General features: G+C 35.7%; 1 protein-coding gene and 1 long non-coding RNA gene across 6 annotated transcripts; one reads left to right on the top strand and one right to left on the bottom strand.

The window, feature by feature from the left end:
- Positions 1 to 3,690: 3,690 nt before the first annotated feature.
- LOC128200445 (uncharacterized) lies at positions 3,691 to 85,759 on the top strand. The gene is made up of 3 exons (XR_008252725.1): positions 3,691 to 4,043; positions 83,211 to 83,238; positions 85,524 to 85,759. It is a non-coding gene; the product is annotated as an uncharacterized LOC128200445 (long non-coding RNA).
- LOC113522177 (uncharacterized) lies at positions 12,173 to 38,826 on the bottom strand. 5 transcript variants are annotated; one of them, XM_052893861.1, is made up of 5 exons: positions 38,136 to 38,826; positions 37,043 to 37,181; positions 27,384 to 27,541; positions 23,211 to 23,349; positions 12,173 to 12,350 (listed from the first exon to the last, which is right to left on the bottom strand). In XM_052893861.1, exons 1-5 carry the CDS (start codon positions 38,142 to 38,144, stop codon positions 12,346 to 12,348), a joined length of 450 nt encoding a protein of 149 aa, XP_052749821.1. In that variant the 5' UTR covers positions 38,145 to 38,826; the 3' UTR covers positions 12,173 to 12,345. The 5 variants fall into 5 exon arrangements, with proteins under 5 accessions (XP_052749821.1, XP_052749819.1, XP_052749822.1 ...); XM_052893859.1 differs by having other exon boundaries at positions 23,224 to 23,349; positions 38,136 to 38,790; XM_052893862.1 differs by lacking the exon at positions 37,043 to 37,181 and having other exon boundaries at positions 23,224 to 23,349; positions 38,136 to 38,786.
- Positions 85,760 to 123,798: the final 38,039 nt, after the last annotated feature.

The following is a 123,798-nucleotide window of genomic DNA, read 5'->3' as shown; positions in this document are numbered from 1 at the left end:
GTGTATGTGTGTGCGTGCGTGCGTGCGTGCGTGCGTGCGTGTGTTTGTGTGTGTATATGCGTGCAGTCAGAAGTACTTTCAGATAAAATAGAATTTTCCCAATCGGTTTAGAACTGACGGAGTTACGAGTTAACAAAAATAAAAAAATACAACCGAATTACTCCTTCTTTTGAAATCGGTTTAATAAAATAAAATCTCCTTTTTAGATTATCTAGATTTACTTGTAGGTATATATAATAATAAATTGAAGGGGATAGTAATGTATTAGAAGTCTACAAATAACTGAATAGCTTGTCCAAACAAGTTTTGGACGTTTGACCGTCTCAGACCAATACCCCACCTTAAAGAATATCTGGCTTTCCAGGATCACGTCTATATAGCGACATTCAGACACAATTCAATATACCACCTTATCCATTTACATTTAAAGTATAAATTACAAGAGGCTCGGCAAACAATTTTCAATGCAAATTCTCTTTTCAATTTCCATCCTTATTTCCATACCTTTAAGAGTGTTGCGAAATTGTTTTGCAAAGTCAAGAACCTTTGAAGCATACGATTAAGTGTACTCGTACCTTCAACAGTTTCTGAAACGTTGGGCTTTTAATACTTATATATATATATACTTATGTATATTTGAAACATTATTTTTTAACTCTGAATTGTAAAGAAGTGTATAGCTTTTTTTTATACCACAGGTGGTGGCAAACAAATATACGACCCACCTGATGATGAGCGATTACCGTAGTCTAAACAATGCCTGCAAAGCTAGGAGATTACGCACGCGTTGCTATAGAAACCTGCTTACAGCTTTTTTTAAGAATCCCATGCTATAGTCTCTTGGAGAAATCCCGACAGGTAATTCTACGTATAACTTGAGCGTTCGTGGACAAAAGCATCTCTGAAACCGCGCTGTACACGACCATCTAAACTTTAAGATATGAGAATGAATTACCCATCGTTAATCCATCCAGTAAGACCATCTGGTCGCTCTGTTTTATATTTAAGAGAAAAAAATTGAATGGTAAACCCACCTGCTATTTTGTTTTTTGATGGGTGAAAATGGAATGGTAACCCCGCCTGCGCTAACGGGATACGCTGGCGAAGGGTGAAGATGAGAATGAAAACAAGCCAGTTGGCCCATCATGATGAATTCATCAGGAATTAACCATGATAGTTTCCAGGGGGAATCGCGTGGAGGTCGATCTGGTTGGGTATATTGCTAGCAATGGCATTCTTAGTCTCCATTAGTAATAATCCCTTTTCCCCCGCGTGGCATCTACTAGCAAAATCCCCTTTATGGGGAGACTTATGTCCAGCAGTGGACAGTTAACGGATAATATGATTATGAGAATGATAATTAAATCGAGTTATCTAGCCGTTTCCACTGCCCGTATGTTAAACCGACCGTGGTTACGAATAGACAGATGTGGCGCTATCATGCCTATGTTTTTGAGGCAGAAAGATTTTCTTCTAGTCACTTGTCATCAACGTAACTTAAGTAAATTATAATAGTTTAACTAAATGATCGTATTAATTCCCGTCTCTTATACTCTCCAAAATCTAAAGTCAGGTCAGTTTAAAAAAATTAGAACCTTTTATTTTTTTGTCGTTTTTCGATTTTTAGGATTTTTTTTACGAAAGAAAATTTCGTTAATAATCAGGAACGCTGATCGGTTTCACGGACAGGGTGTGTCAATGTTAAGAAACTGCTGACCTAACTTTTTTTTATAACACAAGGAGCAAACGAGCATGCTGCTCATCTGATGGTAAGTGACTACCGCCAGATGTGCTGCCGGCCTTTTTTTTATACTACATAGAATGGCAAACAAGCTGACGGCCCACCTGATGGAAAGTGGTAATCGTCGCCTATAGATATGAGCAGTACCATGGACATAACAGAGTATACTGTTTCGCCCATAATACCCCCATGCGTTGCCATTCCTGAGGACTCAGGTGTTATTCCTCTGTACCCTGTAAATTCATGCCATATCCCATCCTTCAAACCGAAACACAGCCATGCAAACACAACTGCTTTACGGTTGAAACACGAATGGGACAGAGGTACCCAAGCAATCGACTTTTGTACGAAGTCTCCCTCTGGTCCCTTTTGACTCTCTTCTACCATCCGTCACTGTTACCTCGTCTGTGTATACCAATAACACAAGAGAATTCTCATTGCATTTTTATTTCTTAAAAAAAATCACTGTGCATGACTATTTAGGTTCTAGGATGGGCATAAATTCGCTAACAAATTTTGTGCTAAAACTTTAATTCTTGCCTGGAACTATAATATGGAAAGACTTATTATGCAAAAATGGACAATAGTCCTTGTATTATTAGAAGGTATTATGCTCTAGTCCGAGTACAAATGATATACCCTTATAACAAGGGTCGGATAATTCGCTGGGAACGCACTCTACTATGTCTTATGATAATTTAGAAATACACTTTGCTTCACTATTGCCCTTCCTTTATTGTTGCCTTATAACAGAAATACTTAATCTTGTTAAAGCTACAGTTTACTTAAGTAATATAAAATATATAATCCATATTTTCATAAAACAGGTAGTTAATTTAATATATGTAATTCACCGGAAATCAATCGTTATCGGATTTTTCATTTTTTTTCCTTTTTCTGCTTTTGTGCGTTGGTTTAAGACCTATTGTGACTCGAACGATATAAAATATTAATATTCGTTAACTCTATTGTTATATTTCTTTTATGCAACTTAGAATGGCAAAAAAGCTGACGGCCCACCTGACGGAAAGTGGTAACCGTCGCCTATAGACATGAGCAGTACCATGGCCATAACAGAGCACACTGTTTCGCCCATGATACCCATCATGCGTTGCCATTCCTGAGCACTTAGGTGTTATTCCTCTGTACTATATAAATTCACTGCCATATCCCACCCTTCAAACCAAAACACAACCAAACACAACTAAGACTTCGTACCTGACCAGTTTTTTTTTATCTGCCCATTTATAAGAAAGTAGCATAAATAAATAAAAAAAACTAAATGTAATAATATAATTAAAAACAAAAAATATCTATAATATATATCGATTTAAAGGATAAATGAGGTAGATATGACTGTAAAATTATAGGGATTGGATGCAGATTATTTTTTTATATCTCACTGAGGTGGCATACAACCATACGGCCCGCCTGATGGTAAGCGGTTACCGTACCCTAATATGTTCTAGTTCTCTGGAATAGCAATGAATTAAGAGATATCAAAGTATTCGGTGCTGTTCTTATTTATAAACCACGGTCACCACTTTCCTTGAGGTGCACCATTAGCTAGTTTGCCATTTCGTAATGCAGAAGAAAAAATACTAATCCAAATAGGAAATGTCTATAACCTTGGCTATTTACACGAAATGAATTCTAATACGAGTCGCATACAGTAGCTTTTGTATTTTCCCCATTATCAACGAGGAATATAAAATAGTAAAATAGCGAAATACCCTCCGAAGTAAGTAGCGACACTAACGACACCAACGGAAGAGGAGCGTAAACTAAATTTGCATGACTTTGCCCGTACTTCAGGCAAGTTTTAACTACGAAATTTGCTTCCAATGAAATGAACGATAAAAAAGTTGTTCGCGCGTTTCTTTAGTTTTATATATTTTTCGTAATAATTATAAATTTATTCTTATTAATAATATGCTAGTTCAAATCGGTACCTAGTGCTAAATTCATTTCCCTTGATCCTATCCTATCCAATCACCGTCATCGTCTTTACCTCCGAGTTACAACAACCAATGAGGACGCTGGAAGATTATAAGAAACTTCAGAGCTGTCTTCAATCCTAACCGTCAATGTGACCTCCGCAATCAACGAGTAATTACGTGTATAAGAAAATATTAATAACATTGTTGTGCTGTAAACTGTAAACATTTAAAGCGTTGCCGCTTACATAATTTGAAGTGCTGTGTTAATAGACAATATTTTAGTGTGTGTACATTGGTGACAAAGTGACGGAAGGAATCAAGGCGCCTGCACAGGACATCGTATGATAGCCCACGACAAGACGGTGAGTCCTTATATCCTTTCCCTATCCTTGCCACACCTAGATTTCTCCTATAAAACCCACCAAGAGTTGTTATTTATGATAATAACCAGTGTTAGATGATAGGTGAAGATGAAAGCAGGTCAGTTAGCTCATTGTGATGAATTCCACTACAATTAACCACGATGGTTTCCAGGGGGAGCCGCGTGGAGGTCGACCTGATAGGGGGTATTGCTAGCAATGGGTCAATTTAACCTCCATTACTGACAATCCCTTTCACCCCTCCAGAATTGACTTGACCAGCTCAGAATGCGAACGGAGCTTGCGCCTAGGTGGAAACGTATGACTGAAAGTACATACATACGAGTATTTTATCATTTTTGAAGACCCAAACGAAAATAATCTTATGCGAAAGGAAATTATATAATACATACATACATACATATCTGTCACGCCTGTCTCCCATTAGGGTAGGCATAAACAATGGAACGCCAAATGATTCGATTCAAACAAACCTCTAAAAAAATTATATAATATACGAATTATTACCAGCTATAGTATTAATTTATTTGAATTAAATGTAATTAAATTTTCATTATTAATTTACATAATAAGCTGTTTTAAATTCATTGATCCATACAATACATTCCAGCAAAACGATGCATGTTTCGAAGATTGAATTTTCACTATGAAATTTTCATTGAAATACAGCTATAAATTATACACACAAAGGAATTCAAACAACGCTTGCATAGAGTATATATTTTGTAAGTGATATACCATACATAGTATACTGTACTCAAATCATGCTACACCTTTTTGAAGGTGACACAGTATAGGATCCTTATTAATATTAATAATGTGAAAGGGAGTTTGTTCGTTTAACTTTTACCGCTTTAACGATTTAGCCGATTACTATGGGATTTGGTATATATGTCATATATAAGGAGAAGGACAAAGGTTGAGGATATAGACATTTTTTCTATTAGTAAAGATACTGTTGAAAACTGTGATAATTGCGATGCAAATGCGGCTAAACTATTATATATTTATAAGGACGACGAGATAAATAAAATACTTATTACGTTTCCAACATCCATTTTTACTAAATTTGAATAGAATTGACAGAATGCATTATATTTTTAATAATAAAAAAGTACAAGTGGCCAGTACGTGCAATAATAAAAAGAGTTCATTCTTACATATTAAATTGAATCTGCAACACATACCTCGGTCCCACAGAGAGATGTCGCCGGTAAACGTTAGTATATTAAAATAATAGACAGATACATAAATAATAATAGAAAAATATATAAAAAAATAATAGAAAATTCCTTATAGCTTCCTGCCACCATCACTCGGGTTGGTTTGTTTTGTTTTCAGTAATTTTCATCACCGGAGAGTTAATTTAACTTAACATTACATAGTTTTTGGTATTTATATTAATTATTATTAATAATCTATTTGCAATAGTGACCGTATTTAATCAATATTTTTGTAACCTGTTAAATTCAATGTTTATTTAAAAAAAAAAAGCTAATAGAGTAAAATTATGAAAGATGATTATTTAAAAATGTTTGAAATTAAATTTACTTGAACCTAAATTATTTATTTATTTTTTTATTGAACGCTTTATTGCAACAATATTAATATTATCAATATAATTGAAAAATCTTCAACAATTCGTTGCATATTATTGAAGGATTTTTGTCAAATATATATACTTACTACAAGAGTATAAATAATATAAGTGTAGTATAATTAATTGTATTTCCATTTCTTTTCTTTTTTCCTTACCTTTTTCCTTCTGACCTGACCTTTACGTCTTCTGTCGAGTGTCCCGTTTATCTAGGATACACATGATATGTCAATCGATATCCGCTCCCACTTTCTTGATGAAGGGTGTAGTTATTTCTCCCTCAGGTCTAAGGTTCCATGAATTTTATGTAAGGACAAGAAATGGGACGCATATAAATAAAGTATTGATATGACATACAGAGCTGTACGTAATATTTTATTGACCACAATTTGTAATCTATGAAAAACTATAGAAAACTCCAGGGTTTTCTATATATTATTGATTATAAAATTATAGTGTCATTCGAAAAACAATTACCTTCTTTTTTACCAACTTCAGAAAGAAGGAAGTTTTAAATTTCCTAGTATTTTTTTTACGAGTATTACCTTTATTACCTGTTATAACTCTGTCAGTTCTATCAATTCTAGTACGGATTTGGATTTTTTCTTAAAGGATTTTTTATGCAACTTATAATGGCAAACAAGCTGACGGCCCACCTGATGGAAAGTGATAACCGTCGCCTATAGACATGAGCAGTACCAAGGATATAACGGAGTATAATGTTTCACTCATGATACCCCCCCCCCCCCCATGCATATACATGGATATACTTACAGATCGGTTTTCCTTCCTTTATGCAACTTTTCTTAAAACCCCATACTGTAGTCTCTAGGGAAAACCTCGGCAGGGGGCTCATTCCAAAGTCTGAGCGTTCGCGGGAGAAAATTCCTTTGTAACTGCATTTTAAGCGACCATTTATGGATGCGTAGAGCATAATATAAAATTTTAATTTTCCATTTTGTTATTAATTTAATATTATTAATTATGTAGTAATGTTTGCACATAATTTATTTACATCTGCATTTCAAACGTGTATGTGTAAATGAGTTGTTTACTTGCATTAGGCACAATGAAGCCCGAAGCCCCGAAAATATTCGATACCTACATCGAAATTGGTAATACATTTAAAAGTGAACTTTATTCATATGCAGCGAAAATTTTAATTTGCTATAACAGTTTAACTAGCAGCGGGAGGTAATGATTTTTTAATTATATACCCACAAATGTTTTTGTCAATAGTTAGGTAAATATTTTTATGATCAGAGGGCCTACCATGAAATGTTTTCCGAAATTTCGGGCCCGAACGTACTACACATTTGATATTAAAATTACGTAATACATTCAGTTTAAAGATGTTAAAAATGTTAAAATATTATTTCTTTGGACTTTTATGGTAGGATTTATGACGAACGAAATGTTAAACTCCATTTACTGGGCCGATTTCGATATGAACAAAAACACGAAACTGAGTCCAAAAATTCGGAATTTCATTTCATGGTAGACCCCCTGTCTATACAAATAACTCGTTTTATGTTTGAAATAAATAAACTATTCTATTCTGACACCGTGTGGTCCTGGCATAGAATAGGATACCCATTCCTTACCCATGGATGTCTAAAGGCGATATGACTAAAGGGCGAGAGATGGGGAGCAGCATCCCTCTTAAATACCTCCAAATTATAACTGAAGTTACCTACCTGCCTGCAAAGCGTGGCAATTACTGGCAAAACCCCCCAAGGGTTGTATTCAGCAGCGGATATTTAAAAGCTGATATAATAATCAACTGTAAAGCAGTTGTGTTTGCATGGCTGTGTTTCGGTTTGAAGGGTGGGATATGGCGTGAATTTACTGGGAACAGAGGAATAACTCCTCAGTCCTCAGGAATGGCAACGCATGGGGGTATCATGGGCGAAACAGTATACTCTGTTATTTCCATGGTACTGCTCATGTCTATAGGCGACGGTTACCACTTTCCATCAGATGGGCCGTCAGCTTGTTTGCCATTCTAAGTTGTATAAAAAAAAAATTATGGTGACAATGACGAATCTATTCTACTTTTTGAATTATCCGATGATTATCGCATGTAATTTACTTTTTTATTAAGCGTTAGTTGTTTGTCACGAATTTACATTAACATTTACATATCGCACAAAGTCTATATTCGTATCATTTCGGCGTCTCCCATTCGGCCCTATATACATAGCCTCATTACATATTTAAAGAGCTAATACGAATTCAAGCACGCAATACGAAGCGGGCGATAAAAAATAAAAATAAGTACCCATCAAAATACGACACGAAAACACGGCGTCGCGACGGCCGAATTGTCACGCTCAGGGGAAGTTTTGGCGGGTAAAAGAAAAAAAAATATTAAAATGCTAAGCAAGTAGTCCGCGCCGCTTAGCTGGAAATGTTTGGTGAAATCAGAGTGTACCATAATTTTGTAAAATGAAAAATAAAAATTTGTCACGGACCTGAGTGTGACATTGGTTCAACAATATGCAGAAGTCCAAGCGAATTTGTATATAAACGGAAAAATAAAAACTATAATCTAGAAAAAAATCGCCTATAAATAAATGGAGAAGAGTTTCAGAACCCTGTAGCTAGACTAAAAATAAGGCATGGGTAACATAATATATTAGGTTCCTCTAGACCGGTGTTTCCCAACGTGGGGCCCATGCCCCACAGGAGGGACATTTTATAGTTAAAGGGGGGCAATTAAAAAATGAACTAGAAGCGATTTGAACTCTCTTACTCCAAGCCATTTAAATGCTACGAGTATCGGTGCCAAATTTAACAAAAAAAAAGTAAATTAAAAAAATGCTGTAAATATTTATTCGGTATTTGTTTGACGTTACCAAAATATCAACTGGGCGATTAGAGTCGTCAAGTAAACTTTGTCGGGAAAAATTATGTATGGTGGCATAAAAATTTTAGAAATATTCAAGTGGGGCATGGCACAAAAAAGGTTGGGAAACACTGCTCTAGACATTGATGGCGGAAAGAGGTCATCGCCCATTTTGATACCGCCCATATCGGTCTGATATCTATTTTCGAATATGTTAAAAGTCTGTTATCCAATATAATTTTTTGGATAACAGATTCTTAGTATATATAATATGTTATCGGACCAGTGTATAGTGAAGCAAAATCTTTCTTAAGACTTAAGGGTTCGATACCGTTTGTAAGCTTGGGGTTATCAACAATTTTTATAGCACGTCGTTGCAATGAATCGAAGGACTTTTTAAATAATTCTAACTTTTATTATAAGAGAAAGATTATTTAAAATGCTTGTATGTACATTATTCCATAGCACGTTCTACGACACAAACAGTGAACGTAAACTAGTATAGTTGTTTCCCGCGGGATCGCGTCCGCAAATCTATTTAGTTCGCATTTTGTTTTATGCAACATAGAATGGTTAACAAGCTAACGGCCCACCTGATGGAAAGTAGTAACGTTGTTCACATTCTTTGGAGAAACCTAATTCTTCCTTCGTTTATACTTATTTATTTATTTATTTAAGGCAAACAAACAGCTAGAACAATACATAATTATAAACTTAAATTGCAATTTGACAGCCACTAAAGTTTGCACAAATGTAATACAAGTGAAGGAAACACAAAATTAAATAATACAAAATTAAACAATACAAAATTAAACAATACTATTGTAAACCACAGCAACATTGTCAATAATAATGCTCAGAAGTTAATATTAGTATAATAAAGAGGACAGATTTGATTGTTTTTGGAATGGATAAATAGACATTATACAAAATTCATTACACTTTACCAGATTGCTTGGGTACCTCTGTCCCATTCGTGTTTCAACCGTAAAGCTGTGTTTGCATGGCTGTGTTTCGGTTTGAAGGGTGGGATATGGCGTGAATTTACTGGGTACAGAGGAATAACATCTGAATCCTCAGAAATGGGAACGCATGAAAGGTATCATGCGCGAAAGAGTATACTCTGTTATGTCCATGGTACTGCTCATGTCTATAGGCGACGGTTACCACTTTCCATCAGGTGGGCCGTCAGCTTGTTTGCTATTTTAAGCTGTATAAAAAAAAGTTGCCACGCTTGGCAGGCTTTTGGAGATGTTTTAAGAGGGATGCTGCTGCCTATCTTTCAACCATTAAGCTCTCTTAGTTGCCTCTTACGACATCTACGGAAAAGGAAGCGTTTGTCCATTCGATGTCGGGACCACATGGTACATATACATATATGTATGTGTGATTACTAAGAAATATTATATCTACTGTGTTAAATTAAAAAAAAAAAAGATTCGTATTATGTATTTATTATCAGTGACAGTTTTCTATGGAAATTCGCGGAACAGGACATTTTATTATGATTTCATTTAGCAAAGTGTTTATTCTAAGAACACAATTTGACAATTTTACAGTTCACAGAATCAACGAGAGAGAGAAAGAGAGATAGAGAGAGAGAGAGTGAAATGAGTTCGTATTTGGTACGTTTTATTTTAAAAATGCTACTTTCAACAAAGAAATTAAGACATACTTATGTCCTATTTAATCATTTTTATTAGTTTATATAGACAGAGCATCGAGTATCAAAAATTTTTGAACTTTTTTTCAGCTAATTGTCAAATTACCTGACCCGTTTTTTTATTAGCGTTCTGTATACTTACGCACACAATGTATCTTGACATATCTATGTTTAATTATTTAATAAATAAAACGAGTTTTTACGCATTAAAAAGGTGCAAAAATTATAAGAAAAAATAAATATAGAAGTTATAAAGGAATCACTCATATGTCACGCAAAATTGTATGAAAAAGTTGATCCGCTTTTCTCGAAGTATTTGTATGGAGACAATATATCTATATAATCTAAGCCTTTTTAATATTATAAATGTGAAAGTAAGTTTGTTTGTCTGTACCAATAAAGCGTCATAATGGTTTAACCAATTATCATATTCCTAACATATTCCTCCACATTCATCAATCTTTTCATACACGTTCGCCGGTTACGGGTACTTTTAATTTGGCCCGTCTTCAGCATGTCGCCTATTTGGTCATACAGATACGTCCTTCTAGGATGCTCCAACTGACATCTCATTCATTCATACTCGATAAATTTCTTTCGTAATTCTTCTTTCATCCATCGTTTCCAAATCAACCAATGCAATATTCCCTTTTATATTATAACTTTATTGTTATAACTTTATTGACTAAAATAAAATATGGTACAAAAGGCAGACTTAATGCTAGTAGCATTCTCTACCAGTCAACCTTTGGGATGAACAGTGAATCTTTTCGTTGTTTATCACTACATCATATCATCATATCATCATCATCATCATCATCATCATCATCATATCAGCCTTCAACTGTCCGCTGCTGAACATAAGGGGGAGTATTACCAGTAGTTGCCACATTGGGCAGGCGGATTAGGAACCGCAGTTAAGCTTTAAAGATGTTTTAAGAGGGACGCTGCAGTCCATCTCTCGCCCTTAGTCGCCTCTCATGACACCCACGGGATAGGAAGAGGTGGAGTCTATTCAATGCCGTGATAATATAAATTGAAATATTCTATTCTCGCAAAGTCGTTTACAAAAATTTAGTTTAATAAACTCTCAAAAGAGAATATAAAAAATAGTGTCATAGCCATTTTTAACGTTATTCGCTTTAAAACAACAAAAAAATATGCAAAATATGAATTTTCATGGAAGCATAAAGGGACTAAAACATACACTTATATGTTAACAGCTACACGTGTCCAACCCCTTCACCAAACAAACTCTCTCGCATATTTGCATGTATATTACAAGCTTTTGAATTACATTAACATTTATCATATGAAACAATTTCTGACATTCCAAGACTTTTATGTACATAATATTATTTTTATATTTAACCCACTTTAATAATATTTAAATATGGTAACATTTATTTTTAGTTCTCAATTGAACTACGGGGACAAGTTGAAGACGAAAGTGCTCGGATGTGGCATGTATAGATACAGGAAAATAATAAGTTCTCGTATAAAGTTTCAATTCATTGTCGTTTAAGTATTGTATTTTTTATGTAAATAAAAATTAATCAATGAATATGATAAACTAATTCGGCTATTTTTTTTTAATATTCATTAAAGTCCAAGGAAGATTTTTATGATGAGAAGATTTTGAAAAATTGCTCCTGTAAAAATGTAAATACCTCATTTTTCTTTATGCAATATAAACTGTTCGGAGTTAATTCAAATATTTCAATAAAATATTTTGTCTTTTCAAGTGTTTTTTTATGTTTTATTATTTCATAACTCAGTCAGTTGTATTTCGATTTGGAATATTCTTTTTTTATCTAAAAGTATAAACTTATATAAATATAGAAATTCTATCAAAATCGGTTCAGAAATTTAAAATTGAAGTTTTCAATTTAAAATAACTGATTTTGCCAGAACTAAAGTAGTTGGATCATAATTTTTTTTTTTCTCTTTTAAACAGAACGACGTATGTCGGATCAACTAGCAATAATAAAATAAAAAATATATTAAAAATAAATGAAACTATATTTTTATTTACATATAAAAATATGTAAATGTACGAATATTATCTTAAACAACATTTGCATAACTTCATGATTTGAAATGTAATTCTGGTGCGTATTTGAAAATGCAAGAGGTGACTTCGTTCCCCAGTTGACAGGGCGTTGCGGTGGCGTGGTTAACCTGAAAAATGGGAAAAATATTTTTACAAAATTTTTATTAACAAACTTGAAATGGTAAACATGATAACGAGCCACCTGATCGAAAGTGGTAATTGTCATCTATATATATTAATACCGCCTGTTAATGACAACTTTGTAATTACGACTCAGCTTGTACGAGCAGGCGCTTCTTTTTTTATTATTATTCTACCGTCCACTTTTGTGTTTCTAGTACTGTGTGTGCCATCTTGTTTTTACTTGGACATTGTAACGCCAGCTAGAACATTACTGTTAATATTTATATTAAATTAAACGCACTTATCAAGTATTATCAGAGATTATTCTAAAATAAATTCCATTGTGTCCACGCCGAGACACCACCATATACACAGAGTTTACTCCTATAAATTACTCAAGGCTCGTGGATTACGCTTCCCCGCAAATTTATTATTAATACCAATAAATTTACAAATAATAAGATTTCTGTGTTCTGTATCATGAAACTTTATTCATATTTAATTTTAATTTATTTAACTTTAAGCGACTTTAGTCTTTTTAATTTATTACTTAATTTAGAATTAATTCATAATTCATAAACTTATTATTAACACTTCTGTACTTTGGATTAAGACAATGTGACAATTCGTGTTACTACCGTGAAGCAGTTGTGTTTCCATGGCTGTTTCGGTATGAAGGGTGGGATATGGCAGTGAATTTACAGAGTACAGAGGAATAACACCTGAGTCCTCAAGAATCGCAACACATGGAGGGTCTCATGGTCGAAACAGTATACTCTGTCATGTCCATGGTACTGCTCATGTCTACAGGTGACGTAAACCACTTTCCATCAGATGGCCTTTCAGCTTGTTGGTTGCATTAACGAATGTATTTATAACTAATTTATTTTAACTTATATTTAATTTACATTTATTTAATTAAAAATGAATTTAAACTTAATTTACATTGAGTGGCTATCAATTAAATTTTGTCACTATGTCATATGTAATATACGTCAATATTGAATAAGTCCGTATCATATTTAGACTGTTAGTTGCATTATGCATATGAGTACAGTTTAATTAGATTTTATCAACGAGATTAACCAGTATGGATGCCTCGTCGCATAATTATTCAATCATGCAATGAGCTGTGAACACATTTACCCTTATAATCTGTGTCCACGGTTGTCGCTGCATGTAACTTTTTTCATCAGTAGCTCAAATCCCGTAAAATAAATCATTCAAATAACGGCCATGGTGAAAAATCGTTCAATTAAAGTCCTACCCAAAGTTTGCGTTCGATTTATTACCTGTCAACGGACTTGTCAATTTTGAAACAATGAAATTGTCGAAATTTCATTATTGAATGGACAATTTTTTTTTTATTATTATTTCAGCCGTTAACTGTCCACTGCTGGACATAAGTCTTCCATATAAGGAGAATTTTGCCAGTAGTTTCCATGCTTGGCAGGCGAGTTGGCAACCGCAGTTAGGTTTTCAGAGATGTTTTCAAAGGGACACTGCTGGCCATCCAGCCATGTTAGTCGACTTTTACGACACCCACGGGATAGGAAGGGGTGGCCTATTCTATGCCTGGACCACACGGTAAAATTTTCATTTATTAATTAAAATTAAAAGCAATATTAAAATAAATATTTTATTCTAATGAATAAAGGATTAATTAATTTAAACTTATTAATTGTTTTGTAAAACGAACAAAATTTACAAATGTTTTTTAACACAATGTTTTCAATAGTGTACGTGTTTCAGTTACATAATGGTTTTCACAACAAATTCACTTGTTCTTATAAAAATATTGCAGTTTTATCATGAGTAAATTTTATTATAATGCCGTGTGGTCCCGGCATAGAATGAGTTACCCCTTGCTTTCCCGTGAGTGTCGTAAGAGGCAACTAACAGAACTTAATGGTCGAGGGATAGGCAGCAGCGTTCCCTTAAAACATCTCTAGTACCTTAAAAGATTCATGTTAGCAATTTGTCTAATTATATAGTGTTTTTTTTTTTTTTAAGAAAGCATCACCACGAGTCCTTTAATAATATAATATTGTAAATAAAAAGAAAAAAATACTATGTGATTTTAACTGACATCAAAAGTGGATGGTTCTTTCTGTAAATTACAGTACCCCTACGGGGTGTCACGTGTCTTATGTACTTACTTATTATAATATTTAATTTGTACCACGTGGCATGCGAATAAATATATAAATAAATAAATAAATAATTCTAAAATTAACTGAAATCAATACACCAATTTTATGCAAATACAAAAGAAATTAGACATCGATATTCGAGAATCTCAAGATGCTCAATTGGAAACTAAAAAATTATACTGAAAATAGTGCATGTTTAAATGAACAATAGCATGCATTCCAGCAAATAAGTTACTCTTTTGTTCAGTTAAATTTGAAGTCAAACAGGCTAACATATTCTTGTATATTTTGTAAAAAAATATAACGTCTAGTCGCGTAGTTTTACAATAACAATAAGTATTCTTCTCTATTCATGCCTTTTTCTACGATAATTACTTTTTTTTTACCTTTTAAGATTCTCCCAGTACAGAAATGTTATCATTTTTATTCCATTACTTTTTCTAACATAAAAGAAAATTAAACTTATTTCGTCTCTGATTCTACATTGGTACTTATGGTAGCTCTGATTTCATCTTGATTTGTTAAGTTTTTCAAAATTTTAATAAGTAAATGAGATTATATTTGTAATATCTATATTAATCAGATAACATTTATGTTTTGATTTCATTTTGATTCGTAACATTTTTCAAAAATAAAATTCTGATGAATTTCGGAAATAGAATAGAATAATGTCAATAGTCCATGGTTTGACAGTGACATTTCTTTCTTTTTTATTGTTGACAAGTGTCTGACATTTTTGATGTATTCTTTTTATATAACATTTCGAATTTTAATGACTTATTTAACATTTATTCCTTTTAAGTTTTAATATTTGCATGCCTAATTATGGCGAAATATGAGAACTTATACTTATTGTAACATCTATACACTTACCATGTTGTAAATAATGTAACTAACACTTGTAAATAAATAAATAAATAAATGATAAAGGGTCCCGAATTGTTCTCGAAACTAGTCGAGTTTTCTAAATTTTATTACACACAAGTTATACCGGTAGTTATTACACTAAAAATGTATATATTTTTAATCCTTGTTTTAATTAGATAACATCTTCATATACTTATCTAATATCAACATAGTGGGGGGATAATGGATTATAAAAAACAGGGAGTAGTATCCCCAATGTTAGCAATACACCCTATCAGGTCGACCTCCTCGCGGTTCCCCCTGGAAACTATCGTGTTACCAAGTAAATCCATCACGATAGGTCTGACCTGCCTTGTCATTGTCATCTATCATCCCTCACTGGTGCCCCGCCAGCGTATACCGTTAGCGCAGGCGGTGTTACCATTCCATTATCATCCATTTAAATAAAAATACCAACGTACTTTAGAGAAAAAGAAATCCTAAATTAAATATTTTGTTCTCTAGAAACCCTATTTATTTATTTACATAAATAATTTTATTGAGCAAAATAAAATATGGTACAAAAGGCGGAATTAATGCTAGTAGCATTCTCAACCAGTCAACCTTTGGGATGAACAGTGAATCACGAATGCGGTATTTCATTATAGGGACAGATAAAGAAAATAACAACTAATAATGTATAAGTATATAAAATTAATAATATATACATGAATAATATAAAAGGAGTCACAAAATTTGACTTGACGATGTAACCCGCTTACAGAAATATCTAAAAACTAATTCTAAGTACCTAACAAACAGCGCAAGGCCTTTAAATTTATGGATTTATATCGAAATATCCTAATCTTTTTTACTGTAAAGTTTACTAAATAATGCATTAATGTAATATGCATGTAGAGGACTATATTAAATTGAGAGGTCAAAAACCCAGCACGCTGATTATAAATAAATAAATACCGTCAACGAATGAGTGGGAGGAAAGATTTGGTTTCATTTTCTTCATTTGTACACGCGTGGGGAGCAAGGGTGGGCAGCTAGTTTTTATTTAAAATCAAAATTTTTTGGATGTCACTTCGATACTACCAGACATATAAAGTACAGTAAGAACTCCAAGGAGAAACGAAAAAAAAATTTATATAAATATAAATATATATATGTATATATATTTTTATATTTTATCCATTTACAAGAATAAGAGAACTGTAGTGGCAATGGGCTGGTCACATAGCTCGAAGAACCGACAACCGATGGGCAAGAAAGGTTCTTGAGTAGACATTCCGTACGGGCAAACGCAGTGTAGGACGATCCCTCACTAGATGGAGTGACAACCTCAAATACATTGCAGGGAATCGATGGATGCAGGTGGCTCAGGACAGTTCCTTATAGCATACTGTGGGGGCGGTTTGTGTCCAGCAGTGGACGGATAATGGCTGAAATAATGATGATGATGATGATGATATTTGTTTATATAATAAAAATAAATAGATAAATAGATTTATTTAAACTTTAATGTACAGTGATTTGATTAATTCTTTGTTCCTTTAACGTACTTAATGCCGGACGGTGTTCTCCACGAGTCAGCTGTTTTTTTTTTTTTGATGGGTGATAATGGAATGGTTACCCCGCCTGCGCTAACGGGTTACGCTGGCGGAGCACCAATGAAGGGTGATAGATGATAATGAAAACAGGCCAGTTAGCCCATCATGATGAGTTCATCAGGAATTAACCATGATAATCTGGTTGGGTATATTGTTAGCAATGGGATTCTCAGTCTGCATCACTAACAATCCCTGTCCCCCCAACTGTTGGACAAACCGAGAAATAAGTATAAATATAAATGTACAATATTTTTATATAAAAATAAAACATTTGATATATTAATCCACAGTTTCCACAACTACTTTTCTAGCGAATAATAGTGTTTAGCTGTATATTTTTAAAGATTTCCAAAATACACGTATTTTGTTGGTGAAAATAGGAATAAGTAAGCTAAGCATACTACAGCCCGGTTAATCTACCTCTGACTTTATACTCCACCAACCGGATATTTTCGTGGCGCGAAAAACTATTTCCGCAGCTTTCATAGGTGTTGAAAGAACAGTTTTTTAAAGTTCTTTTTTCATTTACCAGAAAAAGATTCTGTCTCGTTCATTAGACTGATATTTTATTTCATATATAGATTTGTTTATCTATAACGATATCTCAGACAATATAATGAATTGAAGATATTATTATCATTATTATATATACGTGTGTGTGTGCGCGTGCGTGCGTGCGTGTGTGTGCGTGTGAGTATGCGTGTGCGTGCGTGCGTGCGTTCGTGCGTGTGTGCGTGTGCGTGTGCGTGTGAGCGCGCGCGTGTGTGTGTGTGTGTGTGTGTGTGTGTGTGTGTGTCATACGATAAAAATTATTCAATCATTGGGGATTGAATTTGGAAATGAATGAAAAAAGATTCTAGACGTTCAAGAAATTAGAAAAAAAAAGTATATTTTCTTAAAAGTTACTAAATTGAATTACCGTGTGATCCGGGCATAGAACGGGCCACCTCCTCCTTCCTCGTGTGTGTTGTAAGAGGTGGTGACTAAGGAAACTGTATGATGGAGAAACAGGCAGTAGCGTCTCTTTTGTTTCAAAAGAGACGCTACTGCCTATCACCAAATCCTAATTTCGGTTGCCATACCGCCCGCCAAGTGTGGCAATTACTGGCGAAATTTCCCCAATACGGGAGATCTATGTTTAGCAAAGGATAATTAACAGCTGGTTATTATGATGATGACTGATTTGAAAATATTATCATCATATCCTACCAGAGGGAGACTTTGTACAAAAGTCGATTGCTTGGGTACCTCTGTCCCATTCGTGTTTCTACCGTGAAGCAGTTGTGTTTGCATGACTGTGTTTCGGTTTGAAGGACGGGACAGGGCAGTGAATTTACAGGGTACAGAAAAATACAGAAGAAATCTGAGTCCTCAGGAATGGCAACACATGAGGGGTATCATGGGCGAAACAGTATACTCTGTTATGTCCATGGTACTGCACATGTCTATAGGCGACGGTTACCACTTTCCATAAGGTGGGCCGTCAGCTTGTTTGCAATGCTAAGTTTTATAAAAACAAATGGTATTACAGTGAAAATAAATTCGTCGAAGTTTCGCCTATCTCATTAAACTATAAAAAAAATAAAAAGTCTCAAATAATGGACGTCTGTCTAGACTCACAATATTCAATTATAATTTCCAATCTTAAATAATAAATACACGCCGAATGTCATTCGGGACAGATTGCAGTAAATAAATAGATAAAAAAAAAATCAGTAACATTCTTCTGAGTTAAAATTTTGGATCGAAAGGTTCAAATTACCCAATTCCGAAAACCATTTTAACATTTTAATTAGAAATTCTATTCCGTGGCTTCTTGTTGTTTTTACCCTCGCCTGAATTCTATTTCTTCAGAAGCACAAACTCACTGTCTATTATTCTAAAGCGATTCAATCATTTATTTAATTTTAACCCCCAATTCGAAAGAGACGCCGGTAGGTTTGTTTTTCTGTAACTCCTAAATTTCAATGCTTTTTTTTTTTAATTTAATCACATTGATATTTAAAAAATCTAAGATACACGATCGAGCACTAGAAAAAAAAATGCTTTCAATGAACACTGGTGTATTGAAATAACATAATAATGTAAATGCAAATAGTGTTAAAGCTCCAACATTTATGTGCCTACAATAATATATAATAATAAATTTAGTTCGGACTTTTAGGTGCATTCATATTTATTAGTAACAATGTTCTTAAAACTAATGTTAGTAAACTTACACACACACACACGCACACGCACACGCACACGCACACGCACACGCACACGCACGCACACGCGCAAGCACATAAATGCACATAGTATACAAATAATCATCGCTGTATAATTACATTAGAAATTGAGCAGCAGTGATTAACGTACACACAGTCCAGCCTGCTTGCCATCATATTCAGAATGCTGTTGGCGCTGTGCACCAAGGATGTGCACCTATATATGGCCAAACATATGTTTATAATATCCCCGTGTATGTCCCGGCATAGAATGGGCCACCCCTTCCTTTCCCGTGGGTGTTATAACAAGCAACATAGGGAGGGCGAGGGATGGGCAGCAACGTCCTTCTTAAAACATCTCTAAAAGCCTAAAAGCGGTTGCCAGCCACCTGCCAAGTGTGGCAACCACTGGCAAAACTCCTCTTATGAGGAACACTTATATCCAGCAGTGGACAGTTAACAGCTTATGTTTTTTTATATGTGTCACCTTGTTACTCATGTTTCAAGTAAATAATAAATAAATATAAAAAAATACATTTTTAACTTTCTAATGATGTTAATAGCCAAATAGGCAGAGATTTTGTTACAAATTTTGTGAAAATACGACATCTAGGTACGGCGTTTCGTGTTTACGATATATAATATAGGTAATTAACTCCGTATATAGCTCCTTCTACAATAATTATTTATTTCTTCGAAGTAATATCCAAATATAACCCGAATTAATCGGGTTATCCTTGGATGTCTATTTTATATGAAATTGCGACTCTAGTATTTATTTATATCTATGTTTAATTAAAGTAGTTTATTTTATGTAATTAATTTAAAAAGTATAAAACAAAATCACTATCCCCGTCTGTCTGTATATCCACTTACTTCGAACCTGTTTTTCTTGTCTTTGCTTTTTTGATTTTATCTTAGTTTCACAACCAATTAGATAAAGCAGAAGGTTTTATATGTATAATTTGGATTCGTGCGAAGACAGGGCGAGTTGCTAGTTCATAATAAACCTGTTCGCTAATTTGTGAATCTTTTTAATTTTTTAATTATTATTTGGCCTTGTGGTCCCGGCATAGAAAAGGCCACCCATTCCTTTCTTGTGGGTGTCGTAGGATACGACTAAGGGAGTGCGAGGGGTAGGCAACAGTGTCGCTCTTAAAACATCTCTAAAAGCCTAACTGCAGTTATTTATCCGCCTGCCAAATGTGGCAACTACTAGCAAAACCCTCCTTATGTACAACAGTAGATAGTTAAAGTCTGAAATGATATTGATCATGAATTTAATTCGAAGATTAACCCGTACAAACGGACAAATTGGCAGAAAATCACAAAATTAGAAAAAATCTGGATGTGTACGAGTACTATTTCACTTATAACATCCTCGTGACTCGGTTTTTAGCGTTTTTTTTTTTTTCTATATACACAAAATTACTTTATTAATTAAATAAAATTAAGATTTTTTTTTTAATCTTTTTCATTAATAATTAAACTTATATTACAAATTACATTATGGATACAATATAACATACTTAGACTGTCGTGAAGACAATCAATCTAGGACTTAAGTCTCATTTTCACCAAACGGTTTGCATCGAATCGGATCAGAATGGATTCTATAATCTTCAAACGATTTTAAACCATGTATACAGTATTTAAAGTCTATATTACCAAATCACGGACGGCAGCTAGACCCCGGGCGTCTTCCGCGACACGCGATCGTAGCCGAAAGTATGCTGCGACGTGCGATCGACTCCGTTCGCTTATCTACGTATACAATCGGATCCTTTCAGCTGTTATTATGTACAATCAAGGCCGTCGCTGGGCAGTACCATTCATTTTTCCTTCCCTTTTCTGTTTATGATGATTGTTTCTTCTTCGAATGCAATAGCCAACAACACTAAAGTCAACTTTAACCATTTTCAAGAATGAGAACACGCTAAAACTGTCGAAAGAAACTGTTTGAATAGGCGTTGAAATAAATACATTAGTGAGCGACGGTACGCAACCGATCCTATGCATCGGCATCCTGCCGGACGCGATCGGCTGTCGCCGCTTCGATTCGTATCCTTTCCGTTCCGATGCGATGCGAGCCGTTCGGTGAAAATCATCCCTAATTCGACACACGCGGTACCCATAAAGCCACCATGACAACAGCTATAAAGCAAAACTATTTTAATTAAATAATTAAATTACCGTGTCGAGACGGTGTAAGAATACAATGTGTAACCACTTGTTCTCATTTTTAGAATGGCGTAAGAGACAGCTCGGAGAATAGAACGTAATGCCTGGTAACACTGACTTTGGTCGTAGCAAAATCGATTATTTTAATTTTAAACCTAATCGATTGAACCTAGTCCGATCAAAATTTAATAAAACCAATCTGAAAGCGTAACTTTTTAGACAAATAAACATTTATTTTTTTTTCAAATCGGATAATAATTGTGGAATTTTGAGGAGTCATATGAAATATAACCGAATTGAAAACCTACCAGAGGGAGACTTTGTACAAAAGTCAATTGCTTGGATACCTCTGTTCCATTCGTATTTCAACCGTGAAGCAGTTGTGTTTGCACGACTGTGTTTCGGTTTGAAGGGTGGGATATGGCGTGAATTTACTGGGTACGGAGGAATAACACCTGAGTCCTCAGAAATGGCAACGCATGGGGGATATCATGGGCGAAACAGTATACTCTGTTATGTGCATGGTACTGCCCATGTCTATAGGCGACGGATACCGCTTTCCATCAGGTGGGCCGTCAGCTTGTTTGCCATTCTAAGTTTAATAAAAATTTTTTTTTTTTAATTCGGTTGAAAAAAAAAATATCTACCCAGCATACTTATAATTAATCTTTTTTTTTTATACCATGAAGGTGGCAAATAAGCTTACAGTCCGTCTGATGGTAAACGGTCACTGTAGCCTATGAACACCTGTAATACTAAGGGTGTCACGTGCACGTTGCCGACCCTGAAGAAAGCTCAATGTACACCATACTCTAGTTAGGGAAAACCTCGTCAAGGAGCTGATTCCGTAGCCTGAGCGTTCACGGGAAAAAACTCCTTTGAAACTGTCCTTGGATCGGTAAAAGGGAATGAGATATAAATGATTCGTTACTATGATTTTTCATCAAACTAGAAATGATTGCATATCGTATTTTCTATATCCGTCTATATACTTTAATAATGATCTGGTTAAATATGATAAATTCGACAATAAACAATCACGAAATCAAATACATATAAATAAAACCCTTTATATAAAAACTAATCTTTAAAGTTATATAAGTATATGTTACATTACACTTAAAAAGTACAAAAGGCGGTCTAATAATTAAAGACAGCCTTTGGATAGAAGAGAAAAGAATAAAGGCGGTAGCTATTTGACGGAAGAAGTGCACTTGTTTTTTTTTTTTTTTATAGGTGTAAATGGTATGATAACCACGCCTGCGCTAACGGTATACGCTGGCGGAGCACCAGTGAAGGGTGATAGATGAGAATGAAAACAGGCCAGTTAGCCCATCATGATGAATTCATCAGGAATTAACCATGATAGTTTCTAGTGAGAACCGCGAGGAGGTCGACCTGGTTGGGTATATTGCTAGCAATGGGATTCTCAGTCTCCATTACTAATAATCCCTTTCCCCCCAAGTGCACTTGTTGTATCAGCCCTCAACCGTTTACTGCTGCACATAGGCCTTCCCCATGAGGGGGGGTTTTGTCAGTAGTTGCCACGCTTGGTAGGCGGATTGGCAACCGCAGTTTTTATTTTGGTTATGTTTTAAGAAGGACGCTGCTGTTCATTCCTCCACCGTAAGTTCCCTTTGTCGTCTCTTACAACACCCACGAGAAAGGAAGGGGTGGTTCCATGCCGGGACCTAGACAGCTAGAAGTTTACTTATGTTTATTTAAGTGATCGTGTTAATTCCCGACCCGCATAAAACTTAAAACATGCAGCGCAAAAGTCTAAAAGTTAAATATAAGTTTGTAAAAAAACCAAATGAATTAAGAACTTCCTCTGGAAGTCGCCTCAAATCACTCACATTTAACACGTACCTCTTTATCGCAATTTTCAGACACTGTCTTCATGTGTTCTAGCTTCTTCTTGTTTTTGAATACCAAAGGTGACACAGTTGCCATGAAACCGATTTTTGAATATTTATTATTCTTTACAATTCCCACCTGTAATAAAATTCACAATTTTATATTACGATATTAAATATCGAATAACCTAAGGCATACTGGGATGTAGTGAAACACGCATAATTCCCTTTGTGAATGCAATAATGCCGAAAAAATACCCTACTATCCTTTAAACCTGAGGGCCTACCATGAAATGTTTTCCGAAATTTCGGAGCCAAATGAAACACAAATTTTATGTTAAAATTACATAATACATGCCGTTTGGAAATTAAAATATCGTTCCTTTGGACTTTTATGACAGGATGTATGACGAACGAAATGTTAAATTCCATTTATTGGTCCGATTTTGGTATAAACAAAAACATGAAATTAAATCCGAAATTTCGGAATTTTATTTCATGGTAGACCCGTTGCTTTGCGTTAAGAGGGCTGTCAAAATTTCGCATTTAATAAATAATTTTACGATATGAACTAGCGTGACTTATATACGAGAAAGCAAGATGTATACTCTTACAGTGATTTCTGTTATATGCCAACCCTGACTTAATAGGACGCGACTTGGACGCGAATCGTTAGCGCGTCAACGTAATTATTATTATTGCATTTACAGAAGAGCGAATACTACCTTAATATTATTTATTTATTCTGAATATCTGAATATCTTTTAACATGTTTCGAACAATTATATGAGAATTCGGTACACATTGCTCTGTCTTGATCTGTTCGTAGTGCTACAATGCTTTTAGAATAATCTGGTCGATTATTCTTGGCCATCCGAAAATAAAAAAAGATTTTATATAATTATAAATAATAATTTTAAACGGCTTATACCTTTAAATGGTTTATATTCTCATATTTACGGGCGTAAATTAATAACTATAGAGTTCAAAAATAAATAAATATTTTACAAGGTAGAAATGTAGCTCTTTTATATGATACCCCACTTAATTTTTATTTTGAGTACCAATTTTATATTCCATAATTTTCTTTTTTATTTATTTCTATTTCTTCTTATTAATTATGCAAAATATGTAGGCTAATGATACGCAAAACAATTCAAAATTTCAAGTCGATAACACTAGTAATTTTCACTATGATTGTCGAAAGAAGTCGCAACTTAAGAGTTCTTTTGTATATATTTGGTATGGAACCTAAAATTTGTCAATTTTAAAAATGCTTGCGATCAAATTTGTTTAAATAAAGATTCTTTCTATGTATTCTTATTGCTCTGTCTAGACATGCCCGTTGGACGAATATTATATACTCATTACATTGGCTTTGACTTTATTAAATTTTATTCTAAATCGATCTTATATATATTAGCTTTATTAGAAAAATAACAATATAAAAAGAAATATTTTCTTAAATAAAATTAAATATTACAAAAAAATACACATCAAAATTAATTACAAGGAAATATAATAAACAATTAAAGGAAATATAATATAAATAAATTCCATTCGTTTTTATATTATTTATATTAATGAATTTATTTTTCTCTATCTCTTAAATTGCGTCTTACTCAGAATTTTGTGATTGTGATGGTATTAAATTTCTCAGAAACTCTTTTGGTTGTTTATGTTAATAGATGCCTACATTTAATTTATATTGTAGACAAAATAATGTTTATTTTCAATTGTTATTTTTTTTTTTTTAATAAAAATAACAATTGACATATTTTGGCAACACTAAAAACAATTAAAAACAACATGGCATATGAGTGACACTATTCTAGTGTTTTTCTTTTCCTAATTTTTTATTTTTGTTTATTGTTAAATATTTTTGTAATTAAAAGTAAAATTAAGCACTAATTAAGTATTTCCCTTTTTGTTTTTCTTTTTAAATTGATACTTTATAATAATTAATTATTCTCTTCCAATCAATTATTAAATATATTTTTTAAATAAAAACATTTCATTGATGTTTATGTAAAGCAAGATAAATAGGCAAAGGTAAATTTAAATTTAATTTAAATGTAATAATTACCAGTACACAGCGAGGTCAGCGAGCCGCTTAATACTAAGGGCACCATATGGTTCAGAAACTAGTCGAGCTTTCTCAATCAAATTGCACGTAAGTTAAACCGGTAATTATTATATTAAAATATTAATGTATAATTACGACATTTTTAATAATAAATGCTTATATATAATATTTGAAGGGTATAAATTATCACGGCATTTTTATTACGCAATCTGTCAAGATTTTCAATTAATATTCGAGTAATTTAATTTTTTGGCGATTATGAACAATGGCTATAATTATACTAGAAATTCAAACACGAAACAAACATTTTTTTGTCTTAAATATTTTCTTCAAAAAAGTCAATTGCTTATTTATTAATTTATATATTTTTATTTTATTCTTTATTGTATACACTAGTTATTTATAAAAATATGACAGAGGTAATCAAATGTACAAAAGCGCGCTTAACTCTGATAGAGTTCTTTTAATTTCTTTTTGTTAAATTAATTAATTTAAAATATATTATATATTTTAAATTAATTAATTGCTAATTTATTGCTATATTAGCAATACTGTATTTTAGTTCGAAATGGGGATGTATGGCAGTAAAATTACAGCGCAAGAAGGTGTAACACTTCAGACCGCAAAAATAGTAACCCATGAGAGGTGCCATGAGCAGTGTATTCTATTATGTCCATAGTAGTATTCATTTCTATAGACGATGGTTACTACTATCCATCAGGTGGTCCTTCAGCTTATTTACTAAGCCATGTTGTATGATGGTCACAGGTTCGAATCAAGCGCATTACAATAGTATTTTTAATTATCAAAAAAAATAAGTGATTTAATATTTATTATAATTTCTATTTTAATTAAATAAATCTACATCAAAGGTTTGAGTTTGGAACAAGGATTTATCTTAATTAATTAAATTTACGTTGCGGCAGTCAATTCACTTGTATAAATTAATCAATATCATAACACAGAATTATGACCGAGGACAATTAATTTTACGTAATAATGTAATGCAATTTGTAATTAATTGTGATATTGGATATTCATTCTATTGTAATTTGTTTTTATTATTGTTTTATTAATGAACTTGTTAATTGATTATGGAAATTAATCTAAATAAAACATAGACCTAGATTAATGAAAAAAAAATTTGTTAGTTTTAGTGAAATATCGACTTTAAAAAGTAAGTTACGTAACCTAAATAAAAAAAACTAAGGGAAGGGGTTATTCAATATCACCAAATTTAAAATTTTGTTAAAATTCATTTTGGTGAAAATTTAAGTTCTATATTTTTCTGTGAGTACTAATTTCTGCGTTCGTTGCCTACACTGTAAGACCTAGAGTGAAGATAGATTACAGAAAACACTCTATCTTAATATCTCTATCTATCCTATTTAAGAGCTGCGCTCTTGTTGGTGGAGCTCTTGCCACTCACTACGATTTTCAGCGAATCTCTTCACCTCTTGATACGACACGACACTAACTCCTTCCTTGATCTGCCTGATGTAACTATGTCTCGGTCTCCCTCTTCCCCTCCTTCCTTCTATCTTATCTTCCATTATAATGTTCATAAATTCGTCGTGTCGTATCAAGTGCCCCAACATTTTTCCCCTTCTATCCTCAATAGTTCTAATAATTTGTCTTTTTTCCTTAACCCTAAGCAGGACCTCCTCATTGCTAACACAATCACTCCAGCTAATTTTCTCCATCCTTCTCCAGCACCACATTTCAAAGGCTCTAAGTTTATCCATTTCCTTCTGAGTTAATGTCCACGTCTCACATGCATACAAAGCTATCTTAATAATATAATAAAAATCGATCTAAACAATGAGCTCCCTGCCGAGGTCTTCACAAGAGACTGCTGCATGAGGTTCTCCAAAAGGGATGTATAAAGGTTTCAGGGTCGGCAACGCCCGCGTAATACCCCTGGTATTGCAGACGATCATAGGCTACAGTGATCGTTTACCATCAGACGGGCTGTATGCCTGTTTGCCAACTTTATGGTATAAAATATATATAGCGATAGTCGACACTTTCCATCAGATAAGCCATCAGCTTGTTTGTTTTTCATGTTCCATTAAAAAAATATTTACCTTTTCCAACAAACATTTGATGATGCAAGCAGCTTTTTCAGGGTAAGGCGGATCACCTCTGAGATACTCTATGTCAGCCTCAGTGGCCTTAACGTGGTCCATACAGGATCGAGCTGTACTGATCAGGGTCTTACGGACCACCGCTGTGATGGGGTTCTCTGTAAAAATAAAAAAAATATGAATATTATTTTCTTTATTTAACATGGAATGGTGAACATGTTATTAACCTATCATCAATTCATTGTCATCGTCATCATTCAGCCATTATCCATTGTCTACTGGTCATAGGCTTCCCCCATAGATTGGACCCTATAAGGAACGGTCCTGAGGCATCTGCATACACCGACATCCAATGCATTTGCAATGCAATGCATTTGATGTCGTCACTTCATCTAGTAGGGGGTCGTCCTACACTACTTTTGGCCGTACGGGGTCGCCACTCAAGAACCTTCCCCGTCCCCATCGGTTGTTGGAAAGTAGTAATTATCTCTTATGATATGAAGAGCATTAAGAATGATAGAGTAGACAGTACCTACTAATTTAACTGTCAAATGAAACCGAGTTCATAATTGTACTTTTACCTAATATTAAAAATATTTCTACCAACTAATTAACTTTTATTTTATAGCCGTATGGTGACGTCATATAATGGGCCGCTCCTTCCTTTCCCACGAGTGTCGTAAGAGGCGACTAAGGGAATTTAATTGACGAGGGATGGACAGCAGCGTCCCTCTTCAAACATCAACAAAGTAACAACTACTGACAAAACCTCACAAGCGGAGTCCTATAATCAGCAGTGGACAATTAACGGCCAATATGGGCCACCCTATCAGGTCGACCTCCACGTGGTTCCCCCTGGAAACCACCGTGAACAATTCTTGTTGAATTCGTCACGATGGGCTAACTGACCTGCTTCATCCTCACCTATCATTCCTCACTGGTGCCTCCTCGGTGTATACCGATAGCGCAGGCGGGGTTACCATTCCATTATCACCCATAAAAAAAATGATGATGATGACTAATTATTTAAAATCATCTACACATTCTACACTGCAACACAACGTCTCTCACCAATATCCTCGGCAAATACACCGCAAACCGCACAAAGGGAAAACAGCGCGATACTAAATCGACGCATAGCTAACATTTCGGTCACTTACATCTGTAAAATGTTACTCGAATAATGACAATAATTCCGCACCATTCCCCGTACAAACATCAAGATATAATCTTTCCCCGTCATTACACGAACAAATGAATGCTATAGAAATTGACAATTGCAGTGTTATTAGAGCGTAATCTCGGGCCTTTTCATGCATGAACGACTAAATAACATTGGTGGGTTTTGGCCTTTATGTTAAATATCATATTTATCATTAATTGAATAATAATAACTATAATTTTTTTTAATGCAACTTAGAATGGTAAACAAGCTGATGGTCCACCTGATGGAAAGTGGAAACCGTCGCCTATAGACATGAGCAGTACCATGGATATAATAGAGTATACTGTTTTGCCTATGATACTCCCCATGCGTTGCCATTCTTGAGGACTAAGGTGTTATCCCTGTAAATTTACTGCCATATTCCACCCTTCAAACAAAAACACAACTGCTTCACGGTGGAAACATGAATGGAACAGAGGTGCCCAAGCAAATAACTTTCGTACAGTCTCCCTCTAGTAAAAATAATTACAATTAATGGCTGTATAGTCCCAGCATAGAATAAGCCACCTCTTCCTTTCCCGTGTGTGTTGTAAGAGGCGACTAAGGGACAGCAAAGGGTAGGCAGCAGCGTCCCTCTTAAAAAATATCTAAAACCTGACTACGGTTGCCAACCCACATAACAAATTTAAATTTTCAATTTCTTACCGCTTAATTACATTTCTGTTTTGCCAAAGGTTGACTGGGAGAGAATGCTATACACGTATAGTATTAAGTCCGCCTTTTGTACTAGACACTTTTTGTAATGTGGTCACTAAAGAATAAATAAATTATAATTGTAGTTCATCATCATATCATCATCATATCAGCCCTTAACCGTCCACTGCTGAACATAAGCCTTCCCCATGGGGGGTCTGCCGGTAGTTACGACACTTGGAATTCAAGTTGGCAGCCACAATTAGGTTCGGTGTTGTTTAAAAAGTGACGCTGCTCCTATCCTTCAACTATTAAGTTCCCTTAGTCGGCTCTGACGACACCCACAGGAAAGAAAGGGGTAGCTCATTCTATTCCAAGACCATGAGAAGAAGATAACAAAATTCAAACAACATTTTCTTCTCTCGTAAAATCCTGTAACTATAATCCAATGTTCAAGGGGGAAATGGATTGTTAGTAATGGGGTCTAATGAACCCATTGCTAACAATACACCCTATCAGGTCGACCTCCACGTTGTTCCCCCTGGAAACCATCATGAACAATTCTTGTTGAATTCGTTACGATGGGCTAACTGACCTGCTTCATTCTCACCTATCATCCTTCACTGGTGCCCCGCCGGTGTATACCGATAGCGTAAGCGGGGTTACCATTCCATTATCACCCATTCAAAAAAAAATCTAATGTTCATTGATGTTATCGCTTTATTTAATGCCCAGTAAATTCAAGACTTAACAAAAAAAAAGAACGAAGAATGAGTGTAGGTAATACGTTTTTGTTCAATTAAAACACAAAACTAATTTACAACATCTCTTAATTAAACGTTTGGAGAGATTGTAATTTAGTAGATAAAAAAAATAGACTATTACCCCTTCGTTTTAATAACAAAAGTTTCATTCAAATTTTATATATAAAGCTTATATTATCTTTCTGTTAGTTATTATTATGTTTAGATTTATTAGTCTATAATTAATTGAAAGCTCTTTCTAAGATTATGTATTTATAAGCTTTTATTCAATTATAATTTAGATTTAAAATGTATATTATAATTGAATGTTATAACAAAAATGTACATAGGCAGACAATTGTGTGTTCCTTAAAGGGATTTCTTCCAGTCAACCTTGAAAACCCGAAAGGATAAGTATAGAAAAAGTCATATAAGTATACCATAGAAAGTAGTAACTGTGTTCAAAAGGAAAGAGATTCTCATTTCGAATGCATTTTTTGTTATGTTTATTACGTCACAACTCCGTCAGTTGTAAATCGATTTCTATTTTTTTTATCTGAAACGATATACCTGCAGTTTGTTTTTTTATTTTTTGTCATAGCCAATCTTAATTATTTATATAAATTGTAGATAAACCTATGTATTTAATAAAACATAAATTAAAAAAAAATTAAAAAAAAAAAAAAATTTTTTTAATGTATTTCCCCTTCTTTTCCAGTGGGTGTCGTAAGAAGTGATTAAGGAGGATGAGGAATGGGCAGTAGCATCCCTCTTGTCAAGCGTGGCAACAACTGGCAAAACGCCCCTTATGGGGAAGACTTATGTCCAGCAGTGGATAGTTAACGACTGAAATAACAATATATTTTACAAAAATATTAAAATATATTGCTACTTATAGAATTCTGTATCTATATCAATAATGCTGTAATAAATCTTTCAATATTTGATAAACGACTAGGTAAGACGTGGACTGCAGATATTTTCGAATATTGCTCATTTTTCACCTACCACTGCTTTGTGAATTCAATACAGCCAAAATGTATTATGGAAACATTTTAAATTTTCTATTTTGGAAAATCTAACCCCTTAGATTATATATATGAACCCTCTTATTCATACAGACGTCAAAGCTATCATAAATCTATTTTAGCACACTCTGTATATACTTGAAACGGGTATATTTGTTAAATTAAATAAGCATAATAATAAGATTGATGAATGTGGAAGAAGCGAAAGAGGTTTGTTTGAATCGAAGCATTTGGCGTTCCATTGTTTCTGCCTACCCTAATGGGAGACAGGCGTGACAGATATGTATGTATGTATGTTAAATAAGCACATGTTTACAGAAGCAAAAGAGCAAATACAAAGAAGCGTAAGATACCCTAAAATACTAATATCTTATACAATGCCTAAAACAAGCCGTTTATTAAGAAATTCCTATATGATGTGTTTAAAAATCTTTAACAATATACCTTTTTTTTATACAACTTAGAATGGCAAACAAGCTGACGACCCACCTAATGGAAAGTGGTAACCGTCGCCTATAGACATGAGCAGTACCATGGATATAATAGAGTATACTGTTTCGCCCATGATACCCCCCATGCGTTGCCATTCCTGAGGACTCAGGTGTTATTCCTCCGTACCCAGTAAATTCACTGCCATATTCCACCCTTCAAACCGAAACACAACCATGCAAACACAACTGCTTCACGGTTGAAACACGAATGGTACAGAGGTACCCAAGCAATCGACTTTTGTACAAAGTCTCCCTCTGGTAAATATATGAATATAAAGGTACTTCCATTAAATAAATTTAAAATTGTATTACGTAAATGGTTACTTTTGCTAAACTTTTACTCTGTAAACGAAGTTTTAAAAAAAAGAATAGATAAATATCTAATACAGTTGTCGATGCATAAATTAATCAGTTCCTATTAAAGTGGGACATTTGCATGCTATTCTGTAATGGCTAAATAGGCACGAAACTTTATGTAATATAAGACCACCGATACCTACCCTATTTAAAGCAAATAAATTTATTATTATTATTAGCTATTGAACTGTTCTTGTCTCTTTCTTTTACGCTAAATTCCCAATTTAAAAGAAAGTGACAAAACAGTTAATATATGGGACAGTGTGTCCATACAAATTATCATTTTATCATCAGTACAACCTGTTGTCCATTGCTAAACATAGATGTACCCCAAAGATTGCGGGGAAGGGATTATTAGTAATGCGGACCACCAGTCACATTGCTATCAATGTACACTGTCAAATTGACCTCCACAGCACCCCCCACCCTAGAAAATATCGTGCTGAATTCCATGTGTATTCATTACGATGGGCTAACTGACCTGCCTTTTCATTCTGATGCTCCTCCAGCGTATACCGTTAGCGCAGGCATGTTACCATTCCATTATAATCCATTAAAATTTTACATCCATTAAGTCTATAAATTGACCAATACCACGTTAGGCAAGTGAAACTTATTATAGCAAATGATGACATTAGAAAATAATGGCCGACCTTATCGCTAAAAGCGATCTCTTCCAGGCAACCATTGGATGTATGTAGGTATATTAATATTCAATAGAACAAGGTCAAAACTCCATAATTATTCATAATGATGTTTATTTTAATGATTACTTTGATTTATATCTAAGTATTCATTTAAAATATGAATTTCGTTTTTGAATCATTGAAAGTGACTGCTATTTTGATTGTATGTATATATGAACTTGTAAGTAATATGTACATACATACATATGTATATTTATAGAATAGAATAGAAAATATTTATTGCCAAAAAAACATAATTATAAATACAAAAATGTTATATATGTAAGAAGTGTTTCATATTAGGCAAAGGAGCTGGCACAGCTGATGCTGAGAGTGTCCCAGTACAATGAGCACAGCTGCCGAGCACTGGTTCTCAACCAGTTACTGTGCACAGTTTTTGAAATAAATATATATGAAATACTGGCTAGTTGTAATTGTTTTGAAAATAGCATTATTAACAAGTAAAAATACAAAAATTCGAATTTTAAATTTCTCGTCACTTTCTTTCAGTTATAGCAATATACTATGGCGACAATACGATTCTGTTCGATGTACCAAAACATTCAGTGGTGAACATTGTCTGAGAAATGATGATTGAATAATATTGAGTTAAGTAAAAAACGATAGCCAAGCTAATAACAACTTTAATAATTCGCGATATAGTCCCTAGTGGACTGTTAAAAATACGCCAAATTTACGACAAGTAACGGTTAATTAAATGAAGGGATGAATATAATAAAATTAAGAAATTAACGTTTCCATAGTTCCCCCTAGCTTCCACAGATCCCTAAACCAAAATATTTTGACTTAGGGATTTTTTTTACACCACGAAGGTGGCAAAGAAGCATGCAACCCGTTTGATGGTAAACAGTTACTGTAGCCTATGAACGCCTGCAAAAAAAGGGAACTGAAGAAACCTTAATATATCCTTTTTGAAGCACTTCATACTGTAGTCTCTAGGAAAAACCTCGGCAGGGAGTTTATTCCACAGCCTGAGCGTCCACGGGAGAGAATTCCTTTAAAACCGCACTGTACATGACCATTTAGGTTCAAGCGTGTGAAGATGAATTCCTTATCGATGACGAGCGGTACGATGATAGAAAATCATCGTGATAAGTCTGCCGTATACTTTATATGGCAGATTTACCACGATGATAAAGCAATCTTAACTTACTTGTGTCCTTGTTTTGATAAAATGTGACAATAAACAACGTTCTAATGACACTTGACAAAAATGAATTCACCAATTAATCAACGAAATCTACTTCTGACGGTTATTTCCTCGATAAATTGTAAAACGAAATTGTTTTTTATTAATAATTTTTACGGCACTGAGTACTAGTGCTGGTTTAAGCCAAAACAGGACCGAAAATCAGTGTTGCCATGCGTAAAAAAAATAAATATTACTATCTTTTGTTGATATTTACATGAAAAATTATAAATTTAATTTTTTTTTAAATTAAAGGTAAAAAAATATTATAATATATTGCTTACCGTGTGGTCCCAGCATTGAATGGGCTACCCCTTTCATTCCCATGGGTGTCGTAAGAGGCGACTAAGGAAACTTAACAGCGTTCCTCTTTAAACATCGGTAAAGCCTAACTGCGTTTGCCAACTTGCCTGCCAAGCGTGGCAACTACTGGCAAACCCCCTCCCCCCAATATGTGGAGGCCTATGTTCAGTGGACAGTTAGCTGATAAGATTATGACGATGATGATGATGAATGAAATGTTTTGTAGTGATATAACGAAAGGTCACATTACGCGTTAAGGGCAACATATTACTTGTAATATGTCGCGAACTAACAGCCAGTCTCTAGTGCATACGACATATCACTGTCATAAATTAACTAGCTCGCATATAATTACCACAGTTAATATTCTGTTCACATTATATTAGTGTAAATGTAATATACCAATGTCAAAGGTGCGATATATGGACTGTATATGGGGTCAATATACATACATACATATCTGTCACGCCTGTCTCCCATTAGGGGTCAATATACTGGTTGATATATTGTTAACGTTCCACTCCATTTCTCCTATAGAGAATTATATTTTTTATACAACTTAGAATGGCAAACAAGCTAACGGCCCACCTGATGGAAAGTGGTAACCGTCGCCTATAGACATGAGCAGTACCATGGACATAACAGAGTATACTGTTTCGCCCCTGATACCCCCCATGCGTTGCCATTCCTGAGGACTCATGTGTTATTCCTCTGTACCCTGTAAATTCACGCCATATCCCACCCTGCAAACCGAAACACAGCCATGCAAACAAACTACACCTTACAAATATTTTCTATGCAATAATGAATGATAGTAATAGGAGCAATAATTACGATTACCAAAAATAAATTACTATGCAATATCCAACTTTTTTTTATGGGTGATAATGGAATAGTAACTCTGTCTGCGCAATCGGTATAAGGAGGCAGGACACAACTTTTTTTTATGACATCAATCTATTTAGATGAACGAGCATGCGGTATACCTAATGGTAAGTGATTACGAGTGAGGGATGATAGGTGAGGATGAAGGATGTGAGGAGGAGGCAGGTCAGTTAACCCACCGTGACTAATTCCACAAGAATTAACCACGATGGTTTACAGAGAGAGTCGCATTGAGATAGGCCTGATAAGTACATTGCTAGCAATGGGACTGTTAGATCCCCATTACTAAAAAATCCCTTCCTCCCAACTTGAATATTTTTTTTTTATTGATGATAATGGAATGGTTACCCCACCCGCGCTAACAGTATACACAAAAAAGGCACAAGTGAGAGGTGAAAGGAGAGAATGAAAAGGCAACTCAGTTAGTCTGAATTCCTGATGTATTCGTCACGATGGTTTCCAGGTGAGACCACGTGGAGGTCGACCTTATGGGGCATATTGCTAGCAATGGGACTGATAGTCCGCATTACTAACAATCCCTTCCCCCCAACCTGAATAATTAGGTAAATGTACTTTATTAAAATATCATATTGCAACGCTCATGTACTTACATAATACTGCAGTAATATATGACAGTATTGGCTAGCTAGAGTAATTGTTCCCAATTTGCATTGGACGGATTTATATTACATTGTTCAGTAAATTAATAGCAGCTCTTCAACACGAAGCACATGGAGTAATATAATCTATTGACATTTAATAGAGATAATTTTATCAGTTTTTGGGGTAAGAAAAAAGTATAGATAACACATTTATATTCATATATATAATTGCGTGCATGCGTGCGTGTGTGCGTGTATTTTATGTATGTAACTTATTATCCACTACTTGATATGCGTGGACTTTGGAAATACGAGAACCAATTAAATAGATTTTAAATAAGTGTACAAGATAAAAAAATGCATTCATTTTACACACACACATACGCATACACATACACACTCACACACGCACGCAACCACGCACGCATGCACGCACACACGCACGCACGCACGCACGCACACACGCACGCACGCACGTACACATATATGTACATATACATATGTATGTATATATTATCAGTTTTGGTACCGTACCGTTAACACTAGGTTTCGAGGAGCGATTTTTTAATTTACCTAAAGATGCCGCGTTTAAAAATGAAAGACATGTCGCAAAACGTGCGTGGACGAAATGGCAGTTCACGACTGATGACTAATATGGAAGGTTGTGGAACATATGGTAGTAATAATACTAGTCAATCTTGGAGTGTTGGCAGTCGCACACATACATACATACAGACATGTAGTGGAATTAAACAAAATAATTCTATTTAAATAACCAGTTTTAATTTATTTTCTATCTATACGTATCGGATTATTAGTTTTACATAAAAAATAATGAGTAAATAAGAAAGCCTGTATAATAACTCGTTTATGTTAATATCAATCGTGTGCATTCATACATTAAGTCGTAAATTCAAAAAAACATTATAACAATACAAATAAATCACATAACAAAATTAACTGAAAGCATTGTACTGCCGAGAATTTTCCATGCATGATAAGTTTTGGAAATACACGGAAATGGAATACTGTGATAGCATCAGGATATTATAGTCTATAGTTGACGAGACTGGTCACATAGTTGGGCATAAAGCATGTTTGTTTTATGACGTCATAATGGGGTGTTATGGCGTGGCAGTGACGGATGGGACTCAATGTTGGGAGGCGCCGCTTTTATAGTTTATGAGGTGAAATTAACAAAGGCCCGGGTCAAATTCCGTCCTTCCTGAATATTAGCATAATATTCGTGGCATGGCTGATTTCGTAGTTTAGGTAGTTTTCTTGGGTGTTTTAGATGTTTTTTTGATGTTTCTAGTATAAAAATTTATGTTTATTTTTGTAATTATATATGTATTCATATATATTTATGTATTTGTATATATGTTTTTTTTTTTATACCACTGAGGTGGCAAACAAACATACCATCTGATGGTAAGCGGTTACCGTAGCCTATGAACGCCTGCAATACCAGAGGTATTACGCGCGCGTTGCCGTACCTGAAGAAACCTCTACCCCCCTTTTGAAGAATCCCATGCTGTAGTCTCTTGGAAAAACCTCGACAGGGAGCTCATTCCATATCCTGAGTGTTCGTGGGAGAAAACATCTCTGAAACCGCGCTGTACGCGACCATTTAGGCTGTAAGGTATATATAAATATTTGTATATTTATGTGTAGGTTCTCGATTCGGCTGTATTATTTTACTAGAGAGAAATTTTCTAAAAAAGTCCTCTACTTAGACAGCTCTGCCCCATTCGTGTTTCTGCTGTGAATGTAGTTTTGTATGAATGGTTATGTTTCGATTTGAAGGGTGGGCTATAGTAATGAAATTACAAGGAACAAAGGCATAAGACATTATTTCTAATTTATTTCATTATTCATTATTAGGAATTCCAAAGCACAAAGTGTATCATGGGTGATACAGTATACTCTGTTATGTCCATGGTACTGCTCATGTCTGTAGGCAACGGTTACCAGTTTCCATCAGGTGGGCCGTCAGCTCGTTTGCTATTCTAAGTTGCATAAAAAAAATGACTGCGTTACACAATTCACGGAATTATTCCCAGTTTATATATAAATGTTTATTTTATGACGACTCAAGTGTCACTTTTCGTTAACTTGGAATGTTAAAACAATACAAAAATTCTTATATGGGCATAAAAATTTTCACAATGTTTATTTTTACCGTTTACTTTGATATCTGAGATTGTTCTTTAAAATTTAAGAGATATCTTCTAATATAAATATAAAATTCTCGTATCGCGCTGTCTTTTAACAAACTCCTCCGAAACAGCTTTACCAATTTTTATAAAATTTTGTATTCATATCGAGTAGGTCTGAGAATCGGTCAACATCTATTTCCCTTCAATGATAAGGGTGACCCACCCCTAAATATATTTTTTTTATTTTTTGACAGCTATTTAAGGCCGACAGCACACCTGCAATGCCGTTAGTGTTGTAAGTGATAATGGGCGGCGATAGTCACTTACCATCGGATGAGCCCGCATGCTCGTTTACACACTGTGTTGTAAAAAAAAATTTTTTGACAAAATCTATTTATTTTATTGTGATTTAGCATTAAAAAATACATACCAGTCTCATTGCTAGCAATATACTCTGTCAAATCGTCCTCCACTTGGTCTCCCCTAGAAAACATCGTGATGAATTCAAGGTGTATTCATCACGATGGACCAACTGCTCTGCCATTCCAGTCTCACCCATCATCTCTCATGATGCCCCGCCAGCATATACCGTTAGCGAATGCGGGATTACCATTACATTATCATCAATTAAAAGAACCAAAAGTGTATTTTGACTGACTGAATTATGGTCTATATTTGATACTCGACTTTAGTATAATGATGTAGTTAATGCTTCCGATCGATAGCCACAGGATCCTGCAGTTATAAATTGCACGATTAATATTAATCCGTAACGGCTGTCGACGCGCTATGTAGGTTTACACTGCAGGACAAACTGATGTCTCATCTTTTGAGCTCCGATTTCAATTTTGACAGTTTGCTGTTAATCCTTATCCTTACTAAAGATAAACAAGCGACCGGACTATCGAACTCTCTTCCATTGCACATTCACGAAAGTCAAGGGCTGAATATTTTCAAGTGCAGATTAAAAGAGCATCTTCTGTCTTCATAAACTTATAACAGTTATATGTACGTATTATGTAATATATGTAATATATATATATGTTTGTGTGTGTGTGTGTGTGTGTGTGTGTGTGTGTGTGTGTGTGTGTGTGTGTGTGTGTGTGTGTGTGTGTGTGTGTGTGTGTGCGTGTGTGTGCGTGAATGCGTGTGTGCGTGCATGCGTGTGTGCGTGTGTGCGTGCGTGCGTAAGTGCGTGCATGCGTGTGTGTGTGTATTATTATATACAGATATGTGTGTATTTTGATTATAGGCATATAAGTTACTTTGTGTTTAGATAAGCAAAATTTACTGTACAGAAATACAGAAATTACAGTTGTATGGTTTTTTTTTTGTAGAAGGGATATTTTTAAGCCACTGTATAACTATGTAAGATTGTGGTTCTTAATACAGCGTTGATTTTTATGATTATTTGGAAACTCGTTTATACCCGCGACTTCATTCGTATAACTGAGATAAAATAATAGCCTGTTACCTTCCCCATACCATATAGTATTTGTATATTAAATTCTATAGTAATTACTTTATGTCATTTTGGTGGAGTGAAATATAATATACTCAATGATTTAACATCATTGTCCGCAGTCTATTTTGCTAGCAACCGTACAGTATTAAGCTACAAATTGAAACATGCTACCGTTTAATGAGCTTATTACGAATATCCGTTCAATAAATGTCAATTATTTCCGTGGTTAAAGTTGTTCAGGTTTATTCAACGCGATTTGCCTGTGAAATTTAATTTCTAATATTTTCGAGAAATTGCAACAATTTTGTAATTTGTATTTGTATAATCTGTCTGATATCAAATTATCTTATATTTAATTGTAAATTTATCATCTTTCAGTTAATTGCCCACTGTAGAAAATGAGTCTCCTCAATTTTGGGGTATCTCATGTGAACGGTGTGGACTGCCGTTCGGTGAGCGTGGACTGTAGGGGCGTTGGTTCAGGCTGGAGTGAAACACAGCGATTACTATTCTGAAGCCTCCGGTACCGTCTGAAGAGAGTATTTTTCTTCTTGTCCTATTTCTTCTCGAGTGTAGTGCGTCGCTGCCCGGAAGCGAATGCCGCTCGACGAGAGGCGGCCTATCTTTATACCCGCCCGCTCGCATGATAACGTTTCCAACTCGCGTTAGCGAATCTGCGCGAGCGGGACGGGGCGAGAAAGAACGAGACGCGTGTCTCTTCAGATCGGTACTCTATAGCGTTTATTTATTGCAATTTACAATTTCTTAATTCTATTTATTGTTACAATTTCTATTTCTATTCGTAGGTAATAAGGACAACACACAAAGGAATACTTTATTTAACTTACACTATCTTAAATCTATGTAAATCTATATAAATAACAGAATACAAAACGATTAACTAGGACTTAACAACTATAAATTACGATATATACAAATAATGTCGCGAACATAATCTCCCGCCGCAGCTCTCGTAGCTGGAGTTAACTCGTGTTCGCGTCGCTCGATGTCGATGTGGGCAGTATGATCAGCTTCTTAGTGGGTCGCCGTAGGATGCCCTTGTTCGTCCGCACGTCGACTGCTCGGATCTCGCCGTCTGGTCCAGGGTAGGTCGCCACCACCACGCCTCGCGGCCACGTGTTGCGAGGCAAGGTCCCATCAGCTATCAGGACCAGGTCGTCCATTTTGATGGCTCCGTGTGTAGCTCGGGGCTCCCGCCGGTGTTGCAACTCGGGTAGGTACTCCTTCACCCACCGGTTCCAGAAGCAGTCAGCTAGCCTCTGGCTGGCACGCCACTCCTTGTGTCCCGCCGCGTCGCTCTCTGTGAAGCTGCCTGGCAGTGGGACGCGCGATGGACCGCCCAATATGAAGTGATTGGGGGTTAGGGCGCTGTCGTCGTCTGCCGATGTTGACACGTGGGTTAGCGGTCGACTATTGAGGGTGTGCTCGACCTCGACCAGTAGAGTGTGGAGGACCTCTTCCTTGGGGGCCCGCTCGTTCAACGTAGCGGCTAGTGCGGTCTTCACGCTACGCACCAACCGTTCCCAAGCACCTCCCATGAAGGGTGCGCTCGGGGGAATGTAGCGCCACCGGATGAAATGAACTGATGACTCTTCTTGGATGGCTTCCTCGGCTGCTTTCTTCAGTTCGACGTCAGCACCTTTGAGGTTGGTGCCTTGGTCGGACCATAGCTCAGTGGGACACCCTCTGCGGCTTATGAAGCACCGCAGGGCCATTATGGCGGAGTCCGTGCTGAGGCTGCCGGCGATTTCCAGGTGGACTGCGCGTGTCGTTAAGCAGGTGAAGAGCACTCCGTACCGCTTCTGGTGAGTGCGGCCCACTGTCACGGTCATAGGCCCGAAGTAGTCTAGGCCGGTGAACGTGAACGGTCGTTGATGATGCGCCAGCCTGCTCTGTGGATGGTTGCCTGTTGACGGCTGCGCCGGTCTTGCTCTTCGTAGGCGGCACAGCTGACACCTCTTCAGTTCACTGCGGACGGCGTGTCGTAGGCGCAACACCCACAAGTGTTGTCGCACCTCGTTCGTGGTGATCTCGAAGCCGCCGTGGTGAAGTTTCCGATGCACCCATGCGATGTATAGGCGCACCCAGGCGTGGTTTCCGTCGACGATGGGGGGCTCTCGTTGCTCGGCTGACAGATCGGCGGCGGCTGCTATTCTCGATCGAAGTCGCAGAATGTCGTCGTTGTCTATGACGACTGACAGCTGTATGAGTCGACTGGATGACGGCAGCTGTTTTCCATGTTTTAATGCTGCGATTTCGTCGCCGAACGCCTCTTGTTGCATCGCGCGAATCCATAGCCGTCGCGCGCGATCTAGGTAGTGTGTGTCTATGGGGATGAAACACACAGATGGACTATTGCTGTTCTTGATTTTCATCTTCGTCTTCTCTCTATCGACTTTCTTCGTGCGGGTCCAAGTGGGGTCGGTGCTCTCTTTCTTCTTGTTCCTCTTTCGGATGGCGGTACAGCGTTGACTGGTCGGTCGCAGGAGGTCGATGAACTGCAACACCCGTGCTGAACTGCGAACAAGTTTCAACCAATTAGAAAAACGTGACGGATCGGGTAATGCTATAGACAACTGCGTCGCGTTCTGTAGCTTGTGTACGCGTTCTTCTCCCGTTTCCGCTTGACTATCGTCGCTCGTACTATCTTCACGCGGCCACTGCTCTTCGGGGAGGTACAGGAAGTCCGGCCCACGGAACCATCTATGCTGCGAGCCGAAGTCCGTCGGTGGGTCGCGTGTGGCGTCGTCTGCTACGTTGTGCCGCGTCGGTATCCATCTCCACTCGTTCGTCTTCGTTTCTTCGACGATCTCGGCGACTCTATGCGCGACGAACGGCTTGTATGCGCGAGGACCGGTGCGTAGCCATGCGAGCACGGTGCGTGAGTCCGACCAGTATACTCGGCGAGCGGGCTTCAGGTCGTGTTCTTCGACTGCCGTGCGCGATAGGCGACACCCGAGGACGGCCGCTTGCAGCTCCAGTCGCGGTATCGTGGTCACTTTGCTGAGTGGGGCCACTCGTCCCTTTGCCGCGATCAGCGACACGTGGACCTCGCCGGTCGCGCTTACGGCCCGCCAGTACACGGCACAGGCGTACGCGTCCGAGCTGGCGTCGACGAATGTGTGCAGCTCCGCTGTATCGGCCGTGGCTACCTCCGGGTAGCACCGCGGCACCTCCAGCGCGGACAGCCGTCGCACGTGGTCCATCCAGCTCCGCCAGGCGTCCGCTTCCCGTGGTTGCAGCTCGGTGTCCCAGTCGATACCGGTACGCCACGTCTCCTGCAATATCTTCTTCGCCTGTATGGTGATGGGAGTGGCGAGGCCCAGTGGATCGAACAGCGACATGATTGCTCGTAGCGCTTCCCTCTTCGTCGGCGTCTTTTCCCCGCTAGCTATCTGTGGCGGAAGCTTGTGTCCGTTGAAGTTGAAGCCTAAGGTGTCTTCAGAAGGTCGCCATACCATCCCCAGTATCTTCTCCGCGTCGAGTTGTACCACGCTGTCCCCGCCGGTGTCGGAGAACGCGGCGCGCACTTGATGCGAGTTCGACGCCCACCGTTGGAGATAGTAGTTGGCTCGACCGTGGATCTGTGCGACCTGTCTTGAGACGCGTACGGCTTGCTCTTCCGTGTCGAAGCTGGCGAGGTAGTCGTCGACGTAGTGGTTCATGACCACCGCCGTTGCTGCCTCCGGGAACTCTTCCTTGTACTGTTCTGCGTTCTTGTTCTTGACGTAGATCGCTGTACACGGTGACGATGTTGCGCCGAATATGACACTCTTCATCCTATATTCCACAGGTGGACCCTCTCGTCGATCTCCTCGCCACAGGAATCGTTGCATGTCCCTATCTTCTTCCCGTATGGTGACCTGCATGAACATGTCCTTTATGTCCGCCGTGACTGCCACCCGTCGTTGCCGGAACCGCATGAGGACCCCCGGTAGCGATTGAAGTAAGTCGGGGCCCGGCAGCAGCATGTCGTTCAAACTGATGCCCTTCGTCTTGGCTGCTGCGTCGTGCACGATCCGCAGTTTCCCCGGTTTCTGCGGGTTGATGACGGCGAAGTGTGGCAGGTACCACACCCGTTGGGAACTCCGTGGCGGGGCGACTTCAGCATACCCGTTCTCGAGTAGCGTGTCCATTTGTTGTTCATATCTCTTCTTGATTTCTTCATTCTTGTCGAGTTTCCTTTCGACCAGTTGGAGACGTCGCATTGCCGATTCGTAGTTGTCCGGCGGCACAGGGTCGTCCTTCTTCCATAGTAACCCCGTCTCGTATCCTCCCGCCGGTAACGGACGAGTTTTCTCCTCTAAGATGCGTAGGGCGCGACGTTCTTCTTCATTGTAAGACCTCTTCGGTGCGATTCCCAGCGATTCGAGCGCGAAATGTTGCTTCATCATTTCTTCCATCGATTGTTCCTCTTCATGTGTCGTCACTATGTGGCTGATTCTGTGCACCTGCTGTCTTGTCCTGCCGCGACTCGTACCGTGCAGTACCCATCCCAGGTCGGTGAGTGATGCGACCGGCTGCGTGTCGGATCCTCTTCTGACTTCGTGGGCCAGCAGTAGGTGCCAGTTGTCTTGCCCCAACAGTACCGTCGGTTTGCCCTCTTCATAGACCAATTCCCTCTCTATGTCTCGTAGATGTGGACAGCCCTTGATGACGCTGCGTGGTACCGACTGCGGTGATAACTGCAGTCTGTCCATCGTCCGTGCCCCCACTGTGTATTCTTGTGAATTCCGCCCGCGGATCTTGAAGTGAACACGCGTCGATTGAGCTGCGTTGATCCGTGCCCCGGCCACACCTTCCATGTAGAATGGTGCGGGGGGACCCGTAGCACCGATTCGCTCCGCCACCGTCGTCTCGATGATGGTGCAAGTCGACCCGTCGTCCAGTAGCGCGTAGGTGTCGCACGTTCCCGTGGGACCGGTGACTCGTATCGGCAGGATCTTCAGGAACGCGATCTTGTCGTTTTCCCTTGCCGATGCGGTGACTGCGGCGGACTTGTCCTCGACGACGTGTGTTGTTACTTCATTCTCCGGCTGTTGTCGCGTGGTGTGCAGCAGAGGGTGATGAGTCTGCGTGCACTCATCCACTCCACATCTCTTGCTCTTGCAGGCGTGGCGAAATCTTCTTACTTTGAGGCAGCGGAAACACAGCCTATGAGTCTTCGCTAACTCCCATCTCGCCGATGTGTCTGCTTCCTTCATCGTCTTGCAGTCCGATGGAGCGTGTCCCTCTCGTCGACACATCGGGCACGGTGGTGTAGCGGGTTTCTCCTGCGTCGTGTATGTCTTCGCCGTCTTCCTAGGAGCGGACTCCCGCCGGTCTTCGGACGGTATCTCCTCGGCGGGGGCGAAGTTTCCACATCGTGCGGCGGTCCTTTGCAGGAACTGAGAGAGTGTTATGAGGTCCGGTTGTCCCTCCGGTTGGTCGTTGGCGAAATCGTAGTACTTGAAGCGTAGTACCGACGGCATCTTCTCTGTGACGTTTCTCACTATTTCTTCATTGTAGAGGTAGTGACTCTTGTTCAGCGCTCGTATCGTGGCGACGACGTTCTGCACCTTGCTTGCGAAGAGGCAGACGTCTCTTGCGTTGTCCGAGAGTCGTGGTAGCGCGCGGAGTTTGTTCAGTTCGGCTGTGACGAGTGCTCCAGGGCGGCCGAACCTCGCGGCTAACATCTTCATCACTTCTTCTGCGGTCGTAGACCCGACGAATAGGGAGCGTGCCGCGTCCTTTGCGGCCCCCTTCAAACTTCTGCGCAGTCTTGCTAGGTTCTCCTGTTCTGTGTGTTGACTTGCGCTTTCTTCATAGGCCATCTTCCATGGTAACCACTCGCTCGACGATCCATTGAAGACTGGCAACTCGGTGACTCTTGACGCTGTGGAGGGCAGTATGTTGCGAGCGGCCATCTGCATGGCGATCGCAAACTCATTGCAATCGATGCCCACCTTCAGCACCGGTTCTTCTTTCTTCATCGACTGCATCGCTGCTGCTATCGTAGGCATGGCGGCATGCGGGTCAACGTGGCGTGCGTGGTCCCGGTGAAGTGCGTCGCTGCTCGGCTGTGGCGGCGGCGCTCTCGAATCCTCTTCAACGGGTCTCGATGGGACGAACCCCTGACGCTTGCCGGTGACTTCTTCTATCTCTGGTACATGCGGCTCCATCGTGAGTGCCAGCGTGCTTCGATGAACCCAATCTGACGTTCGTTCTCTTCTGACGGTAGCGTCGTCGTCTTCTACTTCCTCGTCGTCCTCTGATTCGGCTTCCAGGGCGGCGACACGTGCAGCGGCCAATTCCACCTCCTTTCGAAGTAGCTCCTCCCGTGCCTTGGCCAGAGCCTTCTTCTTCTGCGAGGCCGTGGTGCGAACCGTGCGTGCCGTGCCGTGCTTCGGTTCCTTCTTCCTTGCTGTCTCCTCTGTCGTTCCTGTGGCTTCGGTAGTCTCCGTGGCTCCTGTGGTCGTCGTATCGCCGGACGTGTTCGTAGTCGATGTGGTGGCGGCGGTAGACGACGTGGCAGCGACAGATGACGTTCTGACAGCCGCAGACGACGTGGTGGCAGCAACGGACGGCGTGGCAGCGACGGACAGCGTTCCGGCGGCCGTAGTCGACGTGGTGGCGGCGGACGTTGTGGCTTCGGTGACGGCGATTTTTTGTTGCGATGACTTCATGTTTCTCGTAGTCGGCATTTCAGTGATCCGGCTTCAGAATGGTCTTCCTCCAGCGATCCGGCTTCTCGATGTACCAACGGTGTTCCTCCAGCAATCCGGCTTCTCGAAGGACCACGATGTTCCTCCAGCAATCCGGCTTCTCGAAGGACCACGATGTTCCTCCAGCAATCCGGCTTCTCGAAGGACCACGATGAACGGTGTGGACTGCCGTTCGGTGAGCGTGGACTGTAGGGGCGTTGGTTCAGGCTGGAGTGAAACACAGCGATTACTATTCTGAAGCCTCCGGTACCGTCTGAAGAGAGTATTTTTTCTTCTTGTCCTATTTCTTCTCGAGTGTAGTGCGTCGCTGCCCGGAAGCGAATGCCGCTCGACGAGAGGCGGCCTATCTTTATACCCGCCCGCTCGCATGATAACGTTTCCAACTCGCGTTAGCGAATCTGCGCGAGCGGGACGGGGCGAGAAAGAACGAGACGCGTGTCTCTTCAGATCGGTACTCTATAGCGTTTATTTATTGCAATTTACAATTTCTTAATTCTATTTATTGTTACAATTTCTATTTCTATTCGTAGGTAATAAGGACAACACACAAAGGAATACTTTATTTAACTTACACTATCTTAAATCTATGTAAATCTATATAAATAACAGAATACAAAACGATTAACTAGGACTTAACAACTATAAATTACGATATATACAAATAATGTCGCGAACATCATGCTTATTTAAGAGTTTCCTCTTTTCGGAGCAACTAATTCATGCATTCTCTTCCGACCAGCTCTATTTCAAGTCATATCTTTGACCTCCCAATGCGACATGACATCTAGCGTTTCCTTTATCTGTCCCGTCTAATTACTTCTCAGTTTTCTTCTTTCTCTAATGGGAAATTACTGCACTATAATCTCATAAATAGCAACTAATAGAATGAAAACACTATAAGGAAAAATAGAGAACAAAAGATGAACGTAGCGCCCTTTTTAAATTATATATTAATTGTCACTAATTAAATATTTTATTATTTATATATGATAAAACTAAGTGATTAGATATGGGGAGGACTATGCTACAAATTTCGCTTTAACAGCTTTACAATATAAAATTTAATATACATGTCCTATATGAAATGGAAAAAGCTATAATCTTTTTATCTCGATCACGCGAACGAAGTCACAGGTAAAAGTTAGTATTAATAAATACGACTACAAAATAAAAAAAAATACATTTTTTAAAAATGTTTGAATATGTCACTCGTCCCAATAGAATAGACAAATAAATTGCGTAAACCTCTATTTATCTTTGTTACATATAATTGCGAATCGGGAACCTACTTCTTTTCAAAGTCAATTATTTATTTATTTATTTATAGCAAGGCAACAGATTACAAATTAATACATTAATATATGTTATTTTTAATGTAATATTTACTGGTTTAACTTACGTATAATTAGATTAAAAAAGCTCGACTAGTTTCGGAATAAATTCGTGATCCTGAGTCATGAGTGACTGATGCGAGCACGATAATATTATGATAGTAATAATAATATTGTTATAATGAATGAAAATGCAAGGTTAAAAAAAAAATAACAAAATCATAAAATTTTCTGGTCCGATGCATTGTGAAGGACACAACATAACACAAACATAGTAATAATTTTATGTAAATTAGTACAGTAATGGAGCGAGTAAAAATAAAAACAAGTCTGTGTAAATATATTTTTAAAAACAAACTTTTGTAATATAATACATTATTGTGACTGTAGTTATTTCAAAATATGTAATTTGTTTTATATTCACCTACTCTTCTAGTTCGGGGGAGAAGGGATTGTTAGTAAAGGGGTTCAGTAACCCCATTGCTAGCAATATACTCTGTCAATTCGACCTCCTTCGAATCAAAGATAGAGGGCAAAAGAGGAAGAGGAAGACTGAGGATTAACTACATGGGACAGATAAAGGAAACACTAGGCATCATGTCGCATAGGGAGATAAAGGATATGGCCTGGGATAGAGCTGGCTAGAGGAAGATGCATGAATTAGTGGCACCGACAAGAGGAAACTCTTAAATGAAAAGAAGAAGAAATAAAATTAAAAAAAAACATATTTGAAGTCGATTGAAAATCGATTTAAATCCACACAGCACATAATCATACAAAAAATACGGATCAATTGAGAATCTTAGGTACTTTCTGAATTCGCATGAAAATAATTCCCATTCCAACGCATTACATACTCGTATAGTGAGGCACGTGAACTTTTGATTATCGGTGGGCTCAATCGTATGGGTCGAGTGTTTTGGGTCATTTCTTTAGATGTACCGCCCTTTGATATCAATACCCGTAGTGGATACTCCATTGTAGTTGTAGGGTCGGCTTTGGTTCCATTTTCAATCAGGAAGAGGTTATCGAAACGACAATGTTTTTGGTGTTTATGTAATGTGACATCTTCTGAATCAATTTTGATAATTCCTTTTTTTTAAATATTTTTGAGGAAGTTCGAAATTATAAAAATATATTTTTGTCTGTAATGAGATTAGGTACGTCATTAATTCTAAAGCTAAAACAATTCAGGGGTAAAACTATGAAAACCGCATCGAATTCGGTAGAGTAGTTTTTGAGTAATATTAGAACAAACATACCTACGAGCACCTACTGATAGACAGATGATAAATCAAAAAAATATTGCAGTAATTTCTAATATTCTTATAAAGATCTCGTATACAGGTAATAAAAGAATACAAAAATTATTTTATATACAGATTTGTAATAATAATGTATCGTATCACAATCCAATTATCCGCATATGCAGAAAATATAACAATGTATGCAAGGAGCTTGATATTTTCCAACAATCCTTGCAATGTTACCTTAAGGCTGCCAATTCGTTACTTTAAATCTATAGCCGTCATTCTTTTAATGTATATAATATCGAATGTTATGCAGAGCAGTTGTTGGAGTGCTGTCTTATGTAATATTTATTTTATAAATGTATTAATTTGTAATCTGTTGCCTTGCTATGAATAAATATCAATTTTTCTTCAATATCTTCTATATATGTATACATACAAATATCGTCATATGTATACTTTAACTAACCAGCTTTTTGCTGTTACTTTTTACTGTGTTAGATTGACTGGAAGAAATCTCTTTTAGAGATAAATTCGCCTTTGCTAAATTTGTTATTATTACTGTGTTTTAGTGCAATAATATATATACATATATATATATCTCAACTATTATCCATCCCCTGCTGAACATAGACCTTATGCATAGACTGCTATAAAGAACGATCCTGAGCCTTCTGCATCCACTGACTCTCTACAGTGCATTCGAAGTCATCAATCCATCCTTATGAAGGGACATCCTATACTGCGTTTGCCCGTAGGGCATATATTTTGATCCATATATATAATATTTCAGCCGGTAACTGTCCACAGCTGGACATAAGCCTTTCCCATAAGGGGAGTTTTGTCAGGAGCTTAGCAAGCGGGTGGGTAACTGCTGCTGCCTATCCCTCGTCCTACACACACATAATATACACATATATACACATACCTACATACACACCTATATACACATATAATAGGATATATTTAATTTAAATTAACATTCTGTTATGTCCATGGTATATATGTCTATAGGCGACGGTTACCACTTACCGTCAGATGCGCCGAACAACTTAGAATGGCAAACAAGCTGATTGTTTGCCATTCTAAGTTGTATAAAAAAATTCACGTGGGAAAAATCTCGGTATATAACCAGAATTAATATAAGAAAAGAAAAAGATGTCGCCTCCTGTCCTAGCTTTGTTTATGTTGTGCTAATCTTAGTCGTGTGCTTTGTAACAATTGTACTGTTTCTTTTTGTTCCTTCACACAATGCGGAGGCTTGACTTTTGTATTCAAACTATCTCGGCCTGCTTTTTTTGCGTCGATTCTGTCGCGTTTTCTGAATGTTTCCTTTTCATTTAAGTGTCCCGCTGTATAGAGGAATGGCAATTGGCGAATGGAAATTTATTAATCCGAAATAATGGACTTTTTGTAGTCAGCTTTTGAATGTTATATTTAGGCTTGTTTTTTATTTGAAAATGTTGTTCCTTTTTAGACAATATGGAAAGGAGGATTTTTTTTTATATATATACATAAAAGGATCTATTTACAAAGAATAAATAATGATATAAAATATGCAAACGTGAGCGAATACACAACACACAACCGTACGGTATAGCGCAGAACTACTAGGAGGGTAGATGGCAAAATAAATTAGGAGCCATAGAACTAATAGCCAGGAGAAAGAATAATATTTTTTTTTATTTAGTATTATATAGTAATATATACAGATAAATAAAAGAGTACATGCAACTGTTCACTCACTCGGACGTCTACAAAATTTTCTACCTATTAAAACAAAGGTCAATTTAGCCCAAACATTATTATTTCCCCTTATGGATTATGCAGATGTATGCTTTCTTGACGCCACTCCAGAGTTATTTTCTAAAATTGACCGTCTACAAAATTTATGCATTCGTTTCGTTTATGGTTTGCGTAAGTTTAATCATGTCTCTAAATATCGAAAAGAATTAAAATGGTTACCTTTACGTTTTCGATTGAATGTCCATATACTGACGCTTCTTTACAATATCTTGCATAATCCCTCCATTCCTTGTTATCTCCGCGAGCGTTATGAATATTTATATTCAAGAGACAAACCACTTCGCCCTCAGACACGATTACTTCTAAGAACTCCACCACATCATACTCACGCTTTTGGGAATTCTTTTACAGTTATATCCATTCGACTATGGAATTGTCTGCCATCCGAAATAAGGGAATCGACAACTATAGGCATATTTAAGCGTCGTCTAAGAGAGCATTACTTATCACTATGCTGACGTATTATGTATATGTGTATGTATATTTATGTATATTTATATGTGTATATATATGTATGTATATATATGTATGTGTATATATGTGTATGTGTATATATGTGTATGTGTATATATGTGTATATGTATGTATGTGTAAGTATATGTGTATGTTTACAGGGTTTATGTATTTTATGTAATTTATAATGTGTAGTTTGTATTATTCTTTGTTTATACATATCTTATGTGTTTATACAATATATGCAGATCATATGACTGCCTATTATTATTTTTAAGATAACACAATTTACATGAAAAGGGTTTGCTGGAAGAAATCTCTTATTAGAGATAAGCTCGCCTTTGTACATTATGTTTATAATGAATTGTGATTAACATTATGTTTTGTGTACAATAAAGCTTAAAGAAAGAATAAAGAATGGTAAAAACTAACGCTATAAATAATATTCAACGATATCAAATATATAATTGTATTGATTTGATGACCTTCTCGGTGCAGTGATCGACGGTGTTGCCCTCTGTAATTGAAGTCCCAAGGACTTCGATTTCCAGTCGGGCTAATTTATGAAACTAACTTTTCTAAATAGACTCGAGTCTGGATTATGTCTTTAGATATAGAAAACCAGAGGACTGGTGCAAATGAGTGGCACTCATATATGTGAAAAATGTATTAAATTCAATTCTATCCAAAAAGATATATCCCCTAAATCCCTTCTGTCCATAACTTACAGCGAAGGCACCACAGCTTATTGGAGTTATTTTTCACGCTATTCCAACATCATAATTTCAAATTCCAAATTTCCGAAGTGGCAATCAATATAGCATGGCACTGTTCCAACATCCGTGGTTATAACTCAGCGATATTGTTCTACGTACTCTGACTTACATTGAAAGTTTACCTGCTGGAAACTTAGTAGTTTTAGAGGGGGATGGGGATGGTTAGTAACGGATACTAACGATCCTGTTACTAGTAATAATTTACACTCTACCGTGTCATGCTAAATAAATTGTTCATCTATACTTATAGTAAATCTGTAGAGAGGTCAATTCTGTACATAAAATATATTTCCAAAATAACTATCAGGGGGGTGATTATTGATCGATACTGATACCAAAAATGCAATCAGTAAAATTTTTGTCTGTCTGTATGTTCATTATAGAAACAAAACTACTCGACGGATTTTAACGAAACTTGGTACAATTATTCTTCATACTCCTGGACAAGTTATAGTATACTTCTCATCACGCTACGATCAATAGGAGGAGAGCAGTGAAGGGAAATGTTGAGAAAATGGGAGAAGTTACTCCATTTTTAAGCTACCGTCGCGTGAGCAGCCTTAATGGCCACTTTTTAAAATTTAAAAATGTTCTCCCGTGCGACGCTGGGACGGGCCGCTAGTGTTAAATAAATTCGTAAATATTTTACGAAACCATGTATTAAATTGTGGTGGATATTTGCAGGTGGCTCAGGACCATTTCTTATCTCAATCTATGGGAAAGGCCTGTGTTCAGCAGTGGACAGAAAACGGCTAATATAATTTATTTTATACAACTTAGAATGGCAAACAAGCTAGGCCGTCAGCATCATCATCATTTGAGGAATAACACCTAAGTCCTCAGGAATGGCAACGCATGAGAAATATTATGGGCGAAGCAGTATACTCTGTTATGTCCATGGTACTGCTCATGCCTATAGGCGACGGTTACCACTTTCCATCAGGTGGGCCGTCAGCTTGTTTGCCATTCTAAGTTGCATAAAAAACGCACTACTTAAAGACCTACCTTGAGTGCCGTATGCATGTTTGCCACCTCATTGGTGCCACCTATATATATATATATATATATATATATATATATATATATATATAGTATATATATATATATATATATATATATTATAATATTATAATATATATATATATATATATATATATATATATATATATATATATATATATATATCACAGAGGTTCCCAAACTTATTTTGTCTACTGCCCACTTTGAGAATAAATGATTTTTTAGCGCCACCCCTTTTTACCTACTTAAAAACCACTATTACTTTAAATAAAATTAATCAATTATTATGTAAATTGTGTAAATTAATATTTTTTTCTGGGTCTCTTACCACCCCCCTTTAGGCCTGCAACGCCCACAAGGGGGCGTTATCGCCCATTTTGGGAAAGGCTGCGTATTACATAAAGCTCAAATACAATTTTGAAACATTTCGGACAGTGAAATAACATACATCCCTTTATCCTACGGTCATGTTTTAAGCTGCATAATGAGGTCACTGCGGGTTAACTGTAACCGCAAGAGTTCAGTGGCAACATCACAATACGACTTAACAAGTCAATCTGATAAAGCGATTTCGTATATTTAACCGAGTTAATTAATATTGATTATAAATACCCTTGGGCTGATCACATAGCTCGAAGAACCGACAACCGATGGGGAAGAAAGGTTCTTGAGTGGCGACCGCGTACGAGTAAACGCAGTGTAGGACGACCCCCCACTAGATGGAGTGACGACCTGAAATGCATTGCACGGAGTCAGTTGATGCAGGTGGCTCAGGAACGTTTTTTATGGCAATCTATAGGGGAGGCTTATGTCCAGCAGTGGACGGATAATGGCTGAAATTATAATGATAATGATAAATACCCTTTGTCATATTACATTGCCGTGTAGCCGTGTAGGTCCCTACATAGAATGAATCCTTTCCCGTAGATATATTCGTTTATTGAGTTTATAAATTACAAATTATACTAGTTATAAAGATTAACAATATGTGCACAAACAAAAAGAATAATATTAACAAAACTTAATTATACAAATGTAAGATAAATATGCAACGGTAGGCGGCCTTATCGCTAAACAGCAATTTCTTTCAGGCGCCTTGTAAAGTGAGAACCCTGTATGCCTAAACTAGGTTTTACACCTGTGCTATAGGCATCAGAGAACTCTTATTTGAGATATCGTAAGAGGCAACTAAGTGAGCTTATGGTGGAGGGATGGGCAGCAGTGTCTCTCTTAAAACATCACTAGAAGCCAAAGTGCTATTGACAACTCGCCTGCCAGGTGTGGTAACTACTAGCAAAACCCACTCTTATGGGGGAGGCTATGTTCAACAGTGGATAGTTTACGGCTGATACATATATACTACACAGCGACATCTAGTTACAACCTAAGCAAAGCTTATATTATGGGTACTAGATAACCGCTAGTAATATTTATATATACCTATATATGAAAACATCCGAACCAATACAAAGAAACATTTGCAATACATGGGTATCGAATCTGTGAACACTGGAAGATAAGGCGGTGTTTACCTTTTTCTTTTATATTACGAAGATTGAGGTTTTAAGAGAGATGATAAGACATCCCTCAACGATGAAGTTCCCTTACTCGCCTCTTACGACACTCACGGGAAAGGAACAGGTCGCTCATTCTACGTCGGAACCACACACACATACAATTTATTGAATTACTGTTAATCAATTAATATGAAATAAACATAAGTGTAAATAATTATAGATTTGTCTCCAGATTTAATTTATTGTCCTTGTAACGTATTCCAGATGTACTTCGGATGTAGTCACGAGAATAGCCATGGCCAAACAAGCCTTCAATAACAAAAAACACCTTTACAGGCTAAGATAGTAAAAGATATTAGAAAGCGGCTTATCAAAACTTATATTTGGAGTATAGCTTTGTATGGATGTGAGACGTAGATATTAACTCAGAAGGAAATGGATGAACTTAGAGTCTTTGAAATGTGGCGTTCAAGAAGGATGAAGAAGAAAATTAGCTGGAGGGATCGAATTAGTAATGAGGAGGTCCTGCTTAGGGTTAAGGAAAAAAGACAAATTATTAGAACTATTGAGGACAGAAGGGGAAAAATGTTGGGACACTTGATACGACACGACGAACTAATGAACATTATAATAGAAGGTAAGATAGAAGGAAGGAGGGGAAGAGGGAGACCGAGACATAGTTACATCGTGCCGTATCAAGAGGTGAAGAGACTCTCTGAAATTCCTAGTGAGTGGCAAGAGCTCTACCGACAAGAGCGCAGCTCTTAAATATGATAGATAGATAGTAACGTATTGCAGTTTTCTCTTTTATTACAATATCAATTGTTTTATACCATGAAAGTAGCAAACGAGCATACAGCTTGTTGATGATAAACAGTCACTGTAGCGTATAGACGCTTACAACGCTAGGGTTGTCACGTGCGTGTTGCTAACCCTGGAGAAACCCTTAATATGCCTTTCTTGAAAGATCCCGTACTGTAGTCTCTAGGGAAAACCTCATCAGGGAGATAATTTCACTGCCTGCGCGTTCACGGAACTGCTACACTATCAAGTTCCACCTTTTTTTTATTTCTTAACGAATTTTTTGAAAATTGTTTATAGATGGCATTCATGATTAAACTTACTTATTCTTTGAAAGTTAAGTTATGTTAATTTTTATTAGTTAACTTTCGTGGTTAAAAATATTAGTTAATTTTTTTAATCTACGTTTAATTTGGGATTTTTGTTTTTTTAACATGTCAATCCCATAAAATCTAAACAAGTTATCTACTATTATAATTATAACTAAACAATACTACTTACTAATTCACTTAAGCACAAAGCCATTTTGGTAATAGGAGCATGCATTATGCTCTGAACAATCCCCACATCAAATTTATTAATATTAAATGTTTTTAAAAATGTTTCCCTTTCCCTTCGGTTCCTATCACATTCCATCGATAGGTGCTGTACATCTTTAACTTTTCCACAGACAATGCAATTTGGTGAATTTTCGTTTTTCATTAAATATGCAAACTTTCTTGATGGATAGTGACCAGACTCGATTCTTAAAATTAACTTAATTTTATTTCTATTTAATTTACTATCTAAAAACCAAGGTATCAGAAGAGGCTCACATTGAATTGTCTTATACCAAATACCTTTTGTTTTTGAACGCTCACAAAATATAATTTCCATTGGAATTGGCATATTTTTTTTAATTTAGCTAATACTTCCGAATAGCATGAATTAATATCATGTTGCTAACCATATGAAAATATTAGTTTATATGTGTTAGTTACCCCGCTATAACACTAAAGCTGTGAAAATATATATTATGCATCCATGCAATTTACTTTAGGAATCACAAATTGCAAGGTTGCAACTATCTAAGTAAACCCTGTTTCAGTCTGTAAGCAAATCACGTCTACAATTTCCTGAATCAATCGTCTGATACCACATATGATCTCAACGTATTTGTTTTTATTTAAATTTTATACTAGCTTTATGCCTTTTACTTTGTACGCGTGAATTTGAGAAATGAGAAAACTAATATAGACCATAACTAGATGGCGTATCAAAATATACAAGACAATACAATAAACTGAGTTGTGACCATTTTATGTTACTATGACACGCGCATGAAGGAAAAAAAAAAGAAATTGTTGTTTTATATATTTTGCTTTTTTTTTTTTTTTTTGTTGCTTTTTTTATTTTCATTGTTTTATCTCTTTTACTGTGTATTATGTGTATGTTCGTATTGTAATTTGTGTGCTGTAAGTAATGTAAATAAATTATCTATCTATTTTAATATGGTCTATATTCAAGAACACAACTGTGAACTCCATGGATAGCTATAACATACCTTTCTATCAGTAAATTTTCAAAATCGGATCAGTATCGAAGATTACTCCTAACATACAAACTCACAAACTTTACTTCTTTATAATATTAACCTTTCTTTGCATGATTTTTTTTTTATTGGTGAAATAAATCAAGATGATATAATATGTTCAAAATTAAAGGAAAATGGTTAAAAAAATAATTTGACAGTTATGTTTTGTTTTCTGCAACAGACATTAAAAAGGTATCCAGACACGATCAACTTAACGATAATTTGTTCTTTTATATAATTTTTGGGCATTCAATGTTATGATAGAAATTTCCACCATTAAGCAAAAGAAAGGTTAATTAAGTATATACTACAAAATAATCAACAAAAACCTTAAATCTCGATATTAGCGCCATCTAATAATTCAAGTCTAAGTTTGTTTAGTGACCTACCTATTAATTCAATTAAGACCTAACGGTGGCCCGTTGCTGACAATATATCTTGTCAGATCGGGCTCAATGCAGTCTCCCCCGGGAACTAACGTAGTTACCTCTAGTAAATTCGTCACGATGGAACAACTGACCTTGCTGATACTCGACTAATTCATTCTTAACCTAAAAAAAAGCATGCATTTTCTTGTTCACCCTTAACTTTTATAATTTTTTTTTTTTTTATACAACTTAGAATGGCAAACAAGCTGACGGCCCATCTGATGGAAAGTGGTAACCGTCGACTATAGACATGAGCAGTACCATGGACATAACAGAGTATACTGTTTCGCCCATGATACTCCCCATGCGTTGCCATTCCTGAGAACTCAGGTGTTATTTCTCCGTACCCAGTAAATTCACGCCATATTACACCCTTCAAATTGAAACACAGCCATGCAAACACAACTGCTTTACGGTTGAAACACGAATTGGACCCAAGCAATCGACTTTTGTACAAAGTCTAGCAGTTTCTTCTATGGTCATGTCTTAATATAGAAATAGATCATTTCTATCATCAAATACAAAAAGATTTTTTCTAATCCAATTAGTAGTATCAGGGATTAATTTTCAATCTGTATTTATGTTACTGTATTTCACTTGAATTATTCACTTGTCATTGTATATTTTTATTTATGGTGCAATAAAGAGTTAAATAATAATAATTAATGTGTTCGAACAAACCTTTATATATTAACATAGATACTCACGTTACCTTCATTTGACTTGTCTCTTATCTTATCTCTTATATATTATATATCTATGTCATACTTTGGCTGAAAAGTAAATATAAAATTAGATATTTGTACAAAAGTGAAATAAAAAATACCTTATAATAATTTTTTTAACCTTAATTACGAACCCCCGATGCAAAAAATATGTTACAAATTTGCTATATCTGTCTGTGGTATCGTAGCTCCTAAACGAATGAACCGATTAAGATGCAATTTTTTTGTTTGAAATCTGGTATAATCGATATAAAAGCCGATTAAGGGAGAGCGAGGGATGGGCAGCAACGTCCCTCTTAAAACATCTCTAAAACCTAAATGCGGTTGCCAATCCGCCTGCCAAGCGTGGCAACTACTGGCAAAACCCCACAAGGGGAGGCACATGTTCACCAGTGAACAGTTAAGGGCTGATATGGTGATGATGAATATTATTTTTTTTATTATATATATATACAATTGTTTCTTACTTAATTGTTCCTTCCTTTCTTTTATTTATCCTTTTTCTTTTAAAAGAACGAAAGGGTTCATTTATTCATAATCTTGTCAAATGATTCTTCCCTAAAATAACAAGAATAAGATCTGGCAATTCTCCACCGGCGAGTTGACGCTAAACGCTTCATTATTTATATAACAAAAGACGGGCATTTTTCTGGATGACATTACGGCGCATCAATTTTGCATCACCTGCACGATCACGGCTCGCTGCAAGACTATTAGTCAACCTGCCTAGACAGTATTACCACAGAGTAGATAATAGTTTATAACAATGTTGCCAGTATTGTAATTATAAATTCTACCAATTTTATAATTATATATAGCTGCAGTGACCAGATTGATATTAATTTTAGACAGTCCAAATGGTTGTATTATTCCTGTGATCCCGGCATAGAATAGGCAGGCAGTACATCTTAAAATAACACGAAAGCCTGACTATAATCATCGCTTGTCAAATTTGGCAACTACTAGCAAAATCCTTCTTATTGTGGAGGCTTATATTCAGCAATAGATAGTTAACAACTGATATAATAATAAATCAAAAATTCTAAAATATTCATTCATCTAAAAATAGTAAATTTAAAGTACTATATTTGTCATTTCTGACCAATGGTTCAATTTTATCAGAAACCTTTTTATTCCGAAGTACAGCACTATTTTTTCTTTATTTTCTTGCTTGGGCATCTCTGTTCTATTCGTGTTTCAACCGTGAAGCAGTTGTGTTTGAATGACTGTGTTTCGAATTGAAGGATGGGATATGGCGTGAATTTACAGGGTACAGAGGAATAACACTTGAGTCCTCAGGAATGGCAACGCATGGATGGTATCATAGGCAAAACAGTATACTCTGGTATTGCTTATGTCTGTAGGCGACGGTTACCATTTTTCATCAAGTGGGCCATCGACTTGTTTAACATTCTAAGTTGCCTAAAAAAACCTTTAACTCCACCTTTAAAGTCATTAACAACTCTTTATATAAAAAGAATTCTGAATACACTTGTATTTAAAATATTTCCTATAAAGTTTCCAACGATCCATATTGTAAGAAAACTTTTCAATTGCATTTTATTTAATACGCAAACGAAGTCACGATTATACAAAGACGTTTATATAAGAAAATACAAATGAAAATATACCAACGGCGAAAAATTCTCTAGGAAAGCAATATTAGCTTCCACAGTGGACGGAATATATATGGCTGTATAGTTTGTTTTTATACAATAAACAGGAAAAAATATCATAAGCTTGAGAAAATACTGAATTGCTTTTTGTTTGAAAATAAAAGGAAAGTTGAAAGTTGACGTTTTAAGTCGATGAGTGTTGAAAGTTATAGTTTTCTTCTGGTTGCCTTTTTTTTTAATGGATGATAATGGAATGGTAATCCCGCCTGTGCTAAAGTTGTACGCTGGCGGGGCACCAGTGAAAGATGATAAGTGAGAATGAAAAGGTAAATCAGTTAGCCCATCGTGATGAATACACCTGGAATTCAGCACGAGGGCTTCCAGCCAGAACCTCGTGGAGGTCAACCTTGTCAAAGCATATTGCTAGCAATAGGACTGGTAGTTTTAATTACTAACAACCCCTTCTTCCACTGAATAGGCAGGTCAGTTAGCTCATCGTGATGAATAAATCTGGAGTTTAGCACGATGGTTTTGAGGGGGACCACGTGGAGGTCAATCTGAGAGGATATATTGCTATCACTGGGACTGGTAGTTCGCATTACTAACAATCCCTTTCCCCTTGAAAAGGCAGGTTACTTGGCCCATCGTGACGAATAAATCTGGAGTTTAGCACGATGGTTTTGAGGGGGACCACGTGAAGGTCGACCTGACAGGGTATATTGCTAGCAATGGGACTGATAGATCGCATTATTAACAATCTCTTCACTCCTAAACTGGTTGTTTTTGAGCTTATCAGGAGGAAGTTACTCCCAGCAGTGGGATAGATAGATAGATTCAAAATATAAATTTCTAAAAGTTTTTACGAGTAATTTTAATACTTTCAGAGTAAACGTTCTAGCAAGTCAGACGGGATAATAACTGGAGAAAAGCAACAAATCTCAGCAGAATTTAAATGCGGTTGTTGGGTTTTGAAATGATAAAGTAAACGTAGTAGAAATACTAAGCTAGTACAGTGTACTCGCAATATTGTAACAGAGGTCAACAACCAACTCACATACAGTTTACGAACTTGAGAGTATCGATGTCCTTCTATATGATCTTCCAGGGTTCATGTTGATTCTTTACTTTTAATAACTTAAGACCTATATTGTTACAACATGTAATAGCAATAAATGATTGAATTGAATTAAATTGATGTTAAAAATAAAAAAAAAAAAAACACTTAATATGTTGGAATTTTAAATTTAATTACTTGAAACACTAATAAATGGCGTGTTTTATTTTGAGTCCAGTTGACCAACTGTTTCTGGTACATTTTTTGGAAGTTGAAGTTCCATCCAGATATGTTACTCTTAATAACTAGCTATTTGATTCTTCGCCGTGTAGTATCGGTGTAGAATGAGCCACTTCTTCCTTGCGCGGTGTTTGCTAGAAAAACCCCCCAAGGGGGAGGCTTATGTTCAGCAGTGGACAGTTAGAGGCTGATATGATAATGATAACATTATAAAGCCTACATTAACAACGATAAACACAACCTATGATCTGACATCAATGAAATATAAGGTTGTCAAATATCTCCCTTCCGCCTTTTTGTCTTTTGAATTTCGCGGCTATGTACAAAGCGCTACAGAGCTCGTATCTGGCAATACTATACATCATTTGAAAGGTCTTGACATAACCTACAAAACGACGCTATGCACGATTAATTTGGATAGTGCACACACTTCGGTGATGACTCGTCAGAAGCTACGGGAGCTAGGATGGGAGGTTTTATTGTATCCACCACATAGTCCGGACATAGCGCCAAGTGATTACCACCTATTCCTGTCCATGGCGAATGCCCTTGGTTGTGTAAAGTTGAACTTAAAGGAGGCTTGTGAAATGTAGCTGTCCGAGTTCTTCGCAAATAAGGAGGGGCGCTTCTACGAGGGGGGTATTATGAAGTTGCCGTCTAGATGGAAACAGATTATCGAACAAAACGGCGCATATTTGAACTAAATCCGATCACTATAATCACACAAAACCGATCACAAAAAAGCGGAAGGGAGATATTTGACAACCTTATAATTCACAGTGTTGAAATATTTGTCAAGAAACCACTTTTTAAGGGTCGTTTTAAAACGGATGGGAGGTGATTCTCTTATATTTTTGGGAATTTAATTATACACTTTTATCAATATATAATATACGTAAAAAGTATGTAATCAGTTTACTGTATCTATAACCAATTTAAATTATTACTACAATTATTACAAGTGTACCAACGACTGTACGTGTATGACCCTACAGCGTTCTCATTTCCGTTCGACAACAACAGTTGGAATGCTTATCATTGCATTATGCGGTTACAATACGAGAATATAACCAATATTATGCCCATAATTTTGCGTTTGTGGACCAAATTGTGAAATATTCAACTAAATAATTGGCATGACTTAATAAAGGTTACATAACGCGAGCTCTCTGACGAACCAAGCAAGTGACAATTATTTTTAATGATCCTGGCATGATTTGAAATATGAAAAAAAAGAGATTTATAGTTGGCATTCGAGCTTGAAATTTTTGTCAAACATTTTTCTGTTTTTTTTTTTTTTGATGGGTGAAAATGGAATGGTAACCTCGCCTGTGCTATACTTATACACTTTATATAAAAATAACTTAATTATATGTATATTTAAAAAGAGAATGTGTATTTGGCTGAATGTAAACAGTTTATATGTTCTAAAAACTTTTTAAATAAAAAAAAAGTTAATTAAATATCTTAAATAACTTTGCATGCTACCACATTATTAGCTAAACACGAATGTTCTTTCATTACCGTAACATCCTCGATTGTATCGCATTTAAACAAATAAAGATTATACTATAATAATAATAAAGATTAATAATATTATAGTGGCGGGGTACTAGTTAAAGATGAAGGGTATATTAAGGTTTTTTCAGGGTCAGCAATGCACACGTGACAACCCTACTGTTACTGGTATCTGTAGGTTACAGTGATCGTTTATCATCAGACAGGCTGTATGCTTGTTCGCCACCGTAAACCGTTATTAATATCTAATGAGGTTTTATTGATATTTTGTTATTTGATTAGAATTATTTTGTTTAATTCCGCTACCATTAGTATGTGTGCGACTGCTAACACTTAAGGATTGGCCTCTATTATTATTAGTAGAAGTTCTACAACGTTCCATTTTTTTATTAATATTATATTAGCTGTTATCTGTCTACTGCTAAACTTAGGTTTCAGCCATAAGAAGCAGTTTGCCAGTAGTTGCCATGTTTGACAAGCGGGTTGGCAACCACAGTTAGCTTTTGGTAATGTTTTTAAGAAGATGCTGCTGCCCATTCTTCGAATTATTACACAACTTTCCATATTAACCATCAATACAGTTTCATAATAGTGGTCAATCTTCGTTTGTTGGCAGGCGTACACATACTAATGGAAGCGGAATTAAACAAAATAAGTTTAATCAAATAACCGTTGACATGGCATTCCGCAAAATAACATGTAATCCAGTACAATATTATAGACATTTTGTTAAAGCACCAATACGTTGAATAGTTGAAACAAACTTCCCAAGTCCATAATATCTTTATTGTTACAACATGTTGCAACAATCTGAGATACTGCTGCTCATCTGTTGACTATTATACAACTTTCTATATTAGCCATCAATTCCATAATAGTGAGGGGAAAGGAATTGTTAGCGTCGAGGTCTAATGGGGCTGCCATTGCTAGCAATGTTACTAATCAGGTCGACCTCCACGTGGTTCGCCCTGGAAACCATCGTGGTAACTTCTCATGGAATTCTTCACGATGGGCTAACTGACTTGTTTTCATCCTCATCTATCATTTCTCAATGGTGCCCCGCCAGCATATACCGTTAGTGTAGGCGGGGTTACCATTTTATTATTACCCATTTAAAAAAATCCATAATAGTGGTCAATCTTGTTTTGTTGGCAGTTGCACATATATGAATGGTAGCGGAAATAAACAAAACAATAGAATTATTTCAATCAAATAACCAACGATATGGAATTCCGCAAAATAACACGTAATTCAGTAAAATATTTAGTGATATTTTGTTAAAGCAGCGACTCGTCGAACACTCGAAACAAACTTCCCAAGTCCGTAATATCTAGATTGTTACAACATGTTGAAACGACAAATATATTGTTGAAAACTCTCCACTGTTTCAAAGCCCATTCGACATTTTATTTTGTCCTGCTTTATTGGGATCAATATTTACAAAGTTATTTCGGATACAAAGTTATTTGGTTCGGGAAAATCTTCCATTGACAATCTAATCTTGGCTGTCAAAGTTGACTTTGATATGGAATTTTCAGGGTTCCGTACCCAAATTGTCAAGTCACGTAGAGTTTAAGGGGAAGTCAATGACCAAAAATTTTGCATTATATTAATTAACGATCTGGCAACTTAATATGTTTTTGTAAAATTTTATTTTATACTAGCTTTCACCCGCAATTTCGCCCACGTTACTACAGAATCACTATAGAATTTAAATAAATAAATTAATTAATTATATAAATAAAAAGTGAATAAATTTAATAAAAAATCCTATGTGGCAAGTCAATATATCTACCCGCATACCAAATTTTATTCAAATTCGTTCAATAGATTTCGCATAAAAGAGTAACAGACATCTCTTCCAGTCTCTTCAGTCCATCTTCACAAACTTTGACACAAAAGTTTGTGAGGATAGACGGAAGTCTGTTAAAAAATAGTAGAATGCGATATAAAATACCTACGAATAATTTTGTCGTTTATTATGTATATTCATGATTAGCCGTTTCCCGCGGCGTTGCCCACTTCTAACTATACAGTTCCCGTATATCATTCCCATGGGAACTCTTCATGAATCCGCTCTTATATTGTATTATATATTTAAATAATAATTATGTATCTTATACCTTCATAAAGTTTTAGCCAATTGTTATTACTTTTTTATTTATGAACCGATTGAAATAAAATAAAAACTGTATGTTAAGTGGAGCAAATCGTAACGCATTAGTGAAAACCGCATTCAAATCGGTTAATCATATTCTGAGATTTACGTGCACATATTTACAGATAAACAAACAAAAATTCTAAAAATCTTTGTTTTGGATCCTATCGCGTTCATAATAATTTTTCTTATATATCTTCTATGTTCAGACAGTGACCAGTTACGATTTTATTATATGTATTTATTAAAACTATTTTTTTTATTATTTCAGCCATTAACTGTCCACTGCTGAACATAATAATTAACTACATTCAAAGCAAAATTAGATTTTGATTCAAAAAGCTCCAAAAATCGACAGAAACAAACATTTACAAATTTATGTCTTTACGCTGAATGGTAAGTCTATTACAATATCCGCTTTAATGTCTACAATAAGGCGTAAAAGTATACAGTATTCTTGGGAACAGTAATGGCGCGCGTAAAATTTGTAAGACGCATGTACTCGGCGGGTTCCATTTTACGCAGCAACAAAAATGAGCTGGATCCGATCGTAAATGCAAATATTTCTGATTCTTTCTACGTTATGAAGATGATTGAATAAAATGAGTCAATTACATGTACGTATTAACTCTATTTTACTCTTGCAAGTCACTGTAGACCGTCGATATATCCAGAAAAGAAGAGATCCAATTCTCCAGATCGTCAACATCAATCAACGTCAAAACCAGCTACACAAAAGCATAATTATAGTAACCCAGTAGTGTTTTTTTAAAAGGTCAAAATGGCATGGTAACCCCGCCTGCGCTGTCGGTATACGCTGGCGGAGCACCAGTGAGGGATGATAGATGAAGATGAAAAAGCAGGTCAGTTAGCCCATCGTGACGAATTCAAGTCACGATTTCCAGGGAAACCGCGCAGAGGTCGACCTGTTAGGGTATATTGATAGCAATGGGGACTATCCTCCTCATTACTCACAATCCCTTCCTCCCAACCCAGAAATGTTAAGTGTGTGCACCCGGTGTTGAAGTCGAGGTAAAGGGAGCTCGCCACACGACCCTCCTATCCGGGAGATTGCGAAAACTCATAATTATTATTCCATTGCTGAGATAGGATTACCATTAAAATGAATTCTTCTACATTCCACATTATTCACAAACAAAGAGTTATAGCTTTAAGTTAATTAAAATTAATTATATTAACAACTTTTGACTCAAAATATAATCGAGGACTTTAAATTGAAAATTAAATTTTAATCATATAAATGTATTGTATTATTATTAATTTATAATACATATACTGTGCCCGTGACTTTGCTGCACTGCGTCGTCAAGTACTATATCATCATCATACCAACCCTCAGCTGTCCACTGCTGAACAATCATTTCTGCCTTCCCCTTGGGAAAATTTTGCTAGTAATTGCCACGTTTGGCGGAGGAGTTGGCAACTAGGCTTTGGAGATGTTTTAGGAGAAACGTTGCTACTAATCCCTGTGACTTGAACACCATATTCACTCTGAAAAGGACTTCGGGATGAAGCTGACAAACATAAAAAGTAAATTCATAAAATTCCCATATATCTACGAGTAATATAGAAAATTCTCGTGTCGCGGTGTTTGTTACAAACTCCTCCGAAACGGATTTACCGATATTTATGAAATTTTGTGTACATATTGGGTAGGTTTTAGAATCGGCCAAAATCTATTTTTCATACCCGTCAATGATAAGCGTGACCCACCCCAAAATATTTATTTTTTATTTTTTTGATAATTTTTTTTATTTTTATTTTATTATAATTTAGCATTGAAAAATACATACAACTTTAAATTTTCATCGTTTTACGATCAACCCCTGTACTTTAATCGCGATTTTTATATTTCACAATAAGTGGTAAAACAACGTTTACGGGGTCAGCTAGTTATATAATAATAATAATAATCTGTAAAGAATTATCCATATAATTGCCTAATATATACACAAAACGATCAACGAACAACGAATCAAGAGATTTCATTTACAAAATGCAAATAGTATCCCGTTTAAACTGAAAGAATCACAAATCGTTCACTGTCAGAAGGTAAAAAGGCAAAAAATAGCCACGGTCTACAGGTAAGATTAAATGGAACGATTAATGCAAGCGGCTGATTAAATTTTAATGCGGGGACCGGGCGCTTAATAAGACAAATTGTTCTCCACGGCACTGCCTTCAAAGGGTCCTTTACATATATACACATATACGTAACATTACAGAATGAAATTAAATTTGAAGTACCTATCTAGACCGCCATATTGTGTAGTGACTATTCTATTTAGCTTTATTCCATCTAAAATACTATTGTTTTACTGAACTAGGTGTTATCTTGTGAATATACATGTTACTGGTTATTTGATTAGAATTATTTTGTTTAATTCCGCCACTATTAGTATGTGTGTGACTGCCAACACTCGTAGATTGACTACCACTATTACTACCAAAATTCCGTAACCTACCTATATCAGACGCTATATAATAGAACAAATTGTTCTCGGCACTGCCTTCAAAGGATCTTCTACATACATATATATGTACCATTACAGAATGAAATTAAATTTAAAGTACCTATCTAGACCGCCATGTTGTGTAGCGACTATTCTATTTAGCTTTATTCTATCTAAAATACTATTATTTTATTTTAATGAACTAGGTGTTATCTTACGGAAGTCTATCTACACGGGTTATTTGATTAGAATTATTTTGTTTAATTCCGCTACCATTAGTATGTGTTTAACTGCTAACACTCGAAAATTGGCCACTACTATTACTACTAAAGTTTAAGGACCTTTCACCATCATATTAGCATTTATCTGTCTAATGCACATGCACATTTAACTGTCTGGAGGTTTCTGTTCAGCACTGCTGAACATAAATCTCCCCTTTGTGGAGTTTTACAGTACTTGCCACGCTTGGCAAGTAGATTGGCAATCTAACTGATTGTCAATCTGTTTGCCAAGCGTGCTTTTAAATGTTTGTTTAAATCTTTTAAACGTTTTAAAAGGGACCCTGCTTCCTATCCTTCGACCTTACTTAGTCGCCTCTTACGACACCCACGGGAAAGGAAGAGATGACGTATTCCATGCCAGGATTACACGAATAACCTTCTATATTAACCCTCAATCTGTTCACACAAGTATTGCGACACGTGTTTTACCTTTAAACGAGGCATCATCATGCAAATTATTCGATCACTGCTCATAGCCTAGCGTTAACTATTCAGCACCCAAATTACGAATATTTGCAGTTTGCCAAGCCGCGGAAGACAGGAGGTCGCAAAATATTCTTACATACTAAGGAACTTGCGTCATAAAAAAAGTTTGAAAAACTCTGATCTACAAAATACATCAAAATCTGAGATTAGAAAATACACACATAACTCAATCCAATTAAAAGACAATCACAGTCATGGGGATCACAATTTAGAACTACCCTCATCTATTCAAAGGGTGTTTGGAAGAGATTACCTTTAGCGATAAGGCTACCTATTGTTTTCTCTGTGTGTCACATCTTTTGTAATTTTGATACCGCTAAGTATTTTGCTGTAATCTGTTAGAGAATTAAGTGTAATTTAATCTATGACATTTTTTTGTGCCAGAAATATCATTATGTTAATATTCAGAATTACCGTGTGGACTCGACATAGAATAAACCATCCCTTCCCTTCTCGTGGGTGTCCTAAGAGAGGACTAAGTGAATTTAATAGACAAGGGATGGGCAGCAGCGTCCCCATTTTAATTATCACCAAAGCCTAACTGCGGTTACGATTGGTAACCGCAGTTAGATTTTGATCTGCCAAGCGCTACAACTACTGGCAAAACCCCAATAGGGGCAGGCCTATATTCAGCAGTGGACAGTTAACGGCTCTTAATTCCGCGGTTACGTCTGCGTGAATGAGTACAAAAAGTATCCTTTATGCTTAGTTTGAGTAAAGAATAGCAATCAAACTGACGGCATCAGTGTATCGTTCCCAGCGACGCTTCAATCAATCGATTATTCGATTCTTTATCGAATTTGCGCACAGTTCGCGAATATGAAGCGATTACAATTATTCTTAAGTTGCAGGACGATTAGTTGACTCGCCTTTGTACTCGGTTTGAAATCGTGTACCGTCTTCGCGATTCAAGATCACATAAACGACCGTGAACTAGGAAATCTTCTTCAATGATTATAACAAAGGTTAAGTAATTGTGAATATTATCAAGATTTTTGTGTAGGCCTACCAAACAAGGATCTATGACAGCATCCAATCAAGACAAAGTAGAAAGCGATGCGGCGCATGAGATCCCTTCAAGTGCACGTACCTTCTTAAATGTTCTAATCGCTTCATCTTCGGTATTAGTAGTAGGAACCCATGAAACCCATACGAGTATTTTTCTCTCTCTTTCATGAGTCATTTCTCTCTTTCTCATGCCATTCCCGAGGACTATGATTATGAATTACTTATTGAGCATTTATCACGTGATACCTAAACTACATCAGTTTACAGTCATCTACATGCATCTTTCACTCATCGCTAACCTTCCTTACTGTAAAACAATTCTTATACCCCGACTTCTGCAACCTTATTACATGATACACTCGTATCTTCGCAAGTAACACACCAGCCCCATCTGCGCCCATCGAATTTAGTACAAAAACAATGATCAAGACATAGGTTGGAAAACAGTAAACATATTTCCCATCTCGAGTTGGCTTCCCGCCAAGCTATATTGATTTTGTTACGAGTGACAAGGTTTCTGGGAAAGGACTTACCATGTAAATAGTGGAGCCACTCTTGTATATTAGCCATATCAATATTTGACGGTTATTTACTGAGTTGTCTATGTAAACGAAACGGAAATTCGAATATAGCCTGAATTGAATGACGATGTATTACGTATTTAACGAGTAATGTTTCGAATATGAGGTCATGGAAGATATTTTATTATCATAATTAATGTTTCGTATAATATTGTCGTATGCCAAACATGGACCTATACTGAAAAAAATAAGAACAAAATCATCACATGTCAGCATGAGATGAAAGAAGTATCTTAAAGCTAAGTAGAATAAAGAAAATAAAAAACACAGATAATAAGAAAACCAAAATAACAGATAATAGAGCTCTTTAATATAGTATGAAACAGAAAGGGAGATGGGCAGGCCATATAGTGAGGTACAAAGATGGACTCTCCAAACAACAAAATGGTGAGGTCTAGCAGGAAAAAGAAGTGTTGGAAGGCAGAGAAAGAGATGGGCTGGTGACATAATAAAGACAACAGGAAAAAACTAGACAAATATTGCTAAAGATAAGGAGAAGTGGATAAAGGTGGTGGAGACTTTTACCTTTGGGAACCACTGTAGTGGAGAAAAAGCTATAATAATAATAAATAATATCGTCATGTAGTCCCGGCATAGTAAAGACCACTCGTTCCTTTCTCATGGGTGTCGTAAAAGGCGACTAAGGTAAAGCGAGCGATGGGCAACAGCATCTCTCTTAAAACATCATCAAAGGATAAATATGCTTGCATACCCACCTGACAAGAGTAACATCTACTAACAAACCCCCCAATAGGAAGAGATCTAAGTTCAGCAGTGAATGGTTAACAGCTGACGTGATATGTTAATGGGGAATTCTATTATTACTTATCTTTCAAGAGTATCTAACATGTGTTATATAAATAAATATATAAATTTTACAATACGTATCTAAACCTATCATAAAGTTTAGATTTTATTTCTTTTAAATGTAGACTTTAGATTTTATTTTTATTTATAGATATTTCCGCATAACTTATTTTTACACAGTAACCGTCAGATTCTTAGTTGTACAAATATATATATATATATATATATATATATATATATATATATATATATATATATATATATATATATATATATATATATATATATATATATATATATATAACATATTCCGAAACTTATCACAATAACCGACATAACCCGAAAGCAAGCTGAAGTGGCAATAATCTGGACACAGCTCGAAAAACTGACAGCAGAGGGAGAAGAAAGATTCTTCAGTGGCGATCTCGTACAGGCAAACGCTGTGTAGAACAACCCTCTACTAAATGGAATGACGACCTTAAATTTATTACAGGAAGTCAGTGGATGCAGGTGGCTCAGGACCGTCTCTTATGGCAGTCTATGGGGGACGCCTATATGCAGCAAAGGACAAATAATGACTAAGATGATGATGATGATGATGATAATGAACTAGACCTTATCATTTTTGGATACTACGTGAAATTACAGGCTCCAAGATAAATGAATGTTTATCCTTTCTTACAAACCGTTCTTAATCTCTTTAGTATTAAAGACAAAATAAAATTAATTTTCAAATTTAACTAACATTTCTTTGGGAAAAGTCATTAATTATTTTGTGAACACTATGTATTTCTGGATTCTAAATTGTAATACGCTTTCCGACGAATTCTGTAGACATAGGCTGGTAGAGAATACGATACGGAATTAAACTCACCACTTGTTCCATTTTTATTGACTCATAAATAATAATACAGGGTGATTTATTTTCGTATGACAATTACGACTATTTTCTATCGATTTGTTCTTGATAAACCATATAATAACGTTTCGATTCTCATCTATATTAATTACTATAATTAGGAATTAATGTTTAATTTTTTTACACAACTTTTTTTTTTGTTTGTAATTGTCATGACAAGGTTTGTACGAAAGGAAATCTTTACATTTAAAAGTGAAGAGCAAGAGTTGGTCTTATTTTCTTCATTCATCATCATCATCATCTCAGCCAGTATCTGTTCACTGCTGGACATAGGTCTCCCTTATAAATTGTCATAAGGAACAATCCTGAGCCACCTGTATCCAATGACTCCATGCAATTCATTTGAGGTTGTCACTCCATCTAGTGGAGGTTGCTTTACACTGCTCTCGCCCACTCAAGAACCTTTCTTCTCCATTGCTTGTCAGTTCTTTGAGCTATGTGACCAGCCCATTGCCACTTGAGCTTGAGCTTGCTTAACCTTTAATTTTTCTTCTTTATTTTTTTATTTTTATTTTCTTTATTACTTAACAATAAAATTTTAACTCGTATTAGATAAAGATAAATTTATTTGTATGAACATGTGTATGCAGTGGATAAATACAGAGTAGTTTAATTATGTTATAGTTCTAACATGTGTTGTCAAGATTAGCATACAAATTTTTCATTTGACCAACTTTAGCCTTACAAGAAGAAATATTAAAAATTATTCACAACAAAATATAAATAAATACAATCAACAATCCCCGCTCATTCAAATACTACGCAATACGTCCCATGTAATAATATCATTTCAACACGTATACAATTTACATATGAATTAATTTATTACGGTAAACAATTTCTAAAACGGTATTCAACCTACAAATCAGTGGCGTCGCGATTACCTGAACAATATTACAATTTGGGCACCGCAAAATGTAGATAAGATTCATACAAAAGGTTTTCACGACGTCGTTTGGACATGTCCGAATATTACGCACCGGTTGGTCGCCTATCACACCGTCAAGTTCATAATGTAATGTAAATTGGACTCTCTTTTCCGCATTTAGCCTCTCATTTGGGTCATTGTGCGTATGAGTCGTGACTCCACCCATCCCAGCTACGCTCAAAAATACTGAAGCTTCCTGGGAAAGATCCAGGATATATCTATAAAGATATAGGTCTCACGAAAAGACCTCACCGTTACGAGGATTTCTAAACGTTGACGGGCCACAGCTTCATATTCCCGGATTACGTGAGCAGCAGTTTCTTCGGCGTCAAAACAGTCTCGACATTGAGGGCTTTCTGTGGCTCCTATTGTGTATAAGGGTTTGTTTAATGAGCAATGGACAACGGACCATCATTTCTTTAAAGTTTTTTCTATCTAGATATAATAAACGTTTTGATAGTCAACATTGGAATGGCCAATTTTGATTGTCTGCAATCAGTAGCCTGTTTCTATCTTTGGTTTTTCAATTGGTTTATCGATTGTCTATGACGAATCTATGTTCGAAACTGCGAGAATGGCAGAGAAAAATACAGGCCTAACACTCGTTCCAAAACCACCGTCAAGTTCGTAACAGTGATTATTTATTGATAGCTTTTACATGCGTCTTTGTCCGCATGACCGAGATATGTTCACTGACAGGGATGAAAAGTAGTCTACCTTTCTCCATATGTATACCAAACATAACGATTGGTTGAGTCTTTAAGACACCAAGAAATAACAAATAAACAAACTCACTTTTACATTTACAGTATAATATGAGAAAGAATTATATTTTTTCTAATACCAAATATTTTTGCCTTTCTAAATCTATCCCGCTATGATGCAAGGAGGTACGGTACTCCCTCTGAAGAAGGCACGCTGGCAAGGTACCAGTAAGAAATGAATAACTAGCAAGAAGTCAAAGGGGGCCTACCATGAAATGTTTTCCGAAATTTCGGAGCCAAACGAAACACAAATTTGATGTTAAAATTACATATTACATGCCGTTTGGAAATATTAAAAATGTTAATATATTGTTTCTTTGGACTTTTATGATAGGATGTATGACGAACGAAATGTTAAGCTCCATTTATTGGTCAGATTTTGGTATAAACAAAAATACGTAATTGAGTCCGAAATTTCGGAATTTCATTTCATGGTAGACTCGCTGGTTAGTCGGCCCATCGCAGCATATTCTTGAGGAATGATTTCTAGTACACGCTGATTTCTAGTGAGAAATGTATGAAGTTCGACCTGATAAAGGATATTGTTTTATGTTTTATAAGGGATAGAAAATAATACGATTATTTAAGTAAACTATGACAGTTTAGTTAAATTATTTCGACGTACGAGTATACACCAGATTGCGTCAACTGTGATCACTAGCTGTCATATTTTCGCTTCCGATGCAGAAATATTTTATTTCTTATATAAAATACAGCGCAAAAGTCTAAAAAGTTAATTTAGTATATTGCTAGCAATAAAGACTCATCATCATCACCCTTATCACTCCTTATTTTTCCACTGCTAAACATAAGCCTCCCCCAAAGGGGTTTTGCAAGCTGTTGATGAATAGCCTATAGTGACTCACTACCCCATAACTAACAATCCCTTCTCGTTCCCCCAGTTTATGTATTTATTCTTTATTGCACAATAAAACTTTGTACAAGTGGCGAACTTAATGCCATATGGCATTCTGTACCAGTTAACCATTCTACGGTTATGTTCGTTTTATATGTATTTGTAAGTAGAAGCCAACTAAGGGAACTTAATTGTCGAGGGACAAACAGCTGCATTACTTTTAAAACATCACCAAAGCCTAACTGCGGTTGCTAATCCACCTGGAAAACATAGCAACTGCTGACAAATCTTTCTAATAGTGAGATGACTATGTTTAACAGTGGACAGTTAACGACGTATGATACCTTTTCTATTTTTATAGCCATTTGATGGCTATAATCTGAGATAGGGATCTGACTATTGAGCGTTATGACGGACGGAACATTCCAGAAACCCAATATTTATTTTTATCGAGTTCTATTAAGGCCAGTACGACGAAAATCTACCACCGTATTCAGGGATTAACTGATTAATTATGGAAACAATGTATTGTATTTGGAAAAAGTGTTTTCATGTATCTTTAGGGGTTCTTTTAATGGATGAAAATGGAATAATAACCCTGCCTACGCTATCGGTATACACTGGACATCAGTTAGAGATAATAGGAGACGAATAAAAATAGACAATTAGTCCACCATCATGAATTATACAGTTTCCAGGGAAAACCGTGTGGTGGTCAACCTAATAGGATGTACTACTAACAATGGGGTTGTTAAACCCAATTACTAACAATCCCTTTCCTTAAGAAAAAACCATGTATGTACATTGTACTGAAGTATGCTTTTTAATACACAGATGAACTGTTTTGTTTGTACATACTATGTATATATTTTAGATCTATATTTTCCCTTTCCATATTGTACCGTTTGTATAATAAATTATTAGCTTCCTGTATTCTGTAGATTTATTAGAAATAACCTGTATCCCGCGGCTCTGCCTACGTTAATAGAAAAAGAGAATAGAATAGAAAATATTTATTGCTAGAAAAACACATAGTTACAACAGAAAATACAGAAATATTATATATATAAGAAGTGTCTCATATTAGGTATTGTATAAAAAAAAAGTAAAAGGAACTGGCTCAGCTGATGCTGTGAGTGTCCCAGTGCAATATGTACAGCTGCACAGCACTGGTCTTCAGCCGCTACCAGTGAACTAGCACATAAAGTATCTTATATGCTAAGATATAATATTTCTTATATGCAACTTAGAATGGGAAACAACATGACGGTTCACCTAATACGTGGCAACCGTCACCTATAGACATGATCAATACTATGGACATAACAGAGTATACTGTTTCGCCCATGATACTCCCAATGCTTTGCCATTCCTGAGGATTCAGGTATTATTTCTCTGTACCCTGTAAATTCACTACCATATCCCACCCTTTAAACTGAAACACAGCCATGCAAACACAACTGCTTCACGGTAAAAACACGAATGAAACAGAGGTGCCTAAGCAAACGACTTTTATACAAAGTCTCTCTCTGGTAATATATAATATACACGTGTATTATTTTTATTTAAATATCTCCAATGTATCTATACATATATGTTTATATGTACAATTTAAAGCGTTAACTTTACATTGTTATGCTATGTTTTATATACAAATCCTATAAATACCTTCTCCTCAAGGTTGACTAAAAGAAATCCCTTTAAGGAACAAGTCCGCCTGTGTACATTTTGGTATAACCTAATATTTACATTGTAAATGAATATACAAAAGCATTTAAATAAATAAATGTGGTCATCCATTTATTTATTTTTTATTTATTTATTTATTTAGGTTTACCAACAATTGTTTCCACAAAATAATGTAAATATATATACAATTACGAAGCTTAGAACTAAGTGTAAAAGTTTTTTATATGCAAACAGCATATATTGACACATGTATAACAATAAGTACGGAGAAATATATATAGCTTACAACTATTATTAAATACTTAACAACTAACAACTAAAGCCACCATATCCGTAAGCAGATCCAGCAACACGACTCATTTTATATATTTATAGATATTTCGTATTATGTGTTATTGCAAAGACATCCTTTAATTACAATTTTATTATAAAATTTATTTATTTATTTAGTATATTTTTTTTATTTTGAACTTTAATCATTTAATTGGTGAACTTTATACGACTTTATCTTACAGACATAACAAAAAAAAAAAAAAGAAAATAGCTATATAAATATAGTCACAACACGGTGTAAATGCATCCTGCCGTATAGCGATACTATAAAAGTGACCGCGTCGATTACGTGGGACACAGTGATGACGTCATTACAGAGGCTGGAAAACACCGACGGGCAATTTACCTTTTGTATTCGGGAAAATTACAAATTCGGGGCCGCGGCCGAACCCCCAACCTGAAGCTATTATTTTAAATTTAAAAGATAGTATGGTAATTTTTATTTAGCTTATAGTTGTCATAAAGGATTTGTTTCCGTACGAGTATTGGTATAATAAATAAATAGATAGATAGATACTTTTTAAGTAATTAATTTTTTTAACCACAACAATTAATTTAATCCACCCTGTATCATCATCATCACATCAGCCTTTAACTGTCCACTGCTGAACATAAGCCACTCCCTTGAAGGGTTTTGCCAGTAGCTTTCTTTAATGGATGATAATGGAATGGCAATCCCGCCTGCACTATCGGTATACTCTGGCGGGGCACCAGTGAGGGATGTATGGTGAGTATGAAAAGGCATGTCAGTTAACCCATTGTGACGAATTCAACGATAAATTAATCACGATGGTTTGCAGGGGGAACAGCGTGGAGGTCGATCTGATGATTGATAACGATGGGAACTAAGATTACCATTACTAACAATCCCTTCCCCCCTTTGCCAGTAATTACCACGCTCGACAGGTGGATTGGCAACCGCAGTCAGGATTTAGAAATGTTTTAAGAGGGACGCTGTTGCCCATCCCTCGTTCTCCCTTAGTCGTCTTACGACACTCACGGGAAAGGAAGGAGTGGTCTTTTTTTTTTTTTTATACAACTTAAAATGGCAAACAAGCTGACGGCCCACCTGTTGGAAAGTGGTAACCGTCGCCTATAGACATGAGCAGTAGCATGGACATAACAGAGCATACTGTTTCGCCCTTGATACCCCCCATGCGTTGTCATTCCTGAGGACTCAGATGTTATTCCTCTGTACCCTGTAAATTCACGCCATATCCCACCCTTCAAACCGAAACACTGACATGCAAACACAACTGCTTTACGGTTGAAACTCGAATGGGACAGAGGTACCCAAGCAATCGACTTTTGTACAAAATCTCCCTCTGGAAATTATAGATTATCAATAAATTGCTATAAACTCAAGCGACTGACGATACGTAATAAATCAGTTGTTTCTCTGTTCTATGCATATACCGCCAATTTATTATAAGAATTTTTTTACTCCGCCATTTGTATGCTCCCGGCTACGTTATAATAATATAATTTCGTTTTAGTTAGCTGTAATCTCATTTAATTGAATACTTGTATTCTATCGAGAATACCAAGAGGGAGACTTTGTACAAAAGTCGTTTGCTTGGGTGTCCCATTCGTGTTTCTACCTTGAAGCAGTTATGTTTGCATGGCTGTGATTCGGTTTGAAGGGTGTGATATGGCAGTTAATTTACAGGGTATAGAGGAATAACACCTAAGTCCAAACGCGAAACAGTATACTCTGCTATATCCATGGCACTGCTCATGTCTATAGGCAACAGTTACCACTTTCCATCAGGTAGGCCGTCAGTTTGTTTGCCATTCTAAGTTGTATAAAAAAAAATATCTTAAACCGTAGAATTAGTAAGGATCCTCGTGTAAAGCCAAACCAAAAAGACGTATAAGGAAATAAAAAAAACGACTTTAACCAACATGTCTTACTTCCCATACACTACGTCTGCCATTTCGTAGACGAAGAGAAAACCTGAAATAATGCTTAGAGACCCCATAAAACCATTGTTAGGTTCGAATACATGGCGTAAAATAGCGGAGGAAAGAATTAATACTGCCATTAAACTAAGGGATAATATTATGGAGCCAGTGAATGGGTTTTTACGCTTCATGTAGAACCGAAAAGAAGCGTTTGAATTGGTCGAGTTACTTGCTCGAGTTTGTAAGGCGAGGCCGTTTTGTCTATTTTTATATAGGGTGCTTCTTATAAGGGATTGCCTGTCCAAGTACACTACGATTGATTGTAGTTTACATAAATATGAAGTACAAAATATATATAATGTTATTTGTTTCTGTGACATGTAATTAGTGTTCTGTGAGTTGTGAATGTAAAGTCTAACTCCCTACGCACGTGACCTCTACGTACCTTAACCTATATATTAATACGTCAAACGAAAACTTTGTATGAATGAAAACTTTTTATGAAAATAACGCAGACAGAGGAGTGTGAAATTTCCCACAGTTATAGTTTATGTAGAGAAAGTATGTAGAATGCTAAATTTTATTTTTAATTATGCATAAAAATACATTAAATCAAGAAAAAAACCTTACACTCACTACCACGTATTTGACACATACACGTATATATATATTCTAGCCGAGCCTTTTATTACAATATATATTCTTGAATATTACAATACTAATTGTGTTTGTCTTGTGGCTAATATTCTCAACTTATTCCCTTCAATGTTCTAAGCCTTGGCTTTCCAATTACTATTGCTTAGCAATTTATGACCACGTCTTGTCTCGACACGGACGATATCAAAGACGAAGGCTATAAAGCTTACTGTTCAACCATGTAAGGGACAGATAGATTTACATCGCCTACCTCCATAGCGTAGACCTTCTTAGACGTAGTATAATCACTAATCAAGCTGATTGCTTCATACATACGGTATTGAAACACATAAATACTATGTCGTCTTGTATATTTATGTGCTTAAGCTGACAAGTGAAAGTTTTAAATATTTTTAATTATTCATATATATATATATATATATATATATATATATATAAGCAAACAATAAGATATGGCAGTGAATTAACAGGATACAGAGGAATAACACCTGAGTCCTCAGGCATGGCAACGCATGGGGGTGTCATGGGCGAAACAGTATACTCTGTTATGTCCATGGTACTGTTCATGTCTATAGACGACGATTACTACTTTCCATCAGCTTGTTTGCCATTTTAAGTTGTATAAAAAAAAAAAAACAAATAAATAAAACGCCAGCTGTACGATTAAGTACGTACAAACGGACCACCAAATGTCCACGAAGCGTGCAACTGTTTGTCTGAAAGAAACAAAGGTCACCTAAGAGTGACGTGCTATTGATTGAACAGTGGGAAACGCTACAATCAATATTTGCTTCGATAAATTGATTGGCGATACCAATAATTTCCTTTAGACGTGTAATTTCGGATTATATTTATTTGTTCATGGAGAAATCACATTTTATTGGCGAGGAAATGTTAAGGTGATTGGTCAATCAATCAATCAATCAAGGTCATCTGAACCCTCTTGGGAGGGTTAGGTGGGGATCTCAGGGCGGACCCCTTTACTCTAGGGGCGATTACCCCTAGGTCACTTGAGGCTTGGACCCCTCTCCTGATGGTGAGGCACCTCACCTTTTATCTTTTGCAGATTTTTTTATAAATAAAGTATATGCCTAAGCTATGGTTATCCATTATATATATATATATATATATATACTAAACAAAATTTGGCATGAAATAGATGAAGAAAATATAAAAACAGATGTCGCTATAATCGAGACTTGTAGTTTCTGTTGGTTATTTTATAATTAAAGATAAATAAATGAATAAGATAAATAAAAAAATAAATAAATGCCACACTTATGTACCGTGTGGTCCCGGCATAGAATAGGCCACTTCTTCCTTTCCCATTTGTACACTACGCACCTTTTTGGTTTCTTTTTTAATTTTACTTGTTCATATTTTACGTTTTGTTACATATTTTGTTTGTTCACTTCTTTTTTGCTTTTTTTTTTCTGTTTTGTAATACTTACTTTTCTTACTTTCGCTCACACCATTAATCTTGTAGGAGGTAACCTCAGTTTGGCTTTAGTGGTATTTTAAAAGGGACACTGCTGTCCATCCCTCGACCATTAAATTCCCTTTTCTCAAACATGCTTGGAAGTGTGAGCATTATTTTGACAATCTTCTTCGAGATAAATCAAAATTGCCGTACTGCCCAGATACATGCGGGCAGCGGCCGGCAAAAGTTGTATGAAAATCCATATCTGTCGTGTTTTGCGGCCAGATAAATTACTATGTAAACTCATATCTGTCCTGTAATTTAAAAATGGAATGACCTTTTACTTCCAAGCGTGGCTAGTAAGGAGGTAACTAATAAAAGGTTTTATTTAAATTTCGAACTAGCTTGCAAATAGAAAACTGTTTATTGAAAAAAAAAAACAAAGGAACATTATGGCGCGTCAAAATTATTATTGTTCGTTATTCGCCATTGAACTTAAAAAGTAAAATTGTGTTTTTGATTTCCGCGCATTGTTTGATAAAAATACTATACAAGCCTTGGCCACAACTAGGCATTAATGGATTCACGTATGTGTGCCTCGGCTACGCCTCGGCTCACATTTGCACGTTCATCCATCAATGCCTCAGTTACTGGCCGCTACAGTAATGTACTATAGTCGCCTCTTTAGACATTCACGGAGAACGAAATGGTGACGTATTCTACGCCGAGGTTACACGGTGACCACATTTCTTTGTTTATAACACTAAAATACCAAATATTATAACAACATTATAATTTTTTTATATTGAAATCGATATTAAATTCAAGAGTAGTCTCACTGTTTATTTTTAAATTTAGACTTGAATCTAGACTAGAATCAAATGAGCAGAAAACGGTAGACGTTTTTTATTTTGTATACTATTGTTTTTTTCGTTGTTTTTTTGTGCTTATTTTGTATCCTACTATGTGATTCGCATGATACTTTGAATAAATTATTTTATTCTTCTTTCTTTCTTTTTATAGTTTTATTTCTAAAGAGTTTTTATTCGAGTGCTTTTTCTAATAGTATCAATAAGAGATTCTCATTTTTTTTTTTTTTTTTTTTTTTTTTTTATACCACTGAGGTGGCAAACAAGCATACGGCCCACCTGATGGTAAGCGGTTACCGTAGCCTATGAACGCCTGCAATACCAGAGGTATTACGCGCGCGTTGCCGACCCTGAAGAAACCTCTTTACCCCCTTTTGAAGAACCCCATTTATTTGTTTGTCAAAAGTATTGCGCGGAAGGTTTTAATATCTTCTGGAATTCTATAGAAAAATCGATTGTCACGTTTTAATTTTCCTGTTCACAAAAGATTATCTATCTTAATTTTATAAATGTAAAAGTTCGTAAATATTTTTTGGATGTTTCTTATTTAGTCACGCTTAAATGGATGAACGGATTTGAATGAATCCTTGTACATAAACTGATCATAATTACATACTAACATAGTACTGTGTGATACTGTGTAGTCCTGGCATATAGGTGTTCCACCTCTTCCTTTCCCGTGAGTGTCGTAAAAGCGACTATGGGAACTTAATAGTCGAAGGATAGGCAAAAACGTCCCTCTTAAAATATCACCAAAGTCTAACTGCGTTTGCTAACCCCCTATATATATATAAAGAAAGAAAAGTTCTTGAGTGGTGACCGCGTTGCAGGAAGTCAGTGGATGCAGGTGGCTCAGGACCGTTCTTTATAGCAGTCTATGGGGGAGGCTTATGTCCAGCAGTGGACGAATAATGGCTGAAATGATGATGATGATGATAAATACCCTTTGACATATTACATAGCCATGTAACCGTGTAGGTCCCTACATAGAAGCTAGCCTCCCTCATTAGCTACCCCTTTCTTTCCCGTGGATGTTGTAAGAGGCGACTAAGTGAGCTTATGGTGGAGAGATGGGCGGCAGTGTCTCTCTTAAAACATCACCAGAAGCCAATGTGCTATTCTATTTTATTTTATTTTTTTTTTTTAATAAAAAATCTGTTTAGTATATAAAATGTAAATATTAAAAATATTACTTTATAATCAACGCCTACAATTTATTATTTTCTTCAATAAAATTTCCATTCATATATGTATATAATTTTTTAAGGTATCTTTCAATAGTAAAAAAAAAAATTTTAGTTTAATAACATTTTAGTAAATGCACCGCCTACTTAATTTTCTGTTTGCCTAATGATTAACTTGTAGAGAACGCCATAAAGTGTTAAATCCGCCATATGTACATTTACTTGTATTGCATAATTGTACATTGAAGTTTAAATAAATAAATAGTATATTTATATCTTAACGGAGTAGCGAGCACTACTATGCGATGTAGTAACATTGTATTAATATTTAATCAAAAGTGTACATAACACGTCAATCTTAATTATAATATAACATAATACACTGTCAGCCGATTATGTTTCATATGAATTACGCTGAAGCCAGCCTCAAATAATTTGAAATATCCAATAAATATATTCCATAATCCGTGCATGCTTATGATCGGTTTAATCGATTTAACTCTCCTTTGATATGTTCACATCAAAGTCTGAGTAACCTTAGATGGAATTATCGTCATAAAAAAATGAATACTAACAAACGTAATCCGACATAGAGCTCTTAAGCGACTTTCGAAGTAAAAGGGGCTTTCGATTTGTTTGATTCCTCTTTTTTTTGTAAATACTGGCACGTTGCTAATTTTGGATGGATTTTCATGATTCTTTTTAGGAATCAACTTCCACTAGCTCGATTATGTAGTTGCCTTTTTAATCACGTACATAATCTTAGTGATAAGGTCGCCCATTGTCTTTTTATTGTAAAATTTTCTTGTAATTGTTTGTTGTACTTATAATAAGTTTACTATTGTAATCCTATGGAAGAAGCAATAAAAGGTATCTATCTATCTATCTATCATATCAGCCTTTAACCGTCCACTGCTAAACATAAGTCTCCCCCTTGAGGGGGGTTTGCAAGTAGTTGCCGCGCTTGACAGACGGATTGGCAACCGCAGTCAAAATTTAGAGTTGTTTTAAGAGGGACGCTGCTGCCTATCCCTCGCCCTCCCTTAATCGGCTCTTACGACACCCACAGGATAGGAAGGAGTGGCCTATTCTATCCCGAGACCTACATGGCATTTATCTCATTAGATTTAGATATACTATATTATTCGAGTTTATTACATAGATTACTATTTTATGCTAGTATATGCAAAAAAGACACTCTGGTGCTCTGGTACTACACTGACAGTTTTATCCTAACTTTTACGACTTCATCATGTCCCCGAGATTATCTTGATTGCCCGAAATAAAAAGCAGCCTATTTCTTTCTCCGTTATAAATATTACACTTAATTTAAACTTAACTAATAAACTTTACTCAAGTTCACATTTAGTTAAACCATAATAGTGCCATAATGTAAAAAGCAAATTTAGTTTCACATTTATAATACTATATTTTACCCGTGACTTTGTCCCATGTCTAGAATATATTATGGCAATCAATATTACAAATACCACTTGTGTAACAATTTTCATGGTAAATTGTTGGATTGCTAAAGCGCAAAGAGACAATAAACAATCGAATAAATAAAGAAATAAATTTAATTTAAAATTTGTAATATGTTAGATGCGGCATAAATAACAACTCCGGTTGATGCAATTATAATTTTATCTTCGATATTTCTAAATCTTACAAATCTAGTATATATATATATAAGAACGTAATAGAACATGTAACAGTGTTTCTCTCAAGGAATCACGTAGCAATGTTATTTATATCGCGCAAATAGAATTATCAAAAATTCGTAGGGTAGTATTATGCGAGCCGCTATAATTATGCTGGTATGTCGCATGGACTTGTATTGGTATGAACAATATTGATTAATTTCTTACATTTTTTTTTTATAACACAGGAGGCAAACGAGCTTGACTCACCTGATGGTAAGTGACTACCACCGCCCATGATCATCTACGACATCAAATGCATTGCAAGTGTGCAGCCAGTCTTTTAAAAAGGTATGTGCTCTTTTCTTGAAGATTTTGATGTCGTATTAGTACCATCAAGGTAAAAAACAAGCATACAGCCCGTCTGATTGTACTTGTAAACAGTCACTGTAGCCTATGGACGCCTGCAACAGCAGGGGTGACACGTGCGCGTTACCAACCCTGAAGGAACCTTAATATAAACTTTTTCAAGAACTGCACACTGTTACTAGGAATGACCTCGGCAGGGTGCTTATTCCAAAGCCTGAGCGGGAATAAAGTCTTTTGAAACCGCACTGTACTTTAATTATAATTATATTGAATAAATAAATCAAAAGGCGACCTCTATGGCCCAAGAGGCCACATTTCATTATGCCCTGTGTACCGCAATTAAACCGTCGACTTTTTAAATGAATCCCTTGAATTTCTTAGTGGAAATTTTAAAATGTGCCACAAACCGTCGTTGTGACACGCGACTTAACCCTTTACATGTTCACTAAAAGGTTTTTACCTTCATTATAAGCTATGTTGTGGATTATTACGCCTTTTGCTTTTCGCTAAAGCCTTAGTAGTACCTTTTGTAGCTCTTTATTATCGTACTATTTTTTCAATTTTATTAATAGAATGTAATTATATCTGAATTGTATAAGCCATTAACTGCCTACTGTTAAACATAGGTCTCCCCCATAAGGGAGAGTTTTGCCAGTAGTTAGTTGCACGCTTGGTAAGCGAGTTGGCAACCGTAGTTAGAATTTGGTGATGTTTTAAGAGGGACGCTGCTGTCCTAACCTGTACCAATAAATTTCCTCAGTCGCCTCTTACAACACCCACTGGAAAGGAAGGAGTAGTTCAGCAGATTATCACTTTTTTTTTTTCATACGCATAATGGCCCAAATGAGAGGCTAAGCGCGGAAAAGAGAGTCCAATTTACATTACATTACATTACAATACTCGCTTTTACCCGCAACTTACTGACCGGGATAAAAAATAGTTCATCTCCATCCCATATAGTGGGTGTATACCAAATTGTTAAATGATTGATTAAGTCGTTAATGGGTTATAAAATGACAAATAAAGCCAACTACCCTTTCAGGTTAATTCCCGTGGTTCCCCATGGAAACAATTATAAATTAAAATTATCTTTTACCAAAATGGAACTTTGTTTAATACAAAAAACATCTGCTTCTTCTTCTTCTTACTTCTCACCTCTGTCCCAGTCATGTTTTTGTAATGTCAAAACATGAGATATGATAGTGAAATTACTGTGTACGGAGACAGTCTTAGTTCTCAAAATTGGCAGATTTATATTTAATATGTGAAAGTTTATAACGATGAACGGATTTTTGTTACTTTTTCACGCAAAAACTAATGAATGTGATACTGTCACATTTGAATGGATCACGCGGACAAAACTCTGGGATACAGCTAGTACAATATAGAACAATACGTTCATACCTTGATTATTTTAATTTATATATAAAATAAAATCTAGAAAACCTCGATAGAGAAAGAATTAATAAAACCGATTCAAAATTAGTAAGAAAAAATCGCAAGTACTTTAAAAAAACAACAAACAAAAGTATCAGGAAATTCTTGTTTTAAAAACAAAAATTTAATATCAGTGATATTAAAAATTATAGATTAATATCTGATTTAAATTTTTTGAAAATTTTAAGTACGTATAAAATGATTTAGGAAACACTTGAAGAGACTTAATAATTATCGTTCAATTTTACCTTTCTCGATCCGTCAGTAGCACCAAGGATACTCTCTAGGTAATTTATTAGCTTTAAATTAATATCAGAAATGTTTTCAATTATATCCCCGGAGGGAAAGAATTTACAAAACCAATTAATTACATGTTATATTTGAAAATATTTTATTTTTGTCCCATATCTTAATTAATCCGCTTGTTTTTATTGGTAATTATTTATTAAAAATACTTTGTTAAATACATGATCTTCGCTAATTTGTCCCGGATTTTTGTTTCCGTTCGCGACTTCAATAGGTTCTTCGTTTTTTATTGTTGTTTTATGTATATTTATTATGTTTTTATGTTTGTTTACTAATTTTGTATCCATTACATTTTTTGTAATCAATGTGTCCTTGCATAAGGGTTTCCCAAAGGTTTTGTAAAAGTTTCCTTGTGTATTGAAAGAAAATTCTCACAAAGTTGACCTCGTTTTCTTCCCATCTTTTATACCACTAATTATATCTATTTAATTTATTATTATAATTTACAGTGGTACCCTGCACTTTGGTTGTTTTGTTAAGAGAGGGACTGGCTGAAAACCAGCGCTGTGCAGCTGTTCACATTGCGCTGGGACACTCACAGCTTCAACTGAGCCGGTTCCTTTTGACGAGTATGTGACACTTTTTGTATATGTTATTTATATTTTATATTGTAATTGTAAGGCAATAAAATGTTATTATTCTATCCATATCTCCGAATCAATATTGTACTAGCAGTATCCCGCGGCTTTTCTCGCACATAAAGAACATAAAGTATCCTGTATGATAAATTAAGTTATAACCTATTCATATACTAATATTTATTCAAATCCATTCAGTAATTTATTCATGAAATAGTAACAAACATTCATCCATTATTACAAAATTACGCACTTATTATAATAATATAATCATCATTTCAGCCATTATCCGTCCACTGCTGTACATAACCCTCCACCATAGACTGCCATAAAGAACGATCCTGAGCCATTTGCATCCACTAATTCCTTGCAATGCATTTCAGGTCGTCACTCCATGTAGTGGGTGGTCATCCTACACTGCGTTTGATCGTACGCGATCGCCACTGAAGAACCTTTCCTCATCGGTTGTCGGTTCTTCGAGCTATGTGACCAGCCCATTGCCACTTTAGCTTGCTTATCCTTAATAATAGGATATGCAATAGAATAAATTCGATTGCAATTAAAAGGAATTTTATTAGTACATTTTAATCGTAGTCGAGAGTCTTTAATGAGAGATGAGAGGGAGACTATGCCAAGTCCTAATTACGAGTAAAATTACGTCCAATTATAATTTTGTTTGTATTTTTTTTTATTTTTTTTTTTTTATACGTTTTAAGCACATTTTTTTATTAATTCAAATATACAGTTTCAAATGATATATCTACTGTTTTATTGTAATCCAGTCACAAAGGTGTTACACCATCTATGTCAAAGAATATACTAGCTCACCTTCAGACTAAAACTCAGCATCAAATATGTAAGAATTATAATACCTGACGTAAATGAGAATTTACACCTTCATTCCTGGATCTTGTACTAAATGTGTTCAGAATTTAAGCAGTAATATTTCGATTTAATATTTAAATATTGGCTTATTCCAAACTTTCAATGTGAAATCTCATGAAATATTCATAAAGATGTACTGTTATACCTATTTATATTCAGTTAAACCTTACATTTTGTATGCAGAGAAATTCATAGCGGATCCTAAATGGTTCACGTCTTAAATTGTTAAGACAATATAATCATTGTGTAATTCGCTACCGTTGTGGCTATGAACTTGGCGTATTTTTTCATTTATCTCTTTTCTAAACTCTTTGAATGGCAAATAAGCTGACGGCTTACCTGATGGAAAGTGTTAACGATCACCTGTTTGGAATATGCATGATTTAACAGCACAGAATGCGTTGTGATCCTCATAACCCCTGGTATCAGGGTAATTACAATTACTTCATCATCGTCGTATCATCTTTTAACTGTCTACTGCTGAACATAAGCCTCCCCCTAGGGAGGTTTTGTAAATAGTTGCCATGCTTGGCAGGTGGATTGGCACCCGCAGTTAGTCTTTAGAGATGTTTTAAGAGGGATGCTGCTGTCCATCTCTCGCCCTCCTTTAGTCGCCTCTTACCACACTCACAGGAAAGGAAGGGGTGGCTTATTCTATATTAGAAACACACGGGTTATTACGATCACCTAGTTGTCAATATTTCAAATTAAGGTTTTCTGATCAAACCACAGCCCTGCAATTACAACTGTTTTGCAACATAAATACGAATCGAGCAGTGATATCCAACTTAGTGCTGATAACTGATAATATTCTTTCCGTGGTTGTAACTTAACCCAGATAGTACAGAGATGTGGATTCAAATCTCATCGGATCGAGTTGTTGGAAGGTATTCTTTAGCATTATCATATCAGCTGTCGACTGTCCACTACTGAACTTTTTTATGCAACTTAGAATGGCAAACAAGCTGACGGCCCACCTGATGGAAAGTGGTAATCGTCACCTATAGACATGAGCAGTACCATGGACATAACAAAGTATACCGTTTCGCGCATGATACCCCCATGCGTTGCCATTCCTGAGGACTCAGGTGTTATTCCTCTGTACTCTGTAAATTCACTGCCATATCCCACCCTTCAAACCGAAACACAACTATGCAAACACAACTGCTTCACGATAGAAACACGAATTGGACAGCGGTGCCCAAGTAAACGACTTTTGTACAAAGTCTCTGTCTTGTATATGAACAGCTTTACCATTATAAGGAGGGTTTCGCCAGTAGTTTCCTTTAGAAGTTTGACTGACGTTCATGGCCAGTTTTTTTTCCTTCTTTTTTTTATGTAATAAGAGTTGGGGTATTCATCCCCACATCTTAAAATTTATGCCTATAAAGTTTTAGAGGAGTGTCAACAACAATTTTAGAGAAGTTTTCTCTTGTGAACATTAAAACTGAGCTTCCTGTTGAGGTTTTCCCTAAAGACTAAGTAAGTTAAGTTTTTATTAAGGGTTGGCAATGCGCCCGTGTCATCTCTGGTGTTGTGGCAGACATTTAATGGCTAAGGTAACCGTTTAACATATGATGTGCTTTATGGCTGACGATTCTTACTTTTCACGAGCAATTCAATTTCAATTGAATAGAACTGAACAATTTCAACTGAACTACACTTTACTATCCGGAGATTCAAAGATCGGGTTTTAGCCAAAATTTCTGGATTTTACAAACCCTATTTGGATCACTCAAAAATTATTATCGCTTGGTTCCTGCTTCGAAAAGTACGTACAAAGTCCAGTAAGCCACTTCAGAAGTCTTCATTTATAATGAAGGTAACCTAGAAATTGCTACAACCGTTATCTTCGCCTTGGCAGTATCGCTGTCTTTATGGACTTTGCGAGCTGCAGCCCGCATTGCAAAATTAGACGATGCGTAAACATCCTACTCACCCTGAAGAAGATTTCGGATGAAGTCGAAACAATTATCAGATTCATTCATTCAATTATGTAGTATTGTAATATTTTTTTTTATTTTATGAAGAAGGAAAACATATATGTTTTCCTTTATGGATATTATATATATTATAGTAACTACATTTTTACATCAGTGTGAGCATTGTGTCTAAACATTTTCTTCTAGATTAGCAAAATTATTATTTTTATATTTTTTGCCTTGTCACGATGGACTGGACTAAAAGTCGCAATCAACGAGTTGGCTACCCCCGATACACATTATATAGGTAACATTATAATGTCGTCAATATTAGAGAGTAATCACCCTCACACGATTCGTAATACCATTAGGGTATACTGAGATGGGGCAAAGGGATTGTTAGTAATGAAGTCAAATAGCCCCATTACTAGCAATATACCCTATCAGATCGACCTCCACATGGTTCCCCCTGGAAACCATCGCGGTTACTTGTAGTTGAATTTGTCAGAATGAGCTAACTGGCCTGCTTTCATCCTCATTAGTCATTAGGTGCCCCGCCAGTGTATACCGATAGCACAAACGGGATTACCATACTATTGTCACCCATTAAAAAAAATGGTATACTGAAGTCTAAGGGATGTGTGATGGGCGCCTCAGTTCTACCATCAAATATTCGTATTATAAGCACAACAAAATATATTTCGAGTCAGATTTCAATTATTATATTAATCTCGAGCCTTTTTCCTCGACTGGCTTTTCCTTTTTTCAATTTGATTGTTATATAGAATATTTGGGAATTCTCAATATCAGTGTTACTGTAGCTGCCTGCGGTAGAAATATGGAAAACATGGTCGCCCGCCGTGTATTCCAAGTTTTAATTTAAGCCCTGGTTTTTATTACAATGCTAAGCAATAAGAGGGAGCATTTCTCTTGTTTTGTTTTACGGGTTTTACTATTTGTTTTGAGGACGAGTTAACAAGTATCTCTTAGATTGTGAATTATTTTACATTAGAAGCCAATTTTAAAGAGAATAGATAAATAATAAAGAGATAAATATAGATCTTGCTATATTTCTTGATATATCACATATTAAAGTCTCTGCAAATCCACATTTATGTATATATTTGACAATATGTTGTACATAATTGAAATACCTCGGAATAAGTGGAAAAAATAAGTAAGACAGCAGTATTTAAAGTTTTGTCGTTTATGCAAATGAAAACAAAAGTATCTGAAGGTAAACATCAGCATAGTCTGAAGCAGTTTGAAATGACAATAGGTCAGCTGTAACAATCAACCAGTGGATAAGACAGGATATCGAATAGTAATCCCCTTCCCCTACTAAACAGAGCGACGACCTCAAATATAATACAAGGAATCTGTGGGTGTCACATGTAACACATGCGTGCTTCGTGCGTGCATGTGTGCGTGTGTGTGCGCGTGTCTCTCTCTCTCTCTCTGTGTGTACACGCGCGTGTGCGTGCGTGCGTGCGTGCTTATGTGTATGTGTGTGTGTGTGTGTGTGTGTGCGTGCGTGCGTGCGTGCGTGCGTGCGTGCGTGCGTGTGTGTGTGTGTGTGTGTGTGTGTGTGTGCGAGAGCGTGAACGATCACGTTTGTGCGTGTGTGTACTTGTGCATGTTTGCGTGTGCGTCATTAAACTTTTACACTACATTTAAAACAGTATGCATCTCTTCAATATCCATTGCATTTAATATCATAAGATGAAAGAGGAAGCATTAATGTGTAAACCATAATTTAATAACAGCGTATTGAGCCCAAAATAAGGCCGATTACATACACACGATTGAAATAATTTATTTTGAAGTATTTATACATCACAATACATTTCTCATAACAAATGTTTTTTTTTTTTATGAAAATGTTGTATGTATCTGTCCTTACTACGTAAACCTGGTAATTTATTTAGGCTTTTGACCCGCAACGGTATAATTAATCGTCATTTAATTATATATGTTTTATGAGGATTATTTTGGATAAACATAGGCTACTTTTTCGATTAGGATCAATCTACATATCCCTATATCTAGTCACGTAGATGATTAAAACCTAAATAAATCCTTGACCTAAGCCCGCTGTTTCCTATACTATGAATGTTTCTGTCTTTTGTTTATACCACTGAGGTGGCAAACAAGCATACGGCCTACTTGATGGAAAGCTGTACCGTAGCTTATGAATGCCTTCAATACCAGGAGTTTTACAGGCGTTTTGTTGACTTATATAATTCTTTGTCCTTTTTTTATATATTTGTTATATTTAATCCTGATATGCATATCTCTTGGGAGATATATCTCAATTAATAATAATTTTAAATGCCATATATTTTTCGCCTGGTCTTTTAGTATATATCTGTATATTCATCAAGCAAAAAGACTTAGTTAAATCAAAACACCTAAACACGAGCTAATTTAGAAAGATACGTTAAACGATACGAACTTTTTTTTATGCAACTTAGAATGGCAAACAAGCTGACGGCCCACCTGATGGAAAATAGTCGCTTATAGACATGAACAGTACCTTGGACATAACAGAATATACTGTTTCGCCCATAATACCCCCCATGCGTTACCATTACTGAGGACTCAGGTGTTATTCCTCTGTACCCTATATATTCACTGCCATATCCCACCCTTCAAACCGAAACACAGCCATGCAAACACAACTGCTTCACGGTAGAAACACGAATGGGACAGAGGTGTTCAAGCAATCAACTTTGTACAAAAGTCTCTGTACCTTGTAATTTCACTTTTACATCTCCTTGCAGTTGCCAAATAGTAAATAGATTAGCTGAATCTGGGAAAAAATGCATATTTTCTGAAAAAATTGCAACGTTTGCGGCCATCATAAAGACTTCCGCATTGCTATCAATAATTCACTTACAGCCCTCGATATGTTGCTACGATGTGACGTTAATGGAACGAAAAAATATTAATTAATATATTATATCAACAAATTAATATTATTATATTTATTTAATATTAATATCTATTAAAACATAATGGTCGAGGGATGGGCAGTAGAGTCCCTATTAGAAGATCATCAATGCCTAACTACGGTTGCCAATCCGCCTGCCAAGCGCGACAATTACTGACAAAATCCCTCCAATGGTAAACTACAATAATGCTCCCATTCCTTATGGCAGTCAATAGAGGAAACCTACATACATATATATCCGTCACGCCCATCTCCCATTAGGGTAGGCAGAAACAATGGAACGCCAAATGCTTCGATTCAAACAAACCTCTTTCGCTTCTTCCACATTCATCAATCTTTTCATACACGCTCGCCGGTTACGGGTACTTGAGGAAACCTATGCCCCTTTTAAGTGGAAAGCCTACGTTCAATAGTAGATAGTGAATGTCTGAGATGATGATGTTGATGATCTATTAACATGTTAATCGCCATGTCAGTCAAATGTGTCTGACGCTAAGAAGTTCTACATGAGCCATGTCAGACATATAGGTCTAACGTACGCGATTTGGTAGAAGGCCACGTCAATCACAGATGTCCGACGCAAACGATACATTTGCATTATGTTTCGAAAGCTTGGCCTATCAGGAACAAAACCCGAAATTTTCTTGGCTTACTATAAACAATAAAATGGTATATTATTTCAAATGAAAAAAGTAAAGTCATATATGTGTGACATAAAAAAATGTGATTTTCCGGGAATATTGGCAAAAAAAATCTGTGATACATTAAGTTTCCTTGATACATTTTTAACTAAATTATTTAATAAATTTAACATGGCCCATGTGAATTTTTTTCTGATATTATCGTGGCGATTAATGTGTTAAAATATATTATATAAAAGCTGTTAGAATTTTAATAAATAATACCATCCGACAAATCCAGATACCAGAGGGAGACTTTGTACAAAAGTCGTTTGCTTGGGTACCTCTATCCTGTTCGTATTTCAACCGTAAAGCAGTTGTTTGCATGGCTGTGTTTCAGTTTGAAGAGTGGGATATGGCGTGAATTTACAGGGTACAGAGGAATAATACCTGAGTCCTCAGGAATAGCAACGCATGGGGGGTATCATGGGCGAAACAGTACACTCTGTTATGTCCATGACACTGCTCGTGTCTATAGGCGACTGTTACCGCTTTCCATCAGGTGAGCCGTCTTTCTTCAAGGTTTATATAAAAGGTTTGTTCAGGGTCAGCAACGCGCGCGTAATACCCCTGGTATTGCAAGCGTTCATAGGCCACACAGGCGTTCACAGTAACCACTTACCATCAGGTGGGCCGTATGCTTGTTTGCCACCTCAGTGGTATAAAAAAACTAAAGATCAGCTTTAATACATTTCGCTTCAATATGTTTACTGGTATAAACTAAAACAACTTTTTTTTTATACAACTTAGAATGTCAAACAAGCTAACGGCCCACCTGATGGAAAGTGTTAACCGTCGCCTATAGATATGAGCAGTACCATGCACATAACAGAGTATACTGTTTCGCCCATGATACCCTCCATGCGTTGCCATTTCTGAGGACTCAGGTGTTATTCCTCTGTACCCAGTAAATTCACGCCGTATCCCACCCTTCAAACCAAAACACAGCCATGCAAACACAACTGCTTCACGGTAGAAACACGAATGGGACAGAGGTACCCAAGCAATCGACTTTTGTACAAAGTCTCCCTCTAGTAAACAACTATATAAAACTGTCGTGCCATAGAAGAATGTGAAAAAAAAAACTTTTTTCTAGTAATAAAAAGAAATACTTTTAAGTTCGTGAACATTGATAGATAGATACGTTTAATTGGAATTCCTGCCCTGCAACGCACGTATGAACGGGCACGCCACGTTTGTTTTGATTTATCCTTTTCAGGGTTCCGTACAAATGCTACAAAAGAAATTATCCAGTATTTATGAACCCTTATTGATAAAAAACACGTGATACTCAAGCTAGAATTCCCGGTGTGATAATATGAAGCAATTGTTTTCATTCTTTCACATTAGTCATCTCATCTCAGCTTTATCTGTCCACTGCTGTGCATAGACCTCCCCCAATAGACTGCTATAAGGAACGGTCCTAAGGCACCTGCATCCACTGATTCTCGGCAATGCATTTGAGGACGTCACTCCATCTCAGGGGGTCGTGCTATACTGCATTTGCCCGTACGAAACTGCTACATAAAAACCTTTTTTTCCCATCGGTTGTCGGTTGCTTATATGAAATGCTGGCTAAATGGGTTCTTTTTGACTCTTCTGCGGATATCCTCACTTCGATGTTCTTACGACGACGTCATTACTTATCACCAAATATTTTTAACGATTTTAAATTTATTCATTTAGATTTTAAAATACTTGAGTGAAACTTAAGCAGTTACGTTTGCATAGCTGCGTTTCGATTTGAAGGATGGGGTATGGTAATGAAATTATAGGGTACAGAGCCATAATACTTTAATCTATATATGTATGCCGTGTGGTCCTGGCATAGAATGGACCATCACTTCCTTTCCCGTGGATGTCGTAAGAGGCGACTAAGAGAACTTAATGGAAGAGAGATGGGCAGCAGCGTCTCTGTTAAACATCACCAGTCTGACTGTGTTACCAACCCGCTTGCAAAGCATGGTAAATACTGGCAAAACCTCCCGTATGGGGGAAGCCTATGCCCAGCAGTGGATAGTTAACGGTTAATATGGTAAACATATATAATCAAATAATTTTTTTTTTATTTTTTTATTACTTATCTCTAATTATATATCTAGATTGACTATCTCTTCTATTTAGATATAGTTTATGGTTATTAAATAAGACAGAATTAATTTTCGTTTCTTAAATAAAAACTGTTTACAGATTATTTTACATACGGAACCTTAGACGTGTCCGACTCGCGCTTGACCGGTTTTTTAGACCGTTGAACTTTTATTTGTTTTCAGTCAACAAATGTCGAAACGTCCCAAAACTTTTCGATGTAAGTTTATTAATTTGACGAGTCCGAACGTTGTTTTGTTTAATAATTAAATTGTGACATTCAGAAGTATACTAGAAGCATGCGTGAAGCAGTTGTGTTTGCATGGCTGTGTTTCGGTTTGAAGGGTGGGATGGGCGTGAATTTACAGGGTACAGAGAAATAGCAACTGAGTCCTCAGGAATGGCAACGTATGGGGGGTATCATGGGCGAAACAGTGTACTCTGTTATGTCCATGGTACTGTTCATGTCTATATGCGACGGTTGCCACTTTCCATCAGGTGGGCCGTCAGCTTGTTTGCCATTCTAAGTTGCCTAGAAAAAATTTATGAAAATTAGTTATAATTATTAAGCTTTTTCAATCGACTTTAAACAAAGGATATTCTCATTATCAATCGGTTGTATTTTATTTACGTTTTTGGAAAAATATTTTTTATCTAAACTTACAGACTCGTTAGCGATGTCGATTCCATCAACGAATTCGCTTATCACTTGTCTAGAGGGCCTGTCATGACTACAACGTGGTGCTATTCACGTAGAAACGTCCGCAGTCTCCCCAAAGGAGGACTGTACAAATTAAACCAAATCAACATTTTACCAGTAAAATGGAAATTTGGTTTCTTATCGACTCGTTTCGTGCAAGCGAGTCGTAACTCATACGACATATGGGTTTGATTGGAAATACATAAATTACTCACAACGAAATTCGACGAATTGACGATCGACTAAAAAAAATCATTAAAGTCTGTATCCTACAGAAAAAATCGACTTCAGTTTGTGACAAAATCAGTGTTGTTTGTATTTAAAAACTAAAGCACTGAACCGATTCTGATGAAATTTCTATGGGAATCTGTAAGAATATCATTTCAGATACAAAAACAAAATTTCTATAAGAATATTTTAACCCTGCTTAAAATATTCTTATTATTATTATTATTTTTAATATACAACTTAGAATGGCAAACAAGCTGACGGTCCACCTGATGGAAAGTGGTAACCGTCGCCTATAGACATGAGCAGTACCATGGACATAACAGAGTATACTGTCTCGCCAATGATACCCCCCATGCGTTGCCATTCCTGAGGACTCAGCTGTTATTCCTCTGTACCCTGTAAATTCACGCCATATCCCACCTTTCAAACCGAAACATAGCCATGCAAACACAACTGCTTCACGGTAGAAACACGAATGGAACAGAGGTACCCAAACGATCGTCTTTTGTACGAAATATACATATATTATGTTCATATAACTTACCCTATGCAAGAGATATTCGTACACTTATAATTAGAGTTCAACCTGATGTAGTAGTTAAACATATTTGGCAACTCAAACAATCCGAAGACACAAAGTTTATGTCGTCGCTAACCGTTAAGAGAATGCCACGCGGTAACGCGTTATAGTCAAGACACGGTATGCTGCCGTGTTGAACCCGCTTGTTAACATACTACTTTGTAATAGGGATTTCTGCGAACTAAGCGGAAACTGGAAACTTTATTGACACTGCCATAGATATTATGTACAGATAGATGACGCTAATATCTTAATTTATTTGAAAAGTAAACGTGTACTATAATTTTATTGTTATAAATAACTATTTCTTGTTAGTGGATTAGAATCGTTTTAATTCCGTTAATCACTACATAGTATAAAACAAAGTCGCTGTCGCTGTCTGTTCGTCCCTATGTATGCTTATATCTTTAAAACTACGCAATGGATGTTGATATGGTCTTTTTTAATAGATAGACTGATTCAAGAGGAAGGTTTATATGTATAATACATGTATAATATAGTAGAGAAACACTGATAATTTTAGAGGTTTCTAATGTCATGTGATGTAATGTGCACCCGTGCGAAGCTGGGGCGAGTCGCTAGTGTATTCATAAAACTACAACATATGATACTAAGGATTCACTGCTATTAGTTGACGCTCTACTACCTAATTAAGTAAATTTTAATTTCTTCATTATCTTCATATCAGCGGTAATCTGTCCACTGCTGAACATAGGCCTCCCCCGTAGACTGCCATAAGGAATGAACCCGAGCCACCTCCATTGACTCCCTATAATACATTTAAGGTAGTCGCTCCATCTAGTGGGGACTTGTTTTACACTGCCTTTACCTGTACAAATGTCAATTTAAATTTATATTTCCTGTATTACTAGAGATATATCCTTAACGTAATGACAAAAATTTTTCGAAATAATCTCTATCGAAATGAGTAAATTAACGTTTATTCGAAATGACTTCTATTCGGCTAAATAGTAAAAGTCACCCCGCTGTTTCTCAATCTTTGAAATTTTATGGGTTTTAAAACTTCAAAATGAAATCTATTTAAAATTAATCTTTTGGCCGTATGGTATCGGAATAAAATAGGCCATCCTTTCCTTTCCCATGGGTGTCATAAAAGGTGACTAAGGGAGGGCGAGAGATAGGCAGCAGTGTCCAACTTATAACATATCCAAATCCTAACTGCGGTTGCCAACCCACCTGTTAAGCGTGGCAACTATTAGAAAAACAATCCAAAGGGGAGGCTTATGTTCAGCTGTGAACATTTAAAGGCTGATATGCTGATGATGAATGCTCTTTTGAGTTTATTCAGAACTTATTTATTATTTAGAATACTAACAAATTTAATTATCTATATCTAGGTAACAGCGCTCCATCAATTAAGATGAATCACTCTACTTATAATAATCCATCAATTTAGGCTACACAAAGAGCGAACATTTCAAGCATAGGCACTAACATACATAGATACGTATATCTGAACACTACGAGCAGAAAATGAAATCATACTTATAACTGAAATACGTGATCTTTCATCTTGTAGAAAAATGACATGCAAAGTATGCACTTGCGTCATCTATTTACATTCACATCTGTGGACACCGCGGATGGATAAGACATTCATTCAAATTACATCGCGCAATATCTTTTCATTGTCAGTGCTATAAGTTAAATAGTGAATTTATTACATGAATATTTCATATATAGCATCTCTCTTCAGTCGTACACTCTTGGCAGAGTGGTCGTGGTTTTCACAATGACGGTGGATCGTCGGTGAGGCTCTCCTTCGCGATTGAGGTCCTCGCAATATGTCTCCATCTACTTCTGTTCGCCGCCGAGCGAGAGCATTCCACAATAGATTTCTGTGTGGCAGCATAGATACTATAATATTAAACTACTAGCGGCCCGTCCCGGCTTCGCACGGGTGGACATTTTTACATTTTTAAAAAGTGGCCATTAAGGCTGCACACGCAACAAAAACAACGTAACATTATGGCGCGTGAAAAATTATTATTGTTCGTTATTCGTCATTGAACTTAAAAAATAAAATTATGTTTTTGATTTCCGCGCATTGTTTGAGAAAAGTACTATACAAGCATTGGCCACAACTAGGCATTGATGGACTCACGTATGTGTGCCTCGGCTTCGCCTCGGCCCACATTTGCACGTTCGTGCCTCAGTTGCTGGCCGCTGCAGTAATGTACTATAAAATACAATCCAACAGTACACCAAATTTCATTAAACAAACAATATAAATTAAATTTTATCAAACAAAAGGACTCATGACTATTTATCACGTAAAATTGTATGAAAAAGTTGATCCGCTTTCTGGAAGCATTTGTATGGAGACACTATATCTATATAATCTAACATATAAGTATACATTGCACAATATCATTGTACAATGTATTTCTAAGAGTATTTACCTACACGTGTGCGGGGAAAACTGCATGAGCAGCGAGACGTGAGGCCGAGTCGGTACGTGCCGAGGGGTGGATGAGACGGGACTGAATGGCCGCTGATGTTATCTTATTGTCTCTTAAACCAACCGCGAAGCACGTAAAGTGCTGTGTGTTTGTCACAAGTGTGCTTTTTTTTAATGTATGATAATGGAATGGTAACCCAGCCTGTACTAACAGTATACGCTGGTGGAGCACCAGTGTGGGATAATAGGTGAGAATGAAAAGCCAACTCGGTTAGCCCATCGCGATGAATGGTGGAATTCAGCACAATGGCTTCCAGAGAGGACCACGCGAAGGTCGTCCAGACAGGGTATATTGCTAACAACGGGACTGGGGGAAAGGGTCCTATTAGGTCGACATGGTTCCCCCTGGAAACCATTGTGAACAATTCTTGTTGAGTTCGTCACGATGAGCCAACTGACCTACTTCATTCTCACATGCTTCATTATAATCCTTTACTGGTGCCCCGCCGATGTATACCGATAGCGAAAAAAAACAATGAGGCCCTTAGTCTCTATTATTAATAATCCCTCCCCCCCAGAAGAGAGCATGTAGCGATAAGGTCCCCCATTGTTTTCTCAGTCTGATCTTTTCTTGCAATTGTGTTTACGGTTATTTTACTACGATAATCTCTTGGAAAAAAACAATAAATAATATCTATCTATACATACATATTACAGTGAATCCAATGGTGGCTTAGGGCGATTCCTTATGTCTATGGGGTGCAATGCGATTCCTTATGTCTTTGCAGTTTATGGGGGACGTCTATATTCAAAAGTGCATAATTGTTACTTTAGTGAATAACTGTTGAAATAATGATGATGATGATGATGATCACTACAAAACTACAATATTTTATATTTTTCTTACATTAATAAGTAAATTATATTTCCTTCTGAAGAAAATTGCTGGTAAATAAATTTTAATTTTTAAAATAGAGGAACTGCATCATATTTGGAATACTAGTTTGATTTTTGAGAAAAATACAGATAGCGTTTATATTGATTCAGATATGGAAGTATTTCAAATTATCTGCAGTATTCCAAATATACTGCACTTCCTCTATATAACATCAATTTGGAAGTTCTTTGATTTTGTGTGGATCACTGGTACGCACCTCTTTATAATTCTGCCATTCATGTATGTGTATATGTTTGATTTTGTCCATGTAGTTGCACACAACCATTTTGCATATTTTGTTTTATAGTAATAGGTGGCCAACGTGGTTGGTGACACAAAAATTATTGATATTTCGATACATATGTATATATATATATATATATATATATATATATATATATATATATATATATATAATATATATATAGTTAGTATATATATATAGTTATTGTGTTTACTGTTTGTTGACCTAAATAAATAAAAATAAAAAAAAAACAAAAGAAATTACATTTTCCTCCATTCACCTTTATTTCTTTTATGCTAGTGACATGATCAAATATCGTTATACAAAAATACAATCAAATTCTTCTAACATTCATTTTTTCGAATCGGTTAATAAGCAAAATATAAGACGAAGATAATATCAATTTTTCAATTCAATTTATTAGCAACAATACGACATTGTGGTGAATATTTTTTATAAATAACAAGACGATATCATAAAACATTACCAGAGGGAGACTTTGTACAAAAGTCGATTGCGGGTACCTCTGTCCCATTCGTGTTTCTACCGTGAAGCAGTTGTGTTTGCATGGCTGTGTTTCGGTTTGAAAGGTAGGATATAGCGTGAATTTACTGAGTACAGAGGAATAATACCTGAGTCCTCAGGAATGGCAACGCATGGGGGGTGTAATGGGTGAAACAGTATACTCTGTTATGTCCATGGTACTGCTCATGTCTATAGGCGATGGTTACCATATTCCATCAGGTGGACCGTCAGCTTCTTTGCCATTCTAAGTTGTATAAAAAAACCAATTTTACAATAAAACAGAAAAAGTATAAATAAACAAAATAACCAGTAATAATTGTCCAAAAATTACAAAATTAACGAATGTCATTAATAAGACATAGTATACAGTACATAATACAATTGCTTGTTCACTCTATGTTCGAAGGATTCGAGATCTAATGTTTTAAATTCAACAATTGAGTAGATGCACATATCCAACAAAAGGGTACAAAGTTTTATTTTCAAAATTCTCCAATCTTCAATTGTTTTTAATGCATCACTTAATTTATTATATAATTGTACAAATGTCCATAGGATACTATTTTTGTTATATGCTTTTATATTAATATATATATAAACACATTGCTAACTTAATAATCCGCATGTGACTTCCATTTCCTTTTCTCGTATCGTGACATCTTAATTTCCTAATACGACATACTATAGCCAGGGAGACGGCGACAAGGTTGAAATATAATAAATTGAAGGGGTGAAATGTATACGGTGGAATAATGTAATTGTTTCGAACGTCGCGGCTGAGTTTAGTGCGCCGAGTATAAAATTATAGTTGTTGATTCCAATTCTAGTCGAAAGCAAAATTTTAAATTCACTAAATTGTTGAAGCTACACGTTCCGCCATATATACATATATACGTACTATAGTCAGAGAGATAATGACAAGGTTGAAATATAATAAATTGAAGGAAGAGAATGTATACGGTGAAATAATGTAATTGTTTTGAACATCGTGGCTGAGTTTAGTGCGCCCAGTATAAAATTACAGTTGTTGATTCGAATTCTAGTCGAAAGCAAAACCTTAAATTCACGAAATTGTTAAAGCTACACGTTCCGCCATATATACATATATACGTACTATAGTCAAAGAGACGGCGACAATTGAAGGGCTGAAATGCGTACAGTGGATTAATGTAACTATCTCAAATGTCGTGGCTTAGTTTAGTGTAACGGCTGAGAAAATATTAACATTAGAAATTGAATTTCGAGTTTATTTTGACTGAATATATACCATTGTCTTATCTAGTTCTGTCATTGGAGAAAACAATAAATAGATAGATAGATACTTTTCATTGTTTCATCCAAAACTTATTATAGACAAGGAAACCACAAAAAAACACAGACAACAAAAACAATTACAAGAAATGATCATAGTGAGAAAACAATAAGCGGCCTTATCACTCAAAGCGATCTCTAAATAATATCTATCTATTATTTAGAAAATTATTTTTTCTGTCTAAAAAAATATACTTACAGATTAGTCCTATAGATATTTTATCAGTTGTTTTAGTAGTTTAGTTTCAAAATTTAAATTTTTGTCACAACTGAAATGAGTTTCTTTTTATGGAACACTTATTATAAAAATTAGCTAAAATTTGACATGCAAAGTACTTCACGCGACGGCTGTTTAAATCTATAACTGTTTAATTTAGCAGATGGCTGATTATTAAGTAATAGATCTAATTAATCTCGTTATGCAATACACAATGCACATTAAGAGCAGACGGGTTGTTATCTCATCTCTATCTAAACGTACCGAATCATGAAATATTCACAAGAGAATTCTTCAGCTCCCCGCGAATATGATATTTTATAACAGAACCTCACAATTTACTTAGCAAAAGACGAAAATGAACAATAAATTGTGGCACATTAGCAATTCCATCTCGTTTACCATCTGGGGTTGCCAGATACGATTTTGGATTTTTAGCCAAATATCAAATATTTTTCGCCTAATTAATACAATTTGCTTAAATGTTATCCAATAATAAACTTGTATTGATTTTCACTAAATTGCGCCACGTATCACAATGCGAAATATGAAAGAAAATCGCAATTCTCTGTATTACCATCAGGTGAGCCGCATGCTCGTTTGCCCCCTGTGTTGTAAAAAAAAACCTCTCCTTGTCTTTTCCTGTCCCTTTATTTTCCTACTTTTATTCATATATTTTATTTTACTTATATACCACTAACTTTCTTATAAGTCGAAGGATGGACAACAGCGTCGATTTTAAAACATCATCAAACTCTAACTGTGATTGCCAAACCGCTTGCCAAGCGTGGAAACTACTGACAACACCCCCTAAGCCTATGTTCAGTGGGTGTGTAAAGGATTGTTAGTAATGGGATCTGACTGCCCCATTGCTAGCAATATACCCTAACAGGTCGACCTTCACGCCTTTCCTCCTGAAAACCATCATGGTTAATTGATGAATTGGTCATGATGGGCCAACTAGTCTGCTTCATCCTCACTTATCTTCCCTCACTGGTGCTCCGTCAGTATATGCCGATGGCGCAGGCAGGGTTGCGATTTCATTGTCATCCATTTAAAAAAGCCTATGTTCAGGCTAACGGCTGATATGATGATGATGATAGATGATGATGATGATATACCGTTACACTACTTACAAGTACTAAAACTATCAAAAAATGTATTCAAATATCTCTAAGCCCAATTTCAGTTTACTCCAATTCATTTCTCTATAATTTCACAAATAGAATTTTTATTACCCGAAATTGAGAAAAAAACGCTAATGTGGCAATACTGTGCTGTGCTGGCAATCTTAAATTCTAGCCCCGTCCCACTTACAGAGTGTTGAACGCAAGTTTATTAGCACTAGTGTACGTAATTGTTCAACTTGTTCAGGGTTCCGTACTCAGTAAGACTAACCATGAACCTACTACTAGAGAGATTTATGACCAGCTTTCGTATAGTTACATATGAAAAACTGTGTAAGCGCATGTTCATTACTTATTTTGCCATATTTTTTTTATGCAACTTAGAATAGCAAACGAGCTGACGGCCCACCTGATGGTAAGTGGTAACCGTCGTCTATAGACATGAGCAGTGTCGTCTATAGACATGTGCCATACGCGCACACACACACACACACACACACACACACACACACACACACACACACACACACACACACACACACACACACACACACACACACACACACACACACACGCACGCGCGCGCGCGCGCGCACGCACGCATGCACACTTTTTAAATTAACATGTAGGCTGTTATTTTTATATTTTCAATTTTTTCAATTATTGTACTTTATTAGTTTTGTATTACTTAGTATTGTAGTTAGTTAGTAGCTAGATACAAAAAAATTCCTTCGATGTAACTAACAACTATACGTTTTAGTTGGTCTGTTTTGGAATCCTGCAACGAGGAGAAGAGTGTTATTATTCACGACACAGTTTTATAGTTCCGCGGATATTATCGTTTTTCAATAATATTGTAGTCAATATTTTGGTTCCAAATAAATTATTATTATTATTATTCGGCATTTTAAATTTACATAATTTCAATTTAATGTATCAATGAGATATCTCATCCATCAGTATATTTGTCATCACTAATATCACTATATTTTTTGCTATTTAAAATGTCCTTGTTCAATATAAAATAATCTTTACGCACTCCAACAAAAACCTCGTCTAACTTTTAACATAATTATTTGAATTAGTATTTCACAGTTGTGCGAGAGAGACAGTTAAATGGGTCGTGTTGTTAATAGAAAGGGACGCGATGATCTGAAGCCAGGACAGCTTAATAACATTGCAACATTTTCCTAAGTAATAATTTTCCTTAACGCCCCGTGCTAAGTTCGCGACGACATAAAATGTTATTTACAGCGCTGCAGCGCTGTTTCACTTTTTCTTTTAAATGATGAACGCACTGAGGGTGTGCGGTAATGAGTTTTTTTTTTTACATTAATTTTCCACTTCGTTTAAAGATCGAGTTAAAGCAAGCCAGAGAATTGTCGGTCTCTGCGGATTGTTTCGATTACTGTTTAGTATGAATGTGCTGGATGAACTTACGAACATTCTAATAACGCGTAGAAGTAAGCAATGAAAGAATCATTTACACCTATTTTTAAGAAAACTTCCAAAAGGAGATTCTAAATTCGTCTACCTTAAGTGTAAGCGTGTCCATGCGTGTGTACATGTGCGTATGTGTGCATGTGCGTGCGTGTGTGTGCGTGGACATGCGTGTATGCTTTTGTGTGTGTGTGTGTGTGTGTGTGTGTGTGTGTGTGTGCATATGCAGTATATATATCTCGTTGCGTATAAAGATATTTATGTGACGAGATATATTCGCAAATTCTCAACCGATATTGATAATTCTTCTTATAATTATCGGTGTTTACTGAACCTAACTATATATGCTATCCTTTTATTTTGTACTTTTACTAAACATACAGAAAAATATTCTTTTAGAGAGAATATAGTAGAATATTTAGGCTAAAGGCTGATAATATTTATAATATCTTAATAAAAAAATTCCCTAACGATGTAATTATTTTTTTTTCTAAGAAAGACGAGTCAAAAACAATAAAATATTAAGCGACAGCGTATTGAATTGTCAAATTAGTGTAGTAATCACATTTTTTTGTCACTCAACCCATATTTATTTGAAAAAAAAAGTTCAGTTTTAATAGTAGGGAATTTCTTAAACATAATGCTAATAGAATAAGTTTAGCCCGCAACACTGGCAACATTTGGTCATCTATCAAAATTAAAATAAACTTAAACAATTTTGCGCATTGTATGAAAATTATTTACAGTTAGTTTGTAAGTTTAAAATGTTTTTAATTATAAAACTTCAATATTAGAATTCTAATTCAAAAATTATATCTGAACTTCAAAGTTAGACTTTTGAATAAATTCCAAACATTTAATATTAGATTTAAAATCTTAAATCCAATTTTTTCTTCAATCACATTTTGATGCAGCCTCTTGCATTAAACTAACTTAACATTAATTTTAAGTATAATTGAAATTTCAAATTCTTCATTCATCTAAAAATATTCAAATCTAATCAAAATAATAAAAATTGTAACATATAGAAGAAATATATTAATTTTTTTTTATACAACTTAGAATGGCAAACAATCTGACGGCCCACCTGATGGAAAGTGGTAACCGTCGCGTATAGACATAAACAGTACCATAGACATTACAGACTGTTACGCCCATTATACCCCCCATGCATTGCCATTCCTGAGGACTCAGATGTTATTCCTCTGTACCCTGTAAATTCACACCATATCAACCTTCAAACCGAAACACACATTAAAAACCTACACAAAAAAAGTAAATATGTATAAAAAATATCACCGTGTGTGCCTCGGCATAGAATGGGCCACCCCTTCCTTTCCCGTGGATGTCGTAAGAGGCGACCAAGGATAGGCGAGTAATGGGTAACAGCGTTCATTTTAAAACATCTCTAAAAACCTAAATGCGGTTACCAACCCACCTGCCTAGCGTGGCAACCACTGGCAAAACTCCCCTTATGGGGCTTATGTCCAGCAGTGGGCAGTTAAATGCTTAAATAATAATATAAAAGAATACATACACCAGAGACTAACCTATTTTTGGAACACAACAACACTACTTATCAAATAATACTAAGTAATAATTTTTACGCCATTCCGCGAATAGGAACAGTTTCCATTAAGAGAAGTTTTCTTAGTAGCGTCAGGATTATTCCAGGTACTTTAATTATTTAGATTAACAATCTTATATATCTAGCTTAAATGTATATTTCACGTGTAGCTAGTGAAATATCATATGATATGCAAAATAATATGTCACTACAGCTAAGTCGCTTTATATAGACTGTTACATATGGCATTTTTATTATTATTTCTATTTAAAAAACAATCTGTTTTCTCGACATTAAAATAGTATGCATTTTATAATGGGAATGACGTAATTAACTGAAACTGGTCGTGTAATTTTGTATAATAAATGATCTGGATTTGGATCTAGCACTAAATAAATTCGCATAGTAGAGTGAGAGAAATTTTATTATAAAAATCATAATTAATATTTTAAAAATCACTGTTATTCTATATCACAGGTTATTATCATTGTTATAATAATACTTAACTTCACTTAATAATTTTTCTACGCATATTACGTATTGGGTTACTATTTAATTACACATTGTTAGTAAGAATGATATATTGTTTTATATCACTAAGATGGCAAACAAGCATACAGCCCGTCTGATGGTAAGAAGTGATTGTAGCCTACGGACACCTGCATCACAAGGGTGTCATATGCGCATTGCCAACCCCAAAGTCAACTTAAAATACCCTCTTTGAAAAATCCCTAGCAGGGAGCTCATCTCACAGCCTGAGTGTTCGCGGGAGAAAATTCCTGTGAAACCGCACTGTACGTGGCCATTTAGGTTCAAGCGTGTGCGGATGAATTCCCTATCGATGATGAGCGGTGCGATGATAAAAGTTGGCTTTAGGTATCGTTTCAAACAATTCATCAGAACACAATTCGTTATACAAAATTCTTATAGTCCATCTTTGAACGAAATCAAAAGGACCAAGCTGGTATACATGTGAGGCCGGACTTGCGACTTGTACAAATAATCTTTATTTCAGGATGAAGTACCGTTCCGCTCTTTTGAGCACTGCGAGCTTTTTGGATGCCAATATTTATTGCCAGAAAATAACACTCTATTCTCTAAAATGTTTCAACTTGCATGTACTCCGGATTCATACACGAATAAATTATTTTGCTCTGCAAAAAAAAGCGAATGGTAATAAAATACATCGATGAATGGATTATTGTATTTTTACTAGATTAAAAATATTTAAATTTGAATGCTCAACTGGTTCGTTAAAAAAAAAATGAGAAAAATGGTCTTTTTTTAAAATCATTTATAAAACTATTCCGCAATTTTAATGTTCTATTTTTAAATTAATTTAAAGTTTTTTTTAAAATGACTTTAAAAATGGAACTGGTATCAAATTCCACAATTTTAATTTCTAATCCCAACAAATACCAACGAGCACAAATCCGTTAATTATTTTTCCTCAATTTGCGTCTAAAGTTATCAAATTTCTAGGCAAATATATAGATAAGTATCTCGTCATCTTTCAAGCTTAGATTCGTAGTTAACAGCGACAGTTACACTAATTGGCTTAGCGTGTTCAGGACGTTAGCCCCGGAACGAAAATGCCTTTATTAGTTTTTTTTTTCCCAAGAGATTGTATTCCGTATTTTAATTTCGCTCCTAGTTATCTATGACATTATGATTTGGGACTTCTTTGATATCAATATCTGTTATTTTTTCTATATTTTGTCTTAACAGATGTATACTAAAAATAAATATATATTCGGCCAGCTCTTTGCCAAGCCAGTGAAATAGATCACTAGTGAATGTAAATGAAACATATACCAAATTTTAAGTCAGATCTTCAGGAATACAGCTATGTAAATTTCATCCAATTTGGTACAGTAGTTTTTGCGTGATGTCGAAATTTCTAAAAAAATATTGATTTGACCTTTATTTCTTTTGTAAAGACCCCTCACATATTTTTTTCTTATATATGTATCTCCCATGTATAGACAATGTTTAGTTTCAATTTTATCATATTAGTAAGATAGTAAGATTAGTAATCCGTCTGGGAAGGGAATAATCAGAGGCATTTTTTATGGGTGATAATGGAATGGCAGGCTGGTGGGGTACCTGTGAGAGATTAAATGTGAGGATGAAAGCAGGCTAGTTAACCCATAGTGACGAATTCCACAAGAATTAACCAAAACAATTTCCAGGGAGAACTGCACGGAGGTTGATCTGTTAAACCCAAACTAACAATCTCTTTCCCCAATCAGAGGCATTAGTATTCTTGTCGTTTAGTTCCGTTTATATAGTTTAGTATGTCATCTTGGCATAAAATAGGTCAGCCCTTCGTTTCCCGTGAGTATCGTAAGAGGCGACTGAGGAAATTTAATAGTTAAGGGGATGGACAGCAACGTCCCTCTTAAAACTTCGCCAAAAGCCAAACTGCAGTTGCCAATCCGCCTGTCAAGTGTGATAACTACTGGCAAAATCCCTCCAATGGTAAACTACCATAATACTGCTCTTCTTTAAGTCAATCAATGGAAGAAGCCTATGTTCAGCAGTGGACAAATAACAGCCGATATGATGACGATTGTGATGATCAGTTCACGCCCATGGTAGTTTAGTCTTTGACGTAGAAAACAAAGCTTAGCTATGGCTATCTTTCAATAGATATAAAGCTCCACTAAATGTCGATATTCTCCGCTAATAACATACAAGAACAAGTAATTCCCAAGATAACGTCCCCCTAAATTGCTTCACCAATACACCATTACTAATGAGGTAAGCAAATTGAAACGTTCCAGTTATTTACTTAGTAATGAGCAAATCTTTAGCTATTAATCAACTTGACACCTACTGAGTAATCACAGTGATTCAGGCGATGCTAACTTTTATCTCTAATTTATAGGAGACATCTCGATTAACCTTGATAAGGTAACAGTATGGCGGTAACAGACTTAGTGATGTACCGAGTGAAACTAACTCGAAAATTTTTTAGGCAGTTAATAATCGAGTACTCGAATTCGGATACACTACGACTATATTCGAATACAAGTTCCGAGTACCGTACTCGAATTCTAGTCGCATGTTTGTTGTAAGTTTTTTTTACTAGAAAGAGACTTGGTACTACAGACAGGTATGTACTCTAAGGGTACTACAGAGTATTCTGTGACGTTCTTGAGTTGTTCATATATATAGACAACGATTTTCACCATATGAGTCTTTAAGTAGTTTGCTATTTTTTTTTTTAGTTATTTTATGTTTCATAAAAAAGTGTTTTAATTACAATTTTTTTTTCTTTAAAAATATTCATAACTTTAGGTTGATAAAATGTGGTGGGTTATTGCCAATTCTTCAATTATGAAAATTAATTGAACAACTTCCAATATTTTTGATTGATTACTTAGAAAGTGCTCTGCATACCTATAAACTAAAACGTTAATCATATAATACGTTACATATAATTCATTAATTTATTAAATGATTGAAGTATTTATTATTTTCATAAAAATAAGGTACAGAAATCAATTGGAAAATTACATTAGTTTGATAACTCGAATACGATAGTTCGATTACTCGAATACCCATACTCGAACATTTAGCCAAGTTTTCAAACTAGAATTAGTTTCATTTTTTTTAAATAATCGAAATTATAAAAGCTGGCTCGGCACATCACTTAGGCTCGGTGGCCGTAAAACATCGTGATAATGTATCTCTTTGTACGTGTGTTAATCAAAATTCTTTGTTGTTCTCGTTTCGTGAATGTGTTTCATTCACAGATTGTACCTACTCATACATTGTTTATATTAATGCGCTAATTTTTAGTTATGAAAATAAAGAAGATTTATTAAATGAACCCATCATCATTATTTTAGTCAGTCATTGTACAGTCCGATCAGTTGATTGATTGATATATATGTTAAACTATTATCATCGTCATCAAATCAACCGTCAGTTGTCCACTGCTGAACATAGGCCTTTTCTTATTGGGAGGTTTTGCCAGTAGTTGCCATACATGGCAAGTGGGTTGGCAAACGCAGTTTGGCCTTTGATGATGTTTTAAGAAGGACAATGCTGCCCATCTTCTACCATAAGCTCCCTTAGTCGCCTCTTACGACACCCACGGAAAATCAAGCGGTAACCTATTCTATGTCGTGACCTACACGGCTAGATTATATCCGTAAAGTTCTACAATTTAGTTCTACTAGTAGAACCGAACGAACTGTAAAATTCCTTATGTCCTACAAGTAGAACAAAACGAACTAAAAAATCCGTTCAGTCCTACTAATAGAACAAAACGGACTAAAAAAATCAAGTACTGTTAGTGAGAAATAACGGAGAGGAGAAATATTAATTTAGATCTGGATCGTTCAATGATTTAGTTCCACTATTTTTTTTATAACAAGGAAAGAAACCTCTGCTCAATTCTTGGTCATATTATTATTTATTGTTCATTCAAACTTTTTGTTCTTTTAGTTCCATTAAAAACATAATACAAATAGTAGAACTAAACGGACAAAAAAGTGCATTTTGTTCCATTGTCTGTAGCATGTTAGAACTAAATCGTAGAACCATACGGATATAATTCGCGGCTACGGATATGTATATATTAGTAAGTTAAAATATACATTTATTAATTGAGATTTTTGTACGTATTGTATATCTGTATGTAGGTATTTAAAAACGGTCAGAATTTTATCGTATCCCGACCTAACTGTTTATAATTCCTCTCCATCCAAAGGTTACCCGAAAGAGATCGCTTTCAGTGGTAAAGCCACCCATTGTTTTCTCAGTATTTTTTTTTTTTGTATTTTTAATATTATTATATATATTTACTACTGTATTCTTGTATAAGAAACAAAAAACAGTATCTGTTAACCTAAATTTAATTCAAATCCATCAATTTGAGTAACAAGCATCCAAACATCTTTAATATCACATAATACTAACAGGATGTGAAAAGATAACTCTCATTACGTGTAGCACAGTATAATCAAGTAGTGCAGCTATAAAACGTTTACGGCTAAGCTCCATCTATTGAACGACGTGTACCTGACTGGATTGAACATTTATACTGATTGAGAGCACATAAAGTTGTTGGCTTTTATAGATAATCTTAGTAGAATGCTGTAGCTTCGATTGATCAATCACATACAAAGTTTAAGTTCGTCACATTTGATGCTTGAAAACAATTTTAATTACACCCACTATCAAAAGAATTGATTTATAGTAAAATATTAAATAACACATAGCTCGAAGAACCGACAACCGATGGAGAAGAAAAATTCTTAAGTGGCGTTCGCGTACGGGTAAACGCAGTGTAGAATAACCCCCACTAGATGGAGTGACGACCTGAAATGCATTGTAGGGAATCAGTGGATGCAGGTGGCTCAGGATCGTTTTTTATGGCAGTCTATGGGAGAGGTTCATGTCCAGCAGTGGACGGATAATGGCTAAAATGATGATTAAATAGCATGTTTTAGCAATTATCAACCGGCTTTAGAAAAAGAAGAGAGTTTTAATACAGTTGCATTTTCTTTTATGTTTATTACCTCATACACTTCCAGATTGGTTTCATAGCAATTTATAAAATGTTTTTAATATTTAAGGCAGTTCAGTAGTTCAGTTTTTCGTCATCGTACTGACACGATTTAAGTTCCTTTAATTATCTCTTCGTTTTTTAAAATCAACTAAAATGTATAAGAAATTAATACATACAGTATTTACAGATTATATTTTCGAAAGTATATACTACAAGAGAGTTCACTATCAAAAAATCATTTCATTACCAAATCAATTTATTAATAATACACTTAGTAGTTAGTGTTGCTAGCAACTTGGCCAGCTGGCCTTCTTCAACCGAAAAATAGTTTTCCAAATAGATTCAAATCTTCATCAGTTGTAAACTTATTTGGAAAATTCTTTTTTTATCTTTTTACTTTCAAATTGGTCCAATATAAATTTCAATGAAATCATTTAAGTGGTTTAGTTTGTGAATCAAAATAATTGGTTTTCTCACAATTTAAGTTTCTTTTTTGTGGAACACAGTTTTCAATTATTATATATTTATATATATTTTTTATATTGTATATATAATTCCTTTTCGTATTCTTTTGGACGTATGTTCTTTTAACATCTTTTTCATTACTACAAATATACATTTTCAGGTAGATAGGTACGTTTTCAGTGTTTCCCCTCACACTTAGTTTTAAAAAAGTTAAAAAGGTCAAGATAGTCTCAGTATCTATCACTGTATCTCTTTATTCCCCTCTATCCTGCCCTTTCACCTTTTGAACCATGTTGACCCTAGTTGAAATACTATAACATTTTTATACTGTGACTTTGGTGCTTTCTTTACACAGCATTTTTACGACACATAAATCACTAGCAGTTAAGGAGAAAGTAATTAACTTGAAGCGTATGTTTTAAGGTTTTATAGTTATGAGGGTAGGTAAAACAAAAAATGGATCGCTAAATATAATAAGAAATAAAAATAAGCTAAAAATAGAACACTCAGAGTATACAAGACAATTTCAAAAAGTTTATCTTGTAAATTTGACCCCAACATGAATCGAACTTCACATATCATGCTCTATCGTACCTTTTACTACATACATCATCATCATCATCATATCTGCCTTTAACTGTCCACTGCTGGGGGGTAAGGGATTGTTAGTAATGGAGACTGAGAATCCCATTGCTAATATACCCAACCAGGTCGACCTCCTCGCGGTTCCCCCTGGAAACTATCATGGTTAATTCTTGATTAATTCATCATGATGGGCTAACTGGCCTGTTTTCATTCTCATCTATCACCCTTCACTGGTGCTCCGCCAGCGTATCCCGTTAGCGCAGACGGAATCTGTCCACTGCTGAACATAAGCCTCCCTCTTATGGGGTTTTGTCAGTAGTTACCACGTTTGGCAGGCGAGTTGGCAACCATAGTTTTTTACTCACCGACAAGGGAGAGGCCTTTATTCAACAGTGGATATTTATGAAATGATGATGTTTAAAATTAGGATATAACCTACCAAACTAGTAGCCTGCCAAAGATATTAGAAGCGGCTCAGAAATATCTGAAGTCAAGTTAAATATCTTTATTATAATTTTGTATGTTAGCACACTAGGTTTATAACATTGATTTGGCTTTTTATTCATGAATAAAAAATATCATTCAAATCAAATCAATAAATTTCTAATGTTTTTTAAGGTTTTAGACCAAAATTTTCAAGCGTCTAGATCGGCCTTTCCCAAATTGGGCGATAACGCCCCCTTGTTGGCGCTGCAGACCTAAAGGGGGGCGGTAAGAGACCCAGAAAAAAATGGGGGCATTGTGTAGTGTTTGGGGAGTGATTTGTAATTTGAACTAATAGTGATGTTTAAAAACTAAATTGTCGGGGTTGCTAAAAAATAAATTGATCATAAAGTGGGCAGTAGACAAAATAAGTTTGGGAATCCCTGACTCTAGATGCTTGAAATACGTTCCGCTGCGAGTTGCAGTTAAAGTAAAAAACATATACATAATTTTAGGCAAAGTTCAAACTTCCTAAACCGAGTACTTGCTAAGCGTTGATAGATCATTCAGAACAATGACGTTTTGTGTCTACAATGACGCCTTTAATATAGATGGGGTCGAATCATTGTCGCCATTATCTGTCCATCAACTCGGGGTGAATCCGCCATAATTTAATGACCCGGGACGCCATCAATTTCGAATGCTATTTTGACTGTAACAAAACCAATCGGTAGGTACGGATGCTTTAATTAAATTGAAATCCAATCAAGAGGGTCACAGCTATTTGTCTGTAAATGAAAGGACCGACGTCTGCAGTTCATAACGAACCGTTTAGATGTTTTATTACACTTTGATTATCACAATGATTTGCTTGTTTTTGACCGCTTTTTTATTTCAACGAGACACTTTGGAAGTGCCTATTAATAATCATGCCCATCATATTTGTAGGGGGAGGGGATTGTTAGTAAGAACGGGCCAGTCCCATAATTAGCAATGTAGGTTATATTCAGTCAGGGACCACGTGGTCCGCGAAACCGTCGTGCGGATTCCCAGGTGTATTCATCCCGATGGGTTAAATGACAGGTCATTTAACCCATCGGGATCGAGGTAAGAATGAAAAGGCAGGCCTTTTCATTCTCACCTATCATCTCTCACTGTTGCCTCGCCGTTGTATACCGTTAGCGCAGGCAGGGTTACCATTCCATTACTATTCATAAAAAAAAATCGAAAATGTAAGATATAAAAAATGTAAGTTATCATGGGGGAGGTTTATGTTCACTACTGAACATAATTCTCCCCCATGGTGATGATGTTGACAATCCATGTACAATATGTGTATATATTTATTTATTTATTTTACACTTTATTGTACCAAGTAAAAAGAAAAATAACAAATACAGTAAATATTATATTAATGAGAAGTGATACAAAAGGCGGCCTTATCGCTAAGCAATCTCTTCCAGACAACCTTTGGGTAGAGGACATTGAGAAAAAGACAAAGGGTAGGTGGCGCACTATTATATAGATATTATCACATATATACACTACATATACACATACAAATATATACATAAACATACATATACTTAATAGCACACATACGACAGAAGAAAATGATGGAGGAAAATGAAGAGAGAAAACAGGAAAATAGTACTAAAATACATTCGTATATTTATTGTAAATGTGTAACTTAAAATTATTTTTGATCCATGTTTATATTGTTCTTATATACTTGTTTAACTGTGTGTTTATAATTTGACATTGTTCTGTTACGTATGTTTTTGGTGGGTTGGCTTGAATAAAACATTATTGTACCGTATAAATTAATACAACATTGTTAATTCTTTGTAATGTCTACCTACTGGATTAAAATTAAAATAGATTGGTTCGCCATTTGTATTTTTTTTTATGTAACTTAGAATAGCAAACGAGCTGACGGCCCACCTGATGGAAAGTGGTAACCGTCGCCTACAGACATGATCAGTATCATGGACATAACAGAGTATACTGTTTCGCCCATGATACCCCCCATGCGTTGCTATTCTTGAGGACTCAGGTGTTATTCCTCTGTACCCTGTAAATTCACGCCATATGTCGCATGGGAGAGCTAAAGTGGCGAGGTAATTATGTAATGATCAGAAATCTCAAATTTGTATTATACCATAACATAACATACCATAAGATATGACTGTAGTTCAATTATTAATAAATTTTTGTAACACAACTTATTCATAATTAAACTATTGGTCGATTATTAGTCCAGTCGATCGTGGCATGGTAAACAAAAAAATAATATTTTTCTAATCTAGCGGAAGATGCTCAGACACACAATACTCACACTACTCACACTAATATAAATAAGTGGGGGGAAAGAGATTGTTAGTAATGGAGACTGAGAATTCCATTGCTAGCGATATACCCAACCAGGTCGACCTCCTCGCGATTCTCCCTGGAAACTATAATGGTTAATTCCTGATGATTCATCATGATGGGCCAACTGGCCTGTTTTCATTCTCATCTATCACCCTTCACTGGTGCTCCGCCAGAGTATCCCGTTAGCGCAGGCGGGGTTACCATACCATTTTCACCCATAAAAAAAAAATATAAATAAGTAATTACTAAGAATAATTTTCAGTTTTATTTTTTCCCTTTTTAATAAAATAAAAAATACTACAATACTTACTACATTGATTGTGTACTGAACTATGTTGTTTCATTTGAGATTTCAAGAAGTATATATTTGGAAGATCATACAGGGTTTCATCAGTAAACGAACGATCTAGTCAAGTTGGCCACCCCTGTATTACAGAATACCACTAGAGTACATTGTCGTTATCCAAATCGTCTTTTTGCTGTTAACCTATTTGTCTAAATTGTTATACAAAATGGTTTTTTTTACAACACAGAGGGCAACTCAGAGCACACCCCATGATAAATTCGATAGAAAATGGTCATTTTTGTATAGACTTGTCAATTTATATAACGCATTTTTTAATGATGTTAATATTATAAATGAACATATGTTAATGAAGTATTTAAAAAAAAAACACTAATTTCTGAACGACTTACATAATTTTTCGCTGTTTTTTTTTCTATGTTTAAACTATTTATATAATATTTGAAACGAAACTTTGGTAAACGTGTTGATCATTAATTTACCCAAATAAATACAAAAAAACATCATGCTCGGTAGCAAGCCTTGAGAGGAGTTTAACAACAGTCCAGCAGTGGACTACAGTAAGCTGTATTGATATTAATTCCAAAAAGAGTTCAGATGAATAGAAAAACTACTTCTTTTGAAGACATTTCAAAATAAAATTGATTTAGAAATGTCTTATTTCGTTAGATTCTAACATTTATTCTTATTCATCAAATATTCATACTATATTTTCTAAGTATCATATTTATTCAAGAAAATTATTTGATCAAGTCCCAGCTCACTGAGAGTCATGTTAATGTAGATGACGCAAGAACTACAATTTATATAAATATAAACGCGCCACAACTAAACTATGTACAAAAGTCGATTGCTTGGGTACCTCTGTCCTATTCGTGTTTATAACGTGAAACAGTTGTGTTTGCATGGCTGTGTTTCGGTTTGAAGGGTGGGATATGGCGTAAATTTACAAGGTACAGAGGAATAACACATGAGTCCTCAGGAATGGCAACGCATGGGGGGTATCATGGGCGAAACAGTATACTCTGCTATGTCCATGATACTGCTCATATCTATAGGCGACGGTTACCACTTTCCATCAAGTGGCCCGTCAGCTAGTTTGACATTATAAGTTGCATAAAACATATCATGGTTGTTTACAAATTTACTTATCGTAGAAAATGAAATATATATTATGTTTGTGAGCTCCTAATATATTTTGTAGCTTAGCAACTGACTGTTTCTATGGGCATATCAAATAAATGTAACAATAGAATGAACGGATATTAATATTTTACATCGTTCGAGTCACGATAGGTCTTAAACCAAAATTATGATATAAGTAAAAAATTAAATAACGAGGGTTATTTACGTTACACTAACTACATATGATTAAAGGTTGTTAAGTTAATACTCTTCCAATTATTTCACTATTAAGGAGAAATAAAATTGAATTTAATGATGTTTTTTTAATCGATAAAATGCTGTCTTAATCCTTACTGCATTAATTTAGACTCATTTGATAGGTTTTTTTTTAATAGTAGTGATGACGTAAATTCGGTTTACTGAATATATTATTTTCTTTACAATATATTTTTAATTATTCTTTATATATATATATATATAATGACTTATAATTTATGTAAATTTTTATTTTACTTTCTGTTTAGCATTATTACTGTCCACTTACTACTTCGTATGCCACTGCATTAGGTTGACTGGAGGAAATCTCTTTTAGAGATAAGTTCGCCTTTGCTAACTTTATTATTAATTTGTTGTCATTACTGTATATATATATATATATATATATATATATATATATATACACACATATATATATGTGCTATTATATTACCATATTATACTATATTATAGCATATTACTAAGTCGTTTGGTCCCGTTATAGAAAAGGTGGCTTATTAAAGGTCCCGTGGATGTCGTAAGAGGCGACTAAGGGAATTTAAGAACTGATAGATGGACGGCAGTGACCAAAAATATCAGCAAAGCTAAGCTGCTAAGCGTGCTTCCTTCGGTGATAATTTAATATACGTAATTAATAAAATTAATAATAGTAGACTTAAGGCAGTGGCCGTGACCGAAAAAGATCAGAGTCTCTAGACAAAACGCAAACGAATTCGTCGATGGAATCGACATCACTAGCGAGTCTGTGAGATAGAATGAGATAGCAATGCCGGACGACTCATTCCAACTTACGGACTCGCTAGCGATGTCGATTCCATCGACAAATTCGCTTGCCACTTGTCTAGAGGCCCAGTATTCATCATCATACCTGATAATCGTCCTTCATCTAAATCTTGAACTTTTTATGCAGATTGCCTCCATTTAATCCCGACAAATCTTTCGTTCTCTGAAACTGAACATCTCAATCATTCTTTGGCGATAATTTAAATATATCCCCCAGTGGGAACGGGCGACGTTCAGAAACTTTTCGATATAGCTTCTTTTCTTAATTAACTTCCTTAATGACGTAAGTTTTAGATCCGTACTTTAGTAACGGCCTATTCCGCCTTCTGTTTCCTGTCTTGATTTTCTTATATAGAACAAATTTTGTTTTTATACTGTTTAATTATTTTAATTGATTTTACAATATATTTAAAAAAATTACACTACAAATAAATGATCATCATCATCATCTTTCTGCCGTTATCCTAATTATTATTTGGGGTCAGCGTAATATGTCTTTTATCTATATTGCAAAAAGATTTGGCTTATAGTTTTACAACCGGACTGCCTGACGTCAACCCTCTTTGGGAATATAAATAAATGATCATATATTATTAAAAATGTGTATATTCTAAATTCATCATCATCATCACCATATCAGCCTTTAACTGCTCAATGCTGAACATAAGCCTCCCCTATAAGAGGAGTTTTACCAGAAGTTGTCACGCTTGAAAAGCGAATTGGCAACCGCAGTCAGACTTTGGAAGTGTTTTAAGCAAGACGCAAACAACAGATGTTTTAAATTCTGATAAATAAATTATTTTTAATTTCCTCTCTTAAAAATCTATTAATTTTGCACGTCTTCTGATGTTTTTGTTGTATCAGCCCATTAACTGTCCACTGCGGAACATAGTCTTCCACATAAGTGGAGATTTGCTAATAGTCGCCACGCTTGGCAAACAAGTTGGCAACCATAGTTTGGCTTTTGGTTATGTTTCAATAGGAACGGTGCTGCCCATCCCTCCATCATAAGTTTCCTTAGTCGCCTCTTACGCCACCCACGGGCAACGAAGGGGTGGCCTATTCTATGGCGGAACCTATGCAATATTTTTGGCAAACGGATTGGCAACCGCAGTTAGACTTTGGTGACATTTTAAGAGACATGATGCTAACCAAATCTTAACCATGAAGTCAAATTGGGTAAAAGCGGGAGACTTTGTACAAAAGTCGATTGTTTGGCTACCTCTGTCCCATTCGTGTTTCAACTGTAAAGCAGTTGTGTTTGCATGGCTGTGTTTCGGTTTGAAGGGTGGGATATGGCGTGAATTTACTGGGTACAGACGCCTGAGTCCTCAGGTAACGCGTGGGGATAATCATAGGCGAAACAGTATACTCTGTTATGTCCATAATACTGCTCATGTCTATAGGCGACGGTTGCCACTTTCCATCAGGTGGGCCGTCAGCTTGATTGCCATTCTAAGTTGTATAAAAAAAGAAGCTAGTAGGTAATAAAAAAAAAAGTATTTTTTTACAATATCAATAAGGACTCCACTGAATATTAATGTTACAGACAGACAGAAGATTTTTCTTCAAATAAATGTATAATAACATAAACTTTTTTTATGCCATTTTAAATTATTAACGTAAAAATAATAGAGCCATTCGAATGCACTGTACACTCTACATATCTGTACGTATGAATATACGCCAGTAAACCCTGCAGCGGGATTTTTATTCAGCCATCAAGCAAGATTTGGTGACAATTCCGCGCGCCAAATTTCACGCTTTGCGATTTATCACGTGATACGGATACTATGTTATAACGATGTACGAAAATACCTTTTATTTTTATTTATTTATTTATTGTTTATTGATCACATAACAAAAAAATGTCTGGTACAAAAGGCGGAGTTACTATACAGCATTCTCTCCCAGTCGTGGATGTCATAAGAGACGACTAAGAGAGGACGAGGGGTGGACAGCAGCGTGCCTCTTAAAAAATCTCTAAAGCCTAACTGCCGTTGCTAATCCATCTGTCAAGTATGGCAACTACTAGCAAAACTAACCAAGGAGGAGGCTTATATTCAGCAGTGGACATTTAAAGACTGCTATGATGCAGTTATGTTTACATGGCTGTGTTTCGGTTTGAAGGATGGGATATGGCATGAATTTACAGGGTACAGAGGAATAACACCTGAGTCCTCAGGAATGGCAACGCATGGGAGGTATCATGGGCGAAACAGTATACTCTGCTATGTCCATGGTATTGCTCATGTCTATAGGCGACGGTTGCTACTTTCCATCAGGTGGGCCGTCAGCTTGTTTGCCATTCTAAGTTGTATAAAAAAAACTATATAATCTATTATTTATAATAAATATTCTTCATTAGAAATAGTGTTTGATACGAATTCATTTAAATTGAACGAAAATATAAAAAAAAAAATCTAAAAATCTAATAAACTTTTTACTACAATCAATATTTGCATAGAATATAAAACACAGAAACGCCAAATGAGTACAAAACACGGTATTTTATGAGTGATTTTAATAAAAAGGACATTACCTCGAATAAGGCCTTCAGTTTCTTCGTAGGCGTGAATAAATTAAGATATCCCCAAGCTAATTTTGATGCGGCACCGCAAATACGTCACAGTATAATCCCAAGAGTATAATTTCCTGGCAATGGCGTGTCCGGTAATTCATTGTTGTTTCATAAGAAAAACATAATACACTTTAATTATATTCAAGTAGTTATTCTAAATTTTATATAATAATGTATTTAAACTAAACTATTTTATTCATTTATTAATTAGATTATGTATATGTCCTAAATTGTAACTAACGATATTTGTATATGGGACACAGAAATTTGCGGCACCAAATTGGATGCGATTTTCACACTAAAATTTCTGTAGTTGTGTAACTCAAAGTCTATTTTATTGGGTTTCCTACTTCTGAAATCCACGCGTAAGAAGTAGTAGGCAAGAAAATAGTACAAAATAAAATAGAAATCATTACCAATCATTATCATCTCATTAAGATATTGTTCTACTAGTACATCTGGGTATTTATTCCAAAAAATATAGGTTGAAAATCGAACCCTGGACCTCGTATCCGCTACAAAATGCGCTATAATATATAACAAGGTATATAATACATTTTAGAGAGTGTACTCAAGAAATACATGACCTGATTCCTTCTTCACCCCTTCGGTATCAGGCAATCAGACAGGACGAGAGCCTGGACTTTACGTCGCAAATATTCCATTTACATTTACACGAAGACTTTGCGTCTTCTTTCATCATACGCATGGCCAAGGAGCATAACTCTTTCCCTGCATGCCTGCTGTGTGCCGCTCATGATACACTTCATGCGTTACCATTCCGATGATATAAAAATTAAAATTTATTTATTACACATTTTTATTGTATTTTCCCGAATTTTTATTTTCCTGTTAAAGATAACTCGATTTTTTCTATAAAACAAATTTTATATTTAAAAATAAAAGCTCGTAGGTAGAGGCTTAGGATCGGTTACCAAACAGAATACAGGTACTTTGTTTAATTAAAGGCGTAAACTTGTAAAATCCTCATCCTGAATAAAAACATAGACCGGAACAATCTTTTTAATGAAACAAAAACAAAATTCATCGAGAATAAACAAAAGCTCGTGCAGTGTTTCAAATAACGAACTATTGTTTACATAAAACCCCGGATTAGCGCGTTAATCCGCGGAATTTTCTTTTACGGGTGAGGCGAAGATTTAAAATTCTATGCTACCCTCATTTCTCTAGAGGTAATTAATGCTAAGATAATAAGTTAAGCAGCAAAACGCTGAATGAATTCATAAAATGAATCCGCTAACTCAACAATCAAGGGCGCCCTAACAATTATTTTTAACGGGAGAAATTTTAATATTTCAATGAATATCGTCCGTTATATTTGATATTTTTTATATTTTTTGAAACGATGAAGATGACTTCCAGATTGCCAGACCAGAATTTTGATTTTTAACTAAACGTCAAAAAAAGTTAATACTGTGTCTATTTTTCCGTCTCTTTCTCTTTTTGTTATGTACCTTCAGTCGTATATTTTACTATAATTATGTACCTTATATACCTGTTTTATTACCCACATTTCTTCAAGCCCATTTTACTTTTCCCTAAAAATGTGTCAAAGAATATAATTTCTCAAAAAATTTTGCGAAAAGAATAAGATTTACCGAATACCGAATCTTGCAACACTGAAGGAATTGATAGATATTGAAGAAAAAATAATCGTCGTTTATGGATATGAACAGCATCACAAGCACGCTTTGGAATCAACTCCCCAGCAGCAGTATTTCCGAACCGATACGACATCATAACCTTCAAGGTTCAAAGGAGCATCTTCCTTTTTAAAAGGAGACCTAAGTCCAGCATTGAACAATGAATGATCGAAATGACAATGATCATCGTGCGCTATGTCGTCATCGTCTTTCTGCTCATCCTGCTCTTATCCAAGTTATTTGTGGTCGGCGTAATAAGTTTCTTATTTCCAACACTCAAGGTTTTGGCTTTTGGTTTTACAACCGGCTACCTTCCTGATGTCAACCCTCTTTGGGAATGTATTTATTGGTGGTATTCTCTACCTGCGATATGGATGAAAGAATCAAGAAAAATAGAGAAGCACATTGAAGTACACACTTCAAGAAGGAAATTGGTAAAGAAGAAATTAAGGATTTATAGGGAAAACGAAAGGGAGTTATGTATATAAATCGATTGGAATCAGTATAGAGTACCGTCTGTTTGTGAAACACCAAAGACTCAGTTGAATCCTCGTAAACTTTCTACTTCTGATACAAAACAACCATTTTATCTTAGGCTCTTTATACGTTCAGATGATGGAAAAATATACATTATAAAATTATATCAAAAATAGTCTTTAGTTTCTCGAAAGTCAGGCAGTTCGATATATTTTTAGCTGACTTCAAAAGAAAAGTAGGTTAATAAGGCTGTTTTTTTGTTTGTCACCTCGCAACTCCTTCAGTTATAAATCGATTAGTAAAATTTATTTTTATCGGAAAGAATGTACTTAAAGATTGGTCCCATAAATGTTTTATCAAAATCAGTTTAGTAGTTTAGTTTCTAAATAAAAATAATTGGTTTTGGCACAATTGAAACCGGCGTTTTTTATGGAACAACATTTTAAATTATTATCGGATAAATTTTATGGTTAACTAGAATAATTACTCTCTCACCCACTGTGTTTTTATTACAAAATTAGCACAACCCGCAAATTCAATCCCAAATCATCACAACCTTGCTTCACAATTTAAGACAATTTTTTTTCCACATCTATTACTAAGTAGAGTAAAAATGAAGTAAAAATATGAAAATGTCTTATTTGGTTTGACATAAAATGGCGTCGAAATAATAATAATTTAATACTTTTGGGTGGGGGTAATATTAACACTAGATATACAGTGTTATATTATGTGTGGCGCTGATGTAGACTTTGTTCAACTAAGATTCTCTTATAATATCACGAGAACATAGTGATGTACCGAGTCAAGTTAAATTGAGTACTCAAATAATATCTACTCTAGAGAGTAAAGACAGAACTCGAACATACTGTATTTGAATACAGATTCCATGTACAGGAATACTACACGTGTGCTTGTCATAAGCTTTTCTCCTATTTCTTTATTTTCCTTAATTAACTATAGATAAATTATTAAATTACTGCAAATTTATTATCTTCATTTATGAAGATAATAAATTTGCAGTAATTTAAATTATTATTAAAGTATTATTATTAATATTAATAATAATACATTATGATTATTATTAATTTATTTAAACATCAAAAATCAATTGAAAATTAACTCGAGTGTAATAAAGTTCTCGAATATCCGCAGAGGTATTCAATTACCTGTTCGAGTTCTCATATTCGAGTCAGGAATCGATTTTGTTTTTTAACTACCAAAATACTCGAATACTATATTATAATAAGTCAGTTTGATACATCACTATGATGTATCAAACTTGTAATACATTGTATTTTTACTCTGTAACCATACTGGAAATTTACAAATAAGGAACACTGAATTTATAATGAACGAGCTGTGAACAACTTGATTGTACACCTAAGTTGTAACTTGCTAAGTTTCTCGTAACACAGGGTATTTTTTATGGATGATAATGAAATGGTAAAACCGCCTGTGGTATAGGCATACACTGGCAAGGCACAAGTGAGGGATGATAGATGTGGATTAAGCAGGTCAATTAGCCCATCGTGACGAATTCCACAAGAATTAACCATGATGGTTTCTAAGGGGAACCACGTGGAGGTTATCCTGATAGAGTAAATTGTTAGCAATGGGGCTGTTAGACCCATTATTAACAATCCTTCCTCCCCCCCCCCAAACGCATGGTATTCTATGGTATGTTAGTATAGCCCTTTTTTATGTAGCTGAGACGAATTTTTGAAGAATATTCTT

Source organism: Galleria mellonella, unplaced genomic scaffold (assembly GCF_026898425.1).
Source record: "Galleria mellonella isolate WM207_F2 unplaced genomic scaffold, CSIRO_AGI_GalMel_v1 utg184, whole genome shotgun sequence".
In the NCBI taxonomy this organism is placed as follows: domain Eukaryota; kingdom Metazoa; phylum Arthropoda; class Insecta; order Lepidoptera; family Pyralidae; genus Galleria; species Galleria mellonella.
Note: the sequence above shows the minus strand (reverse complement) of the source record. Positions and strands in the feature narration are given on the sequence as shown.

What these genes read in the sequence shown, in the direction of transcription:
- LOC113522177 (XM_052893859.1), bottom strand. An exon ending in GGGGGTAGAGGTTTCTTCAG is followed by an intron (nt 27,542 to 37,042) that starts GTACGGCAACGC and finishes TTATTTTTACAG; the next exon opens with AGAACCCCATCACAGCGGTG. An exon ending in TCAAATGTTTGTTGGAAAAG is followed by an intron (nt 23,350 to 27,383) that starts GTAAATATTTTT and finishes ATTTTATTACAG; the next exon opens with GTGGGAATTGTAAAGAATAA.